The following is a 144,179-nucleotide window of genomic DNA, read 5'->3' as shown; positions in this document are numbered from 1 at the left end:
ATGGGGACGCTGTTGGTAGCAACGCGTTGTCTATTTTTTACAATAAATAACACTGTATCTATTGGTTTCCTTTGTCTATTATTATTATTATTAAGCTCTATTATTATTAAGTAACAGAAATATTCGACACGAGCTTCTACCATCATTAAGGATGCGCTATGAAAACAATACGCAATCAGCGTTTTTAAAACATCGCTGCTCTAAAAAATAATCGCTACTGTTATGTTATACCTATAAATTAAATGAATTTTATGCGGAGCAAAACATGTTTTTCATACGCGTAGCTTATCAGAGTTGCGGTTTTACGCGGCTTGTTCGTCAGCGAATATATAAATAAAACACACTAAACAACAGAATGAAACAACAAACTTACCAAACATTGATCGGGAGACGCCGTAGTCTCATTATGGGCAGTGCACGTGCTTCGCCGTCAGCGCTGCGGGTCTTAACCAAGCTAGGGTTACGTACATAGATAATTTACGTAATTACCAAAGACTGCAAATTAAAGTATATGTGGGATCGTGGTGTACAATCAAATTAGCGAATTTGATAAATTTTATTTAATCGTCAACTCAAAAAAATTTACGTCTTTACTTATTATTTCGTGTTTTATTTCTTACCTAAGCTGATAGCCTTGAGAGGCTATTTCAGTGTAACCTTAACTAGTAGGTGAGCTCACGGGACTCAAGCGTGACGACGTTGCTAGCACGAACCCTAGCAAGAGCCATGCTTCACAGAATATACCACCGGATCGGAAACGCGACCCACTGAGAAGATCCGGCGAGAAACTCAGTGGGATTTCGTCTTATTAAGTCTGTCTTATACTTCATGCACCATCTGTCATCTGTCAGGTCAGTGTGGCCAATGGTTACACCTAATTATTCCCACATATATATTATATCCTGCCTGTTTCTACCGTAAAGTATTAATGCGCTTCCCTTTGATGGATAGCATATACCGTTATACTGTTTCAGTAAGTCTTGACATCACTCTCAAGTTGAATGCCACTCATGCCACCCAGCTTTCAACAGACTTCTACAAACTTTGGTAACCTCTTAACACCAGGGGAACCGTGAACTCATTTAATCCTATGCATTATTATTATTTTTATGAAAAACACCCTCGCATCACATAAAAATTGTATAGAATCAAGAATTTCGTGCAATCATTAGGTTCACATGAATTAAAAGGACTCAGTATAATGAGCAGGATAATTCGGACTCAAAGTAATTGCGACGTCGATTTGTCTGTCTACGATAGTTTTACACTAAGCTCATCCCCCCGACTTTTGTTTTAATGAAGGAATTGATGGTTGCCCTCAGGCCTTTCCAGCTTCACCAAGATGGGTGGGGTCTCTCCACCAACCCACGTAAATATAAAACAGAGGATTCCATTATATTCTTTCAAAAATTACAGATCATGTTGAAGTTTTATCTAAAATTTAATTATTTATAACACTAAATCATCATTAATAGTTAGAACGAGATTTCATTCTGATATAAGACAACAAAACCATTAGATAAAGACACGTTTTGCGATAGAAACGAAACAGTATATCGTATTAGATTCGGCCAACTGGCACCCCTGTACCGAACATTTCGTCATGGGATTACGAGTCCATACCAGGGATTTAAGGTTTCATTACTTTGTTGTCGTTGCTCCCTCGTCTCGCAGATCCCCTAACTACGAGTTTTCGATCCAAGGATTCGATTCGACTGGATATTTTGTAGTTACAATTTCATATTAAGCTGCAAACTATCATGTTAACGTTAATTATTATGGAAATATTAACTATATACTTGTTTCAGATTAGTATTTTTTCTTAGTGTGGTTATAGTTTTACTTATAGTTACAATAATTTCATCACTTAACTTTTCAACAATCCAATATACTTAGGTTACGTCCGTAGAATCCACACGTATGCTCCCAAAAAGTGCATTTATAAGTTTTCGTAATAAATACTGTAATACTAGTGGTAAAAATCAAAGTCCCCTCAGCCACCTCAAGCTACAGAGTCAAATTCGAGAGTTAGGGGGGTGTAGTGGAGCGAGACCTCTAATGTACAAATATTGCGGACGGAATGAATATATTCGGCCCTAACGCACCCTTCCGAGGACCGACAAGTGCAAGCGGACAATTTGATTAAGTCGCTGATATGAATTTATGAACGCCTTATAGAGACTGGGCGGTTGTGTATCAGTCGTATATTACGACTATACTATATAGATACATTGAATGATATTTTGAGGATAACAAATTGGTTTGGTTAAGAAATACCATCAACACCTATTGTATAAACATATATTTTACAGTTTAAATACATTAAATAACTATGTTAGGGATTAGATCCGTAAAGTTTAGATATGTATGTATTTATTAAGATTTTATAGAGCCAAATTGAATCATTGTGTTTTTTGAGTAGCGTAATTTAAATCACTGAATGTTTTCCATAAGATACCAGGTAAACCATGTGAAACGGAGGTTACACTACCCAGCTACAGCAAGAAAAGAAACGTCGTCCAATCATCAGATACGTACTTTTAAATGTGTAACGCACAACGTCAAAGATACATAAATTCAATACCAATTTTATTAATGTTTGGTGTAAAATAAAGCCAGTTGGTGCCATTCTAACATAACCGGGCCTCAGGTCCCAAGTGTCCCGCTAATACTCCATATGGCACAGCAGACTGCACAATATATGTATGAACTACCATTTTTCGTTGGCCCTACCTATTGTTAGCCATCTTTGAAATTTGTAGCCCGCGAAGAGCTCAAAGTAGCCCGGTGTAATATTCACAGGACTGAAGGGCGGAAAAACTGATGCGACGACATATGCATGCATTAGGGATGATGAGACAATCCGCTGTTTGTAGTCCAAACTCTTAATTTGCGCAACTGGTCACGGCAAATGAATCAAACAATACATAAAATAGAAGTCATGTTTTTTAAGCCTTTATTCTATGATTCTAATAAAACCAATATAATATCGAAATATTTTATTTAAATACTTACTAGTTCACTACACGAGATAACATTTTAGTTATGAGCACAGTCTAAATAGTTATATAATTTTTTTCTTAGGATCGATTATCATTTAATTAGAGTCGAGCATATTACGAAATATCGAGACGTTAGGCTGAGTTGAATATTAAATTATTAATTATAATTAGGTTCTAAAGGTATTTCGAGCTAGGTTTGTTAAGTTTTCGAACCGCTTGTCTCAGAGTCACATGATCTTGCTTATTATAGTTGCTCACCGCCTAGAGTCAGGTCCCAGATACGAGAAATAACCGTTCGTCCCTGCTAAGTTAAATTAATTTACCTACACTTTCGGCCAAAAGTTTCGACGAGTAAATAAATAAATATACATCTTTAAAATCTTAAAAATATTACTGATAAAAGAGAAATCCACTATAATAATTTAAGTTGTCTAAATGTCATTATTGTGTTTATTTTGAAATTGTCACACTAAACGTGTGCTGTTACAACACATCAGTGAGTACTGCGCAAGGATCACATGATAAAGTTATTGTAATATTTTTATTACCTCCTCATTAATAATTATTTGTTTTACTTTTATTGCGCGTTGACCAAAGTTCAAGACCATTTTAGTTTCTTATATAGTCTGAACTCAGTATTGGTACAATAAAATTAAAAAGGTCTTAAGTACATCACAAAAATATTGTTCATAAAGCATTAATTTCCTATCAAACAATTTTTTTATAAGAATTCCTTCACGTATTTCTCGAAGGCTTTATTTTTCTCAAAAGGAACACGTCAATTAAGCCACCAATAATAATGCTCGTATTTAATTTAATGTAAATAATCTTGGATTCTCGCAACTGGCTGCGGCCGTGTCTTGTTCGCATTATATTTTCTCACAATCTGATTGTATGATACGATGACAGCGTATCGCATGGCACTCGTAACTTCTAAGAACGCCGTCATTAAGGCGCCAGTCAGGTGACACCTCATCAACATATCGTTCTCGGAGGCGGCTAATTTCACCGATTGCACTTAAACGAATGATTATGTAAGTTAATATAACCGGTTTTCTTCATTTTACTACCAGACTTGTTTAAGTTTATGAAAATGTTATACGGAAATTCATTTGTAGGTACTTAGTTGGCTGAGACGTTGGTTATCAGATTTTATTTGGAAACATTACTTCTTGGATTTTGTACACTGGTAAACACTGGATTACTGAAGATCATAGTTTCGACTACAAAGACTAGCCCACATTTAAAACTGTCTTAAATATTTGTTTCGCGATAGGAATGTAAATTAAAAATGAAAATCTTCGTACGATCTAGAACATTTAAAAAAAACTGATACTGAATATCGAGATGCACACTGTGGTATACATGTGGGTTCCGAAAACGACTTAACATCAAGTGAAGCCAAACTCCTACCACTTCAGCACAATAAGAAAAAAATTAGTTTTATAAGTGTATTAGCTGACCCGGCAGACTTCGTAGTGCCTCAATCGATAAATATAAAGTCCAAAATTTTTGTATAAAATATACTTAAAACAAACAATAGGGAATCCGTCCGACGGGGGACACATCAAAGGAAAAACAAAACTGTTATTTTTATTTAATTCCGAGCATTTTCATATTTATCTACCTTTTAAACCTTCTCTTGACTTCCACAAATAATTCAAGACCAAAACTAGCCAAATCGATCCGGCCGTTCTCGAGTTTTAGCGAGACTAACGAACAGCAATTCATTTTTATATATAGAGATAGATCACAAAATTTAGTGGCAAACAACGCACCCATATTTAAAGTTGTAGTTACAAGTAATAGAGCGGTAATCATTTCCGTTCAAAATATGTGAATGAGTGTCGAACATGAATTCCATTGTTAGATTCTAGTTTCCTGAATGGAACGCGGGAATGTATGTCGACTGTTTGTTGTTCCCACGAGCGGCCCACGCGTTTAGCACCTTACTCCTCCAGTTCAAACACAGCCTTGTAAGGAACTACGTACTTTAATTAACTTTGTCATTCATGAATTCCGCCATTTTAGCTGTAAGGGTGTTTGTAGTGATAAGTTATATGAACAAAATTCCGTAAACATTTGTTACAATGCCATTGGTGATTCTCTATACATTAATAAATTCATATTAAAAATACCCATATTTACTACTATAACATAAATATAACATTAGTACCTATTATTCGTAAAAATAATTTTAAATACTCACTATTTATACAAAATTATAATTTGCGTAATTACTGGTGGTAGGACCTCTTGTGAGTCCGCGCGGGTTGGTACCACCACCCTGCCTATTTATGCCCTGAAGCAGTAATGCGTTTCGGTTTGAAGGGTGGGGCAACCGTTGTCACTTACTTGAGACCTTAGAACTTATATCTCAAGGTGGGTGGCGCATTTACGTTGTGGATATCTATGGGCTCCAGTAACCACTTAACACCAGGTAGGCTGTGAGCTCGTCCACCAATCTAAGCAATAAAAAAAAAACTATCAAAAACTCGCTTTTATTTCTAATGCATTCACTTTTTTATTTCGTGCTTCAGTCAACGAAATGAATATTGTATTATTTCTGTTTATAGCTAACGTTTATTTTGTATTTTTGGCTATAATGAGAAACAAATGGTTTTCGAAATCATCGTCACAATGTCTGTCATTTGTTTTGCTTTTAAATAAACGCTAATCGCTCTCTAACTGTGGAATAAAAAACAGTTAATAGAGTATACTTTTTTAATATAATATGCTACTAATACATAGTATACAATCATAAAATAGCAGTAGTATAGTAAACGTATAATAGTTGCTTTTATCGTTTACTGGGGATAGGGCGTGTTGTAAGCTCACAAATATAGATACCACCCTATCTATTTCTATAGCGAAGCAGAAATGCGTTTCATTTTGAAAGGTGCAGTAGTCGTTGTACTATAGAATTAAGAGTTAGAAGTTATACCTTCTTTGGGGAAGGAAGGGTTACTGGTGGCCCGGAGGCTTTTTCAGTTTCACCAGGACAGGAAGAAGAGTAACGGCTCAGCCTGGAGGATTGGGAATTGCTAACGGCTGCCCAAACGCCTCCAAAATAGACCAAACAGCTCAAGGGCAGCTGCTTCGCGGATATTTCTACTAACGGATCGGAATCGCAGCCCGATGTATGGGTCAGATTATCAGGTTATCAGGTTCCCTTATCCTGCTCCTAGTGCTAGAGCTGCAGGCGTTTAATAATAGTGTTAGTGGATCGGATGAAATCGTAAAAATATGTCTAGGGCATTAGGCTAGGGTAGGGGTCACCATGGTCAGAACTGCAACCAGACGCGCAGCTCACCTCAAGGACGTCCGGGCTCTTGAACGTCTTGAAGGCTCTGAACTTCAGCCGTGTTGGTACGGCGGACCGTCAAGAAGCCCAGGCGGTGCCGTCAGTGTTTCGGAATACCCCGCTGGGCCTGAGCCTGCCCGGCAGGAACGCGATACACCGTTAACCGATCGCTCTTACGATGAAAACTTAAAACCTTACATTCAACTATTTCTTTTATTTCTGAAATGCAAAATATTTAAAGGCAACTTTTATATTGGCAAAACGAACTCAAAACGTCGCGAGTTAATTCATAGATTAAATAAACAAACATTAAAACCGCATTTTTATGAGGTAAATGGACACAGCGTGATTGCGACAGCCGCTACCGCTGACGCGTTGATGGCCCCACCACCTTGCGTACTAATTTATGCACATAATGTTCCTCTTGAAATGTTTTATAGTAGGAAAAATAGAGCGGCGACTTCATTACACTTTGAAATGACAGGTCGAATCGTAAAATGAAACGTATCGCGTTGGATATTCTAGATTTTGTTCGCGTTACTTTGATGTTGAAATTGTGATTTGAATTTATTTATTTTTTAAAGTTAATTTTAAGATTATAATTAAAAATTTCTTAGATGCAATGCAAAGGCTTCCTCTCCTTCTTTCCATATTTAATTTTACATTAGAAATTTGGTGCCATATAGTTAATAATCTTATAATAATTGTGTTTGTTTCTTCTTTCATGTCTTTGTGCAAAGCAATTGTTTATGAGCAGAATAACATATTTTTTAATACTGGAACGATGACGTGTTTCATCCTTACAAACCTTATATTTCCAATTCAGCAGCTTTTCCTCATTGTGCAAGATTTCAGTGAACACCTTGCTTAATTACATATTCTAATTTGCGTAAATTTTCTTTTTTTAATAATAAAACAATAACATAATTAAAAACATAAACACAGTAATCAGTAGTAGTAATCAATAGTAAGAAGTAAACACTTCGTTAATATATTTTATACACATAGGATTTTCTTCGTTTTTCCTGAGCTGTAGACATAATTAAAACTATCACGGTTTAATCTCGCTTTTTTATTGTCATATTTTATTTCGGACGTTCCAAGTACTTAACAGTTTTCTTGGTCCCGGGCGAATAAATACATTGTGACTATTTGGCTATTGCGCTAACTGCCATATATATGTATTATACTTTTCGATGAATTTATTTCTAGACTTTTACGTTTCATACGTATACTTGGATTTAAATATGATAATTGAATAAATTATATAGAATTGAACACAATTAAAATTATACGTGAATATTGAATGTCGCATTATTAGGAAGCACAGTGACGCCGCGTGTGGCCTGCAGTTCACTAACGAGGCCACGTGACCGGCACACGGCTACCGCATCGTCATGTACATATATATGTACATATATTATATATTATGTATTCCACAGTTCACAATAATTAGTAAAATACTCGTGATTGAACAATGTGTACTTCACTAATATATTCCGTAATGATTTTTTTGTTTTTTATTGCTTAATTGGATGGACGAGCTCACGGCCTACCTGTTATGTAGTTGCCGCTGCCTAATGACATCAGTAACGTAAATGCCGCCACCCAACTTGTGACATGGGTTCTAAGTCTCAATTTTATAGTGCAACCTTCGATCAACAATAGTAATTGTACTATTGTTGATCGAAGAGTGCAACGGCTGCTCCACCTTTCAAACCGAAACGCATTAATGCTTCACAGAAATAAACACGGTGGTGGTACCTACCGGTGCGGACTCACAACAAGACCAGTAATACTACCTACTACGAATTTTATTTAACCAAAACTATAAAAGTAGTAAGTAAAGCCATTTGCTGCTAGTAAACTTTCAGTAGAGGTAAACAAAATTAAAGAACAAAATCAAAATAAAGCTACTTTTCTATATTTTTTTGCTGGCTTTTATTTGGATGGTCAATATAAGATATGAAGTATATAAATAATATATTGGTTATGTTTGCAAAAATAAATAAAAGCAAAAGTGTTAGTTAATTTTCGTAAAACTCATCGTAGGCCCTGTGGCGCAACGGATAACGCGTCTGACTACGGATCAGAAGATTCCAGGTTCGAATCCTGGCAGGGTCGCATTGAGACAGCTTTTTCTTTTTTTAGTAAATTATTAATTTATATCGCAATATTATCCACGTATCATGTGTAGCATTCATTATAGCATAACTGCTCCGATTTTCTTCTACGGTAATTTTTAGAGCTAGTAGTAGAGTTTACTTTAATATTCAACAATAACTGTGTAACATGAAAATTTACCCGGACTCAAAAAAAATGATTATACTTTCTCAAGAAATAACAATCTTCGCATCTACATTATCTCTGTGATTTTTTGTAGTTTCAATTCACCTAGAGGCCCCAGACATTGTCTAAAGGTTGCCTAAAGGTAATGCCTAATAAGGCATTACCTTTAGGCTATTAGGTTGTTCCCTTATTTGAAACATCATTCTAAAAAAGTTCCAACATAGCTTATGGCCCTATAGATAATAAAATAGACATGCTTTAACAAAAACCGACTTCAAATAGAAAAAAAAGTCCAAAACAAATTAATATATTCACCCAGTCAGAAGTTATGAAGTAACAAATGTAAAAAACAGTCGAATTGAGAACCCCCTCCTTTTTTGAAGCCGGTTAAAAATACAGAGCATTCGGTTCCGGAAATAATGATAATAATAACAAATTACACAAGAAAAACAAAACTATATCTTATTGGTGTCCATGAATATTACACGATACCTAAAAATGAAGCTGTTTGACAAATTCTCTTGTTAACACATCCCGAATTTATCGCGTAAAATATTTAGTTTACAAAAAACCACTCAAAGCAAAAAGTGGTAAAGTGTGATAAAAGTCTGTTATAGAGTCGACGATGATTTTACAGCGACATTTCTTATCGTTACCACTTCCAAGTGTCAAAATATTTCCAGTGTTCTCTACAGCAATAGTTTTTCAGTGAAAACATTAAAATGCTTTATGATCAAAATAAATACAGTTTAATTTAAAATAGAAATGTTCAGGTAGAGGTGTGAACAGACTAAATATCTTGCTCGGAACTCGGATCCAATGCTGTTAGAATTTGAAAATGATTCTGAAATAGAATCTAATGTTTTGAACTAATGATAATTTGTATTTACAAATACTCACAATAATTACCTGCAATAAAATAAAGGAATTAATTGTTTCTCAAGAAAATAGCTTCAGTTATTTTTTTTTAGATAAATTACTTTTAGGTGTGATAACTGTTTGAAAATTTAGTTTTTTTTTTCGCAATACCTGACAGAATTGTCAGAAGAAGACGAATCTCATTCTAAAATCACATTTGTTATTTATATTTACAGTAAAAACAGCAGGGCACTGAGCACGTCTCTCATTTTTAGCCAGTTTTTTTTATATTAATGTAAATTTCGACGGAGCAGACAACACCATCATCCGTTATCGGGACCAGAGCTATTTCGGTGCAAGCCTTATCAATAAGGGTCAAGAGTATATTTTCCGTCAGATAACGAACCCACGATAAGCCAGAACGATACAGCATCCCGTCGCTTATTTATTACGAGTACAAAAAAAATATGGAAGACAGTTTTTGTTTGACAACATGATAAGAAAGCATTCGATATTCACGATCGGTTATTCGATGTTCAGGATAAGTTTTTGTTCGCAGTTTGCGTTATGTTATGTTATGTTCGAATCTAAATATTTTGTAAGCTCTCAGTCCGTCCGTGTGATGGCTACAGCAAACATCCTGTCAGCCAACAAATATTGGGACGCTCTGTCACTTGTCAGTGTGTCCACAGCGGACGTGGCAGACCCGTGCTAAGTAACCCACTATCTCTTAATCCAACATAAAAACCATGTCGGACAACATGCATTTGTTCAGTTGTTTAAAACATAACGTCATTACTGAAATTATTGGGTAAAATTGCTGACATATACAACTTAAAAGACACGAAATGCCCACTTATGAATTTCAGTATCAGAATTAGGCGTAGACGGTACAAAAAAGTTTGCGGTGCTTTAACAACGTTGGAATGTTATAGATACAATACAAATGGTTTAAGTTAAGGAAACTATAACCAGTTAAGATAGGTAGCTAGACAGTAAGATGATTAGACGACCTTGGATGACAAAATAATTTCAGATTACCGTCATATTCAAAAATATCACGAATAATGTATTAGGCAGCGGCTTGGCTCTGCCCTTGGCATAGCTGTCGTCCATGAACGGTAGTAAACACTCATCTAGTGAGCCATATACTCGTCTGCGTACAAGGGCAAGAAAAAGAAAAGAAAAGAACAGAAAGAAAAAAAAAGACAATAATGTTAGCTCCGGTAAGCTTACGTTTACGTAAGCACTCAATATACGTCTTATTTTTTTCTCCCATCAGGCAACCAAAATTACTTTAACACATTAAAAACACCAGATTAGAAACCATTTTTGGCGCGGCGGACACCCTGTGACCGCCAATAAGTCGACGGACACTGTGTGTCTGCCATTTGTCATCTTTTAGAAAATAATGAATAGTCACTATTTCCTAAGTCGCCTATTATTTTTAAAATTATTTCATGATAATATTTGCAAAAAAGCACCTCAACGATTTTTGGACGATTCTTGATGTATTAGAGCGGCCCTAGGGGAAAGTATGCTGTGAACACATTGTGGCCGTCCTGGCGTTCAACGTGTTAAAATTTGTGAGAGAAGGAATCCGTCCATACCTCTCGGTTTATACCTATGTATCAAAAAAGACTAACAAAGATATGTACATTGAACTCTGCTGAAAAGTGCAAATCATTCGATTACCGTTCATTAGCGTTTCACATCATGCTATGTCCGTGTCAAATCTTTGAATTAACAGAAAAGGACACAAAAAACGTTTTCTTTTTGTAGCATGTAGCATGTAGCTTTTGTTCATCTCATCTTATAAAGCTGTGCTTGTTTCGAAAATATTACATTGGTATAATTACGTTATTACAAAATATGTATTCTCAATGACACACACATATCGCAACGACACATTTATGTACATGTTGCGTTGGTTTTTATTAATTTTATTTTCAACATATTTCGTTTCTCATTGGTTTTTGATAGAATTCATTGAACAGCACTCAGCCGAAGTACTCTATCTGCACAACAGTTATTCATCTCATCTAATAAAGTTGTATCTATTTCGTTTTCCTTTTCTATTGCTTAGATGGGTGGACGAGCTCACAGCCCACCTGGTGTTAAGTGGTTACAGGAGCTCATAGACATCTACAACGTAAATGCCGCCACCCACCTTAAGATATGAGTTCTAAGATCTCAGTATAGTTAGAACGACTGCCCCACCCTTCAAGCCGAGACGCATTACTGCTTCACGACAGAAATAGGCAGGGCGGTGGTACCTACCCGTGCGGACTCACAAGAGGTCCTACCACCAGTAGTACATTGTAGAATTAAGTGAACAGCACTTAGCCGAAGTACTCTCTCTATCTGCATTATTTCTACGAAAACCATTATTCAATGAAATTTCGTTCTAATTCGCTCTGCCCGATGTTGTTCTGAAGGAAAGAAAAGCGGGGTTGATCACAACCGTCTGTGCTAGTAGAACTATTGGGTCTATAATAATATTTATGTATTGACTGTGGAACTTTGGAAATACATAAATCACTTAAATATTCATTGTTATATATTGTAAAACAACTAATTTATTACCAATAGACCATTCTATAAAGACAATTTTTATAAGGACAATGCTTTGTTGAACAAAACGGTAGCAGGTTTTAAAATGTTTATCGTAACTTCTTAAAGCGCCGACTACAATTTAACCCCTCACGGAACTAAAAGCTACAGTGTTTTATGGTGTAAACACAACTCCCATGTCCATTTCGCGACACGTGGCTCGTACACGCTAGCTGATATGTAGCCACGTGCCGTTTGGGGTGGTTCAGGGAAATAGCTTTTATGATATATGTGATATCGATAAATGTACTCATGTTTTATGCAACGTCAAACGTTCGATCCGGATTTTTAAATGTCTAAACACACAAGATACTTCAGACAATATAATTCAGAATATGAAATGTTTTTTTTTGTTTTTCTGTTACGTCATTTCACTTTTTGTCACGATTGGCCTACTTTAAAATGGAATATAATTTATTTGTTCAACAGAAATCCACAGTTACACAATTTGAAAATTGTCAGACATTGCTTCGAAATTCCAAAAGAGAGTCATTTTCGGATTAGACTTCGTAATCACATCCGGCTTTGGAATGAGCTCTCCTCCACGGTGTTTCCCGAGCGCTATGACATATCCTTCTTCAAACGAGGCTTGTGGAGAGTACTTAACGGTAGGTAGCGGCTCGGCTCTGCCCCTGGCATTGCTGAAGCTCATGAGCGATGGTAACCACTCACCATCAGGAGGGCCGTATCCTCGTTTGCCCACAAGAGCAATAAAAAAAAACACATTGGTTAACTAGAATACGTTGGAGTAATTAAAAATTTGGACTCTTAATCTAAATGTTTATGTTATGTATATGCACTGGGAATTGTGAAAAAATACATAAATAGTATCTACGACCTGATTACAAAAGAACGGAAATTTTTCTGAGTTTCCGGCTCGGCACGCGTACTCATTTCCGGCACTATACGCAATCTTGGGGTGCCCTGCACTGTGGGAAGGTCTTATTGATTTTTTCATGACTACCAATATCTCACGAAACATTCAAATATGGAATGTTCTTAGTACACATAAAGAATCACAACGAAATATCTAAGTTGTATCTGTCTATGGCAAAAACTAGTTTTACCGTGTCAGTCACACCCATAGCAGTCAAGCAAAAGTCGATATTTTTTACATCGCCAAAGAAAAAACCGGCTAAAGGCAACTATCGCCAAAACTACAAATATGTATAAAATTTATAATAAACACATTAGCACTTCATTCACCTTGTTTTTAGTCCGATGGAAGAAAACTCATATCGGACTTTAGCTCACCTACATACTATTTTTAAACAGTGCCTTGTTATGTGCGATAAATAGATGAACAAAAAAAAGCAATGAATGACCTCTGAGAGGTCGTGAACACGAAATGAAAATCAAGCGCGTGCTTTCCTTGCTTACCAAAACAGACCATTAATGATGTTTCTTTTCCCTACCTATTTGCTGGTAGCCTAAGAGATTACAGTTACGACCGGATGGGTAGACGAGCTCACGGGCTCAACCTGAGAAAATTTGCTAACACTAGCCCTAGCAAAAATAGTGCTTCGCAGAATCTACCACCGGATCGGAATCGCTACCCACTCAGAAGATCCGGCGAGAAACTCAGTGGCCTAATGCTGTAATATTAAGATCATGAAAAATTAAAAAAGTAAAATTAACCGTACAAAACGTACCTTTTCTAGAAAACATGATACAGTAACAAAGCTTAACTGAATTTGCAACTCTTCCTGGTTCACCGCATGTACAAGTCAGCTCATATTTTATAGATAATCATTAGTTCGTGCCGTGAAAGGCGTTGTGTTAGTCTCAATTCAACCCTTATTTGGTAGGTTTTCAATGCGGAACAATTCTCGACCCCGGCGTCGCGAAGTCAATGGCGCTTGCGATGAGCAGGGCGGAGTACTGTACCCCCACGGGATAGAGTATAAACATGCCAGTAATGCGTTTTACTAAAGAACAAATGTTATAAAATGTGTTTTACACACGCTACTGTTTTCTTTTCGAAATTATACATAATATATATATATATTATTATTATTTATATAATACTAGCTAACCCGGCAGACTTCGTAGTGCCTTAATCGATAAATCAAAGTCGTAAACTTTTGTATAAAATAAACTTAAAACCAACTAAAGGAATCCGTCCGAGGGAGACACATCAAAGAGAAAACAAAATTGTTATTTTTATTTAATTCCGAGCATTTTCATATTTATCTACTTTTTAAACCTTTTCTGGACTTCCACAAATAATTCAAGGCCAAAATTAGCCAAATCGGTCCAGCCGTTCTCGAGTTTTAGCGAGACTAACGAACAGCAATTCATTTATATATATATATATATATATAGATAGATAGATTAGTTCCAAACAAGCATCTGTGTTACATTTAAGCTAATAAAGTATTTAAATAGTTACGTGCTTTCTAAATGTATGCATTTATAATTTACCTTCAAGAAGTAAGTAAGGTAGTAAGTATGTAAGGCGAGGCGCTTACGACATTTTCGTTCTAAGCTTTACGCACGCCTACAGTTCCCCGGATCGTGCTCGGAATACACATAACATCCCTATTGTGCTAAAGAAATACGTTTATAGCAGCAGACATGTAAAATTCAAACTCACAATTGAATATAGTTGTCCGTATCGCCATTTTGACTTCTTCAAGTATCAGTTTATTTTATCAATCTGTTTCAAATACAGACAAATAGGAATAATTAAAAAACAAGAAGGAGCGCTGCCTTATTAATTCCATATAACTTTTGTGATTCAAACACTAAAACACGACAACATTCTACATACAGTCTTCGGTCAATCGGTCACGCAAAACCGGGAACTCATAAAAAGTAAAAGTGATGATTACAACCCGCTAAATACTATTGTTTATAAAACAAAAACTATTTGAAGTATGTATTGAAGTTGATCTATTTTAATACACATAATGTTACCTTCGTTCACGAACAATCAATAATAACCTAACACAATTAGACGAATTGATCCAATTTACGAGCGTTGTTAATTGTATAAATCATACGGGCGAGCCCATACAAGGCGGCCAACTGTCCACCCGCTGAATCAATTTAATAAAAAGGTTTCCCCCGCCAACTGCTAGACAATATTCATGCACTAAGTAATTACTGTTATTTTATGGTTGTAAATATTATTAAGCCATTCAATTTTGTAGGATTACTACTTTTCATTGTGAGAATGTGAAATATGGAATGAATGTAAAAACACGCATTGTACAGCAAAAAAACACCTTTTACACTACAGTTTAGGCTAATAACGTCTGATTATTACGTATGTCATTTCAATATTATGTATTCTATATATTAATACGTGAAGCAAAAACTTTGTATACCTTTTTACGAAAATTGAGCGGACGGAGGAGTATGAAATTTTCCACACTTATAGAGAAAATAGAGATGAAGTGCACAATGCTAATATTTTTTTAAAATAATGCATAAAAGATACATTAAATCAATAAAGAAAAACTTACACACACTACATACCATTTATTTGATGCACACACGCATGCATACTATTTATTGTCAAACTTTTGTTCTTGGCGTCTGTTGTCAAATTGAGAATAGATTAAATATTGTTTGTCTTTGTTAATATTTTTTATAGTGTAGTCTTGGCGAAATTTGTGATTATAGAAGTATAAAATACAATCATAATAGTGTACAAACTTACAATTCCAATTAATTATAGTCGAATTTCGACTACTACGGGACCTCTAGTAATACCAAATGTGTGAACACAATTATGTCAGGCGCTTTTTTTTTAAACTACAGAAAATACACAAAACACATATTTATGTTTTACATTCTGGATACATACTTTAATTAATAGGGTATGATATTATTTAACAGCCATCGTTTATGAGATCGATTCTCTTATGAAAAGCAACATACACGAATTATCTACACATTGTCTACAACATCATAATTAAATGAATCTATCCAAACAAGGGTAAAAATGTATATTTGCTTACGTATCCAGGGTGTGGAGCGGGGGCCCTTATTGAGTTACGTGACATGTACCCACCAATTTGTACGACAGTCTTCGAAGCCCTTCCATCAACGAAATTACATTACTACAACTAATTAAACAGAGTTTTATTGAAAAGCTTGACTGGCGTGTTTGAATGTTGCATACGGAGGGTACGTTTAATCAATTTAGTATCGATATTTTTTGGTACTATATAAATAAAATAAGCGCGTCTGTAATAGTCTGCATACTTACTTCATTTCTATCATTTTCATACATCCAATCACTTTCATCATTTTGTATTCTAATACTGTTTCTAATCAAAATATAAATTTGCTTTTTTTTTAAATTAAAATAAATTATTTTTAAGCTTTTATTGTTATCTAGTTATGTCGTATTAATTTCCAATTTTAAAACCTAACTTACGTGCGAAGTTAAATTATCTATAAATCCTATCATTTTAATATAGCTTCTTAGTGCTCTTAGAAGAAACGGTTCAAAAAAAATAATTAGAAACGAAACGGTTTTTTTTTAAAACTAACGAAAATATTTTTTAAACTCTATCGAACACATTTATTTTGAAAAGTCAGTAGTACAGACTGGATAATGTAAATAATTGAATCAAACGATCGATCCCACATCATAACACTCTCCATCATTCCCACTAAAAGCATCTTTCATCGAGGTAACGCTATAAACAAGATTATCGAAAACTTTTTAACGCATAGAGTGTATTCTCTTTATAACATTACATTAAAGCGAATTCGACCGGTTGTGAAAATACACAACGCACGTGCGTGCGTTCGACCCGTGTGGCGCAAGTGGAAACTTAATTCATTTTGCTTTTTTTAATTATCAACATGTGCTCGAACCGCCGCTGCTTTTCATTTTGGTAACGAAACGAAAGGAGTGTGTGTAGTTATTCTTAGTTTGAAGTCTGTCTCGTAACTATGTGTGTCACTTTCAAATTTGAATATTTAATTTAATTACTTATATATTTACTAAATTCAAATACATCTCATTGCATATTTTTATACACCTTAATATTAATTATGTTCTTAGAATTAATGTTAATAACAAAAAATATGTACGATAGATAATTGTTGTAATCGTAGTCTAATTAATAAAAGACAGAAATTCCGATAGCAGATCGAAAACACGAATTTGTCGTTTCGTGACATTAAATTATTCGAATTAAATAAAAGCGAACCTTGAGTATATAACATTAACATAACAAAGCTTAATAATACTGAGAATATATAATAAATATACGACAATAAATTAAAAAGTTGTCTTTTTGACAGAAGTAAATTAATTAGATAAATATTTACATACAAATAAAATTCTCATTGGTGGCTGCGAAAACCGTAAAGCATTCAAAGCGCCGGAAGTAAAAGTAGTTTTAATTAAACGTATAATCACGTGGGAGCTTAATAATAATAAAATAAAAAAAACATTTATTAAATTAGTCTTGTACCACGCGTCTAAACAAACAGCGAGGGCGGGCGGCGCCGAGACGCCGTCGAGATTATGATCGTTTGTAGATCGTGATTAATGCGAACTAGCGCCTTGCGCATGCGCACGTTGTGTTCACTATCGATACTAAATTCGATAGCAAAATCTAAAGACTAGCGCATACAATAAGCTTAAAACAACAATGGATCGTTTTCAGATCAGATTTTAAATCACGACGCCTTTTACATTAAAATAGCTTTTTGAACGTAACAAAAATATTGTATTATTCTATCTTTAAATATGTATGAAGTAGTTCTTAGTTGTCTACTAATAACAAAACACAAGAATGTACAACATATCACATATTCAATTTATCAAGCGTTCAAGTCTTCAAATCGAACGCAAAACAAAAACAACAATACAACTTGTTGCAACAAGTGTTTAATTTCCACACATCGTGGAACAGACACTTAGATATGCGTGATTCATCTGTAATTGCCTCTAGTAAAGAGCAACAAATCTGTACACGTTGTTCAGATCGCGAGCTTATAAATCAGTGTGGAGGCGCAGGCGTCCGATTTGGCTGGCGTCTGAATGGCACACGTCGAAATGACTCACTTGTTGAGACATTTACTGCTAGCAATGAATTGATATTAAGCAAAACTTAACCGGCTTATGATACTTTAAAAATACTACAGTATATAACAATAATAGGACATTAAGAAACACGCTGCTTCGAAAGATTGTTATTCTTAAAGTTATAATTACTTTAAAAATACACATTGATCTCGACAGCGATATTATTTTTATTATACTACAAATAGGTACGTAAAGTATCGTATTAATAATAATAATAAATATTTACTAACAGTCACGCTACGTTAACTGGCCCCGTGCTAAGTTCGTAAAGAACTTGTGTTACAGGTACCATAAACGGAAATAAATGTAAGATTTTTATTATACACATACATATATTTAATATACATCCATAACCCTGGAAAAGACATTTCATATTTATTATACAAATATCCTCCCTTGGCGGGATTCGAACCCGCGACCCCCTTGTGTAGTGACCATGTCACTTACCACTACACCAGACGGCCGTTAATTAATGAAATTAAACTGAAAAAATCGTGTCTGCGGTACGCACATTTTCAGCTGCAAGTGGAACACAGCTGTCCAGACGAGTAGACAACAGTTGTCTTCATGTGAACAGACAGTTTTTCCTTGAATTGAATATAAACAGTAATTAATAGCACTATGCTTGTTACGAAAGCATATAAGATTTCTTGCACGACCATCTGTACGACGTAAATCAACATTAGGAAAATATGTGAATACTTTCCGTTTCTTACTGTACACAGCGTATGTCACTGAATGTTTAACATTTGATATTTATTCCAACGCCTCGACAGTGGAGTGCTGCTAAATTTGTATATTTTACTATTGTGAAAAACAAAACATCACTACACGGTTGTAAGTGTACAATACATTTCAATTTTTAATAAAAAATATGGATTTCAACAACTAATTTCAATGTGGTTTTCTTTAATGTGGACTATCTATGATAATGATGTTCCGTGGATCCTTAAAACTGTAAAAATTAACTTACGTAAAATAAATTATTACAGTTTTCAATGCGAACAAATGAATCAAACTGTCACTTAGATGTATCAAACTTTTATCTTTTTTGTTTTTGTGAAGAAAACTCGTTAAAATCACACAGGATATATTTACGACCGTCGAAATCGTTATTCTGTCAGGAACGTATAATTTTATCTAACTTTAATTGTTTTCAGAATAAACGAATTTTGTTAAAATAATATTAATGATTAATTTAAAACAATATTTAAAAAATATTTCAATGAAAATCAAATTTAAAATCTGATGACAATCATAACGCATATTTAATTAGAAAAACAGAAACAATAACTAATAATTAAAACCTATTTGTCTCGTGACCATGCTTTATGGAATTAATTTTTATTAAAATAAATAGTATACGTCTACCAAAATTAAATATAGTTAAATACGTAATTCGCATCACGAAAAAACATCTCTGCCGATAATACGTACATATGTAAATGCTCAGAAGTTCAAAACTCAAGTAATTTACATAAAGACAAGTTTCACATTAATATTATTATAATTAATGAATTCACATTTCATCTTTGAAGTTAACAGCGCGGTGAAAAGTCACTATTATTAGGTCGTAGAGGCAATAAAAAGGATTGTGTTAAATCGTATATCATGAAGAACTATTATCTGGCATCCGAAAAATAACAGCCGCGATCTTTTGAGATTTATTGATGTGCATGCGGTACTTTAACAAGACTATAAATAAAGTAGTGATAAAATAAAGTGATTGCATCTAAAAGAGACGAGACACACTCAAATCTATTACGTTAATTGCAATCGCCTTCTTTGTAATCCTAACCACTGTCCACGAGGCAATATGGACATGTAGTTCAAAACAAAAAAAATTGATCAGCTCACCACATACGAATTAGATTGAATTTTTTTTTGTTAACATTTTCATTAGTAACCTAGGTACTTATCAAAAAGTATTATAATATTGAAATTCCATTCGTCAAAGTCCCCACAGAATCAAATCAACTGTTTTACTGATTACATATCTGGACAAACAAATGTACAGACACAAACTACACTTGAATTTTAATAATTTGTGTCCATATAAGTATAATAATTATGCGGCTACGTGTGTGCAATTTTATTTTTTATTAAATGCGTAATTATACTTTCTTTATAAATGTATTTAAACCCATCGAACAACATCGAGCATCAAGCATCTTATTCAGCACTCATAAACGGCTAACAAAAATATCCAAATGCATAGAAATGTAAGCTTTAAAATATTTTTTTCTATTAGAATTAGTTCCGCGTATTGAATTATTTGGTAAATCTTCAGTTAAATATCAAATTCAGAGAGTTTCAATACGAGCAATTTTGTTACAATTTAAGTTAAATAAACTGCTATCACAAATCAATTAGTCATTGCCTAATCGTGAAATGTGACACAGATGCGTTTGGTTAGACCTTAATGAAGTTAAATTTCGAAATAAATTACGTATTATGTTATAGTATAAACAAAGATTAAATTTCAATTCCAAGCTCTTAAAAATCTTAATAGGATTAAAGAGAGCGCTTTATTGAGATTTTCATAAATATATTTAATAAGCTTAATGCTAGATTGTTAGTCTATCAGTGCAGCGCAATTTTAATTATTTTATAGCTCCATAATTTTCGTATGCAGCTTGTGCAACCACTTAAATGGCAGTATCAACGAATGACTGTAGCACTATTAAATTTATTATTTTAAACATACGAAATACGAGGGGAGCGTTTTTAATTTTAATACTTAGGATTCATCTTGACAATGATCTTCACCGGATGCTCTTCATGCACGTAACCGCATTAAACTAACAAATGGCGTGATTTTTAAAAGGAAAACCGTCCAGATGAGCAGTGTATCTTGTGACATGAACGAAAATAATTTGACGCAGCCGTTCGTCGGTCGACATACGGCGACACGTGGCTACGATATATTACACGCGAGCCGCGCACTAAAAATATTGTGTTGGCAAATTAATGGGCATTCCCGACTGTAGGTGGTGGGATGAAAGGAAGTGCCTTTTATATCTGAAACGTTGGTTTTGTATGAAAATGCGCAGCAGCCGGTCACACCTGTCCGCACGCATTGAAGCAGCGACGACGCTGGGACACATCGCTACCCGCACCGCTAGGGTTGCTACCGAATACTTTTAATTTTGATAATTATTATTTTTTGTTAATAATTCTAAGATTTTAATTCAAAAATAATAAATGAGTACTAGTTCAGCCTCTAGGTAGCGCCTGCACGCAACTACATGGTTGGAAATCAAGCAGATAACAAAAAAGTAGAAAATTATGGAAGGCATTATACTTAATTAGTTCGATGTTGGCTACATATTTTTATTACATTAACACATAACATTTCAAGCCAAGAAATATAAAAAACTCATAAAAAGAAAGTGCAATACAGAATATTTGTCTTTAATTTTTTAATTCAATTTTTGTTATGAACAGTTACAAGATATTCCAATAGAACATTATGTTAATTATAAATAACAAAATGAACAACCGTATAACCCTACGTCTAACGGATGCGACAAAGACGTCGTCCGTCCAGCTATGCGTCAGTTTCATAATAATTGAGTAGATTAATAACCGCGCAGGGTGTTCATATTTCGCGGCGCGGCCGGCTGTTCATCTCCTTCCGTCCACTGGCGACACCTACGCACTAATCCTTAAATACTATCACCAATATTTCCATTAAACTAATTCATCCACGCACGTAAAACGTACTTCACCTGTTGTAACTAGTCTGGCCATAAATACTGTTACATAAAGACTTCTTTCCCTCTGTTTTTTTTTTTAACTTTTTAATTATTTTGAATTTGGAACACGTATATTATTTTAAAAAGTTCATTCGATTTTGCTCCATTCCACATATTTTTTCGTTTTCGTTATCAAATTACAATATGGAATGGGGTATTAAAGGAAATAGGATTGCAGTGATCGCCTTGCACAAAGTGAGTATGGAGCCGTTGGTCATATTCAAGACACATCAAAAGCTGGGTATCAGCCATTAGTTCGTATTTCGTACTAAAAATCGGGGCGGCCGCTTGCTGTTAGAACTACAAAAGCTGTTAATGCTGTTAGAGCCAGAATTCGTCAATACCCAATTAGGAAGCAAACAATCTTATCGCGTGAAATGAAGATTCCCGCTAGGAATCTCTCGCGTATTATAAAATAAGACCTCAAGCTCGGTGCTTATTGTAGATATACAGGTCATGCCCTAAATCTATCTTTACAATTAAAGAGAGTGAATCGATTAAAACGCGATCGATCGATTAAATGAGTGGACGAGCTCACAGCCCACCTGGTGTCAAGTGGTTACCAGCGGCATCTACAACGTAAATGCGCCACCCACCTTGAGATATAAGTTTTTTTTTTTTTTTTTAAATTAAACAGGCACCCGCCTTCACAGGGTGTTGGACCTGCTTTTCTACCATACCCTCCGTCATAGTGGTCACAGACCACGGCAGAGACCTTTTATACTTTCATTATTTCGTTCCAAGTCTTCATTCACACTTCAACACTTCACTCTTAATACTTTTATTTCATCCTTCTTTTCTATGATCTACAGGTGGGGCTACTTTATTATTTACTACCAACGAGCACTATTTTCTATACAAGCTAACACAATTACACTTCTAATTTCTTACTATCTATGTTCTTACTTTTTATTGCTTACATACGAATATTTAAATCTTATCTACAATTTATATGTTACAATTTTTAATTTACTACATTATTTACTTACACATCTATTATACCCCTAGTTTGTTAGCCTTAATACTATGTAGTCATAATATACTTAATATATTTGGTTCTCATAGTCAGGTTTTCTATTTATTTCTATTTATTGTTTTTCTACAGATTTGCCTACCATAATCTAGGAATATGTCTCTCTCACTGTCTTCCATATATAACATATATTTTGTAACGAGATTTCTTTGCCTAGCCTAATTTCCAGCTCTAAGCGTTCCCGAGCGTACACCGGGCATTCCAGTAGAAGGTGGGGCACTGATTCTGGTTTTCCGGGCTCACAGATGCATGATGGATTCTCTCTGCACTTGAAACGATGCAAGTACTCAGAGAAGCCACCATGCCCTGTGAGCATTTGCGTCGTTGTTCGAGCGGTTCCTGGACGGGCTAGAGGTGATCGCTCGTCACCTCGCTCCCCGTTCAGTGATACTGGCGGGGGACTTCAATGCGAAGTCTGTCGCTTGGGGTTCCCCATTCACGGACGCTCGTGGTAGGCTGCTGGAGGAGTGGGCGGTCGCAGTCGGTCTCTGTATCGTTAATAGGGGCTCGATCGCGACTTGCGTGCGGTGGACGGGCGAGTCTATCGTGGACTTGACGTTCGCGAGCTCGCCCGTCGCACGGCGCATCCTCGGCTGGAGAGTGGTGGTGGGGGCGGAATCGTTGTCCGATCACCGGTATATCCGGTACGATCTTTCTGCCCCCGCGCCGACGCCGGCTGCAGGTGCCCGCGGGGTTGACCCCCCGCAGAGTGCATCCCGGTCATTCCCTAGGTGGGCACTGAAGCTCCTGAACAAGGAGCTCCTGGTGGAGGCCTCTATGGTGGCGGCGTGGGCGCCCACGCGCCCACAACCTGTCGATGTGGAAACCGAGGCCGAATGGTTCCGGGGCGCGATGCACCGCATATGTGATGCCTCGATGCCCCGGGTCGGCTCTCGGCATTCTGGACGGCGACAGCCGCCCTGGTGGTCGCCCGAAATTGCAAGACTGTGTGCGGTCTCCATTCGGGCGAGCCGCCAGTGCACTAGACACCACCGTCGCCGCCGCCTGCGGCGCGACGAGCCCGTCGCGTTCGCGGAGGAGGAAGCTCGGCTGCACTGCGAATATCGCGCTGCGAAGGACGCCCTGCCGCTGGCCATCAGGCGGGCCAAGGAGCAGAACATGGAGAGACTCTTGGAGGCGCTCGAAGCGGATCCGTGGGGGAGCCCATACAAATTGGTACGCGGCAAGTTACGCCCGTGGGCCCCCTCTATGACTGAGCGCCTCCAGCCTCAGCAGCTGCGGGACATCGTTTCGGCGTTGTTCCCGCAGGAGCGGGAGGGTTTTGTCCCTCCCGCTATGGGCGGGCCGTCTGACACCGTCGACGGCCAAGCTCCTGCTGAGGTGCCCCGTATTACCGAGGCAGAGCTCCGGGTGGCCGTTGTCAAGATGACTGCGAAAGACACGGCCCCCGGCCCGGACGGAGTCCACAGCCGGGTATTGGCCTTGGCCCTCGGTGCCCTGGGGGACCGGCTCCTTGAGCTATATAATGGCTGCTTGGAGTCGGGACGGTTTCCGTCGCTCTGGCGGACGGGTAGACTTGTGTTGTTGAGGAAGGAGGGGCGCCCGGTGGATACAGCCGCCGGGTATCGTCCCATCGTACTGCTGGACGAGGCGGGAAAATTGCTGGAACGTATTCTGGCTGCCCGCATCGTTCGGCACCTGGTCGGGGTGGGGCCTGACCTGTCGGCGGAGCAGTACGGCTTCCGGGAGGGCCGTTCGACCGTGGATGCAATTCTTCGCGTGCGGTCCCTCTCGGACGAGGCCGTTTCTCGGGGTGGGGTGGCGCTGGCGGTGTCTCTTGACATCGCCAACGCATTTAACACTCTGCCCTGGATCGTGATAGGGGGGGCACTGGAGAGGCATGGAGTGCCCCTCTACCTCCGCCGGCTGGTTGGGTCCTATCTGGGGGCCAGGTCGGTCGTATGTACCGGGTACGGTGGGACCCTTCATCGTTTTCCGGTCGTGCGTGGTGTTCCGCAGGGGTCGGTTCTCGGCCCCCTCTTGTGGAATATCGGGTACGACTGGGTGCTGAGGGGCGCCCTCCTCCCGGGCCTCTGCGTTATTTGTTACGCGGACGACACGTTGGTCGTGGCCCGGGGGGATGATTATAGGGAGTCTGCCCGTCTCGCCACAGCGGGAGTGGCCCTCGTCGTCGGAAGGATAAGGAGGCTGGGTCTCGACGTGGCGCTCAATAAATCCGAGGCTCTGTGGTTTCACGGGCCGCGGAGGGCGCCACCCGTTGACACCCACATCGTGGTTGGAGGCGTCCGGATAGGGGTCGGGGTGCAGTTGAAGTACCTCGGCCTCGTGTTAGACAGCCGGTGGGCTTTTCGTGCTCACTTTGCGGAGCTGGTCCCCCGATTGATGGGGACGGCCGGTTCTTTGAGCCGGCTGCTCCCGAATATTTGGGGACCGGATCAGGTTGTGCGCCGCCTCTACGCGGGGGTGGTGCGATCGATGGCCCTGTACGGTGCACCTGTGTGGACTGAGCCGCGCAACCGGGGCACTATGGCTCGGTTCCTGCGCCGGCCGCAGCGCACCGTTGCCATCAGGGTCATCCGCGGATATCGCACCGTCTCCTTCGAGGCGGCGTGTATTTTGGCGGGGACGCCGCCATGGGAGCTGGAGGCGGAGTCGCTCGCTGCCGACTATCGGTGGCGCAGCGAGCTTCGTGCTCGGGGCGTGGCGCGTGTCCCCGAAAGTGAGCTGCGGGCGCGGAAGCCCCATTCTCGGCGGTCCGTGCTCGAGTCGTGGTCGAGGCGATTGGCCAACCCCACGTGGGGGCTACGGACCGTCGAGGCGGTTTACCCGGTCTTTGATGACTGGGTGAATCATGGCGAGGGACGTCTCACCTTTCGTCTGGTGCAGGTGCTGACCGGGCACGGATGCTTCGGGAAGTACCTGCGCCGGATAGGGGCTGAGCCGACGACGAGGTGTCACCATTGTGGACACGACCTGGACACGGCGGAGCATACGCTCGCTGTCTGCCCCGCGTGGGAGGTGCAGCGCCGTGTCCTGGTCGCAAAGATAGGACCTGACTTGTCGCTGCCTGGCGTCGTGGCGTCGATGCTTGGCAGCGATGAGTCATGGAAGGCTATGCTCGACTTCTGCGAGTGCATCATCTCGCAGAAGGAGGCGGCGGGGCGAGTGAGGGAAAGCTCTCCTCACTACGCAGAAACCCGCTGCCGCCGAGCAGGGGGTCGGGACCGGGGTCGTATCCGTGACCTGGCCCCCTAAGAGCTAGGGGTCCCACCCGTTGTGTGCGGGGAGAGACCCAGACGTGGGGTGGCGTGCTTTGCACGCTCACCCGCAATAGGAAGCCGGGTGATGGTAGACCGCGTTCCCCCGACCGCTCTGGGGGAAGGTGTAACGCGGCGCCATCAAAGCGGGCTCTCGGCCCGCTGAACGAGGGAACCGGTGGTCGTGTCGCTGGCGGCCACCGGTCCGGCGTCCGTGGGACGGTGGGATGGATGTAATGTGCTCTGCGTCAACCCTGTCCCGCCGTTTCAATAGCCCCGACTGGGCTCCGGCCCGGTCCGAGGTAGGGCGCCGGTTGTGAGCGGCAGGAGTTTTTAGTGAGGTTCAACTCCCACATACCCCACCTGCCGCGCGGGTGGGGATCCGGCGATTTTCTCCTGTGGAAAAAAAAAAAAAAAAAAAAAAAAAGCATTTGCGTCGTCACCCCATCAATATTTACCTTCTTGATAACCTTGTACGCCGTCAGCGCATCAGGGAAGAAGATTTTTGTTACTCCGGCTGTTTCACCTCCTCTGTACCTATGGTTCCATTCGTCAAGCGATCGCATCCTTATGCTCCGCTTGACGAAGGAAACCAGGCACCGGTCATAGTCAGGTCTTATTTTTGATCGCAACGCGGATTCTTTGGCGAGTTTGTCGGCGCGTTCATTTCCCTCTAATCCTGCGTGGGCCTTGATCCAGAACAAACTTATACGTTTGCTCCGAAGCAAAGCCTTCCGCAGGTTCTCTCGTGCTTCGACAGCCAGGGGGTGGAGGGCGTTCCAATTTGCTGTTGTTTGAAGCGCCGACAAAGAGTCAGAATAAATTCCGATACTTTTTGCCCTGTGCTCAGCAGCCTCGTGTGTTGCTCTACAAAGAGCTAGAAGCTCCGCCTGGTAGACGGTACAAACCGGCGACAAAGTAAGCATGAGATATAAGTTGTAAGGTCTCACTATAGTTACAACGGCTGCCCCACCCTTGAAACCGAAACGCATTACTGCTTCACGGCAGAAATAGGCAGGACGGTGGTACCTACCCGCGCGGACTCACAACAGGTCCTACCACCAGTAATTACGCAAATTATAATTTTGCGGGTTTCACTTTTATTACACGATGTTATTCCTTCACCGTGGAAGTCAATCGTGAACATTTGTTGAGTACGTATTTCATTTGAAAAATTGGTACCCGCCTGCGGGATTCGAACACCGGTGCATCGCTTCAACACGAATGCACCGGACGTCTTATCTTTTAGGCCACGACAACTTCGATTTAATCTATTCTCAATTTGACAACAGACGTCAAGAACAAAAGTTTCACAATAAATAGTATGCATGAGTGTGTGCGTCAAATACATGGTATGTAGTGTGTGTGATGTTTTATTTATTGATTTAATGTATCTTTTATGCATTATTTAAAAAAAATGAGCATTGTGCACTTCTTCTCTATATCTATACTAATATTATAAAGAGGAAACATTTGTTTGTTTGTTTGTTTCGAATAGGCTCCGAAACTACTGGACCGATTTGAAAAATTCTTTTTCCATTAGAAGCCGACATTGTCCCTGATGAACATAGGCTACTTTTTTTTTTTATTTTTTTTTTTTTTTTTGGTTTCATGTGTGTTTTAATGTTTCCGAAGCGAAGCGGGGCCGGGTCGCTAGTTCTCTATAAGTGTGGAAAATTTCATACTCCTCCGTCCGAGCAATTTTCGTAAAAAGGGATATAAAGTTTTTGCTTCACGTATTAATATATAGATAATAAATAATACTGATGTTTTTTTTTGAAGGTTGGATTTAGGTTCAATATATAATACGTAATATATATATTTATTTATTTACATGTAAACATTATATTATAAGTTTAATATAATACAAGCGAGATTTGAATTTAAATCATCTATTAGGTACGCATTACCGTCACAAAGGAGACTAGGAAAGAATGCCTTAAATTCGCCTATTATATTTACCTTTATGTTTTGTAGGGAACAAATACTTCAATGATATATGAATACTTAAAATACAGTTTTTTTTGTATCTAATTGTACACTATCTTCTGATTTAATAAAAGCCTTTCGATTTATCGAAGAAGATGTAAATAGATACTGAGCGTAAGTACAGTTCATAATGCATTGGTGAAAAACAGTTTTCATTTTGTTTATTACGAATTATAATATATTATTAATACGAATTAAGTTTTATAAAATTTAAAAGCAAAACTTGATGGCCTTACGACCGTCAGTACTTCCCGTATCATATAACGTAAGTACCTGGGAGCGAGCGATGTACTTGACGCGCGACAAAAGCACAAGATATTCGTCTCCGTTTAAGTGGTACGTCAGGAATAAGCGGCGTCCTGAAAGAGGGTCGACAGCGTCGCGAACACAGTCGACGTCAAGGTATAAATACGCAGCACGTGCGCGAGCGCAGCTGCCCAACACGTGGCCGCCTCTTTACGTGCTCCACGTAAAAATAGATCATTGTCTTGCCGCGGACACGCCCACAGAACAGATAAAACACCACATCAGACGTTATATTGACAGTAAAATCGCTTGTTTATTTGCTGAGCTGCGGCACCGCAACATGTGCCAGAACAAATGTTCAGTACGATGGATTTGTTGTTTGTTTTTGATTCTTTTTTTTTGTCTACAATTAAGCCAAATGAGCTCATTATACTTCGAACGTAAAAGGAGGTACATCGCGAATTACTTATAAACTATACGCTTACGACCATAGACTGAATTAGAGACAAATTAAACAATTTTTAAGTAAATGTGATTCCGATTATGAAATTTTTCCTCTATCTTCGTACTCATATCACTAGATAACTTACGGTAGGCAGCGACTTGGCTCTGCCCCTGGCATTGTTGAAGTCCATGGGCGACGGTAACCACTCACCATCAGATGGGCCGTATGCTCGTCTGCTTACAACGGCAATTAGATTATCATCGGTATAATAAGTAACCATTCTTTTATGATTGGATTTATTGTTTTACGGCTAATCAAGGAGCATAATTGACACAATTCGAAGGATAGAAATTAGTGGTAGGATAGTTAAATTATAAAGAAGTGTGACGATATTACCACTAACAACAAATTTATGAAACTAGAAACCGTAACCCGAAAAAGCCAACATTTTAAAATATCCGGCTAGACTTACCATATAATAAATACCCTTTGACTCTATACGTAACACATATTATTTTATCTGTAATGTTTAAATATACTACTAATCAATTCCCCTCGCCAGAAAAGAACCAATCGCTGTCACTTCCGCTGCGAAGCTGTTCCGGGTCCGATAAGTTCCTTCCTCCCTCGTCCTTATCTGTAACTGGCTGACCAAACAGATTGCACATGTATCCAGTAGCTTCGTTTGTGAACACGATGACATTTAATGACTAGGTGCTATGGCTAGTGCAGTAGCTAACACTCGCGACTGTTAGGCCGAGGGTCGGGGGTTCAATTCCTAAGCCGTTAAACCGGCCAACATTCGAGTGATGAATAGTTTTCTTCGCTCTTTTTGTCTGGTAGATTAATATCTATATATGTATATATTTAAACGTATATAATTATGTACATCAGTTTTTGCTTCCCGCAGTAAAACAGATCGTAGGTTAATGTAAAACCATGTATGAATAGTCCCCTGTTATTATTATTATTATGAGGTTCGATATTAGAAAATTATTATTGCCATTGAAGGCAGACAAGCAGACATTCCTAGTTGACGTACGATCATTGCTCAGTCGTCAACAATAGCCACGTGTACGGTCAGAACTGTAATATTAAAAAAATATCAAACCTCATTAGTTTTTTTATTTATTTATTTATTTATTGCTTAGTAAGAAAGACCCATTACAAGGCTCAAACAAAACCATGAAAAGGAGTTCATTACAGAGCCGAGTGACCATATGCAATATTAGCGTCTATGACCGATAAGTATATTTTGTCGCGGTAGTAGTGGTCATTTAATTATTTAGATAACTATTAAAAAAAAGTGTGTGTGTCCGCTCCGACGCACGACTGGAGTTTACTGGATATAAAAAATTAAACGAAACAATACGAGAAATAGTTCTATATTACGACAACACGATACACAACAGATTATTAACAAATTAACGAGACACAAAACAAACGACTAACAAATATATGAAAATACAATAATGAGAGAAACGCGCGATCAGTACGAGGCTTTGTGGCGGACTGCCGGCGCAGCAGCCCGGCGTCACCTGCGATAACGCGGCCGCGCGTTGGCTCCTGATTGGCGCGCGCACGCATCACGCAATCAGGAGCCAATCAGGCGCATAACGCATTTCGTGTGACATGCTAGGCGCATAACGCATTTCGTGTGACATGCTAGTACGATTTTGGTCCCCATAATTTTCATACCCCGGGCCTATATATGTAAATCGATTCTAAAGGAGTAAACTCCAAAAAGTTGTTTAGAGTATCCCTGACCCTGACAAACTTCGGTCAGTTTTCCATAGCCATGAAAACGAGAATCATTTAAGACTGTAGATAAATTACAAACTAACTGTACAGCACTATAAGACTTTTTACTGGTGGTAGGGCCTCTTGTGAGTCCACGCGGGTAGGTACCACCAACCTGCCTATTTCTGTCGTGAAGCAGTAACGCGTTTCGGTTTGAAGGGTGGGGCAGCTGTTGTAACTATACTGAGACCTTAGAACTCATATCTCAAGGTGGTGGCATTTACGTTGTGGATGTCTATGGGCTCCGGTAACCACTTAACACCAGGTGGGCTGTGAGCTCGTCCAACCATCTATGCAATAAAATAAAATAAAAATAAGACTGCAATGTAACTTTTACAACAATATCAACGCTCTATGGCAAGCTACTCAAACTTAAATAACAACCCGTATTTCAATACAAATACTTCACATACCCAAGTCTCTACGCTCCCCTGTTCCTCCTAAATTATAGTCAGTGCAATTATTTAGCATAGCTCACCCAAAGCCACCCTTCGCCCCCTTTACGATCGATACCGTCGGCCATTTTGAATTTTCCGACCAATGCTCGTAGTCAGGGAAAGCCGTTTCTATGGCAACAAATCGTCTGTGTGAAGGGGAAAGTGGCGCAGGGAAACCTTTATGTTTTCAATTGTACTCTGCTATTATGTATAGGCTGTATGTAACTATAAGAATAGTATATATATGTACTTCTGATTCTGGTTAGTAGCAGCTACTCCCTAGAACCGGCTCCATCAGGAACCAGTTACCTTTGACGCACAAGAAACATCCTTACGGATTCACCAGATCCACTAGCACTGTTGCTAGACACTTGCAATTCCAACACTAGAACTTTGGCGAGTTCGACATAAAAGCCTAGCCCACAACATTAGCCTGCAAAATTTCGCTGGAATTTCTCGGACATGTGTTAGAAAATATTAAGCCTCCTGGCCTAAGCCCGTAATCGCCTACCTATCCCAGTGAAACTGGAAAAGCATACGGGCAAACAGTAAACTGTCTTACTAACAAAAAAGTTGTGGCTAATTTGAGTTATAGCTAGGTGAGCCTGCAGTTCTTACTACAACCTACGTACATACATTTGCCCGTATAATATTGTTTGCACTAGGCATCAGTTTGGCTTCGGCCCTGGCATTACTGATTTACATATGTGACAATAACAAGTCATCATAATATTGACTGAAGGACTATCTGCCTACATTGGCAATAAAAATAATATTTCAGGCAGGAATTCTATGTACCTATAGTTATATAGTTATAGTTATATCTTATAATAATAAAAATAGACATCATCCAACTGTCAATGAAAGTATTGTCAAAATGGGTTCAACCATTTCATATAACAAACATACGGACATACGAGTTTAAAAAGCCTTTATTTCAATATCAAAACTCTTCAATTTTATTAACTTGAATTTTAATATTGTGAATACATTAAATACGACCGCTATGGATAAACAGAGCTAAATTTGTGAAATACACCAATCAGTTAAAACTACACGCGCTATGTATGTTGATTGTATTACGTCAAAAACTTTGAAGCCTTAACGAATTTTCAATACAATCAGATAAATGATGAGCGAAATGATGAGCATAAAAATACACCACTGGGCTTTTCCCTCTGTCGAATTCTGCTACAATAAATGCATACAGCCGCCGTTTCATTTTTGTCAATTACAATTCACAACACCGGGTACAAAATTCTCAGGTGCTGACACACTTCAAAAGAAATTAAATCCAAACAGCTCTTTACAACCGCCCGATGTTGCAGTAACAACTGTTATCAGTACACAATACGTTTTAGTACAAAATAATTGTTATATTACGCACTTGACAAAAGCGTTCGACTTCCTTTCTTTTCATGTTGGTAAATTTAAAAACCGCGTCGAGATCTCTTTCAACATTGTTTATGAACTTGTTTGTAGCTAGAACTCTCGAATGGATGGACACCTGCGACCTACCTGTCGGAACGATATCTTCTTGAGTAGTGTCTACACATAAGTTAACCGAATATTTTAAATCAAACAATCCACAGTTTTGATCTTAGTCGATTTTTTTTTTCTATTCTATTCTATCAGCCCATGGACGTCCACTGCTGGACATAGGCCTCCCCCAAGCCTCGCCACAAAGACCGGTCCTGCGCTGCCTGCATCCAGCGGATCCCCGCGAACCTCAATAGGTCGTCGGCCCACCTTGTGGGAGGCTTGTTATAATTAAATCAATTTAAAACGATTCTTCTAAGTTATGTGCAAAAAAAAAATATATTCCCGATATTTCCTCTAATTATTTAATTTCGTGTTTATTATTTTCATTTTATTATTTCCGATTACTTTGGAATACATTATAGTTTTCGAGGTCACGGACGATTGATTAAGTCATAAAAATAGTTTAAATTATGTCTACGACTCGCAAAAACCGAGAATTCGTCGAAAAATGATCGATAAGTTCATATTATTTTGATCCGCATCATTTATAATTTTGAACAATTTAGATCTTCTGACATCAAATTAGATGAACGAGAAAAAAAAACGATCCATTGATCTTGAACAACTATTAATAAGAAAGCCAAACCGTTTTGAACACGCATCGTGTTCTCAGATGTGTAGGAGCGTCTCAAAAGGTGGACTTTCGACTTTACAGTTTCCTGCGTTTGTTAACGAACAATAGGCCATAAGCTGCGCAGACACAGCCTGCCGCTGACAACGTTAGGATGCGCCATTCAAACCAGCAACGAGCACACGATCAGTCACGGACTTAATAACTTAAGTTTGAAAATATTTTTGGAGTTTACTCCTTTAGAATCGATTTACATATATAGGCCCGGGGTATGAAAATTATGGGGACCAAAATCGTACTAGCATGTCACACGAAATGCGTTATGCGCCTAGCATGTCACACGAAATGCGTTATGCGCCTGATTGGCTCCTGATTGCGTGATGCGTGCGCGCGCCAATCAGGAGCCAACGCGCGGCCGCGTTATCGCAGGTGACGCCGGGCTGCTGCGCCGGCAGTCCGCCACAAAGCCTCGTACTGATCGCGCGTTTCTCTCATTATTGTATTTTCATATATTTGTTAGTCGTTTGTTTTGTGTCTCGTTAATTTGTTAATAATCTGTTGTGTATCGTGTTGTCGTAATATAGAACTATTTCTCGTATTGTTTCGTTTAATTTTTTATATCCAGTAAACTCCAGTCGTGCGTCGGAGCGGACACACACACTTTTTTTTATTTATTTATTGCTTAGATGGGTGGACGAGCTTACAGCCCACCTAGTGTTAAGTGGTTACTGGAGCCCATAGACATTACAACGTAAATGCGCCACCCACCTTGAGATATAAGTTCTAAGATCTCAGTATTGTTACAACGGCTAATTTCTAATCTAATTGCATAAAACTGTGTTTTAAGGTTTTTTTCCTTCATAATATTTTATTGTGAAATACGTACATACAAACACGGAAATATTACCCGATATACGTATCATTGATGTCTCTCATGTGAGAGTAGACTCGAGGGGCTTTGCGAGTGTCCTAATACCATTGTTATAAGTATTGTCATTGTACATAAAATCAAATGTAGTCTTGTGGCTCAGTGATAGCGGCATGTGTCCACATCCTTAGCGATATACTAACTTTTCTCTTTAATGATATGACCGAGGCAATGCCTACTTACGAATAAACTGCTTGAAAATCTACAAGAAAGAATATTTGTCAGTCTGTAAGTACGTTCTCTTTCCGTTCACGATTCGTTTATTTGTAAATTTGTTTATAATAAAGAAAGATTTCTAACATAATGTTTACATGTACACAGAAGAATGCGCGAATCGTTTTCCAAACCCATGTCAATGTAACATACTTAGCGAAAGTCACAGTGAAACCCGATAGGAGTTTTTTTTTCGTTTTTTTTATTTATTTATTGCTTAGACGGGTAGACGAGCTCACAGCCCACCTGATGTTAAGTGATTACTAGAGCCCATAGAAATCTATAACGTAAATGCGCCACCCACCTTGAGATATAAGTTCTAATGTCTCAGTATAGTTACAAAGGCTGCCCCACCCTTCAAACCGAAACGCGTTACTGTTTCACGGCAGAAATAGGCAGGGTGGTGGTACCATAAATGTTGGTTCCATGTATGAAATCGTTTTTAAGTCACAAATCGAAATTAATCTGCTTATTCAAACTTTGTATAATAAAGAATATATAACGTCCACGTGTGCTGGTCATAACACAGCACATATTTACAGACGGCCAGTCGATTGTGACGTAACACCTCGATTCAGAACACGGCTAAAAATTATGAAAACACGTAAAATTTAGACGCATATGATTTTCTTGTAAAAGCTATTCAACTCTCTCGAATGAATTGACCATACTTAATAGTTACTTTGTTATACAAGTCTTCACTATGTTTTACCACAAAAAACCATACACATACAAACATATGAGAATAACAAAAATGCGATTTTTACTGGTGGTAGGACCTCTTGTGAGTCCGCGCGGGTAGGTACCAACACCCTGGCTGTTTCTGCCGTGAAGCAGTAATGCGTTTCGGTTTGAAGGGTGGGGCAGCCGTTGTAACTATACTCAACTATACTGAGACCTTAGAACTTATATCTCAAGGTGGGTGGCGGATTTGCGTGGTAGATGTCTATAGGCTCCAGTAACCACTTAACACCAGGTGGACGGTGAGCTCGTCCACCCATCTAAGCAACAAAAGAAAATAAAAATAAAAATACGAGCGAGACACATTTTAGTTAACTGAAACCGTTATTCCGATAGAATTCGATCTATAATGGGAATTGCCTTATGCTTATAGAGCGAAGGTCTAATTTCGTATCTATGGACATATGCAGCCCCTAACACCAGATAGACTGGGAACTTTTCTCCGAGCTCACTCACATTGATTCTATCTACAAAATCCTTATTCGAGAACATTTTAATACAAAATTTCTTGCATTCATTTTTTATCCTAATAAAATCATTGACGCATATCTTATCTGTGTCCTGTGTACTTTCTACAATGGCTGCACCGTTTTATGCGGCATTCGGCTATATTTTATAATGAGCTTGTTGTAAATAATTTTATAATGAGCTTGTTGTTAATAATTTTTTTTTACAGACGAACTAACCCATATCTAAGTTGGTTACTAGAGCCCAAAGACAGCAAGCACAATGCGTAATCCCATCTAATGGGATGAGTTTTTGTGCTTTCAGACGCAGAGTAGTGTACGCTCCTCTCGATGGTGGGAAATCATTTGTAATTAAGAATAATAACTAATAAACCGGGAACAAATCACGCCCGGTCATCCGGCCGCAAATTAGAATTCCCAGTGTTATGGATACCAGAAACTGACATACATAGTTATATACGTTTAAATAAATACATATATCGATAATAAACACCCAGAGAAAGAGCAAACAAGCCTGTGGGAATCGAACCCACCGCCCTCGGCACAACAGTCGGAGACGCTAACTATTGCACCACCGAGTCAGTCAATCAGTAATTCAACAGACACTCTGATTATTTAGGACTAGCTATCTGACTAAAGAAGACAAATGCGAACGATATGCTAGACCTACACCGTATCGTGTCAAAGCTCATAAATCACGGTGATAAATATAAAAAACTCTAAGAAAAACTCTCTTTAGTTAAGAAAAAGAAAAAGCCTTTGATCTTTACCCACCATAGGTTTGTCGTTGAAATTATGGAAGCTTGTTCGGAGGCTTGTTCGTAAACTTCAAAGAACTCAAGCAATTACATAAACGTTTTTGACGTAGCAGTGTATGCAAATTCAGTACGGCAACAAGTTTCTATTCGTTCGCACACGTGCATTGTACCTACGATGCGACGAGAGAGCATTGACTCCGATTTGCAGGTGTCGAGTACGCGACATGATCGCAGTGGTACTAGTCGAGACAGAAACAGAAGAGCATGTTGCTGATAACTCTGTTTCTATAATCTGACGAAGCGTGTTGCGGATAATAATATATTTAAAAAAAGTGTTATTTCATTATTGCGAAAAATAAAGATTTGTTAATTTTGAGAAACAGAAGAGTAACTGTCGACACACCGACAGTTTTGTCGAAACACCCCTTTTGTGCCTACACAATTAGTGCTTAAACTAAATTGAACTTCAACTACTGTAGTATGTGTGACATAATGTTACCAGGTGCTCCTAACAGACGATCGTCTTGATTGTCTTTTTTATTTTTATTGCTTAGATATGTGGATGAGCTGGTGTTGAGTGGTTACTGGAGCCCATAGAGATATGAGTTCTAAGGTCTCAATATAGTTACAATGTATGTTAGGAAGTCAGCGGCGAGGGTCACAGCTGCGTTTGAATGGTCTCCTTTTCTTTCAGATCAAATGAGACAACGAGTTCAGGATCCAAATGAACCGCTGCCTCTGCTGAGAGTTGTCAAAATTATTATTTTCTTTCGTTTCTAGGCAAACGAGCGTACGGTCCACCTGAAGGTGAGTGGTTAATGCCACTCACGTCAACAATGCAGCCAAGTCATGGCCCTTCGCCAAGTAGCGTAAACCCCGTTTGAAATACTGCTTGGGAAACACTTTATTTGGGAATTAAATCCAGAGCCAGACGGTACGTGACTAAAAATTATCTCTGGAAACGCACTCTAGAATATACCATAGATACCATACAAATGTTTTGCTCACGCAACGAACTCAACACATTACTAACCAAAAATTCATACATTTCAAATTAAAACTTCTTTACGATAACAATAATCTACTGTGAGTAAACTGCGCTTTTCGCTAGCGTGACCAACCATGACGTCAGCGCACTAAGCACTGACTTGACATGGAGTGCGGCGCCTGCGCATCCATTTAACAAAAGAGACAGCATGAATTGCCGCAATGCGGTCGCTTGTGTTATTCAATACAAAGAAAATAGCTATTCCAAGTTTCACGTTTTGTTCCGAGCTGTAACCCGAGACGGGCTGCTCTAAGCAAGTAATACGTATCTACGTAAATTTTAAGTACCTTATAAAAGCACGGATTTATGACAGTCTCCGTAATGTTGTATTAAAATGGGATTCATAAAGATACGAGCTAAGCGTTGTAATGTAAAGTATCAATTTTATCATGCAGCTGTACAAAAAGCTGGCTTCATGAAATTCCTTTTTCGATACTTGACATTCGTGATCTCCTTTTTAGACCCAATATGAGAGAGCTACGTAAGTTTTTTTTTTTACCTGACTACGCAAGGAAGCTTGTCTTTGCCTTACACTGAGGAACTCAGTACTAAAAGAAATCACTGTCGGACATCAGTCATTCCTCACTCCATATTTGGTTTGCAAACGTGAATTTTTATGAGCCTTACAAAACGGGCAACAATCACACAGGTGTAGTGAAATACGTAAGCTACAATAATTTAGCGTATCGTAATAGAAAACATACCAAAACAGGCGGTAAAGTTAATCAAAATGATTGTTTAACGTGAATCCAAAACAATCCTAGCTTATTTTTAAAGCAATCATAGTGTTATTCTTTTTAATACGATTTCTATCGCCATCAAACGCAGATGAACTTATTACCCATCTAAAGGTACGGGGTTACTGTGGCTCATGGACATCAGCGAAGCCAGGACTATGCCACTGTCCACTGCTGACGATTTTTCTGGATGTTTTTTTCCGTATCTATGAAATACTTTTTTATATTTCCAATGTTAAAAAATCTTCTCTCTTGCCCATTGTTCAATTGAATTGAGAAATTCAAACAAAGCAATGTAGATATTTCAATTACAACCTCTTTTCCGTTAAACAACATTTGTACTCCGACAAACTTTCTTACCGTATTTAATTTGACAAACAGAACTAATGGATATCGCAAAACGTCGGGGAAGTAGACGGTCAGAGTTTATCAGTGGCCGTCGGCGCCGTCTTATCAACCTGCCGGACAAATAACTGCCCTTCTTAGCCAGAACTACTCAATGCGTAGTTATAAAGAGTGATTTATAATGTGACCTATTTATAAACAAAAATATCTTTACAAACAATTACTCGATTTAAAATGTAATGTGATTTTTTTCGTCTCGTGGTCCTACTTAATGTTAATTCATTTAGATATTAACAATTATTGTAAATTAAGTGTCTAAACAGAATAAACTTACAAGAAAGTTATTAAACGACAACACTCATGATCAACGTTGGAATAAACATTTTACAATAGTGTTGCAATAGCGTTAAAATAACACTTTTTAATTAAGAAATTAATAAATCTATTAAATAGGTTTCTTGGAAAATATAATATTATTATTCTTAAAAGAAGACGAAAGCTCTTGAATAATTTTGCGATTAATTTTATTTTAACAGCCGGCTTCATGGTCTAGGTGGCTTTGTAAATATGTATTATTTTTCAAATTTAAATATTCTCTGAAATTAAGCACACTCTTAACCACGAAAATCCTTTCGATCCGCAATAACGGAATTGATATAATAGACAGAATAAACGGATTAAGCGTATTATTGTTTTGGCTTCGTTAAATCACGAGAATCCAGATTTAGCTAAATAAAAAAAGTTATATTTGATGATTATTCATTGACTTGATATATATTTATCATTAGAACAGAGTTCCTCATGAATAATTTAAGCTGACCCCACCCTATAGACCCGTAATAAAAATGTAATTCTTCCCTTTTTTTGTTTTTCATTTTCTGCAAACAGCTTCCCGAAAATACACTAGGTGATACAATTTATACATTTTTTAAGAATTGCAGCATGATTTTATGTCATTAAAATTATTAAGCAACATTCAATAATAGCAGTAATATTCGTTCAACAAACATAATTTTCTTTACACCCTGTATGTGTGTATTCAAAACATTGCTTGACAAAACTCTCGTTTCAAAATAAACGAGGCTTAAATTGAACAAAAACTATTTGGTGGGGACTCGAATCCTGTTGGAATTCATATTAGTCTAATTTATAGTCATAAATGTTTCCGTAAAATTATTTCGGTGTTCAATGACCAAACAAAATTTTAACGTAGAGACAAAAACAAAACGAGAGGGTTCCTTACCTTTTAACGTATGTAATATCTTAAATTATCATAATAATTCTGCATTTTCTTCGAAAACAATATGCTGTTTATACGGCAAAGATAAAAAAAAACGAATGAAAATAATTTTAAGTTCCGCATAAGATTATTTATTTTATAGAAGTGAATGGTTAGTAGTTATACTATAAATATTTTTTACCTATTCATTTTGTCATCAGCGTAACAGTGTTTTGAACCTTTAATAAGTAATATAATCTTAATCGCTTTAAAGCAGTAAAAACTCCTTTGTTGGTGCTTTTTAGATCACACGGATCGCTAAAATCCATCGTATTAACAAATCTCAGGAAACTATTTCATGTTTGAAACAGTTTAAAACAAAAAAAAAGAAGCCCAAAACGTTTCTTCAATTCAAAAAGCACCTGAGAATGAAGGCGGGTCCACCTGACTAATATTACGATTAATACAAATCAACGTGAAACGTGTACAAATCATCATTTCATCATTCATTGCCGTTCTAAAATCGAACATTTACACAAGATGACATATGAAACAAGCCATGGTCTGATGTGTGTTTGTTAGCATAGGATTTAAAATGTATTTATGGACAAGTAATTCGTTTAGGCCAGAGGTTGCGCCCACGTTTTTTTTGGTCGGTAGGCCACACAGGTGCACTCGGCTCCTAATTTACTATTCCTGATACCGACACTACGGGACAGGGACGCGTTGAATAGTCTATTGTTGTTCAGATTTAGCGTCAGAATTACAAATGGGCTATATAAGTCTGACATCAATCAATTAAAGTTGGATTGATTTAAATACAAACTACGTAAAATTAACATAAAATCACATTTATTTTGCATAAAAATAAATGCAATTCGAGCACATAATTTACATGGTATATAATTAAGATGGTTTTCACTGAATGTTAGGGCTGAGACATATAAAAGTTCATTATTCACATGCCACCTGTGCCGTCTCTAAATATTATTTCAAATCTTTAATTCATTTTTAATTGATAGATAAGAGCCAATGAATTTTATGAGGATCGACCCGATTATGGCCTGAACAGCAGGAATTAATTAATTGATAAATAACACCATTTGTATTCAATTGACTTAAATCACGAACTTTAATAATTAAAACGTTCATAAATACTTTTTAAATGAAACTCAATTCTTTCTGACTAGAGATACGAACGCTATTTTTTTATTTATTGCTTATATGGATGGACGAGCTCACAGCCCACCTGGTGTTAAGTAGTTACTGGAGCCCATAGACATCTGCAATGTAAATGCGCCACCCACCTCGAGATATAAGTTCTAAGATCTCAGTATAGTTACAACGGCTACCCCACCCTTCGAACCGAAACGCATTACTGCTTCACGGCGGAAATAGGCGGGGTGGTGGTACCTACCCGTGCGGACTCCCAAGAGGTCCTACCACCAGTGCAGCGTAACGTAGTTTCTAAGGCTTTTTTCTCCATTTAAATAAAATTGGAGTGTCTGTTTGTAATATTGAAATAACCGCTTCTTAGTACATGCATATAAAAATATATATGGCACATACACCAAAATAACATTTTTTACAATTTTTGTTTATCTGTCTGTCTGTTTGTTCCGGCTAATCTCTGGAACGGCTGGACCGATTTCGATGAGACTTTCACTGATAGGTGGCTGATGATATAAGGAGTAACTTAGGCTACTTTTTTTAGACTAGCTTCGCCCCGCCTCGTCACCCACGGTACAACAATAACCGACGACAGTAAGATCGCGGGACTCATTTATCAATAATAAAATTTAATGTTTCCGAAGCGAAGCGAGGGCGGGTCGCTAGTATAAAATAATTTTCTACGCGGAAGCACATAATACTACGAATGAGGACTGAGTCTTTATTATTATTGCATAGATGGATGAAAGAGTTCACGGCTCACCTAGTGTTAAGTGGTTACCAAAGCCCAGACCTCACAACCCGAACGCCGCTCCACATCTTTACATAATATGAGCTCGAACTCTCAATTGCGTCATAACGGTTTTCCTGCCTTTCAAACCAGAACACATGACTGCTTCACGGCAAAAATAGGCAGAAAGATGGTTCCTACTCGTGTGGTTTACAGTACGCTCTACCACCAATACCGTTCGTTTTTTTAATGATTTAAATTCACTTAACAACAATCGTACTGAACTTTTTTTGCAAGTTTGTTTTCAATTATCTTTACTTAGATTTTCTTGCAAAATGCACATAATATTCAAAAGACTGGAATATCGAATCGAAATGTTTAAATGCAGAAATTCAACAAAAGGTAAAAAAAATCTTTCCTTTATAGACGACAGATGAAAAGACAGTTGATAATTAATTTGATAATTATGCACATTCTTGTACAGCCTATAAAAATTTAACACTATTTTCCTCTATAGATTTATAGAATGTATCGGCAGTCTATAAAATTTATAGTATAATCAAAATGTAAATGCCACGTAACGGGCGGAAGTGTTTATTTGAGGCCTTGAAATTGTCGGCTGGCGATAAACCAGCGAGGCGCCATTTTGAATTCGTTTTGTCGCCGATGCAATGCCGTTTGTCAATGGGAGGTCTGCATCCGGCGCCGGCCATTTGCATCGAACGAGACCCGAATCGATTATTATTTAAAAATGACAATTTATTTCAATAGTTTCATTTCTGGTCACGTTGCATAAAGAAAGCCACAGTGAGCGCGTCGTTCAAGCATACACTTATCTTCGTTAACTGTTCTCGAATTAATTTTAATATTCATTGTCTTTTGAAACTTAGTCCGCATATTATCATTATAAATTAATTCTATCGTGTTTTTTTTTCCACTAATTTATACAGTTTACCGTTGGACAACCAACAAGCTACCATTGTTGAATACGTGAATATTCAAAGTTTTTTTTATTTATATTTTACTTCTTCATAAATTATGAAATCAAAACGTAGGGACTGACTGTGGTCTTTTCTTTCCCTACCTATGCTGATAGCCTCGAGATGGTATTTCAGCTTTACCCTAGCGTGTAGGTGAATTCTCGGGGCTCAAAACGTAAGGGTTGCTAACACTGACCCTGCAGTGCTTTGCAGAATCTACCACCGGATCGGAAACGCGACCCACTGAGAAGATCCGGCGAGAAACTCAGTCGGCTGTGTCTATGGTTTAATTTACTCGTTGAGCCCTTCGTCGCAAGCTACGGGTTCGGCGATGACGGTGCCCGGTACTTGAGGTACCTAAAAGCACCGTGAATGGATCGTGAGGAAAAGTGGTCTGTGAGTGTTCTTATCATTTGTCTGATTGAATTAAAGTATTATTATTTATTTTGCCTGCCTGTCACTGCTAGCATTCAATACTACGGGGCGCTCACGGGACTCAGCCTGAGTGGATTTGCTAAAATCTACGTACCAAGAGCAATGCTTCTCTGAATCTACCCTCGTATCGGAATCACGACCCACTGAAAAGATCCGGCGATATAACTTGAATCTATCACAAATATCAATAATGCTAAGCCATTAATTAATTACTAGAGGTCCCGTAGTACTCGAAATTCGACTATAATTGATTGGAATTGTAAGTTTGTACACTATTATGATTGTATTTTATACTCCTATAATCACAAATTTCGCCAAGACTACACTATAAAAAATATTAACAAAGACAAACAATATTTAATCTATTCTCAATTTGACAACAGACGTCAAGAACAAAAGCTTGACAATATACATGGTACGTAGTGTGTGTAATGTTTTCTTTATCGATTTAATGTATCTTTTATGCATTATTTTAAAAAAATACATGTATGCAATTCACACGTGATAGAAGTGAAACCTTCAAAAACTAAAATATAATTATCTTATGTATATGTATGTAAAATTTTGTCCTTAGTAGACCAAGTACATAATTGCAAATCATCAACTTTTATAGTATGAGCTAACGCCCTCTGTGAATTAAAATCTTAACTTCAAGTATTATCCTAAATTAAAAATAATAACAATAGATTTCATAAACATTATTAATAAACCACCTCATAGATGGCGCTGTATTAAAAAAACATTGTAATGCTTCCTATCTCATTTTCTCCCACGTTAAATATTATAAATGTATGTGTCCGTCTCTTTCTACTGTCGCTTTTTCATTTCATCGACTTTCAAATCACAACGATGCTAAAGAAGTTTTCACTTCAATAGTATGTATATTTCTGTCTCATTCTTTGCTGGCTTCATCCTACACATTTTTGTATTTGTGTCTCTTACCTGTCGTTTTTTCCGTTGCATCCGGTTTGAAATCACAATGATTCTAAAGAAGTTTTCACTTCAATAATATCTATATATTAATACGTGAAGCAAAAACTTTGTATCCTTTTTTACGAAAATTGCGCGGACGGAGGAGTATTAAATTTTCCACACTTATAGAGAATATAGAGAAGAAGTGCACAACGCTAATATTGAAGTGAAAACTTCTTTAGAATCGTTGTGATTTCAAACCGGATGCAACGGAAAAAACGACAGGTAAGAGACACAAATACAAAAATGTGTAGGATGAAGCCAGCAAAGAATGAGACAGAAATATACATACTATTTAATACAGCGCCATCTGTGAGATTTTTTAATACTAACGTGTTTATGAAAGCTCTTGTAGTGAATTTTAATTTAGGATTATACGTGAAATTAAAATATCAATTCACAGAGGGCGCTACCTTACAATTATTTACTAATGATAAAATTTTACATATACTTAAGACGTTTAGGATAATTGTATTTTAATTTTGGAAGGTTTCACTTCTACCACGTGTGAATTGCACACATGTATTTTTTTTCAACGTTTCGAGTACTTTACAGTTTTCTTAGTCAGCGAGCAACTGGAGTCGCCGAAATGAAGCGATGACAATAAAAAACGCGTTATTAAACCGTAAAAAAGATTTCATTGTTATGAATTGAATATAAATATTAATTATTTATTAATTAAGTAGCTGACCCGGCAGACTTTGTAGTGCCTCACTCGATAAATAAAAGACCTAACCTTTTGTGTAAAATAAACTTAAAACAAACAAAAGGAATCCGTCCGACGGGGAGGGGACATCAAAAGAAAACCAAAATTTTCATATTTATCTACCTTTTAAACCTTCTCTGGACTTCCACAAATAATTCAAGACCAAAATTAGCCAAATCGGTCCCGCCGTCTTCGAGTTTTAGCGAGACTAACGAACAGCATTTCATTTTTATATACATATTATATAGATTTCGTATCGCGAAAACCGATGAAAATACTAAATGACAAAAACAGAGGCCAACAAACAATAAAACCGATCCGAATATGTACATCTGATTTCCATTTATAATCTGCAAACGTTCTTAAAGCAATTTTATTTGCGTACATTAATTAGAAACTCTATACATGAGTAGAACAAGTGCAGATTCAACGACAGGTGGCCGTGCACGTGCCCTATCGAATAAAACGCAATGAATGTCAAATGTCGTCTTCTTAACTGAACTGAAACCACCCCCACGTCATAAACAACTTTATCAAAAAAACCTTAAAACTTATTTACGTATTACCGAAGCGGGGACTTACGCCTTTTATTCTTTCAAAAATTCAAAGATACTTTCTGATTCCATATCATTAAGATATTATTGCGTGAACCGTAGACTGAGCTGTGTATAGGATTTTGATATTTACGTGAACCGAATACAGTCTACATTAGTTCGTTTCAATTGAAATCTCTTATGAAGGGTAATTCGCCACCCTCTATGACCGTCTGACTTTTCATTATCGAGATGTTTTATTAAAGTGGGGTTTCATGTTCATTTATAAGGGGAGATATAGGGCTATCGACTTACATGGTTTCTTCAGCGGACCATATTTTTAACTACTTTTGAATGACACTTTAACTAATTCACACCTGGGCTCCATAAACATTACTAAGTTAAGATTTGGCAGGTCATGACCTCGTCGGCTCGTCTATGGCAATAAAAAAATGACCCTTTAGAAATATATCATATCTTATCTTATCTTATACCTTTAAACGAGCAATTCTTGTATATTAATATATAATTATATAATCTGAATCTCAGAACCGGCTCCAACGATTTTCATATTTAGTATACATACATCAATTTAGCTACGATTTATTTTCAGAAAAAGTTGATTTATTCGTGTTTTCAATAATCATTTCGACATCTATTGGTGAATAATAATACTATTTTTCTTAATTGAGGGCAACTAACGGCTTTAAAGACACAACAAGATGGCGTTATCAAAAAAAAACGAGCAAAGCTCGGTCATCATCTAGTGGTTTTTATAAAATAAGCACAGCAGAGCTTGACCGGATTTCACTAGTAATAAATGCAAAATAAAATTAAATTGTATTATAACGTAATTTAATTTTTTTACATAAAGGTGCACTGGACTGACAGGGACCTAATATTTTTTTATGGACAACCCTATTACTCTTCAAACGCTGTATTGTATTTTGTGTGCACCCGTCGGTGGTGGAGAGAGTCTATACAAGGCTTTAGGGTTGTAAAGGCATTATTGCATACCGTTACATGTTCGGAGCATTTAACTGCTATAATGTAAATTAAGATCGACAGCTACGTCTTTACGAAGGACAAATTAGAGTTGAAAAAAACGTACAAGAATTCCGAAAAACAATATTTATTCATAGGAACACCAAAACCGATATGACTTGTGTAAATATTGTTCACGTATATAAAAATTTCACGTTTACATTAATCGCGCTTTGAGTACCGTTTTTTGTTTTAACAATGAATGAAAAAAACCATAATATCAGAAATAAATTCGTATTCATGCAATATAAAAAGGCAGTGCTACATTATTTATATTATTAATTCAACAATCAAACAATTCAACAATAATTATAATTCATATAAGACGTCTATCAACAACAGAGAAGTTAAATAAACATTGGCTCTGTCATACGTTTTCCTCGAAACTTCACTTGTCAAAACATCGGTCACAAAGACAATGCACGCCACGCGCCGTAACCAAACATTACTGTTGACGTTCTAGAACACAAACGCGACTCTGACTAACCCATGACAACACATACAGGCTATGAGCTGAAGCCGATCATAGTCTAAGCATCTACATATATAAGCACTTCTTCTAAGCTTCTTCAAAAAGTGACGCGACACGATTACAATCTTATCTTATCTAACAGGACACGATAACAATCTTATCGTGACCACCTCTAAATATAACTAGTCAGGTCATAAGTATTGTCACACAGTAAAAACTTTTCTTTTAGAATGCTGGCCACAAAAAAGTTTATTGTATTCGAATTTCGAATTGTTCATGAAAATAAAAATGTATACTTTTAGAATTTTACTCATTTTTAAATATGGAGTGGACGCTTAAAGAAGACCGTGTTGCAGTTATTACGTTGCATCGTTGCGGTTACGCGCCAATTCAAATTTTTAACATACTGAAAAATTTAAATATAACCAAAAGATTCGTTTATCGTATCATCAAACGATACAATGAAGACTCTAGTGTAGATGACAGGTCAAGAAGTGGTCGCCCTCGGTCTGTTAGGACTCCAGCAGTGATAAAAGCTGTGAAGGCGCCAATTCAAAGAAATCCCAAACGTGAGCAGAAACTGTTGGCCCTTCAGATGGGGTTAAGCAGAACCACGGTGAAAAGGGTGTTAAATGAAGACTTAGGGATTCGGGCATATCGAAGAAAAACAGGACATCGTTTGAATGCTCGCCTAATGGACCTGAGACTGAAGAGATGCCGTGCTTTGTTGAAGCGGTACGCGGGAAAAAAATATCGGGGAATTATTTTTTCGGATTAAAAAAATTTTTACCGTAGAAGAGAGCTACAACAAACAAAATGATAAGGTGTACGCACACAGTAGTGAAGAAGCGAGCAACCGTATTCCGCGTGTCCAACGAGGTCATTTTCCATCCTCGCTCATGGTATGGTTGGGAGTTTCTTATTGGGGCTTAACAGAGGTACATTTTTGTGAGAAAGGTGTAAAAACGATTGCAGTTGTGTATCAAAATACAGTCCTGACGAACCTTGTGGAACCTGTTTCTCATACCATGTTCAATAACAGGCACTGGGTATTCCAACAAGATTCGGCGCCAGCTCATAGAGCGAAGAGCACACAAGACTGGCTGGCGGCGCGTGAAATCGACTTCATCCGGCACGAAGACTGGCCCTCCTCCAGTCCAGATTTGAATCCGTTAGATTACAAGATATGGCAACACTTGGAGGAAAAGGTGTGCTCAAAGCCTCATCCCAATTTGGAGTCACTCAAAACATCCTTGATTAAGGCAGCCGCCCATATTGACATGGACCTCGTTCGTGCTGCGATAGACGACTGGCCGCGCAGATTGAAGGCCTGTATTCAAAATCACGGAGGTCATTTTGAATAAACTTTAGTGTCATAAGAATCTATGTTTTGTTAAGTTCATTTTGGTATATGAATGGTTACATAATTAATAAACTTGTTTCAATTATTTTACATTAAACATGTGACAGAATTTATGACCTGACTAGGTATATCCGACCCAGACGACGAAGTAACGCAAAGCTGCCATCGTTCAAGACATTTTCTATCGGATCCTTCTTTTTTTCCCCCTACCTATGCTGATAGCATTGAGAGACTATTTCAGCTTCTCCTTGACGTGTAGGTGAGCTCACGAAACTCAAACCGAAAGTGTTGCTCACACTGGCCCTAGCAAGAGCAGTGCTTCGTAGAATCTACCACTGGATCGGAAACGCGACCCACTGAGAATATCCGGCGAGAAACCCAGTGGGCTGTGTCTATATGGGTTAATTTACTCGTCGAGCCCTTCGTCGCAAGCGCCGCGTTCGGCGAGGACGGTGACCGGTGCTTGAGGTACCTAAAAGCACCGTTAATGGATCGGGAGGATCCGTAATGATGTGTTTAGGGCGACGTCGACCTGATCCTTTTGATCCACTATCCGTGCTTTTAAGCTCTCCATGGACCGGTCGCCGTTCTTGTCGAACTCGTCAAATGCGACGTGAAGAACACACTCTCAGTCCCGTGAGGTCACCTACTGGTCCTCGCGAAGTTGGAATAGCCTCTTAGTCTATCAAAGATTACGTAGGACAAATATATTTTTTTAAAAGTAGCATGAGTTTTCCACTTTACTGGTGCTAATACTAAGACATCGTGTCTCAAGAGTCGGTGACAGATTTCACAGTGTGAGCTGCGAGAACCATTTAAACAAGTGGGCTGTAAATTCATTAGACCGGCTATGCAATAAAATTCAAATAGAAACAAATTTTGCCAAGGAGAAAACATATAGATTGCGTCACATGCAAAAACCCATATGTGGTCTATTTATGTTCTCTGGTTACCCTCAAGTTTTAAAAATTCAACTCAGTACCAGCAAAGTTAATAATTGCACAAAATAAACACTCAGTGATCTAATGAGTGTTATTTTCTTCTTTAGTATAGTGAATTGTGACCGCACGATCTACTACCATCGTCGTCGTAAGGTATCCGTTATCTAATGCACTATTTTTTTAAATATTATGTCTCAAAACAGACGACACAGACTATGAAATAATTTAAAAAATAATTACTATTGCAACAGTAATGTAAAAATAATGACAATGATTAAATCGACAACGTTTATTTATTGCCTGTGCATTCTTAAGCCGATTATGACTAATGTAATTTTATAGTTGTTGTTGGTATTTCGGGGAAAAAGATGGAACAAAAGAACGACAACAACAAGGAACAAAAAAAAAAAAAACAAGGAACAAAAGATGGCGCCCGAGGAATTTTAATAATGTGATGTTTTTATACAATTAATTATTAATCAAAACTTAACGAGACCGATCTTCACTAATCTTTGATAATACATACAAATAATGTCATCCCGATCTAAAATCAATAATAAAATCATTTTATATTATAGTACATCCTAACTTCCACGAGCTGCTAGGCCCGATATGTACACGAAACCCAATAAATAATTTATCGGAAAGGTTTATAGAGTCCACAGAACTTTTAATTGGAGTACGCTTCGTTTGGTGTGAAGCCAAACCTTTGATTTATAGTTTCGTAATAAAATAACGACATTAATATGCAAACCGTGTCTTGTTTGCGTGTTTTAAACTCCTTACTCAAGCAATTAAAAAAACACTCTGAATTATTTTCTTTTTCTGACACCTACTTAATTAAAACGACAAAATGTATCACCAGAGATATAAGATTTAATGTACACGCAACTTTTTCAGATTAAAATACACATTTAAAATTGGATATACCTACATACATACATGTAATCCTACATTTTTAATGCAAGCAAATTTGGTTCAGCGTCCTTGTTCTATTGTATTAACAGATTTACGTACAGTATGGAACAATAAAAGGAAAACATGTAGATAGTATTCCGATATCCAACACTATTCTACAAACCCTGAAAAATTAAATATCTCTAATATGTAGAAAAAAGCGACTTAAAAAAAACATTGGGTTTCCCGCCACAAATTACCCGCTATATGTACATAGATTCTCACTAACGAAAACTAAATTGATAGTATTTAGTATTTATGAATCGATAAACACAAAACAATTATTTAAATATAATCAATACGCTTTTGTCATTGACAGCAATAAATTTAAAATATTTCATACAAAATACGCATAACCAATTCATATTATGTTCTATTTCCAAAATAACGAGTATAAACTTAAAACATTTCATCTTAAGAACACCTTTTAACACGTATTTTATCATCATGATAAAATTGCGTGCAAGACGTTCGTATAAAGCGAAATATTTTTTATTTGTATTTTTTCTTTCCTGCGAACGATCGAACCGGCACACGTGCACATCATCCGCTGAGATCGTGACCTGAAACTAAGCGAGCCTTATACCTGTAATGTAAAATAAATAAATGACGTATCCGCCTAACGCATACCAAGCTTAACAATTTTACTAGATGATGACCGAGCTTTGCTCGTTTTTTTTTTTTGATAACGCCATCTTGTTGTTTCTTTAAAGCGGTCAGTTGCCCTCAATTAAGAAAAATATTATTATTATTCGCCAACAGATGTCGGGAAGAGTTGATTATTGAAAACACGAATAAAACAACATTTTCTGAAAATAAATCGTAGCTAGATCGATTTATCGCCCTCGAAATCCCCTGTATACTAAATTTTATGAAAATCGTTGGAGCCGTTTCCGAGATTCAGATTATATACATATATATTAATATATAAGAATTGCTCGTTTAAAGGTATTAAAGGTATAAGATAAGCTATTTTGTTTCTTAATATATTAAAAATAATGTTCAAGTCTAAGATTCGTGACCGATACTTAAAAAAACTGTTCAAAAATGTCGATTACGTTTACCGATCGCAATATCGATATCACCGAAATAACAGTTCAATTGAAGGACAGTCAAAGACAGTATTGCTTTGCAACGAAATAAAAATACACAAATTTATTTATGAAACGTCGTACAAACATTATCAGTGACGGTGAGTAAGCGTTGCTTCATAAAGGCAGGTACTAATTTTTCGACCCGAACCAATCCCACGATGAAAGATCCCAATATTTAGTACTAATATCTGCCAACATTATAAATTCACGTTACTTGTAATAATGACGATACATATTAAAAGGCTGTACCAATATTATTACATACTGTAAAAAAAAATACCACAAACCAACCGCATGTACATGGGTGTGCGACAGATATTATGCGATTGGGTGATCAGCTTATAATGTTAATGTGGATGACGGGATATAGGTTGAGATGTCTGCTCGGTAATTCCTCAACAGCAGGTAGAGTTTTGAGCTCGTCTGTCCAAACGGCATTAATAAAATAAAAGATACAAAACATAATGCAGTGACAACACATAGCACAATTATGGCCTTGCAAACCATTATGCACGCAGCGATTCTACTTGTTTTTTTAAAAAGATAGACCATCGGGGAACGGACCACTTGGTGTTAAGATAAATCATATTCCCTCGCCCACCTTCGTACATGATGTAGAAATCACAATAAAATCTATCCTTAATTCCGTTCAGAACACGCTCTGGCGGTACCTAAATAAATACATAATTATATATTTATATGACCAAAGGTACAGCTTACAGAAAAACAATACAATTTTCCATTAGCTGGCTTAAGGACTCTAGAAGATGTACAGCCAATTCGGCAATTCTCAAGAAGACAGCAGGGTGCCTCACCTTTGGACTGACAGGCGCTCACTGGGCAGCCAGAAAAAAATAATTGCGTATTCCGCTATCAAAAAGCAGAACGGATAGGAAGATTCGTCTACTGCCGCCCTACCGAGGAACTCTACCGAGATTACTGAATCGAGGCCTTAGTCAGGACATTGTATGTCTCCGACGACCTTTCAAAATCAGTCGGAAATAATTACGTTGGAAGCACGTTGCATTGCATTCACTTTATGATTTGGCCATTTTTTCACGTAACAATTTAACACAAAGTGAGCGGTGAGCTCGATGTCTGTAACTAGGAAGAATTTGAGAGAGAGAGATCCTTATCAAATCTCTAGTGAGATTAGAATATGTGTCTTAAATACGTGTAATTCCGAATAATTTAAGTAAATACATTTAATATAACTGTATTTTAACTAAATTAATTTTAATTTTATTATTAATAAAACTTTTGTTAATAATGAACTAACATTGAAGCTTTATCTATTAAGGTAAATTAAAGTTATTTTTATTGTCTATTCAAATATCTCATTGCATGTTACGTGGACTGCAATGGACATCTATTGACAAAAAATAGCCGTTGCTCATTCGTTGAAAGCCTGTGCTACAAGTTTCACTACCCAACAACAGATGGCAGAAAACAGCTACTAAAATATTTCTTATATGGCAACATTCCTCTATAAAACTCGACGCCATGATGCAAAACTCTCTCATTTGATTGGTCTGTGAAAACGAAGCTCAATGGCGTGCTCTGAATCCGCCATTTTACCGGCAACTGCTTGTGCCGGTTCACCCGTGAAAATTAAATACTGCATCGAGCCGCATTGCGGCCATCAATTGCCAATATTTAAAGGTAATCTTTTAATTCTCTCGTTTTGCTAGACTAGGATGCATTTCAATTTGTATTTGCACTAGGTATCTCCACGATAAATTATATATTAATCGTGGTCGTTTTTTCGGTGCTATAACAGAAAGCTCACCCATTCGAAAGCACAAAATCCTTTCTGCTTTCGTCAGTTACGAGCCCTACATTTTAATTCAAACCCTGTTTCAGTTGCCTAAATTATTTGAAAAGGTAAATTAACTAACCTAACCCTATTTATTTTCAGGGATAGGTTAAAATAAGATCACGATGTATCTCTACAATTTAACGCTGCAAGGTTCCTCTGCCATAACACATGCCGTACATGGAAATTTCTCTGGCACTAAGCAACAGGAGATTATTATATCACGTGGCAAAACACTTGAATTGTTACGGCCAGATCCGAACACGGGAAAGGTCCACACATTAATGAAAATTGAAATATTTGGTGTAGTTCGGTCTATTATGGCTTTTCGTCTAACCGGAGGAACAAAAGGTGAGTAAACTTTGGCCATGTGACCATGTGGTCCATTGAACTGTGTAGCTAGCTCTTAAATTATCTTAATCCCATAATTTCCTCTCAAATCCAATATTTTTACATTATATGAGCTCGAAAATTACACTGCATCATCTTGCTCCATGTTTTTTATAACACAAAGAACATGGGATAACTAGATGCACAAAATATGGCCAAAGCGTCGCTCCTTGCATTTTCTCAATGTTGGGATGTACCGCAATGGAACAAACTAATCCTAACAGACAATTTGAACTTTTATGACTCTTGACTTTCTAGCATGCTTTACATGATAAATTATTGCACACACTAAAAATGCAAAAATAACCTAAATCTCCAAAGTTATACCTAACCCTGAACTTACGAACAATAGAACACAACATTAAAATACAGAATTTTCTGCAGATTACATTGTGGTTGGTTCTGATTCTGGACGTATCATCATTTTGGAGTACATCCCAACTAAGAACATTTTGGAGAAAGTCCATCAAGAAACATTTGGTAAATCTGGCTGTAGGAGAATAGTTCCTGGTCAATATTTATCAATTGATCCTAAAGGAAGAGCTGTTATGATTGGTACGGACTTTTTCATAATACCTACCTCTTGAATCAATTTTAGTTTTGGGTTCCAAAAGAGTAGTTTTGGAATGCCGCAACTAAAAATTACAATTAACCTTTAGCACTGCTACAAAGCCATCCATAAGACTTTCTTCTCGTCTCGAAAATCTGCCAGAGTTGCTGATATGCAGTGGTACAAAACGTGGAGTGTTAAATCCTAATATTTGTTTTATTGAAGGGAAACTAGGTTAAGCTTACTTAAGCACTGTTTGTGCATACAATTTCAATTGGACCTTTTGTAATTTTATTTGTTTGTACCTTATAATGAATACTGTAAATTTTTATTGGCAATTATGGTGATGTGAACCAATAAGCTGGAAAATATAATTATTAAGATAAGTAATAATGGGATTCTAGTTACGCCACACATGTGATGCATTGATTTGAGACCAAAAATCGCACCTGTCTTTTTTAAGGTGATTATCTCACTCTAAAATCGAAAAACAGGTTTACTGTTTTGAAAAAATCAGTAAAAAGATATAAATATCTAAATTCCAATGATGCTTGGTCAATCACTAACTTTGTTATACCTCAATACCATACAATTAAAAAAAAAACAATGTTCACTGTCAGATCTTATAAAACTGCTTTTTGTACTTTGAATGGTACAATATTAAATTCATTAATTCCAATTTACTTGCTCAAATGAAATTTACAAAATCAGTACTCAATGTTTATTTAAATTTTAGGTGCAATTGAAAAACAGAAATTGGTATACATTTTGAATAGAGATGCAGAAGCTCGGCTAACAATATCTTCACCACTTGAAGCTCACAAGTCAAACACACTAGTTTATCACATGGTTGGTGTTGATGTTGGATTTGAAAATCCCATGTTTGCATGTTTGGAAATTGATTATGAAGAAGCTGATTCAGATCCTACAGGTTAGTAGTAATCTTGAATGTCTTGTCATGTTTTGCTTAGAATTTCATATACTTTTTGTGATAATTTAAACATACTATCTAATTACAAAACATACTATGATTATTCTGAGGTCCGTGTTTCTGATTGACAGTGACGTCAAATCCTCTCTGTATGATTTTTAAATTCACACACAAATAAGTCTTATCTCTACTTTTGAAAATCAATCATGACTCTCTTCCACAGGTGAAGCTGCACAAAAAACTCAACAGACTTTAACATTTTACGAATTAGATCTTGGTTTGAATCATGTTGTTAGAAAGTACTCTGAACCTTTAGAAGAGCATGCAAACTTTCTCATAACTGTGCCTGGAGGAAATGATGGTCCTTCTGGTGTCCTTATATGCTCTGAAAATTATCTCACATACAAAAATTTGGGTGATCAACATGATATTAGGTGTCCTATACCTCGCAGAAGAAACGATTTAGATGATCCAGAAAGAGGAATGATCTTTGTTTGTTCTGCCACACATAAAACTAAGTCCATGTTTTTCTTTTTGGCACAAACTGAACAGGGTGATATTTTCAAAATAACTATAGAAACTGATGAAGATATGGTCACTGAAATAAAGCTGAAATACTTTGACACTGTACCAGTGGCAACATCAATGTGTGTTCTTAAAACTGGATTTTTGTTTGTGGCTTGTGAATTTGGCAACCAGTGAGTATACTTTAAATATATTTGTGTTGCATAAGTGCTAGTGAGTATAAACTCATTTTGTACTCTTAAGAATTACTTCATGCTATAGAAATTTATCCTTGAACCAAGGTCCTCCCTTGTTATGGGGTGAGTGCACACTGATATAGGATGTACATACTAAGTTTATGATGTGTGCTGTACATCTATTTAGGAATGATAAATTACTAAAATACACATAAATTTCAGCTACTTGTATCAGATAGCACATTTGGGTGATGAAGATGATGAACCAGAATTTAGCTCTGCTATGCCTCTAGAAGAGGGCGACACATTCTTTTTTGCACCAAGACCTTTGAGGAATTTAGTACTGGTAGATGAAATGGATTCTTTGTCACCAATATTAGGTAAGTAGTAGCAATTGAATGCATCACTGGTGAGCCTTATCTTACTGACCGTTCGGGCCACGAGGGTCACCCGTGAGCCGCGCGAGGCTTTCCTACAAGCCACTCATTGCAGCTATCAAACAAAACTCGTATTAAGCCGAACCCAAACGCTTTGGTTTTCAAATCAATAGAAATTTGCAGTTTAAAGTCCTATGTTCCGTGCAAATTAAAATTAGATTCTCTAATTTTGCCTTGGCTCAGATAGTAAAGTAAGCTAGGCCCACCAGTGGGCCGCATGGCGTTCAACGTGTTAATGACGAGTCCTCAAAATCAAAAATAGTATGTACATATTACTATATATATATATATATATATGATTGATTAATAAAAATTCCAGCTTGCCATGTGGCAGATTTAGCTGGGGAAGATACTCCGCAAGTTTACTTGGCATGTGGGAGAGGCCCACGATCCTCCCTTAGAGCACTAAGACATGGTCTTGAAGTTGCTGAAATGGCTGTATCAGAGCTTCCAGGATCACCGAATGCTGTTTGGACAGTTCGACGAAATAAAGATGGTGAGTATTAATTTACTCTGTTTCATTATTTCAGGGAGCTCTAAAATTAAATAATTAAACTGTCAAGATTGAAGTACAGGAGCATAGTGATTATAATTTTGGTCCGTGTTACTGATAAACTGTGACGCCACTCTACTACTACCACTTATGAATGCTCCCTTTTATCAACAAGTTACTAATAAAACCCTGGTTGTTTGTCAAACATAAACACCAGTGGTTTTTCTTTTCAGAATCTACTAACGGCAGGTGAACAGACATGGTTCAGCATGACGAACAGGTAGGCAGAGCAAGTTATCTACACTGAAGATCAACATCGCCATCAACAAAATTTTCTTAGTTACTTATTGAACATAATAATAGCTTTCAATTTTCTTTGGTTACAGAGGAATACGATTCTTACATCATTGTGTCATTCGTTAATGCCACACTTGTTCTTTCCATCGGTGAGACTGTTGAAGAAGTCACTGACTCAGGATTTTTGGGAACTACACCTACACTTAGTTGTCATGCAATGGGTAATGACGCTCTAGTACAAGTATATCCTGATGGTATAAGACATATTCGTGCTGACAAACGTGTAAATGAATGGAAGGCTCCTGGAAAAAAATCTATAGTCAGATGTGCAGTCAATCAAAGACAAGTCGTCATTGCCCTGACTGGAGGGGAGTTGGTATATTTCGAAATGGACCCTGTAAGTAAATACAAAACATCGAAATACCCTTTTTCGACGTATTTGCGTGGCGTTGCCTTCGGGTGAAGCCGCGTGAGAGTGATGCGTAGCTGTCTTTCATACAGTGATGAGCACACAACGTCGTAAAACATGTTATCTTCCCCTTGTGGTAGAGGGTGGCGCTCGGCATATTCCATAGCCAAGCTGGAGTCATTTTGACTATGAAGGCGGCAAAACCATGCCGTGGACATTCTTAAAAATACTAATCTTAAATGTTTGTTAGTAAAACACATATTTCAATTAAGTAAAATTTGTTTTTCAGACTGGACAGCTCAATGAATACACAGAAAGAAAGAAATTATCTTCAGATGTTTGTTGTATGGCATTAGGTTCAGTTGCAGCAGGGGAACAGAGAGCATGGTTTTTAGCAGTTGGTCTCAATGATAACACTGTCAGAATTATCTCTTTGGACCCAGCAGTAAGTATTTCTGGTGACCATAATAACCACATACAATAGCAATAATTGGAATGATGACACCAGGACACCACTGATTTTTGTGATTACAACATCCCAAAAAAGCGTTATTCTCAAATTACTGAATGTTTAAAAAATTTTACAGTTAACTCTTAAACATAAAAAATTCAAAAAATATAGGTTTTTTTTCTTTCAGGATTGTCTTTCACCACGTTCTATGCAAGCTCTTCCAGCTGGTGCAGAGTCATTATGCATTATTGAGCAACCATTTGAATCTGGTGCAAAATCTGCCCTGCATTTAAACATTGGCTTAAGCAACGGGGTGCTGTTAAGAACTACCTTAGATTCTGTAAGCGGCGATCTCGCAGACACTAGAACTAGGTAATTAATTAATCAAATCACTGTTTCTAACTTCTTTTATTGTAAAAGCCAATGATGTTAACAATTGTAATCGCTCCGTGTTTCATCTGAAAATTTTGATGAGTAATTAACCAGATCTGAGAGCCCTTACTACTATGAAAACATAATTTTGAAAATGATCATATTTTAAGTTGGTATTTATTTTGCAGATACTTGGGGTCAAGACCTGTAAAGTTATTTAAAGTAAGGGTACAAGCTGCTGAAGCAGTACTAGCTGTGTCGTCTAGAACATGGCTGGGATATCACTATCAAAATCGTTTTCACCTTACACCTCTATCTTATGAATGTTTGGAATATGCAGCAGGATTTAGTTCAGGTAAGAAAAAAAAATTGCTGTTTAAAATATCGACGTGTTTGCCTGGCCTTACCTTTGCTGGTGAAGCCAAGCAAGAGTGGTGTGTAGCTGTCTCATACAGTGATGAGCCCACAACGTCGTAGAGCATGTCGCCTTCCCCTTGTGGTAGAGGGTAGCACTCGGCATATTCCATAGCCAAGCTGGAGTCACTTCGACTGTGAAGGCGGCAAAACCATGCCGTGGACATATAAATATTAAATAAGTAAATATTATATTTTAATAAATAAAATTTTAATTAAAAACAAACTGCATTTGTGTTTCAGAACAATGTACTGAAGGCATTGTAGCCATATCTTCAAACACTCTGAGAATTTTGGCTTTAGAAAAATTGGGAGCTGTATTCAATCAAACATTTGTCCCTTTAGAATACACACCAAGAAAGTTTATAATAAATTCTGACAACAATCACATTATAGTTTTAGAAACTGATCACAATGCCTACACAGAGGAAATGAAAAAACACAGAAGGTATTTTTTTCTTAAAAAATTTTAATTTCAATTTACACTTGACAATTTAAATGATGAAACAAAGACACACAAACCTGAATTTAATGTGGAAATCTCCTGCAGTACTGAGTTAACTATTAATTATAAAAAATAAATAAGACTTTGTTTGGTTATATATAATACATTTAATATATTGTAGAATTCAAATGGCCCAAGAAATGCGTGAAGCTGCTGCTGGAGGTGCTGCTGAAGAACAGCAACTAGCAAATGAAATGGCAGATGCTTTTCTATCTGATACTTTGCCTGAATACATTTTTTCTTCACCTAAAGCTGGAGCAGGTAACTTTCTTTTCTTTCTCTGATATATTATGGTAAAATTTTCACTACACAATAAACAAACCAGAAAATAATTATCTTGCTAAATTATGCATTAAGAATTTGGCCCTTGTTTTTCATACAAAGAACCATGCATACTGTCATATATAGCCACATTCTCTGGGCAAGAGTAGTCTACATAAAAGTAGTCTGTCTCTAATCGGATGTGGCTATATAAAATTCCCTACATTAATCCCAAATGATCTAACATTAATCATTTGATTCAAGTATGGGAAACATTAAGAAAATAATAATTGATCATTGTTAAAATGATTAAAAGGTTAACCACAAATTAGTAAAAAAAATCATTATTTCAGGCATGTGGGCATCTCTAATTCGTGTTGTTGACATGGGTATTGGTGGGGGTCAACCCAATACATTATTTAGACTTCCACTGGAGCAAAACGAAGCAGCTGTTTCTTTGTGCATAGTAAGATGGGCTGCACATGCTGAACATGCACAACCACATCTTGTGGTTGGTGTTGCAAAGGATTTGATACTGTCTCCTCGTTCTTGCACTGAAGGCAGTCTACATGTTTATAAGGTAACTTAAAAACGAATAATGAAATTTACACAATACAAAATATTTTCCAATGATGTAAAATTATATCGCTCCGTGTTTCATCTGAAGATTTTTGACGAACACTTAACCAGATCTGAGGTTATAGAAAAAATCAAAAGCTAGCTATCATATATTACAAAATGTTAACCTTTGAATTCTGTTTTTCAGATATATGGCAACACTGGAAAATTAGAACTTGTTCACAAAACTCCAGTAGATGAATATCCTGGTGCTATAGCAGCATTTAATGGTAGACTACTAGCTGGTGTCGGACGCATGTTAAGATTATATGATATTGGACGACGAAAACTCCTACGTAAATGTGAAAATAGACATATTCCAAATTTAATAGCAGATATAAAAACGATTGGACAGAGAATTTTTGTTTCTGATGTCCAAGAATCTGTATTTTGTGTCAAGCATAAGAAAAGAGAGAATCAATTAATTATTTTTGCTGATGATACCAATCCTAGATGGATAACAAATAGCTGTATTCTTGATTATGACACTATAGCAGTATCTGACAAATTTGGTAATGTGGCTATAATGCGGTTACCACAATCTGTAAGTGATGATGTTGATGAAGATCCAACTGGAAACAAAGCACTTTGGGACAGAGGTTAGTTCTGTGAATTAATATAACTTTTTTTAATGCCAAAGCTAACATTTAATGTAAAAACTACACCTATTTACTCATTGATGCTAGGAAAACCCACCATTTATCTTGAAGTTGTGGATGTCTCGGTCAATGGTTTTCTTACCAGAATACATCATTCCTATAATATGCAAGATAGTATATTTAATCAAAGTAAGGTAGAATAAGAAGTATTCAGAAGTAAATTCTGGCCATAAAATTTCAAATGATGATACAGAAATATTCACATGCTAGACTAATGAATTTTTATGATTCTACTTAAAATCTGAGTACATTTTAAAGTTCTGTATTCATAAATAAAATTAATCTAGAAGTAATGTTTAGATAAACTTGATTGGTTTCAGGTTTACTTAATGGTGCTTCACAAAAGGGAGATGTTGTGGTCAATTTTCATGTTGGTGAAACTGTAACCTCTCTACAGAGAGCAACATTAATTCCTGGTGGTTCTGAAGCACTACTATATGCAACAATTAGTGGGTCTCTTGGCGTTCTACTACCGTTTACATCAAGAGAAGATCATGACTTCTTTCAACATCTAGAGATGCATATGAGAAGTGAAAATTCACCATTATGTGGGCGTGACCATTTATCTTTTAGAAGTTATTACTACCCAGTAAAGGTATGTACTCAACTTGTTGCATTATTGTAAAATATTGATGTTTTTATAAATTTTGTCAATTTTAAATTACATTCCGACAGTCAGTCAGCAGATGCCTTCATTCTGAAGACATTTGTGTTACACTGTTGGTATAGCAAGGCTGACGAGTTATGCACGGCGTGCGATCTGCCGTTATGGTGACGCCGCCTTGCGATCGGATGCTGCATTCTTGAGAGTCGGATTCGCTGTTATCAGCTTATCTGTAGTTTTTAGAATGAACAGTTCAACTTTATCTAATATACAGATTAGAAAGGAAAACAAACCCACGCATAAGATATTTCGCATTACTGGTGGTAGAACCTCTGTGAGTTCGCACCGGTAAGTATCACCACCCTGCCTATTTCCGCCGTGAAGCAGTAATGCGTTTCGGTTTGAAGGGTGGGGCAGCTGTTGTAACTATACTGAGATCTTAGAACTCATAACTCAAGGTGGGTGGCGGCATTTACGTTGTAATGTCTGGGCTCCAGTAACCACTTAATACTACGTGGGCTGTGGGCTCGCCCACCCCATTTAAGCACTAAAAAATTTTGTTTTTGTTATTGCCCTAGAAAGAAGTAAGCTCAACAAAAATAAACTGTTTCAATACTGAATTACTGTATTCCTTTACCTACAGTCCAATTTTTGATATGCCAATTAAAAATCGCGGTATTTGTTTTGTTGCAGAATGTGATTGACGGAGATCTATGTGAACAGTTTAACTCCCTAGACCCTGGAAAACAAAAAGCCATCGCAGGTGATTTGGAACGTACTCCCGCCGAAGTATCAAAAAAACTTGAAGACATTCGAACTAGATATGCGTTCTAATTAATTATAAATTATAGTTCATAAGCTTTTCTATTAATATAAAAATAAAATATTGCGATAAGTTCCAACACAAGCATTTCATTACTAAAACCTTTTTTGTCCAGAAATTATCGACTTTTATGGTCTGGTGTAAACCAAAACGGAAAAAATTTTTTTTTTTTTAATTTAAATGATTTAATCATCAATGTTAAAATGTTGATTTCTTCAATTTAAGAGTTCACTATGTTAAGTAGGAATTATCGAAGCCCATAGATATCAACATAAAATCTCGCTACTCAACCTTGAAGTCTCCGTTTTGTAATACAACTGCTGCTCCACGGCAGAGATACGCATAGTGATAGTGTAATACCTATCCTTGTGAGAGCTCCCAACATCATCGGTAATTAGGTCGCAAATTAGGTGGGTGGTACCTACCTACCTATGATTTTTGCGAGTGTCATTACCGACCTACGCGATGTTTTTGATATCTTTATGGAAATCATTCGCATGCATCCTACATCATCTATACTTCGATCAAAATGAATGCAGCAAGAGACGTCACGACGACTTAATTACTAAGCGTTAGGTACGTACTCGAAAACTAGGTACTAGGTAGCAGCGGCCTGGCTCTGCCCTTGGCATTGCTGAGGTCCATGGGCGACGGTAACCACTCACCATCAGGTGGGCCGTATGATCGTCTGCCTACAAGGGCAATAAAAAAAAGTACTATTGGAGTAGTTCTTCTATCTTCTATCCGATGATTTGCTAGCAAAGTAAATTGTCCGTTCGTAACAAGGTGACAATACAAAACTTGCATAAGTGCGGTAATGATTTAAGCAAGCTTAGTGTTCGCTCACGGGACCCGCACTGATTTGGAACCCTCTGTCATTCAATCCCGTTTTTGCAGGATAGCCGTCGGAGCACCGCGGTTCGTGAGGAACGTGGATCTTCATGACGATCTGGAGTCAAACTCCATCACTAAGTCTTCAGTCGGCAGTCAGTGCCCCATTTCGAGAAAAAGGCGACATGAAAACCCTCTTGTCGTGGCCGCCGGAAACTACATACCCGATTCTGCGGACCGAATGGTAAACCGTTGCCGTCGCCCAAATCACGTCATTTCGGATCCTCCCGATCTACTAACGATGCTTTAGGCTAATTACAAACACCGGTCATCGTTCTCGTCGAACCCACACGCGACTAAGGGGTTGGCGAATGAATTAACCCGCAGAACCCACTGAGTTTCTCGCCGGATCTTTTCAGTGGGTCGCGTTTTCGACCCAGTGGTAGATTCTGCGAAGCACTGCTCTTGTTCGTATTAGCACATGTCCTCAGGTTAGAGCCTCGTGAGCTCATCTACTCATTCGGTTTGGCTGGCATAACCCTCTAAGGTTACTAGCTAAGGTAGGAAAAAAACATAGTGGTACTAGTTGCTATTAATCTTCTCTACTATTCTGAAGGTTTCGTGGCCGAATAAAAATGGGGTAGACAGTTCATGTAGTAGAAGGGACATATTTACCTAGATCGAAATATTTTGAATTCCAATACCAGATAACATGAGAAAACACGAAATGAGAGTGAATGAGACCATATTACTCTGGATTTCCACTGTGAACGGCCATACTGAAAACTGTTGAATTAGAGAAGCAATAGCGTTGTAAGTTATTTACACATACTTTCAACTAAACAAAGTAAAAATTATGGAAATTATATTAGAAGAAATAGCGTTGTAAGTTATTCACATATACTTTCAAATAAAAAAATGTAGAAATTATGGAAATTATATTTCATATCTTTATATCAATCTATGTCAGCTTAGTGTAAAATTCTCTCCACGTCATTAAACATAGTCTAGTCATGAATCATGACTCTTGATTGATATGATTGATAAATACTATCAAATTTTTAATATACATTCCAATTAATTTATTTAATTTATGTCTCCATAACATGAACTGAATGTTACATGTATCAACGATTCCAAAAAAGTATGAAGATTGTAATTTCGTTTAATTTAGCCCTCAATAATTTCCTTGTGTCCGTGCTATACATTCTAAGACTATCCCTCTACAACAGAATGACAATCGAACCAAGAAATAATACAGCATCTTAGATTTAGCTTCATGAAGGATATCCGTTTTTAACATTAGGCGCTTTTAGAAACTAGATCAATTAATGTAATGATTAAAGCATGGTATGATAACCATTACAAACCCTTTCCTCGACTTCGTGATGTGAATATGAAGCAACTTTCTATTAAGTTCAAATGGAGACTGCGTGGACTGAGTAATCCATTTGAGAGTAATACTGCTACGGTACCTACATAATAATTAGGTAATAGATTTTCTCTTTCCACATTTACATAAATAAATCTACACGTAGGCTTGTCGGTCTAAAAATTTAAAAGAGGCTAATTCTCATTGGAAACACAACCAGTGTTTGTAAAATATGTTTAATCCATTCATTTGTGAGTATAAAAATAACAGATTAGTATTGATTGTACTGGAATATAATTACAATACATATTGTAATTCAATGGGCAAGCCCAAGATGTTCAAGTGGATTGTTTCGGTTGTATAATAATATCGATAGTTTGGTCTTATGATTTAACATAGCAATTTAATCAGGCGGCGGCTCAAATATGGCCTCTGACATCGTTGGTCACATTTTCGACTACGTCATCAAGTATGACACATCATAGTCTACTTTCGAAGGCTACTAAGCCATGACTGCAAGATCTTGCATTGAGACTCGGGGCAATTGTCGAGATTCCAACATACCTACTTAAACAATCTAACTTGTGTTACGATGAGCCAGTCGATAAGCAATCGAAAAATATATTGATTATAAAATAGTATTGGTAGTAGAAAATCGTGGACGCGATTACAATTATTATTTTGCACCGAAAGAAATTATTTCCAGTTAAAAAATAACTAGGTACTGGTCCAAATTGTTTGACATAAAAACAGTTTTGGCAGAAAGAAAATACAGAAAAAGACTAATTTTATTTTAACGGTGATACATACGTCGTGTTAACTATTTTTCCAAATACGCTTAATTTAAAGAGAAATAAAAATAGTTTTCCGTTATTACATGTTACTTATTGTAGAAACAGTATATAATATGTATATAGAAATATCGATGCTATGAACTAATACTCAATTTTTTTCCCTACCAAACTGATGGTTTTCAGAAAATTTCAGCGTTGATACTCTATTCGTAAAGACCATAATTCCGTATCGTATTCTTTTCGTATAATTCTTATCTGTTGGTTGATAACAGTTCGGTAGCTTTTGTCTATATGGCGTTCAGAGAGATAACCGTGACTGAGAATTATGATATTTAGTGATAAAATGCACTTACCTATTATTTAATTCACTAACTAACGTCCTTAATTTCATATAATTATAATCTCCCTTGATGGTACCAACAGCATTAACTTCCAGGGTATTAATGGTATCACGTGAGAATTTTGACGTTACCCAGTGCCCTAAAATGCAAATAGTCACAAAATAAAAAATACACGCTTCGTTGTAAAAGAAGCAGAGACGCAGTACGGTCTTTTGTTGGTCGGTAACACGTCGTTTTCACCATTTTGCAAACCAAAGCAAACCTTGTACTGATTATATAGCAAAAAAATCAATAACTTCTCTAATTTATGTAACCGATGGTTACATATGAAAACTCCAAAGTATGTGGGATACCTGAAAAAACAGTAATTTCGATCGCTCACTCACCTTACGACGCCTCTGCTTTCTTGCAAACATGTGAAACAAACGTTACTATGACTACAGTATCGACCGGCGGCTTTTCCGGCGCTTTCCCCTGAAATATTCGCGTGACGTTGACTGAAACGGACTACCGAAGAAGTCTAGACGACTGTTGCAATTGTTGGACTATTCGCCTCTGAGTTACGTTGCGCGTCAAAGTGTGTGATTACACGACTTACTGATATGCTTGAATTCCGTTAGTTTAAATACATAATCGATTGTTATTGTGGTAATAGAGTCGCGGAGGTGATGGTCTATCAATCGTGGACAATGAGTGCACATGCGAAGCGAACCGAAACGGGTAGCCGGTAGCGCGCAAACGTCCATTTTTAAAAGCACTACGAAGTACTCATTAGCCGGTGCACCGTGACTGAACTGCGCTTGGAAGAAACGCAATGTGTGTGCAATACGAGACGTTAGAAAGTGTAATGTATAGTGCTGTGCGATGCTGTCAGTAAGCAAACCGACGTCGTTAGTCGAACAGAAGAAGCAACAGTGGGCGCGGGAAAAAGGTGTGTACCTTCTGCGTGTTGCGTGTAGTCCGTGATCGTGTTAGTAGCAGGGTTCTAGGGACGCAAGCTGACGGACAATAACTTGGCTTCAAATATTTTGTCCAAAAACCCTTTTTTGTTTCGTCGAGAAATAAATCACACTTCTGCACATCTCGCATACTTCCAAGGACATTGAAAGTTTTAAATTAGAAAAACGGTATGTACGATTTTAGCTGTTTTTTTTTTAAATAGTGTTATTAATTTTTTAATGAGACAAATGTGAAACAAACAAATAAAAAACGAACGATCGACAACCAACCGCCTTCGACTATGATTTTATAATGTATGTATACCTACTCAGAGTACCAAATATCAAAATAAAATAAATGTTAATAGTGTAAAAACCAAAACAAAGTTAATTAGATGAACGTGATGAATTTCGTGAAAAATTACGTTTAAGATTCCATTACAGAAATAGATAAAAGTCAAACTAATAAAAGCGTGTTAATATACTGATTACAACCGGTGATTGAATCCACATTCAGTTGTACAGTGTTAGGATCACTAACCACTAATCCAATGAAGCGTTCAACGATCTGATTCCAATAATATTTGTCTCAATGCCCACTTTCGGAGATAAGTTCGTTAAATAGCTTAGTGTCATGCAAGTGGAACCAACACGGTCTCTAATGCGTGAGTAATCATTAAAACTAGTACGAATTTGGTTACATTTATGTACCATCAGCACGCCATGTAATTAAAAAACGCGGTCAGTAAGTATGGGTCACCTTAATCTTAAAGGCCTTAATGTTTTCTATTCTAAATGCTTTAAAGTAAAAAAAAATATTAACTAATTAATGCTCGTCATCTACGACTGTACTCAGAAGTGACCGAAAAAGGGTTGCGTTCCAAAATGTAATAATAGCTTTTAATAGCGTTCATTTAATTCATAATACAAAATTAGATAGTGTAGGGACTAAACTACTAAAGTCGCAACAAGAATATGCTAGTAGCCCAAAAAACATTTATGCTTACTTGTCCTTTTAATAAGTTCATTTTCCGTGAACCGTAATATAACCCTGGCAGCCGGCCCACGTTACGTCGAGGTCGTAGGTTCCGCACATCAGTTGTTTTTTAATTATGTTACATTTAAATAAACATTCCTAAGTAAAATAGTTTATTTTTCATTATGTCTTTTTTTCTGGTATCGTGTTGAGAATGACTGACACCAACATTCTGTTGTCGTTTTCGATGCCAACCAAACCTATGTATGCGCATTAAAATATTTTATATTAGTCGATTGTATCCATAACATACGAAAATTCGAAAAAAAGTTTCTCTGTTCATCAAAAATGCCGGAAACGCGTGTGACGTACTCTTGCCCGGTGTAAGCCTTTTCTTTCCATTGGGTTTTCACGAAATATAAACGTACCTAGCGTATTTTCTTTTCGGTTACCTATTACTAGTGCAATATCGGAGGGCTATGCTAGCGATTCCGAACGCATAGGCGAGCTCACGAGGCTCAGCCTAGGAGACTCTGCTAGCATCTGCCCTGACAACGGCAAATGTGAATAACCTAGTAAATTAATTATATTTTTACTTTAACTTAACGCAGTACCTTATATTTCTTTCGGTTTCAGTAACTATCCCCTCCCTTTATACGTCTACAATAAAAAAACGTAATATATATTTTAGTACTTGGTTTTCAGGGCCAAAATTTATCAATAAACACTTATTCCATAGTACGTTCTTGTTTTAAATATATTTTTTTCAATCTCCAAATTCAAGTTCACCTAGCATGAAATACAACTTAAAGCGGGTATTTTCTAATTCGAAGAAAAACACAAACTTGACTTGGACTCATTTTGACTAATGTCTTAATGAGCTATTATTCAGCAGCAGAAATCGATATCCACAATTAACTGTCAAACGTTCGACAATCAAACTGTCCGCTTAAAATGAACTCTCCTAAGTTTTATTTAAAATCGGTTAATAAATGAATTATACATAACATAATGGTATGAGTATGTACTTAATGATAAAACGTTTTAAGTAGGGACACAATTTCACTTTCTTGATTTATTCGTAATTTAATTTAAAAAATCTCCACATACCTTTAAACGTAATTACCAACTGCTCCCAACTGTGAAAACTAATTAAAACTTATACTTTCACTGCTTACTGGACATTAGAACAGAACAGGGATTAAGAGATTTTTCGATCATGAACCGTGACATCGATAGCCAGAGAATATTAAGCCACGGAAATATACACAAAACTGTCTTATGTTTTGCATTCCGGTGAACCGACGCTAATAAGAAGATACGGGAATGCAACCCTAACCACCACAAGTTACTACTTGTCCATCATCCATTCGTACCTAAAAAATATAATAATACCATATTAATTACCTTAATCATTATATTAATATTAATTAAATCAGGATAGGAAGTAACGGTAGGGTTACTTCCTATCCTGAATTGCAAATGCAATTCGCGAGGAGGGCTGACATTAGTCTGCAAAGCCTGTAAATTACAACATTGATACTTATATCATTATTGTTGGACATCACCAGAGCGGCCGCAGTCATTCTGTTATCTTTCCGGACTGCGTGTTGATTTTCGACACGAATCTCTCGTAGAATACGTCTTAAGCTTTTCCGGTAGGCAGCGGCTTGGCTCGGTAGGCAGCGGCTTGGCTCTGCCCTTGGCATTGCTGAAGTCCATGGGCAACGGTAACCACTCACCATCAGGTGGGCCGTATGCTCGTCTGCCTACAAAGGCAATAAAAATAAAAAAAGCTAAGTAATGTCCATTCTTGTAGAGAAGAAGAAAATATTGCAATACAGAAAAGAAGAATATTATTATATAAAGTGCTGAAGAAATCTATCTAGCACTAATTTTTTTTTAGTTTTGTAGATTTCTATGTAATTGACGCGATTAAAAAAAACAGTCCCGTCACAATTCAAAGACAAATTAAATCTAACAAATCAACCGTTACAGTTTCCTCTTTCACTTTTATCGATAATAAACAAAAGAACAATAAATAATTGTTAGTTAGAAGCCTTACAAAGCCTTTCGGAACTAACAAATGTAAATGGCAATGAATGGTCAAAAAACTCTCAAGGGCGTGAAACGAATATAACGACCCTTGTCCTTAATGGATTTCCAAATAACATTCATGGGTATGACCGGCAGACCGGCATATGTTGTCATGACGACATTACATTAACGCTCCGAACTTTTATTGGAATTCCAATTTGTTTATTGATTGCCTATACAAAACAGGTAGCACGAATATTTTTAGTAGTACCTACGCCAATTGCTAAATCTTTTATCAAATTTTCACAATATTCATGGTATAATATCAACTTTATGATATTTGAGGACGCAGCGACTGTAAGCTGTAACTATTAACTACTTTTATATATTATATTCACTATGTCAACCGATTTTTCTTATTTATTACATAGCTCCTAAAAGCAAGGCAAGAAAGTACCTAAAATGAATTTAAATCTTGAGGTATCTGTGATTATGGTCGAATTTCACGTGTATGTATGTGATTGAATTATTACCAGCAGATAAGTAAATGAAACTTGAGTAGGTATTTAAGTTCTAAAATACCTTCGTGATTCAGATTTTACTTCGCTTACTTCTTGAAGTATAAGAGAGCTATCTACATTTGTACATTATATGCAGTTTTTGCGGTACGCAGCGGCTTGGCACTGCCCCTGGCATTGCTGAAGTCCATGGGCGACGGTAACCACTCGCCATCAGGTGGGCCGTACGCTCATCTGCCTAAAAGGGCAATAATTTTTTTATTTATTGGTATGCTTTAGATTAGAGGAACTTAACAAGAGTCCGTCCGACAGTTAATCGGCAGATACCTACGGGTAAGACTTGGCCTCCTCTAGCTTCTATAACAGACGGTGACAATACATCTTAGTAACCCGCTCGAGTGCGAACGTACAGCCATTTATTCTGCCGCGAAGCAGTTGCACGTTCCGATTCTAAAATTAGTTTTTTTATCCCTACCTATGCGGATAGCCTTGAGAGGCTATATCAGCTTCTCCTTGACGTGTAGGTGAGCTCACGGGGCTCAAACCGGGTGTGTTGCTAACACTGGCCCTAGCAAGAGCAGTGCTTCGCACAATCTACCACCGGATCGGAAACGCGAGAATTAGGATTGTCGTAGCAGCTATGACTTCAATTTCATGTCTCAAAAGGGGCGATCACGCGTTTATATATCTGCAGGGTCTTGTTATTGCCTATCTATATCTTCTATATATCAATTCTAATTCTCGATTCCATGTCTGTTGATAATTAAACCCCATAATTACAGGTTACGTTACGCATTAAATAGGTAAGTTATCGCAACATTAAATAATACAGCTACAACGTTCACTCGTTATTTTAAAGCTGTGTGATTGCGCGCACGAGAGCGTAACCAAACTAACCACTGCTGCTGCTTACTTTACGCGATAATATTTCTAATTTATAATTAAACTAGATGTGCCCGGTGGAAATTTGTTATAAAAATAAATGTAAAACATACATCTTTTTTTTATTTGCTTAGATCTATGGGTGGACGAGCTCACAGTCCACCTGGTGCTAAGCGGCTACGGGAGCCCACAGACATCTACAACGTAAATGCGCCACCCACCTTGAGATATAAGTTCTAAGGTCTCAAGTATAGTTACAACGGCTGCCCTACCATTCAATCCGAAACGCACTACTGCTTCACGGCTGAAATAGGCGGGGTGGTGGAACCTACCCGCGCGGACTCACAAGAGGTCCTACCACCAGTAAAAGTTACTAGTTGAACATTAACTTTTTTTTTCCTACCTAAGCTGATGGTCTAGAGAGACCATGTCAACGTCACCGGGCTAGTAGGTGAGCTCATGTGGCTCAAACCTGACGATGTTGCTAACACGAACGCTAGCAAGAGCCGTGCTTCAAAGAATCTACCACCGGATCGGAAACGCGACCCACTGAGAGGAGGGTTTTTCCGGCAAGAAACTCAGTAGGCAAACATTATCATCTGCGTTTTGTCAGAATGAAATAGTCTGTATTGATCTAGACAAGAATTCCAGATGACCGCGACTGTTCTGCCAAGAGAAACCGACTATGATGATGATGATTGATAAGTGTCGCAATTTGCTTGTAATATACCTATACGAGTTATCCCTTTGTGCAGTTTTCATTTTGTTTCGGTTCGAGAAAAGGTAGTCGACAACAGAAGTTATCTCCCTTCAAACATACCATCTGAATCGGTTGTCATGTCATTTTGGACCTAAGCTTGAACAAACAAACGGAGAGATAAAATAAAAAAATGCGTGTTCGATTTAGCAAATATTCTTGGGACATTAAAAAAAATAAAAAAATATTCTAAATCAAGACGGACACTTCCATTGAAGTTATTTGTTTAGAATTGTTTTCAACTGTGTAACAACCGGACAATCTCTTTATTTGAAACATATCCGTTACAGTCCGAGTTGCATTTTTATTTCGCAATAACTTAAATTACTTTTATTTATTTATATTATATTAAGTATACAAACATGTCAACTCTTCAGGTTTCTGACACTTAAAAGGAAAAAAAAGAAACCCTTTGTGACTTTGTTATCGGTTTATAATCGGTTTCTGTCCGAATTATAATTTGCACTGAATTACAATTATTGGTGGTAGGGCGTCTTGTGAGCCCGCACGGCTACATACCACCGACTCCTTTTTTCTGTCGCGAAGTAAAACACGTCTTAAGGCGGATCGCGGCACACTAGGCTCCGGTAACCACTTAACACCAGGTCCCGTTTAAGTATTAAAAAAGACTTCCGACCGCTTTTTCTCAACGACGGGTATAGGATTTGTACTAAATACTGGTTTATGGCGAAAAAAAGGCAGACTTACAAATTTTCTCACTCAACTCAATAAAGATGAATAAAATCATGATATTCGGCAAGAAGCATGTCAGGAGGACATATATTTAACTTAGATATACATATGTACACATATCATTAAACTAGGAGGCCGCACTCGTTATTTTATCATGTGAAAACCCTTACCTATGTTGAGAGGTGCAGGCGTCTAATAATTGTGTGAGTGTATTAGCAGCACCTACTAGTAACATGCACAGACAGTGAATCTTGTGGATAAGGACGTGACCCGGGTCAAGGGTTTAGTTGGCGGCGGGCACGATAAGAAAGTTATCGTGTCGCGTCATCCTAGTAGCTTTCCGATTCTGATTTCGTACACAAATGAGTACCAACTCTTGTTTTGGGTCTCATTTGTGGATGAAACCAGGATTATAAAATTTTATTAATGGAGGGTGCATTCTATTTATATTGTGTATAACATTTAGATAGACAGACAAGCTGACTGCAAACTATTTGTGGTATAGACACTACAAACTACTACTTTCCGATCCACGGATCGGTTTTAAGTTCACCAAGCACCGGTAACAGTTAGACAAACAACCTAGCTTATAGACACAACCCTCCGAGTTTCTCGCCGGATCTTCTCAGCGGGGCGCGATTCCGATCCGAAGGTAGATTCAGCTAGGTACTGCTCCTGCTAGCATTGTTAGTAAATTCTCTCAGGTTGAACTCATGAGCTCACCTACTCGTCCCGTGTAGCTGAAGAAGCCCTTTAGGCTACCAGCAATGAAGTAAAAACATAAAAAAACTTATTTATTGAATACTTAAAACTTATTACGCAAATTTTATACAGTACTCTGAGTTAAAACATCAGTATCCTTAATCAGGTTTGAGCCCCGTGAGCTCACCTGGCCGAGGCTACGCTGAAATGGTCACTCAAGACCATCAGATAAGTTAGAAAAAAAATGTCCTTAAAGAACTTACATTATTCAACCTTGCTCCACAGTCCACATGACATATATTAGACTAGCAGTACTCGCCCGCTTCGCTGCGCATTTAAAATTAACATTATTATTTATTGTCATTATTATTAGGGAGTCCAACACCCATATAAATATTAGCCTATCCATTAAGTACGTGTATTTTCTACATGGATACCAAGTTTCAAGTCAATCGGATGTATGATTCAGTAGTTGTAACGGAACATCCGGAAAAACCACTGTAGATTTATATATGTATAAGTATATAGATGAGACCAGCGCCGCGACCCAAATGACCCGAAGGGTACCATTACAAGCTGGTAGTTTCTAGATAGACTAGAATAATGATAAAACAAAAAATGTTTCCCTTTCAATGCTGCAAATTTGTAGTATTTCAATCTGCTAGAAATTCAATATAGTCATGTTCAACGGCCTAATTGTTCAGTCATTCTCAACAATGACAATCAAGTACACAACTTCTAGCAAACAATATAAACGATAAAATGCCGAATTGCGACACATTCAGTTATTTTAAAATTTTGCTTACTTCCCTACCTACTTGTTATAATACATACTTCTTACTGAAATGACAATAAAGTACCTACCTACTATCCCAACATAAACTGAAACACACTCCTCTATAGATATACATATAACTTCACTGGCTTTATCATCTATTTGCGTTATCAGAAACCATTTCAATACACCCTGTAGAGGGCTCAAGATGGATTAGTAAAGAAACTTAAAGTACGTTCAGAGTATTTACTAGATGCTAACAATGGGCTTTCAGTTAACAGTGTCCCCAAATAGGTTTGTTTATTAGTAGATGACGGTTGAAAAGTCCCGATACCAAATCATGTCAGTAGGAAATCGCCGGACTTCCGCCCTCCACTGGGGATAGAGGGCGGAGCATGTCAGAGTCGAACTGACTAAAGCCCCCTGTCGCTCAACAACCAACGTCCAAACCTCGCATGAGACAGCCCGCCTAGATGGCGCCGGTTAGAGTGAGCTATCCTACGGAATACCCCGCTGGACCAGAACCAGTGTGGGTCGAGGATAGCCGGCCTTCCATCACCCGGATGCTCTTGCGTAAAACGTGTGCAGAGCAACCAAATCATGCTCAGGATAAAAATGAGATGAAAAGTGTAAGTCAGAAATTAAATGCACTAAGGACGTAAGTACTCTTTATCTGTGTTAGAGAAATACTAAAACTAATATGACGTGGCCGAAATCGTGCATACCAACGTGAACCCGAACGGCTTGTTTAATGCCTTGTGCACGTGAAGTTCTGACAATTTTTGCTTGTTTGATACGAACAAGAATAACATAAAAGACTATTTTTATTCTGAACAGGGCAAAAAACAACGTAAAAATGAATTCATAAAGAGTAAAAGCACACAATATAGTTGTTTAATTAGCACCGCTTCGCAATATTATAAAAACAAAAAAGAATTTATTCTGAGTAACATAAAAATAAAACAGTAAAATACACAATGACGTGTATCGCGTTCTTAAAACATTTCCCCGCAAGAATTATTGATATAACTTAAAAAAAAGCCCTTGCCTACAAAGGAAGCATATGATTTTATTGTACGGGACATATTGATTAAGATCAATCTGTCTACGACCGTTGTTATGGAAGGTACTTGTCGTCTAACGTCGTCCTATATTCCAAATCAATTCTTTTCTGAGATAGCAAAATTATTTTGTGTATTTTGTTTTTATTTCAGAGGAAATGTCACATCTTTACCTGCCCTGGGGCTCAGGTGAAAGATATACGAATCGATTGCAAGTCCGTAATCAATTCGCAAGCACATTAGAATTACACAAACAATCTTCATACGAATATCCTGAACCAGTTCAACGACAAAGAAGTCCAAGTCTACCTCCAATACATCACATCGGCGATGAGAAAAAATTGAAAGATGAAAAAAAAATAAACATTCTTAATCGCAACATTCCGAGTGCTAAGAGATTTTCGTTTTATGACGAAGATGGCGAAGGAGATACTTCAGGATATGGGAGCGAAACTATAAACCACATGAATAGGAATAATAACGATGCGGTACATGATATAAACCGAAATCCTGTTGTAGCCTGGCAACAAACGACTAACGACGACAGGTAGGTATCCTAGTAACTGTTAACAATATGAAACTTTTGGCTATATACTATGTATTCACATTTGTTTTATTAACTACCTTCATAACTTAGTAAATAGACGATTAATTTCCACCCTCCTCCGTGATTTTATAATTTCAATACGGCTTAGATAGATTAAGTACTAAAATTATTTTAATAAATCGAAGTAACGAACTGGGGCCCAAACATTAATACTTTGTGTAGTAAGTGTTATAATATCCCGAAATAAGCTGCAATAAAAACATTCAATTTTAGGAAGAAAACATCAAGTACCGGACCAGGTACAAATGAGACACCGTGGTCAGCTCGTAGTCCGAGGACTGCAGAAGAAGGCCGTCTGCGATGGGGAGACCGCGGTGTCGCCACAGGACGACTTTGGGAACCAACTGCACCAAACGCTCGGTTACCACAAGTTAGAACGGCTAAGATTTTCTGACATTCTTTGTTATTTCTATATGCAATTTATTTAAAGACACCTATTTTATATAAAGAGCCTTATCATAAGATTTAAAAAGAAAAGCAACATGCGAAGAATATTATTTTGCATTTTAATTTAACTATATTTTTTACATTTGAAACAACACATAGCTAAGGTTAGTTCATAATTTTGTTTATTCACGCAGATGCCCAATCAAAAGAAAGGAACTCCATCATGGGTCGAACGAGGTTTGAACATGATTGAAAATTCGTCTGAAGTACTTATTATAGATCAAAGAAGTTCAAGTAATAGCACAGGACTTGACTGTGATAGATCATCATGTCATGGCAGCGATGAGGGAAGGTAGATATTTTTTCAATAGGTAACAAAGCACAGCGTTCGTATTTTGTGTGTATGTTCTATCTACATATGTATGTATAATATAATATATCGTTAATTTCAGAACTTTTTTGAGAGGACAAAACGTTCCTTTAGAACCTGAAGTTAAAGCTCAGCGTGAAAGCAAACGCATCAAAGCTTTAGAACTACAAACAGCTATTTTGAACCAGTTAGAAGAAAGAGAAAAATGTCGCCAAGAAGAAAAAGAGAGGAAACTTAAAGAAGAAAAATTAGAGGAGTTGCGAATGCTCAGGCAGCAAGAACAAGATCGAAATAGACTAGAGGAAGAAAAAAGGAGACACGAAGAAAAACAATTAATGGAGCAAAAAAAGCTTGAAGCTTTAAAGAAAGCTCTCGATGACGCCGAAAAGAAGGCTAAGCAAGAAAAAGAAAAAAGGTTTACTAATATAAGGAAAACGTTTAGTATAAATGCCGATAGTGAAAAAAAAGATAACTGTATAGAGGCAACAACTGCTGAAACACCATCTCAATGTACAGCTGAGCCAATAAGCCCTTCTAGAACTAATAGAACATACGACGCGCAATCAACCAAAAGCCCAAAAAGAGATTGTGCTTCTCATCAAGCCTCGGGATTCAACTCTCCAAGGTCGGCTGCTCCAGGAAACTTCAACTTATTCATACATAATATGCCTCCTCCTCTAGCTTTATCCGAAAATCAATTCAATATAGTGCCGATAGCCATTAATAGCTGTTCGGACCTGATTGGAACACAAACAAATGGTATACAATTAGCTGTTTTAGTGCCACACAACTTAGCTCAAAATATTTACGGTATGCCAATAACAAATATAAATGATTTATCTGAGGCTCATAAAGTCTTAACACCAAATAAATATCGCTTAATCAAAAAAGATGCATGCACCCAAACCGAAGCGAGTGTATTTCGATGTACATCAGAGACGATGGTGACACTGGATGATCTTGAAAGAAATATAGATAAAGACTATGCTAACATTGACGAAAACGCACCACAAGACAGTCACCAAAGTACATTGAAAAAAGATCGAAGATTTCGTTCAGAAGAAAGATACAAAAAAGAATTAGATAGTCGTCCAAAGTGGGGCGTGAATAGGCCCGCGGCTCAGTACAAAAAACAAAGCGAAAAGGATCCATTTTACAGCCAAAAGAGAAAGGTTCGCCAGAAATACAGGCCTCAACTAAGGCAATATTTATCACAATCCAGTGAAGATAGCCGTTCACCGAGTCCCCCAAACAGATCTGATAAAAACTTAATAAATAGTAACAAGCGATTCTCTTTAAGTCAATCATATTGGAGAAACAAGAGAACACAAGAATCAACAAAAAGCAACACGATGGAGTCAATGAGCAATTTGCAATTAGAATTCAATCAAATAGATCAAATAACTGCAAATGAATTATCTGAGAGTAAAAAATCTCCTAAAATATCACCAACAAAAAGATTAACTTTATCACAAAAATTTATAAATGACAAGTATGGTAATAGAAAATTGTGGGTAGAGGATATTGACGATAGAAATGCGAAGTCTAACCTATTTAATACCGAAAACAGAAAAAGAATTATAGACCAAATAAATAATGCAAAACGACATTTCTTAGAAAGGAACGAAGAACAAGAAAACTATGTCGAAAAATGCAAAATTTTAAATCAGTGACTAAGTATAAAATAGCATAATTTAATACTAGTGGTGTAGTTTAAAATTAACTTATCGATTTATTCATGCAATCAAAAATATATATCTTTATTTATATCGCTATCGATTCAACCGTTTCTAAGAAACCGACTGGAATGTTGGATCAATAATGAAATATTAGCGTTTGAAGTGATTGTTTTCTTTCCTAATATTAAAAAAATTCTTGTTTTCAAAGTAGTAAGTTTAAGATAATTACGAGTATACATGATGTCAAAATTAATAGACGATTTGTTTGATAAGAAGAAGGATGAAGCACCGATACTGGACTTGTCGAAAACTGTCATAAATACCGCTGAAGAATACAGAGCCGTTCTTGATAAAGTTCCGGATTTCAAAACTAGACCAGAAAAGGTATTCTATATTGATATATTATCCACTAACAATTAGGCTTTTTTTTTTTGTCAGGAGGAAATCGCCGTACTCCCGCCCTCCACTGGGGATGGAGGGTGGGGCATGTCGGAGTCGAACCGACTAAAACCTCCTGTCGCTCAATAACCAACGTCCAACCCTCGCATGAGACAGAACTCATGAAAAGGCAAGGGGAGGAGAGTGAAGCGTTTAGTGCGGGGCACATCTCTCCCATCACCCTCCCCCTCGGGACGCCGGGCCAGCGATCGTCGGCGCCACGACCACCAGCCCTCTCGGTCGGCAGGCTGTCCGAAGCCCGCCTAGATGGCGCCGGTTTGAATTGGTTATCCTACGAAATACCCCGCTGGGTCAGAACCAGCGTGGGTCGAGGATAGCCGGCCTTCCATCACCCGGATGCTCTTGCGTAAAACGCGTGCAGAGCAGCAACAATTAGGCTTAGTAAAACATTTGATATAAGTAATTTGATAAAGTGTGTTGTGAAATTAATTAGGTAAAAGCTGAGGACATAAAAATTAAAGATAAGGTTGAGGATCAAAAAACGAAAACGCCAAGAAAAGAAATAAGGGCGTACGAAAAATTAGGAACAAGAGGTTATGAAGAAAAACATTTCACGTTTATGGATCCCATACCGGTCGAAATGAAGGGATTGAAATTTGAGGAGCTGTGTGCTGTGCCAATTGAATGGAGAATGTTAACTTCTACAAGACCTAAATCTAAATTAGATGAAGAATATTTTAATAGGTGGGTTTTTATTCACTAGATGGATGGACGAGTGCAAAGCCGACGTGCTGCTTAGTAGTTAACAAAGCCCTTAGATATCACAACCTGAATGTCTCCCAACTGCCATCAGCCACGAGGTCGAAATCTGAACTTAATTGAAGACATGAGTGGATGGGACATGATACAATTCGTTAATTTTGAGAAAACGGGCAACAAACTTTTGTTACTTGTACTTTTTCATCGTACATAATTCCTTCATCACATGCAATTTCTAAAAATAGCATTTAAACCCGGAGTTTTAAGGTCTAATACAGTTTATAGGCACATAACACCTTCATTCAATGTAAAAACTCAAAAATCTATATAAAAATTGTACTTAACCCCTTCATCCACTCATGTCTTCAATTGTATTACAGATGTCCAACTCTTCAAAGACAAGGGCTTGATTACTTTATGGCAGATATTAACGATAGACATGGCCCCAAATCATGCGGGCGCACAAATCGCCCTACCACCAGTAATTACGCAAATTTAGTTTAATGTGCTCGATTTTTATCAAGTAAATGATATTATTCCTAACATCCTGGAAGTCGTTCGTGAGCATGTAGGTAATTCCGCTATTTCGTTTATTAGTATTGTCATTACATTTATATGAAATGCTCACGAACGACTTCCAGGACACATAGGTAAATAAATGTACCTAACTGCCTATATACTGTTGCTTAATAAAAATTTGAAAATAATTCTATTATTTTAGACTGATTGAATTAGGCAAGTCTGAACTAAGGACAAAAGCAAGAGATAAAAGAGAGTATGCTAAAAACACTATGATCAGAAAAACAAAAAATCGTTCTGGAGTGACTGAAACCAGAATCCTGTCCTGTCCTGAATGTGGTGAAGAGTATTGCAACGGTGAGGCTTTCTTCACTAGCTGTCAACATCAAGTTTGTTGTCAAATATTTTGTAACATCAAACTTGTGCGATCATCCTTTTTATTATATTAGAGTTTTATTTGTATGACAACACTTTTCTTAATAATTAATTAATAGCTTAAAATTAGCCGTTATTTAACAAATAGATGGACGAACCGACGAACTAGTGATAGATTTAGGCTTGATGCCGCCCTAGGCCCTGTTTATCATGCAGCTCTTTATATTAGAATGCATTTTATTAATACAAATTGATTCAATATTTTTACTTTTATATAAAAAAAAATTATAAAAATTCATTTTCACGCATTTTCAAAGGAGACTGACTGTCTTTACTTTTTCCGTCTATAAAATTTTGGCATTTCTAAAATTTTGCCACCCCTCAAAATATGCCTCCCTAGGCCCAGGCCTCACGGGCCTAGACGTAAATCCATAACTAGGCTCACCTAAATAAGTCGTTACCGGATCCTACACACACAACGTGAATTTCAATTTTAAAAACTAATATATTGCTCTATTTCTGCCGGAAATAAGTAGTGACGATCCATTAACGGTGCTTTTAAGCACCGGCCACCGCCCTTACCGAACCCGTCGCTTGCGACGAAGGGCTCGGCTATTAAATTAATCCATAGATACAGCCCACTGAGTTTCTCGCCGGATTTTCTCAGTGGGTCACGTTTCCGATCCTGTGGTAGATTCTGCGAAGCACTCCTATTGCTAAGGCCAATGTTAGCAACACCTCTGATTTGAGCCCCAGCTCACCTACACGCTACGGTAACACTGATATAGCTTCTCAACGCTCAAGGCTTCTTTACTGGTGGTAGGACCTCTTGTGAGTCCGCGGGGGTAGGTACCACCACCCTGCCTATTTCTGCTGTGAAGCAGTAATCTTCGTTTCTGTCTGAAGGGTAGGGCAGCCGTTGTAACTATACTGAGATCTTAGAACTTATATCTCAAGGTGGTTGACGCATTTACGTTGTAGATGTCTATGGGCTCCAGTAACCACTTAACACCAGGTGGGCTGTGAGCTCGTCCACCCATCTAAGCAATAAAAAAAAAAACAAATGGATAGGTAGGAAAAAATGGTAATGTTTTCTAATTTAAATTGTGGAACAACCGTTATATAATTGCGACTTCGTCTAGCGTCCCAATCACTTGCTCGCATTGATCGATTTTTGATATATGTATATATTTTTTAGGGAAAATGTGCGCTATAACCAACTACGATATGTTTGCACGTTTAAAAGTGGAAGTTGAAACGAAAACATCAAGAGTACAGGTCGCACCAACACAGGGCGCGGGCAAGCTGCGCCGGTTACGACGCCGCGCGAAACGTAAACCTCGAAGCAAAAGTGCCGCACCGGTACTGACGAAATCTAAACTCGTAAACAAATCTGGAGCTAGAAGCGATTCTGAACTTTAACGTGCTCTAATATTTATTCAATCTAAGCATGATATTTGATCAATATTAAATCTACATATGCTGTTTTAAAACAAAACTTCTCATATCAGCTTTTAGAGATAAAATTAGGTATTTATAGCTAATCAACCTACTCATTTTTCAATTGTCGTACTTCGCTTACCTACTACTAGTCAAGTAATTTATTATAGCTAGGTACGTAAATAAACTACTTTAGTAATTATGATACTTATAAGAATCTCAATTTTTATACTCTTTCACATTCCAAATTTTTTTTACAATCAAATAAAAAATATATGAAACGTGTTTTTTGTATTTTAATTTTTACGAACCAAATCCTTAGTGGCTGTGAAAACAATCCCCATAGCGTATATTTTACCCGAATTTAGGCCGGTGACGCTGATATGTTCTCTCTAGAGTGTAAACATCAGTGTGCTTAGTGCGAGTTTTTTAAACGTTCTCGATAGCGTAAAAGTTAGCTCATTATTGTATGGAATGGGATTGTTTGCCTACGTTTGCCTCTAGGGGCGCTGTTCCAACTGCATAGGTACTAAATTGGGTTAACTTTTACGCTATCGAGAACGTTAAAAAGCTCGCACTATGCACACTGCTTAGGTCGGGGAAAAAACGAATTGATTCCGCTAGCCTTGTGAGAATAATATAGAAACCTGACATTACTACTAGTTTAGTATTTCGATAATAATAAATACTCGGTTAATTTATGATCAATCCAGTAAGAAGACAAAATGTAGGAAAACTGGAACGCTAGCTAACAGGCGGAGTATACGGTTGTCAACAATTAGATTGACATACATCGATCTAAAACTACTGCTTAAAGGAAAAAGTTGAAATAAGAAAGATAAAAACGCCAACGGTTTTTAAGTTGTTGTTAAAATCGATTACCTAAAAACTCTCATGTCACGTCAGATAAACAGATAGATCAATATCACTCATTTATTTTTAAAAAAATATTCATGTTTATACAATTTTCGAGCCTATAACAACAACAATTTTAAGAGCTTCGCAATTTCGTTACATCCACAGGACTTACTGCACACTAGGCCGACCAGTGTGCTTAGTGCGAGTTTTGAACGTTCTCGATAGCGTAAAAGTTAGCTCATATTTGTATGGAATGCGATCGTTTGCCTACGTTTGCCGCTAGGGGCGCTGTTCCAACTGCATACAAAATTGGGTTAACTTTTACGCTATCGAGAACGTTAAGAAAGTCGCACTAAGCACACTCAACCATTCATTATTTTAATTACTTAATTTACATTAAGCAATAATATCTTTGTAATCTAAATACATTAAGTTCGTCTGTAAGGATTCATATCAAAATGTTTGCATTTAGTACCGAAATATAAGACTTGTAACTTGAATAGTTTTATTCTTTATACTCAAAAATATAAATATATTTACAATTTGCTCTCACTAGACTGAATTTACAATATGGAAACTGGGCACTAGAAACCGTCGAATATTTTTTTAAATCAAGGTATGTATGTTAGATGTAGCGTTATTAACTTAATAGTAGAATTTAACTATCAAGAACTCCTATTCTATAGCTACACTTGTGATTTAAGGCATCCAATTGTAGACAAACAAAGCAATATCTGCTTAATTCTGTACGACAATGATATTTTTTTAAGATAAAGATCTTGAGGTATTTTTAATCAAAATTAGATATGGTTACAGACTAAATGACTGGAATAAAATTTTAATTTACATTGTTTCTGGCTCCACTTAGATGTCAGTGCAATTCAACAATTAAAGCCATAAAAATATGTTTATTTGAATAAGATAAGTAGTAAAAATATGTTTATTCTCTATGTATCTATAGCAGTCAGCTTTAGTTACAGGTAAAAGTAGTAAAATTACAACATTGAACTCCAACATACATAATATTCATAGTCATATAATATTATTAATTACCTACTTCATTTATGCATTATTTAGAATGTTTTTCTCACTACTTAATGCTACATTTGATGCTTAAACCTATGTCACAAAATAGGAATCTGCAATAAAAATCTAATTTAGCAGTTTAAATTCGTTGAAATTTATTTCTCTAATAATGATATACCTATTGATTATGCACTTTCTTTATTTTTTTGTAAGATAAAAACAAGACCCTAGATTATTATTTTCTAATATCATTCTGTAATAAATAGAAGTCTACATGATGCTTTCGGACGGAAAATGAACAATTTTTAATCTTTTGCAAGAAATGCTACTGGCTATTTCAATTAATGATGAAAATTAAATGATCCCTAGTTTTAAAAAGATTGTTAGTGTTGACGTAACCACATTCATTTGGTCCAAATCAGGTCTCATCACAATTTTTATATTTGTCATGGAAATCACAAAAATATAATAAATACTCTCCCACTTTTCATACTAATAAAACAGCTAGGCAATAATTTTCTACAGAGGTACAAGTTATTTACTGGAATGGCATTCCGCTTTTCTAAGTAACATTTATTTTATTGTATGCTCGCTACTTAGAGTAAGGTGAAAGTAAAAGATTTACTTTATGAAACTAAGGTTTGGCAGCAGTAACTTAATTTTTAATAACATTAGTCATAATGAGAATATTGATATTAAAGAGGACATCCACTTATCTCTACAAGCACCAGGAAATTTACTATGTAAACGTTATGGATTTATGTTCCTCAAAACGTTTATGTAAAAAGGAAAACAGTATCGATTTCAGTATTATTAAGATTCAGAACAATCTAATATTTTAAATGACAACACAACATATTGCAGATTCCCAATATTCAACTTTTTAAGTTATGCAAAACAGCATTTATGACCCATACAAAATTATATTATGCACAATAGAAAGAAAAAAAAACAATAGCTAAATTATTATGAAAACAAGTCAACAAACTAATGGTAAAATAAAATATGAAACTTAAAACATGGACGAACTTTACCATATATGTAAAAATTTAAGATAATAAAATATTATTTATAAATAAATTTCACACCCTGTAAAACTACAACCCTTAATTTAAATAATAACACTTCTTCCGTCATTAAAAATAAATTGACAAAGATCATAACTTAACATCTAATAGACCATCATCATTCATTCTTGTATTTCAAAACTTTAATCTTTTTATGGAATAATAAAAAAGATCATAATTTTATCAGGTGTGTGAGTGGCATTGAGCTAGCAATGTGATGCAGCTGTTTGGGCTGCACTCCTTCAAACAACTCACATTTCACTGGTCTTTGCGAGCTTTCTTTTTTCCTTTTTTGGATGTTTTTGATTCAGTCCAGGTATCTGTAAAAAAATGCCACATCTCAAAGCACATCAACTTATTTATAGGACATCATACTGATTGCAGAAAACACAAATAATAAAAGGTATCTATTGGAACAGAATCTTTGGTATGATAAATTTAGAAAAACATTTTTAGAACTGTTTTCTAACGTCAAACATTTAGTAAAACTTTGTCTTCTTTTTTGTAGGAGAATACACACTAATAGTTAAATGGTTCGAGTGATTTATTGGTATTTGAAAATCAATTTAAAATAGGATATGTTACAAATAATTTAAGAAATACTTACCACCAAGCTCATCAAAAGCTGGTGCATTCTGATTTTCCTCCTGTTTCTCAGGCTCCAAGTTTTCCTTCTCTACAGAATCTGCTTTGATCTGAATTAAAATTAAAATAACTAAATTAACCAGACCAAATATTTCATTCTTATTTGTTGATATTTATGTATAAAGAATTACAACCAAAATCCATACCTCACCAGCCTTTTTCTTTATTTGTTTCTCTTTATTTTCCTTTTTTTTATTGCTTCTGAGATCTTTAACGTCAGTCAGCTCCTCAATTTCATTGGATCCTTCATCATTCACAATGCCCTGGTCTCGGCGTTGAGCCTATTTTTTAATCAATATTATAATGTAATTTATTTTCACAATTATGTGGGATAATGACATTGAATGTATAATCATTGGGAGCATTTTACAGATCTACTGTGATAATCAAAATATATTAAATTTTATTTGTACATTTGGATAAAGTATAACACATATGAGTCGTCTATTATCAAAGGTGGCAATCTGTGCATTTGGACAAAAAAATGTTATTGATATGTCAATACAGATTGATTTGAATATAATCGTCTCCTTCAAAGAATACAGTTCAAAACCTGCATTAAATAAAGGCTAATACTTAACCTGTTATTTATCTAAGATGTCATTCAGAAGAGTTTTGTGACTGCCAATGGAATACAAAGTCAATAATTCGTTTTTCTGATTTGCCAATAATTGTCCAAAAGTCACATTGCCGGCTTTGATAATAGTCGACTCATATATACTACAAAATTAGAGTTTTTGAAGATAATCAATAAGAATCCAAAGAACTCAATTCAAATTTTCCAATGTTCCTACCTCTTTCATTGCACGTTCAAATTCTTTCACTTGTTCTTGAAGTGCTTTTGTTACATTTGCATCTAAGTTAGGGCCTTTCACACTAACAATTTTAACTTTCTCACTTGAATCTTCATTAGGTCTAGCAGCTTCAACATCTGTATCTTTTGCTTTTTTAACCTTCTTGATGGGACTTTCTTTTTTCTTTTCTTTTTCCTTCTGTTTTTCCTCTGGAGCCTTTACTTTCTTTTTTTCTCCTTTCTTATCATTCTTTTTAGGTACCTCTTCCCAATTACCATCATCAAAGTCAGCAGGTTTTTCAACTTCTGCACCAGCCTTATTCTTTCTATTTTTCTTTTCAATAACTGCTTCTTTTTTAGCTAACTTGGGTTCAACAGATTTTTCCTTAGGCTTAGGCTTGTCAGCTTCCTTTACTTTTTCCTCCTTTTTCTCCTTAGATGGAGATTTCTTGGAGGAATCAGCCTTGGTCTTCACATCATCAGATGTAGATCGGTTGGGTGAAGACTTCTGTAATATTTAAACAATAATCCATATACTTATACTCATATCACTACAACTAATTAGTCAAGGTCAAGGCTGGACTAGCTTATTATATACATCACAACTTTAAATGGAATTTACAAAATACGCACTGAGAACAAAAAAACTAAATGACAGACAACGTCCTCATGATAATGAAGCATATGGTTACGGGTTAAAAATAAAATGAGCTGTTATTGACATGAATCAGTGACCATCAAACAATACCTTCTCCTTTTTTTTATTCTTGGCTTTGGCAGATTTCTTGTCGTCCAATACTAGCGGCAACTTGTCGAATTGCGGCGGTTCAGCAGAACGGAACCCAAAAACAAATACCAACGCCGCACAAACTAAAACAACGGATACCACCGCAGCAGTGAACACGACCTGTGCGTTAGCCACTTGTTTCAGGATCTCCATTTTCCCTATTTAGTACTAAGACTACAACTTTTTTATTGTTCACATACAAATGTGTCGATATGGTATGATAACAGCCAACAAATTAAACACTAAATGATAAAATGAGACACGGAGACATGATGACGCGGCTGTGACGTGCCAAAAAATTGCGATAGTTGTATTTTAGGTTACCAGCAGTGAAAATTAAACTTACAAGAGTTACAAAATTACTCGATTTTCTGGTTTTTATTACCTGGTCTACTTTAGATGCACTCTGACATGTTGAATGGTATAGTAGTGATGGTAGTAAATGGTGACCTATAAATGTGGGCTTGCTTCCCTTTTAAAATACCTTATAACTACTACAATTCTCAAATGCTTTAAACTTGCGAATCATTAAGCTAAGCAAATATTACTTATGCATGTAGACTTTTATTTTCATTGGATTTAAGAAGGAAAGAAATAAATATATTGGCCTTAACGCACGAACAAAAATGTATTCATTGCAAATCCCAAAAATTTCTTTTTGGGTTTTCTGATAAATTACCTTGATCTCTCTCAATCACATCAGATTTCTTCCCAAACCGAATGTTGGCTAAAAAACCAAGTAACTAATGTCCGTAAAAAACTCCATGGATGGATTCCGAAGTACGAATCTCTAATGCCGGTCACTCACATGCGCGCAAATATTCGTACATTGTACGAATGATTGCGCGCATGTGAAAGGCTGTCAAACATTCATTCGGAAAATTAGCGGCTGTGCAAATGGGTTCGATACTCAATTTGCGAACCCGTTTGCGCTTCCTCCTACACTTGTTTACGAATGCCTCACGAATTTCTCCTCCTTTTCAATTCGTCAATAGAACATTGAAGAGAAAAAGAGTTTTGAATTCTTTCCCAGACATCATTAACAGCCATGCTGTTTTTATGAGATTTCTTTTGATGAAGATACGCTACACAGTAGACGGCACGATCTATGAAAATAGCGAAACGTCCGTTGCCTTCACAATCCTGGGCGCAACTGGTCACACGAATGTGTGGGAGACTACGCGAAGGATCGCGGTTCGCGCAATTTGATGTCTGTTAAAAAACCGACACAGCTTGGAAAACCACGAATGTAGCGAAAACTTTGCATAATCATTTGCAAATGTCGTCCTACACTTGCGGGTTTGCGTATTCGTGTGAATGTGAGTGACCGGTATTAGGGTAAGGATTCCTGATGTTTCGGAGGTCTTTTTAGTTTCACAAGTTTGACTAATACGGTTACTAGGGTCCTTATGCCTGCTTCTAGTCCTAGAGGTGCAGACCTCTAATGACAGTTTTAGTGAATCCATAGTAATAGAGTTTATCCATACAAACTGGAGCCACTGCGTTCATCCGCAGTATTCCGCAGGGCGTTTCCTTTTTTGCCACGTACCATCTGGCTTTAGAATGAGCTCCCTTCCACGGTGTTTTCCGAGCGCTATGACATGTCCTCCTTCAAACGAGGCTTGTGGAGATTAATATTATTATTGTTTTTTATTGCCCGTGTAGGCAGACGAGCATATGGCCCACCTGATGGTGAGTTTTTACCATCGCTCATGAACATCATCAATGCCATGGGCAGAGCCAAGCCGCTGCCTACCGCTTAATACGGTATTAAATTTATTTAATTAAATTAATAGTATTAAATGGTAAGCGGTTAGCGGACGGTTACTTCTGACTATATGAGCGAAATCCCGGGCAATTTTTTTATAAAATTACTGATATATTTTTAAATCACAATCAAATCTACAGACGTTGGGAGCAGACCGCGGGCCCAAGGACATTTTTACCGCACTAAGTGACTCCTCTGCTCTCTTACACCCGAAGTCGGATCTCCTGCCGGAGTCAGAGCCGGGTCAGAGTAAGAAAGTTCCCGCGATCAACATTGCAACTAGACTCGCAGCACCACGCCCGGCCGATGGGTCGTCGAGACGATAGTCGACGACCAACGACTCCAGTTTCCACGGTACGGCGGCCCCACCACCCGCCCGGACGATGCCGCTGGTTTTCCGGGATACCCCACTGGGACACCGCAGACACCTCCGAACACGAGCTGGGCCCCCAGAGGTGGCGTTCACCAGGCCCCGTGAAACAACAGGGCCTAGGATTTATCGAACGCCACCTCCAAACCTAGCCTTCGGATCCTGCCGATGACGAAAGTCACTCCGCGCAGGAAAGACGGGTAGACTTGCGTAAATCCTTCCCCCGGGCCACGACCAAAGCCGTCCGTGTAACAAACATCGCTCAGACCCGGCAGAGGAGCGCGAGAGGTGCCCCGAACCCGTAGAGAAGGCAAAGGACTGACTCTGGAACAACGCGCTCGACGGGGAAGCCGAGTCCCACCGTGCCCAGTTCACACGACTGACCTGTCTTCGAGGTTTTTTTTATTGCTTAGATAGGTGGCTCACAGCCGATCTGGTGTTAAGTGCTTCATAGAGATCTTCAGCGTAAATGCGCCGCCCACCTTAAGATATAAGTTCTAAGGTCTCAAATATAGTTACAACGGCTGCCACACCCTTTAAACCGAAACGCATTACTGCATCACGGCAGAAATAGGCAGGGCGGTGGTACCTATCCACACGGATTCACAAGAAGTCCTACCACCAGTAATTACACAAATTATAATTTTGCGGGTTTCATTTTTATTACACGATGTTATTCCTTCTTCTTCTTCTTCTATATCGTTCCCTCACTACTGAGGATCGCGCCTACATGTGACGTTCTTCCACTGTGCTCGATCATGGGTGGCATAGACTGCATGGTACAGACTACTACCAAGTGCTTCTCTTGCTAGATCTGACCATCTGGCTGGTGTTGAGTATTGAATCGTGAACATTTGTTGAGTACGTATTTCATTCGAAAAATTGGAACCCGCCTGAGATTCGAACACCAGTGCATCACTCAACACGACCCGATCAGCCGACGGAGATACGTAGGGACGCCGCGATACTCTAACGCCTCCGCGTTCACAGACTGGGGCTGAGAGTTGAACGCGTTGGCGATGTCTAGGGACACCGCCGGTGCTACCCCGCCCCGGCCGACAGCCGGCCATCACCGCGTCGATGATCGAGCGGTCCTCCCGGAATCCGAACAGCTTAGCTAACAGATCGGGACCCACCCCCGTGAGGTGCTGGATGATATGGGCCCACCACCCGCTCGAGCTGTTTTCCCACTTCGTCCAGCAACACGATGGGACGGTACCCCGCAGTTGAGTCCCTCCTTCCTCAGCAGTTGTTCTGCCCGTCTTCCACTGCTTCGCAAACTGTCACGACTCGAGGCAGGCTTCGAAGAGCCGCATGAGCCGGTAACCATTTGTGTACCCTAAGTGTACGATGCGCAGACGGCCCTCCAGTCTTTTGAGCTCACGACTCGTGCTGATTACGGTAGTTTTCCAATTACAGAGCATAATGCGACTCAGTGACGCATAATGCCGAATTATGCTGAAGCATAATTGGAACGTGAATTAGTTTTCAAATGCATCAGCAGAGTGCGCTAAGTTAGCACAGTTTTAATTAACATTGATTATTTCTAAAAAACTACGACGAAACGAAAGCCTTACAATTTTTTTCAACATTCAATAATATTACTAACCATAATATAAACAAAATTTCGATCAATGCCAACTTAAAGAAAAAACCCTTGTCAATTTTCTGTCACTGAGTCGGTATCGATTGCGAGTATCACGCGAGAGCAGTACTTTTGAGAGTGCTCGATTGTGCGAAGCGTTGCTGTAGTTGGAACATTCAACGTTGAGCATTATGCCGCATAATGCGCTCTTATGCTGGAATTGGAAAACTACCTACTTTAACAGTCTATATTTTTTCGTCTAATATTGATTCAGTGAATCGATTCATATTTTAACATCGATGAAAAATCCATTCGTCCTAACCGAACTTAGAGCCAAATATTAAGATTACTAAGTGTATTGTCTATGCTCAGTCAGAGCATCATCCCTAAAAGGACTTTTTGGCGGGAACGCGAGGAGTGAAGTTGTGTGATTTGTTTTATTTTGTCTATTTAGTGTTTCTTCAGGTTTAAATGTGTAATAATGGTGGTTTATTAACTGCTTAATATCTGTGAAAGTGCACAAATGTGGGAAAATGAAACAAAGCTGCTGGACGTAACTTCTCAGGTTCCTCCAAAAAGTCCACTGAAAAAATCTCAGTAAATGACCACCATTTTACTGCGATTATATTTCATCCCATATCATTTCATTTCATTAAATTTCATCCCAGTTGATTAATGTCTCAAATTAATCATCTTCATTTCATTTCACTCCATATTATCATTTTTCATAAAATTAAGAATATAAAGTAAAATAAGACATGACTTAAAGGTCTTAGTTACCAGGTCATAAAATCTCTTAAAAAAAAATCATCCCTAAAATAACCTACAATTGTTACACGCTCTTTCAGTTGTAGTAAAAATTTTTATTCAACCAATATCAATTAAGTTATGTTATGTGATTTATGTAAAAGAAGTAACAATATAATTAAATTTTAATAAACTATAATTGAACTTTTACTAAAGCTACCCTTACAGGGTATTTTGTATAAAGTATATAAATAAGCCGCTATGGTTAAAAGGAAAGGAAAAAAAAACAAACATAACAATAAAAAAAATAAGACAAAGCTGAATCTATCAGTATCTTCCGAAGTACTAAACGATCGCAAACAGGAAGCAGAAGGAAACGAGGAGGACGATGAAATTGAATCGAAACCTGCGGCAGTTAAGCGACAACACGTTGATGACTCCGATGCAGAAGAAACACCGCGTAAAAAGAAAAAGAAAAAGCCCGTTATTACCGAAACAACTGATAAAAAAGGTAAAAAGTCGATACGACAAACAAAGAGAGAAAACTATCTTAAACGTCAAGCCCAAGCTGCAGAACTTTCAAAAAATCAACTCAAATCTCAGTGTCTCAGCTATCTTTCCCAGTGGAAACATGACAAACAAAACTGGAAGTTCATGAAAGTTAAACAGTTATGGCTACTTAAAAATAAGTTTTCCACTAATTTAGTACCTGATGAATCTTGGCAGACCCTAATTGAGTATTTTGAATCTGCAAAAGGGAATGTACGCACATTATTGCTTGAAGATGCAAAAAAAGTCATTAAACAAATGGATGAATGGACAGAAAAACATGGTCAAAGTAATAAACAAGAAATAGATGAAGAAAACAGTGAAGAGAATACAACAGAAGAGACTAACAAACCTGATGAAGTTACATATAAGAGAGCTCGAGATTTAATACAATGTCTTGAAGAATAAATTAATTTTTTGAATAAAACATTTATTAAATTAAGAATCTACATTGGTAACAAAGAAAAATATATCATTTCATTTTATTAAATTAAGCTTTTATTTCTGCTTTAGTTTCTTCAGAAGCAAACTGTTCAATCCACTTGCGTAGTTTATCGGTATCTTGCAGTCCAACTAAACGGTTTTGTACTTTCCCATTCTTTATCGCTACTAAGACTGGTACAGAGCTTACTTCATAGTCTAATGCTAAATCAGTTTGTTCATCAATGTCTACTTTTGCCAAAACCACCTTGCCTTTACTATCTGCTATTATAGACTCAAGGCGAGGAGTAAGTAGTCTACATGGGTTGCACCACCTGTAAAAATATTACACATATTTTGGGATTACCTTATTAAGTGCAGTAGGCACAACTTGCATATAAGTAGCAATTACATTATCCAAGATAAGGCTATGCATATGTGGATGGTCTCAACATACAAAGGAGGTATACTATACAGAAAATGTGATGTCATAACACAATTCTTCTAAACCCATATACTTGTTCTCTTATACAGTATTTAGAAAACACAAGGTAATTAAAAAAAAACTTAACATTCATATCAGAGTACATAGATATAGATAAGATAAATGTAATAAAAGAAAACCAGAATTTTGATGTTGTTTTAGATGTAGGGGCCATTAATATGTTTCTGACACCAACCCTCCTTAAGATTAGAAAATCAGGAGAGTATTTTGGAAATTAGGTTATCACATTTAAAATACAAATACTGAAATGGTAGTAAGTAATGACTAAAAACACAAGAGTTATATATCTGTATAAGTATATCTTTTAGTTAATATCATAACAGATACAAGTTCCTTTGTGGTTAGTAGTACTTAATCAACAAATTATCAATAAGTAACAACAATGTGCATTTTTTAAAATTTTTACTGATAGATTTATGACAAATGTAAACATAGATATTTATTATTACACAACTATAGTGTCAGCCTACTAATAGAACCACTGCATTTCTTCTCTTGGGTACTGTAAAAGGCAAAAATTGTAAAACTGAAACAGTAGGAGTATTCTACCAGCATAATGATCATAGTGAGCTGGAGTAGGAGATATCTTAAACCCTTTTAGTTGGGTACCACTTTCTGCCGCAAAGTACTTATGTGTTCTAATTGACAGGGTTTCAACTTTTAAACAATATAACTTTGACCTCAAGTTTTGAGATGAAGACATTGGTATTATAAAGTCAATAGCTCAAGCTTTGTGAGTTAAACCTACTGAATATACACAACAACCATTATTTTACCATATTTCTTTTGTACATGTTTATTGAGGGTATATTTTTAACCATAATTAGCATACAACATTAATTGACATTAGGTCATTTCACTGATATTAATTTGCACACAATTAATGACTACTTATACCACGTTTACTGTACCTATTTACGAGGTACACATAAAAAACGATAGCCAATTAAAACTTACGTTGCAAAGAAATCGACAACGACGGGAACTTTACTATTAATTACTTTTTCTTTGAAGTCATCAGTACTCTGGATTTTCACAATGTCGTTTTTCGACGCAGTTAGAGAGAAATTTCTCAAAAACCCATAATTTTTTTTTAATGTACTATTTTGAATGAATAAGTTAGTAATATTTTTGGTAAGCATTTTGTAAAAACAATGCACTATGCAATATTGCAAATTATTTGGTAATAGAAAATGGGATCAATTTCCAGTTTAATGATAGCTACCATAGATTATTTTTTTTGGTAGTTTTTCCTTATTAGGAAAGGCAATGGGATCTAAGCCCATACACTAGTGAAAAGCATAGACATTAAACTTAGTATTTGAGAGTGAAAAGTCATAAATTATTTGTATTACCTATGGTACCAAGTTGTTATTTATGGAAGATGGATTAAAGGTCTCCTAAGTCATAAAATGTTAAAAAATATTTGGAGTTGCCATCTATATTAGACACTAGCTTTTGCCCGCGACCTCGTCCGCGTGGAATAGTTACTTTGTTATAACGTTAAATTTTACCCGCTTCTTCATTTATACAGAAAGTGAAAATATTTTTGAATAATAGAATGTTAAGGAGCTATTAATTAAGGTACCAAAATCACGCTTTTTAACCGACTTCAAAAGAGGAAGTTATCAATTCGACCATAATTTTTTATCTATTATATATATGTTCACAAATTTTTGGAGAATGCTTGAACCATGGAGTTAATAAGTACCTACAATAATACTAAGTATATGGTTTGAACCAATTCCGATCATTATTTTTTCTTTTTTTTGTTCGAAAGGGTAGACTTCCCGAATGATCATGTAATCATTAAGATTTGATGATGGGAACCTAGAAAAATCCAGAAAAATCTATAATTTTCAAAGTCTATCTTGAAGTGATTTGGGTGTTTCTTGTTATTCTTCTTAATCTGTGCCGCAGCACGCCGGCCGGTCGGTGTCTCGTACCTCAATATTACGCGCTTGATAATTATTATGCTGCGATGTTATTTTAAAACTGCGATATCTTCTCATACTCATTAAAATCAAATGAGGGGAAATTTCTGTAAAATTAATTGTAATGAATAACGTAATTGTTTGGACAGGGATTAATATCATCTTCATAAAATTTGGTTAGTAGAAAAAACGTTATAGTGAGCAAACATAAAAATATAAATCCGTCGTAGTAGAAAAAGTTTTTTAGAACTTTATAGGAGAACAATTTGGTCATACATTGTTTTAGCGAAACTTTAACCGTTTCCACAGCGCACGCAGCAGAAGCTTTCAAAACAGAAAAATACGCCAATTTTGAAATGTTTCAAATTTTCTTTATTGGTGCTCCGCTTGTATTGCTCTTAGCATGATGTTATATAGCCTATAGTCTTTCTGAATAAATGAGCTATGTAACACTAAAATATTTTTTCAAATCCGACGAGTAGTTCCTGAGATTAACGCGTTCAATCAAATAAACAAACAATCTATTGTTCTTAATTTTCACGTCATTTCAGATCCTCCCAATCCACTAACGGTGCTTTTATGTATCCCAAGCACCGGTCATCGTTCTCGTCAAATGACGAATAGCTCGGCTAGTAAATTAACCTACAGACAGAGCCCACTGAGTTTCTCGCTGGATATTTTCAGTGGATCGCGTTTCCGATCCGGTGATAGATTCTGCGAAGCACGGTTCTTACTGGGGTTCGTGTTAGCAACAACGTCAGGTTTGAGCCCCGTGAGCTCACTCACTCGCCCGATAACGCTGATATGGTATCTCAAGACCATCAGCTTAGGTAGGAAAACAAAAAAAACAATCTTAAGTTTTATCGATGTTGTTCATAATATGGACGATAAAGGCAAGTAGTGCTCTTTATGTGTTTGAAAAAGTGTCCGTCTAAAACCGACTAATTTGTGTGCAATCATAGCAAGTGGTTTAACTTCCAAAATAACGTTAAAGCTATTGATACATTTTTCAACTCAGCACACTTCACTTCGTTTGCAACTGCGAAATTCATATCATACCACTGGCTACGCCTACGCACTTTTTTACTGGGTTTTTTAGTTGGGATTTGCTACTTATGGCTGAAATTTTTTTGAACTTGTCCTCCATGTCCTTGCGTCTGCCTATGATTGTTCGCAAGCATAGAACCCAACCGATTAATTAAATACTTAAATTAACCAACTTCAGATCATTCACTATCATTAAACAGTGTAAAAAAAGAAATAACACTGCGCTTAACATCTTGCTAACATGCCATAAATCTTCAAAAAAAAAAGCTGTGCACATTGAACATATTGTGTATTGTCTATGATTGGTTGGCTTCGGCCTTATTGAAATTTTTATTTCAGGAAGAAATTATAAAGGACTTGGCTTCGGCCTTAATGAAATTTTTATTTCAGGATATAATATAAAACATATAAGACCTGCTTTCGGCTTTTTTGAAAATTTATTTCAAAAATTATATAGAACAGATGAGGCGGTATGGGCTTAGATCTCCTTGCCTTTCCTAATAAGGAAAAACTGTACCAAAAAAAATGTCTATGATTGGATAGGAGAACGTATACGAAATTGCGAATGGCTGAATAGGTTATTCTCAAACTAAATACTCGTTCAGACGCATAAACTCTAACGTATGAATACTGTTAGATTCTATTAACAACCATGTATTCCAGCGACGATTATAATGAGGTATCTATATTTTTCAATATTAAAATATACAGTAAAAATTCAACCTATGGCCAACATTGGACGTCTGTGGAATGCTGATATTGATGGCTCACCAACATTACCACATATCCTCGTAAATATGTAAATAAGTACATACACAATATTATAAATATATATTTGTGCTATTCCAGGGAGGTTACGAATCCTATGGCGACTATGAAGCACAGTCCACAGAACACTACGAGCCGGAATATGACAGGTCTTCTTATTATAAAATGCCTGACATGGTAAGTTCTCATCTCATATTTAGGCACTATATCATAACATAACGTTATAAAAATACCATATTTTGATGCTATGGTTTGCAAACATGGAATAGTTTATGAATGCATCATATTATAGAATGGTTTTTAAACGATATAGAGATTCATTGATGATTACTACTGACATTTTATAAAACAGAAACCTAGTCATGTAACAGTCATAATACACAAAATATCTAAATTTTTACATAATTTGAACTGTACCTACGTTTTATTTTGATGGTAATATTTCATAAGCTATCTGTGAAATAGTAACAAATTATGTATCAAGTTTCCATCTAGTTATTTCATAAGGTAAAAAGAGTATGACCGAAAGTCGTCTAGCACAGTTGCATGTTGAGAATCAAAATAACATCGAAATAGTTTTCTCATTTTTTACAATCATTTTCACTACAGAAATGTTTTGTACAGGACTGGAATTATGATTTTAAGAATAATAGTAAATGAACAATTGTTCGCATCATTTCCGTATTAAAGTCATGACATGACGTTTCGTTCTCTCTATTTAGACAGATTACTCATGCATGAGTTTTTAGACTCAATTATCACAAAAATTATATCAAAATCTTGTACAGTTAAATAACTAGGTATATTATATTCTTATATTATATTTTACAACGCATTGAATTATGATTTTATACGTGAAAATAATATTTTTTTTGTGTTCCGTTTCACGCAGACCCAACTGTCAAGCTTATGATATTGTCGATAGACGAGCCGGCGCGGCGGCTGCAACCCAGCAAGTGGCCATACGTTTTTATGTACCTAAACCTAAAAGTGTTTTATTACGCCAGGACGTTTATATGTTTTGTTTATGAACTCTTGAGTCTTCTGTAATTCTATAATCATGTTGATGCTTGAGCCTCTGATAATGAGGAGAAGTCGGTGTGTGAAAACTATGATTAATATGTTTTGTTTGTGGGCTTAACATTATTTATAGGTTATGTCCGTTTTGGTCTAATTACTTGAAAACCCAGTTAATTATGGGGAAGCGAACACTTTTATTCGATAATATATAAAGTGTAGTATATAATAAATAAAGATTTATTGAGCAACAACTTAAGACGGAATTCCATACATATGTGGTCATTGTCCTTTGTACTGTTTAACATTGTTTATTTCATTATTTTGCAGGTCAAGAAATTCCTTGTTTACTTTCGCAACATGATTAATGAAGGTGTAACATATGAGATCCTGAACCTCTATGAGAATACCTTCCCCACACTCACTGAGAAATACTTTGAAAATACACCTTGGCCAGATGAAGATGAGGTCTCACCTATTGTGGACAATGATAATGTAAAGCCCTTTCCTATATAGTACTACATAATATTTAAAAGTATGGACACATTGGCAAACTCTCCTACTTACCTTAAAACAATATTGTGACTTTGCCTAATGTACTGTAGGATCTGTGTTAGCTGACCTTTGGAACCAGTGCCTCTTTATTATTTTGTATAATATGCATAAAGGAGTTTACATATGACCTGATGTTACCAGAGCTTATAAAGGTCACAATGTGAATACTACCACCCACTCTGTGATAGAGGTTAAAGTCCCAATTAAATTGTAATATAATTGCTACAGCCTTCAAACTGGAGCACACAAAATCAATGTTGTAGAAATGAACTGGACAGTTATATGCAGTCCAACTATTCATATCATCATCATATTGATTTCAGGTATTCATGATCCTATACAAAGAATTATACTACCGTGACATCTATGCAAGAGTCCCTGGAGGACCAAAACCAGAGCAGCGCTTCCACTCATTTTACAACTACTGTGACTTATTTAATTACATCCTCTCTGTAACTCCTGTACCTCTCGAGTTGCCTGACCAGTGGTTGTGGGAGCTTATTGATGAATTTGTTTATCAATTCCAATCTTTTGCCCAGTACAGGTAATATAAAAGAAAAAAAACTGAGGTTATAGTTGGCTTGGTTAGACTAAACGTTTTTGTATTGGAAACCTTGTTGAGGTACAAAATCATACTGCCTGTTAGGCCTATATTCTGTCACAAGGATGTTTTAGAAATTACTTTCCCAAATAAGATCAAGATTCATGTAAAAATGCAGATTTAAAAAATTACTCTAGAAAAATTTTTAAAGTGCTTTTTGAAAAATATTGAAATCATGTTTTACTATTAGATGGCATATTTACAAGAAAAGATATTTATTAGATAATTAATTTCAGAACTAATAAGTAGTATAAAGTAAGTACTTACTATAAAGAGTAAGTAAGTACTATAAAGAGAAATTGATAATTTTCCCAGGTCTCGTACCACAAAGTTGAGTCCAGCTGAAATTGAAGCTCTTAATACTGAGAATAAGGCGTGGAACGTACTGTGCATCCTCAATGTTCTGCACTCTCTCGTAGACAAGTCTAATATTAAACGTCAGCTTGAGGTATGTTTTCTAATTTTTTTTTCCTACTAGAAAGGTCATGTTAGATACTCCTAACAAGTAGAGTTTAGAGCGACGTTGACTGTTTACCATAAAATTCATAAAAAAAACGAAACAAATAGGTATGTAAAACAAATCCTGTGTGTGTAAAATACCTTACTCTCTTCAGGTATATGCATCTGGTGGTGATCCTGATTCTGTGGCTGGCGAGTTTGGTCGTCATTCTTTGTACAAAATGCTGGGATACTTCTCCCTAGTTGGTCTCCTGCGTCTGCACTCATTACTTGGTGATTATTACCAAGCCATTAAGGTACGAAACAATATTAATTTTGTAATAGAATAGTAATAACGCATTTTTGTAGTGAGGATGGACAAACAAGTGCATAAATCTCTTCATATTAGGTAGGTGCTAGAACTTATATACAACTCTTATCTCTCTGAGAAATGCACATCTTTTTTTTTCCCTACCTATACTGATAGCATTGAGAGGCTATATCAGCTTCGCCCTAACTCAAACCGGAGTGTTACTAACACTGGCCCTAGCAAGAGCAGTGCTTTGCAGAATACCACCGGATCGGAAACGCGACCCACTGAGAAGATCCGGCGAGAAACTCAGTGGGCTGTGTCTATGGGCTACAAATCATTGTTTAATTATAATAGTAGTTATCATACTCTGTTTTGTCTTCTTGACTGTTAAGTTAGAACTGTGGTAGGCAACTTGCAAACAAGAGCGACAATAGCTATTCAAGATATGAATTAGTGTCAGTAGTGTAAATGAAATAACAGTAATATGACTGAATTTTTATTTTAATAAAATCAAATAATAATAAATGTACAATTTTTCAATGTACCTACGGAATGACTAACACCAATTCCAAAAAGAATCAAAGCTCCCAGAAACATGCAATATAATGATTTCAGGTACTTGAAAACATTGAACTTCATAAGAAGTCTCAATACTCTCACGTGCCGGCGTGTCAGATCTCCACGTCATACTATGTCGGATTCGCGTACATGATGATGCGTCGGTACGCCGACGCCATCCGCACCCTCTCTTCTGCGCTGCTATACATGCAACGCACTAAACAATTGTTCTCCTCCCGTTCCTACCAGAATGATCAGATCAACAAACAGACCGAGCAAATGTACCATTTACTGGCCATTTGTTTGGTCTTGCATCCGCAGTGTGTTGATGAATCCATCCAGCAGGTTAGTAACCTATCATACCAGCTTTATCTAGATGACTTAAAATATAGTGTATGTACTAATTATCTTATATTCATACAAATACAAATTCTATATCCAGGTGCTTCGAGAAAAGAACTACCATGAGAAGATGTTTAAAATGCAATATGGAGACCTAGGTGAATTCGAGAGCTGCTTTACTTTCGCGTGCCCCAAATTCTTATCGGCGTGTCCCCCGCCCATTGAACCCGGTGCCAACTATGGCCGTGATGCTGTCAAACACCAGACCCAAGTCTTTATGGACGAGGTAATATTAGTGATAGTATTGTGATATTATCTATCTAGATGATCAATTTAAGCAAGACTGGTTTGGTATTAAACCTCTTCTTCATTTGACTCCAACAATCTCTATTCATAGGATGAGAGTCAAGCTTAACTAAACCTGGTTGAACGATGCCCAACTATGGTTTCATCTCATGTTGATTTTTTTTTTCGGTCCTGGGGCCTAACCTTCGAGGTCCCCACGCCTAGGGGGCGCGCGAGGTATGTGGGACTTGACGGTCTGCAGATGTTGGGAGCAGACCGCGGGCCCAAGGAATTTTAGGGCCCTACCGCACTAAACGACTGCTCTGCACTCACTCTTACACCCGACGTCCGATCTCCATCCGGGGTCAGAGTAGGGGGTTCCCACGGTCAACAATACAACTAGACACGCGGCGCCACCCCAAGGACGCCCGACCGACGGGTCGTCGAGGCGTTAGTCGACGACCAACGACGCCGGTCTCCGCGGTACGGCGGCGCTACCAGGCCGCCCGGGCGATGCCACTGGTGTTCCGGGATACCCCGCTGGGCCAAAACCAGCCTGCCGGGTCAGAACGCCATACACCGCCGACCGGGTTCCTCTTTTCCACAGTATGTTCGGCGACGACAGCGACGACGACAATGCGGACTGCTCATATTGATACTTTAACTTTAGCCAACTTAGAGTCTCTTTTTCTCATATCTCTAACGAGTAACCTTCACTTATTATATTGTAGGTCCGTCAACAAAAAATGCTTCCGACCATACGTTCCTATTTGAAACTATACACCACCCTCCCGATGGCGAAACTAGCTGCATTCATGTCTGCTGCTCGCGGCAGTGAGCGTGACGCGGCACGTGAGCATGCGGCTCTCGCCATTCACTTGCTCTGCTTCAAGCACAAAATGAAGAACGTAGTTTGGACTAAAGGCCCCAGTGGTCTCGATGGAAAATTCCAAAGTGGTTCTGAGGTAAACAAACCTGTTATACTGCCTATAATTATTATTTATCTTAAGCTTGAATTCAAGTCGTCGTGACCTAAAGGATAAGACGTCCAGTACGTTCGTATCTAGCGATGCAACGATATACGGATCCCGCAGGCATGTAGCAATTTTTCTAATGAAATACATATTTAACAAACGTTCACGATTAACTTCCACGGTGAAGGAAGTGTAATAAAAATCAAACCTGCAAAATTATAGTTTGCGTAATTACTGGTGGTAGGACGTCTTGGTACCACCACCTTGCCTATATCTGCCCTGAAGCTGTAATGAGTTTCAGTTTGAAGGGTGGTGTAAAAGTTGTACTATACTGAGACCTTAGAAATAATATCTCAAGGCGGGTGGCGGCATTTACTGCATAGATGTCTATGGGCTTCAGTTAACCACTTAACACCAGGTGGGCCGTGAGCTCGCCACACATTTAAGCAAAGAAATAAAATAATAATTCAATACTACTTTTCTTTTTCAGTTGGATTTCTACATCGACAACGATATGATTCATATCGCAGATACGAAAGTGGCTCATCGCTATGGTGACTTTTTCATCCGCAAGCTGTTGAAGTTTGAAGAACTAAATAGAAAACTACACCATATTAAAATTTAAAATGGCCATTGTATCAAAACATTTACAAATAAATGATTTATACTAAAATGTCTTTAAAAACTCACAAATTACAAATTTGCATAATTACTTATGGTGTCTTGTCATTTTCTACCACAAAGCAGTAGTACGTCCGGTTTAAAAGGATAGTCATAATAAAATACAATTAGGAATTCAATATCATAAGAATAGCGGCTTTCAAATTGTGATGTTTGTGTTCTAGTAATGACTTAACAACGCACCATCAGCTCTTGATGAGATAAAAAAAATGGTGTGGCCCATAACCTTTCAAATAAATTTCGTGATATGACCTGACCGTGAGATGTCATGATCACTCATGATAAAAAATGAATTTTCTCTTACTCGAATTAGGATTATTTTTCGTGTTTCGTCTAACTGTAGAAGTTAATTTCCTGGTGTTAATTAAGCCATATTAACATCATCAACAACAGTGCTGCTATGCTATGCTAATAATTATTTTTATCAAATCTCGTAGGGGCAACTGTGATTAGGTAGAAATAAGGATTTAGTCGAAATAAAGAAGTTTTATTTATATCTTAGGAACATATGGTACATATTTACGATTTCTTTTGTTAAATCTCTTTGGTTCGATTATTTTAATATTTTGCCTTTGCACTGTTTCTGGGCTGGGAGTCTTAAATTGTTCCCAAGGATGTTCTTGCTTCAAAGCTTCATGAATGTTTACTTCTCTTAACCAATTAGTATAAATCTTCGAAAATTTATTGTAAGCTGTTTCGAAAGAATTGGAATATTTGCGATGACTATTTTCATTCTGAAAATTTAAGGAGAAACTCATTGTTATGATATTAATCCGTAATTAAGTTAATATCAGTATTTGTAAGCTATGGCTTGTCTGTGCCCGTTGGTGTGTATTCCTAACCTCCATGAGCGGTAGTGACCAATCACCATCAAATATGTTCGTCGTATAGTCCCCGGCACGTAACTTAGCAAGAGTCGTTAGATGCGCAGAAGTCGTTTTTTAGGTCTCTTTGGTTGTCAAGCGGGACGCGGGGAAAGACGAAGCACCGTTCCGAGTGCGCGATTGGTGAGTCAGTCGATCCTCCCCTCCCGCACCGCGTCCATGTTCCGTTCGTCCCCGGTTACACATGCGCCTACTAAATTGTAGGAACCCTTTGTTTATATTGAGTTTTTGTTACGAGTTGTTATTGTTGTTTTAAATTTAGTTTTTGTTACGAGTGTTATTGTTTTAAGTTTGTTTGCAATGCCAGGACCAAATACCAATGACCATATAGTCGATTCAGTCACTGAGCGTTTTATTATTTACGCCAGTGACGATAGTGACTCTTCGTTATTTCGACGATGAGGAGCCAACTCCTTCCACCAGCTCAGGTGCTACCATAAATTTAATCCAAGGGGTAGCACAGGGGTAGTATTAGAAAATGATAGTGATGACGGCGACACATAATTTTCAATATTAAGTATATTTTTTTAAATAAACTTCTTAACTTTTAATTGTATTTTATTTATAACACCTAATGCACTTCACGAATTCCTCTCTTTTCTTTAACTTTCTTTTAAACACACAGGCTTAAAAATAAATTATGGCAAATATGTAATTTTTTTTATAAAATAAAATAAAATTATATGCGGGCAATAAAAGTGACCATTTTTTGTTGCAATGTGCACTATGCGCGACATTACCCCCACTACACCAGAACCTTGCCAACTTACGTGCCGCTTACTATATCTATATAGAAAGGAAATAATAAAAAAGTTTGTTATTACTACAAATATATTTTAAAATAATTTAATTTTAATTCAGTTATGCAGTGATATTTATAATGTGGTATCTATGAGCTCCAGTAACCACGCAGCACTAGAATGTCGTAGAGTCGTCTACTCATTTATTATTTTTTTTTTGTTTGAAATGCAATCAAAATGGTAAGTCAATCAAACAAGGCAAAATTCTTTTTTTCCAATTTTTGCCATTTTGAGTTTGGTTTAAAAAAATAATGTTTACGAACCTGCTGTATAATTTTCATACATTTTTCATTGAAGTCCTCTAAATTCTTTAAGAACAAATCACTAACAGGAACCTTTTCGTCTTTTACAATATTCAATACGTACAGAACGTAGTCGAATCGATGATTTACGATGCCATGTTTCAATAGAGCTCCAAGAATTTCTATATTCACCCTAAAATTAAGTTCAATTAAATTTCCATATGTTTTTAGTAATTAGATTATCTACAATGTTTCAAGATACAATAGATACGCGGTTCTTTAACACAACTATTTAAAGATATCCAAAGAAATACTTGTAATTTATTTGTTGGGGTTAACACATTATTTATACAATTTTAACATCACGACAACTCCTACAAGCGGCACGAGTGACCATTGCCTTTTGTGAATTCTTGCCCATTTTAGTTTGTGTGCTTTTTTTATTATTCATTGTGCACATGAACTAAATAAATACTTTTTTAATGAAATCCAATTTATTCCTGGCCGAGTACTTTTAGTTTGATGACAATGGTATTGTTATGCCGGTAACAGCAAATCTATCGTCGAATAGCAGAAACGAATATCGAAAGAACTAGTAAAATCGAGAAAGACCGAGAAGTACAACGCCATCTATTATAAAATAGCGGAAACATACATCGAAACTACTCGATCTGTCAGGAATCTTCTCGATTATTCTAGGGATGTCGTATCGACTATAAAAGCTTTGCAGAGATGACATGAAGGCAGTTAGCAATCGAATCCACTCGAAGCGAAATAACGAACGGATCACCTGAAGCGAAGCGGAAGGAGTAAATTACGAAGTGTAAGGTGTTTTAAGTGTTAAATAGAATTTTAATTTGTACTTTGGTGGAAGTTTTATTTATTCCGAACCCTAGCACGTAACAGTATTGTAATAATAAAAATAATTTTACTGACTTAAGTTGTTCTTGTCTCATATCAGCTAGGAGGATTTCTGCATCTTCTTTAGTTTTACAAGCCATTGCCAAGACGCCATAAGACATTATATTAAGATTTAGTCTCTTCTTTTTATTATCTGGATACAAACGTTTCCGAATTTCACTTTCCTTTTTTATTATCTTTTTAACAGCCTGAAAAAACGAAACAATATTGTTTTTTTTTTCTAAATTGATTCAACACACAAAAGTTTTCTCTATGTGAGTCGACTATTATCAAAGGCGGCAATCTGACTTTTGGACAATGATTGGTAAATCAGAAAAACGAATTATTGACTTTGTATTCCATTGGCAGTCACAAAACTCTTCGGAACGACATCTTAGATAAATAACAGGTTAACTATTAACCTTTATTTAATGCAGGTTTTGAACCGTATTCTTTGAAGGAGACGATTATATTCAAATAAATCTGTATTGACATATCAATAAAAATTTTTTGTCCAAATGTACAGATTGCCGCCTTTGATAATAGACGACTCATGTATACTACAAAGTAATTATTCTAGATTTTAGGCTTTTTTCCAATTAAATTAACAGGGAAGGGACTCAACTTATGACAATCAAGAAATGGTGTTTCCTGAGTTCCATGACATGTCCTTCTTTCAATGAAGTTTGCAGAGAGTCTTCAGCAGCAGGCAGTGGCTTGGCTATATCTTTGGTTTTGCTGATGTTGATGAGCGACAGTGACTACTTACCTAGTGGCTAGGTGAGCTATATACTAGTCTGCCCGCAGTAAAAATTTTAAATAATCAGCATTTATGGTTATTACGATCTGCAGTACAGCTTAGCACTGGGATCACTCATAATCAGCACATCTACGCTATGGATATATCAATAAAAAAAGACTTGATCATACGTTAGCAGCATCATAATCCAGCCTTAAACACCTTTTCTTTATTAACATGTTGTAGAAGTCAATATCTGCTCGTATCTTCATATTGTGCATAGTATGAAGTAGTTTATTTTCAGCCTCTGTTGTATTATCCAATAATGGGAGCATTTGTGTAAACGTTTTAATGTCTGGTTTAACTGAATAAGCACTCATTTCTTCAAGGAAATCTTCTTGTCCACCTATTACAGTAAACTTATCTTGTAATGAATGCACTTCTTGTAAAGCTAATATATGGTGCATATTAATTTCCTTTGACAATAAATTAGGTACATTTCTTTGTTCTTTGCTGGTATTTTTTAAATTATCTACTAATTGTATTGTTACATTTTCTTTGTTTTCTGTAATCATTAAATCTGTTGTTTCTACTGCATCTGAATTTTGCATATTCATTTTGTTACTACCATTAATACTTTTTTGAGAATCAATTTGGTCTTTTCTAATTTTTTCAGGAGGACTTTTAGGTTCTTGCAATAATTTTAACTCTTGCGAGTCAATATTTTGCGTCTCTAGCATGGCATTTTGGCTTCCTTTTAATGTTTGTCCTTTGACAGCACCAACTAATTCTTCAATGTCCTCTTTAGTTCCCAAATTACAGTCTTTCACACATTTAAGCATTAAATTGAAAGAGTAAATATTAGGTTTCTCTCTAACATTCAACATTTTTCTCCATACAATCAGAGCATGCCTCAGTCCATTATTTTTATCTGATATACAAGCTTGTAGCAGATGGTTAAAAGTATGAACTCTAATTTTTATTTTCTTAGTTACCATTTCATCAACTGTTCTGAAAGCCGTAACCAAATCACCACAACATCCAAATGCCTTTATCATTGCATTATAATTTGTCAGATTTGGTTCTATTCCTTTTAAAATCATATGTTCTCGAAGATGTTTAGCATTTTTTAAACCATCCGATGCCCATGGACTTTTGCTACATGCATGAAACAAACAGGTATAAGTATCACCTGTAGGTTTTAGTCCTCGTGCTTTCATTTCATTGAACAAACGAAATGCTTTTTTTGTGTAACCTACATCAGCACACGCACCAATTAATATGTTGAATATATAATTTTCCGGTTTCACTTTATCTTCCTGTAGCATTCTCACCTCCAATACATCAATAGCTTCTTTTAATCTTTTATGCTTTATGTATTGTTTAATTAAATCAGCATATTGTCTAATGGTTAATTTTTTACCAGGTAAGGGTTTATTTTGTGTATATTCTTCTTCTTTTATATCTCCAGCATCTACAAGTTTTTCGTCCTGTATTTTGAAACCGGACAATGTCCCAAACTTATCAGGATCATCTAAATACACCAATTGATTGTGTTCTGTTCGGAATTCTGTATGTTTGGAATATTTAGATTGATTATTTTGTATAATCGAAGTTGAGAAAAAGCTACGTCGAATAAAATGTATGGTTTTAATATTTCTCAGGAGATTAGTACATGCCATTTTGAATTGTTGATTACAAAATATTTAATTTAATGTGTGAGAAATTTCAAAGACCTTCAGATTCTGTTTTATGTAGGTACAATAAAGTACATATCTTAGAAATATTATTTATTAGCTTAATCTTCTTCAGTCTTCACCTTGTTTTTATAATTTTTAGAAAACGTCACATTGGAAAGGGCAATAAATTGAAATAATTCTATTTTTTCAAATGGAAATGCAAATGTATCATACCATACCGCCTAGTATTTTATATTTTTTTTTTATAAAAAGGAAATGAAGTTGATTGATTTGGAACAATAGTCAAATGGCATGAAATAAAATGAATGGCAAGAATGAATAAGATGAGATGATATGGGACGAAATTCTCAGGACAATGTTGGTAATTTACTGAGACTTTTTCAGTGGACTTTTCTAAGGATCCCGAGAAGCTACATCCAGCGGCTTTGTTTCATTTTCCCACATTTGTGCATTTTCACAGATACTAAACAGTTAATAAACCACCGTTATCACACATTTAAACCTAAGAAATACTAAACAGACAAAGTAAAACGATTCACATAACTTCGCTCCTCGTGTTCCCGCCAAAATGTTCTTTTTCTTTAATCAATTTATGTCAATAACTTTCTTTTTGCTGTATTCGGTACGCAAAGAGCTAATAGTCTATACATCCAAATTTGTTGTAAGACCAAAGCCATATCTGTTGTATGAAAGTGAAATGGACTTATAATGTAATTTAATAATATTAAATGAAACGAGGTGCGATAAGACAACTTCGCTGTTCGATGAAAACACAATACCTATATAATTCTAGTTTGGGACTTTTGAATGTAGGACATCGGAACCGGTCACAACACAAGTACTCAAATACTTAGATAGAAGATTTTCTTATTAATGCACAATAAATTCGTGAATTTGAGAGAGTGAGATTGAGTTTTATTTTTAAATATTTTATACATTGTATACATGACACTCTGACAATGCTGTCTAATCATTACAGTAGTAGGTATATATTAATGTAGTGATATTTTGCTTTTTTTATCTTGCATAAAATGTGGTTTATAGCATAGATAATACACCTAGTTTCGTGTAGTAGTTAATAATCTGTAATTTGTTGTGAGGTTTCTATGTGAATTAGAGTGATGAAGAAACAGAATTACTGATTTGGCTTAAATTACTTTGTTTCTAAGCCACTAAAATTTATTTAAAAAAAAATATGAAGGAAAACTAGACATTATTCTAACCTCAATTTACACGTAATTTCCAATACCTGCTAGTAAAGTAATTTGTAGAATTCCATTACATATTTCTCATACGTTTACTTTTTATTTAAACATAACTTCAAATCAACCTCATTGATTATGTCCAACGAAGCAGATGAACGTATGGACTCAAGTTCAGAGAATGAAGACGATGAAATGAATGAAGAAGCGGAGAGTGACCAGAACGATGATCGCCCGAAAACTTATTTACCAGACCAGCCTTTAAAGGAAGATGAACAATTGGTCTGTGATCATTCTGCTTATGTGATGCTGCATCAGGCTCAAACTGGAGCCCCATGTCTTAGCTTTGACATAGTTACAGACAATCTTGGAAATGATCGAAATGAATTTCCTATGACTGCTTATTTGGTCGCCGGAACACAAGCGTCAAGTGCACATTTGAATAAGTAAGTAAAACAAAAAATGTGAATATTATAAAAGTAGAAGCTAGTTAGTACCATGACATGTTTTTTGCAGTCTTTTGGTAATAAAAATGTCAAACCTACATCCTATATCTAAACCAGAGGAAGATGAAGAATCTGAAGATGATGATTCTGATGATGAAGATGAAGAGCAGAAACCACAGATGACATTCTCATTCATAAAACATCAAGGATGTGTAAACAGAATAAGGGTAAACATAAAACTAACTAACTTCACAAACTAACAAACTAAGTAACTTTGAGAAACAATGAACCAGCAAAGTACATTTTTTTAAATTTAATCATGTCATTTTAAATATTCAATAATATTTACTATTAAATTTTTAGTATGTTAATCATAAAGTTTATATTGAAATAAACGTAACAAGAAAGACCTGTTTAAAAACTATTAAATCTTCTAATGACAATTTTGTCTTGTAATTCAAAAAACATGTACATTAGAGACATTTATGAGATCACCATTATTTAGATGTAAATTCAGGAATGATGACAAGATGTTCCCACTCATCTAGGAGCATGTGGTCAGGGTAGATTTCTAGACACTTAAGTTGTATGCCCTTGGTGATGGTATGATTAAGTTGTATGCCCTTGGTGATGCTACTTCTGTGATTGAGACAGTAACGAGACTTCTAGCTTGGGGAACCAAGCTGAAGGCTTAGTCCGAAGGTTTCAGCTGAATTTGACCACCGGTATACAGATTACCGATATGAGGTTCAACATTCAATTGTTTTGCACAACAGTTGTTTTGCCCTTTAAATCACTATACATCACTGCTTCATGGGAGAAATAGAATGGTGTTAACTCTTCTGTGGGCTTAAATATGCTTTGCCAACAGTTTTAACCAAAATTTACATATTTTCTAATTCTTTTTTCAGCAGAAACAACCCTAAGAGAGACCCTTAGCATGCACCTGGGACTTACAGTGCTTAACAATTACTCACATGTTTGGTTTATTCTATAATTTTAACTGTTTACTTCTGTTAACCTATTCACTGTTAAATAAATTAAAAGTAGTACAATCGATTGAGTACAGTTTACAGCAACTGCAGCAAAATAATCATATCATATATTTTTGCAAATTGATGTTTATTTTCAAGTTCTCTGTTTTGGGCATCCTGTAGTGACCTCATTCACAATAGGTTTGAAGATTCATTGAAAACCACTTCTGTGCACTTGAATAGCACATGCTGTCTTTTCTGTGTTTCAGTACCTCCAATACACAGTACCTACTACCAATTATAATCTCTATAGACCCTGTGACTTATGATTCAGTGCCAATTCTGGTATCACCTGTTTGTGTTTGTTGGGACCAGTTTTTTTTTTTTTTTTTTTGTCTACCTAAGCTGAGAGCCTTGAGAGGCTATATCAGCGTAACCCTAACTTTTGTAGGTGAGCTCACGGGGCTCAAACCTGATGACGTTGCTAACACGAACCCTAGCAAGAGTCGTGCTTCGCAGAATCTACCACCGGATCGGAAACGCGACCCACTGAGAAGATCCGGCGAGAAACTCAGTGGGCTGTGTCTGAGAGTTAATTTACTCGTCGAGCCCTTCGTCGCAAGCGACGGGTTCGACGAGAACGGTGACCGGTGCTTGAAGTACCTAAAAGCACCGTTAGTGGATCGGGAGGATCCGAGATGACGTGTTTTGGGCGACGTCGACTGCTTTCCATTCTGTCCGCAGGATCGGGAATGTAGTTACCGGCGGCCACGATGAGAGAGTTCTCGTGTCGTGCCGCTTTATCGAAGTGGCGCATGGACGCCGACTGCAGATACTTACTGATGGACTCTAAGTCCAGGTCGTCATGGAGGTCGACATTCCTGACGAACCACGGGGCTCCGACGGCTATCCTGCAAAAACGGGATTGAATGACTTGGAATGATTTCAAGTGTATGCGGGCCGCGTGAGCGAACACTACACTTGCATAGGTCATGACGGGGCGTATGCAAGTTTTGTAGAGTGTCACCTTATTTCTAAGGGACATTTTACTTCGCCTACATGTCATCGGGTAGAGACGTCCTAGAATGAAGGCGGCACGATCGCGTACCGTCTTGATGTGGGGGCGGAGCATTGGGACCACTAAATTTGCTGTTCATTATAAATACATAATCTTAGTAGTGCTCTTATTTGTTTAATGGGGAAGGTTACAATGGTTTCAGATCCTATACCAGTTGCATTTGAGTCTTAATTAGCTAGTGCATCAGTCTAATCAATAAATACCTCTTGGCTCACTATGTGCTATAAACCACCGAAAGTTTTCGATTCTGATTTGTTTTGTACAGTTAAGTTTAAATCATTTATTAATATGACATTTCACATGAAATATATGTAATTTATGAATTTTTATGGCTTGGCTGGTGGCTGATCCTGAGAGTATTATGCAAACACAATAATAATATTGGGATCTTTGTATATTTTCAATTTTGAATAATTAATTAATTTTCAGGCTACAAATTTTAAAAACTCTGTATTGGCAGCAAGTTGGTCAGAACTAGGCCGAGTTGACATTTGGAATATCACACAACAGCTGCAAGCCGTGGATGACCCAGTTGTGTTAGAAAGATACAACTTGGAGACAGTTTCAAATCCCGTCAAACCTATATATTCATTTAACGGGCATCAGCAAGAGGGTTTCGCCCTCGATTGGTGTCCTACTGAATCAGGTGTGGGTATCACATTAGTTTATTGTTTAATTCTATAATACATTTAACTACTGGTTGTTTTTTAGATGATTAGTTTTTTAGAAGTTAGTAATGATATCTTTAACCCAGACTTATATTTTCTTCTTACTTTTTATTGTAATGTGAAGTGAAATGAGATGAAGTTCATTAATTTGAGACTAGTCAACTGAGATGAGATTAATAGCAATGAGAAGAGATGGGATGAGTTATAGATGAAGTAAAGTAAAAAGGACTTTTTGAAAGAACTTGAGAAGCTATGTCCAGCGGCTTTGTTTTATTTCCCTCATTCATGCACTTTCACAGATGCGAAGCAGTTAATAAATCGGCATCATTTAAAACTGAAAAAACACTAAATGACCAAAATAAAATAGTTCACACAACTTTGCTCCTCACGATCTGATCAAAACCCCTATTAACTACTTACTACATTGATACAAAAAAAATGTTTAAAACTATTTTATTTTTGGAACGAAGTTCCTTACGGCAGGCTTGGAGGGGATAGGGATTTTGCTGCGCGACCGAACTGAAAAAAATGTGATAGTAAAACCGTAAGAAAAAATCCGTGGAAAAAAGTGCGTGGAATAAAACCGTTAAATGAGACGTGCGCAGGCGCGACAGTCGCATACACAAGCGAGTAGTGTATAATACCTTTCTCTTTCTCCTTATTTCTTTTCGTTCTCTAATCCCTTCTCTCTCTATTTAGTAATTATTTCTATTTCCATGTAATTTTATGTTGTCAACCAAAAATAAAGAGATATATTTTGTTATTTTAATTGATAATTTGAATTTGAATTACTTTTTATTTTATTTTACGTAATTTATTATTTCTTAAAATACTGAATTTCCTAAATACTTTCCCGTACTTAAATAAAAACTAATCAGCAAAATTTAAGAGAAAAACCAAGAAAACCTACATAAAATTGAGCACCATTTCTTTTTTTGCAAATTGTGTCGATTCTACATTAGCCGAAGGAACTTCGTTCCTACCTGGTGTCCCACGACACCACATCTTTAATTTTTATTTTAGATGCTGGCAACTGGAGACTGCAGAAGAGACATTCATATATGGAGACCAAATGAAGGTGGCACTTGGACTGTAGACCAACGACCCCTTGTAGGGCATACCAGTTCTGTTGAAGACATACAATGGTCTCCAAATGAAAGGTAAGAAAAGTATTTGAAAAAATTGTGAGGTGCCATTGTTATACAAGAGGTAGAAGAATCATTTCCAAAGTCAAAATTGTAAAGGGAAGATTCAAATGTAGTTTTGAATCTTTAAAGACTGGAAATTCTACGCAGCTATATGGTGTGTGTCACCCATAAATGCAAGAATATATATTTTTTTAAAACGTGTTACGTTAGATACTTTAATTTTTTTTTGGCCTATCTATGCTAGTAGTCTTGAGGTGTTAGCTAGCTTCACTGAACGTGTAGGCGAGCTCACGGGGCAGTAGTACTTAGCCTGGGCAGTGCTTCGCTCAATCTACCACCGGATCGGAATCGCGACCCACTGAAAAGATCCGGTGACAAGATCATTGCACTGTGTTTGTGTGTTAATTTTCTGTAATTTTTTCTTTAATAATTTAAATGTACGAGGGGCGTCTGATAAGCGGCGTACGGTACGTGTACACTGTACAATGAATAGGCCCTCCCTCTTGCACGTGATTTAAGACAAAAGAATTTATGGCGGCTGTATGAACTATGAATCAGTGTTAGGGATGCACGATTTTTATTTTTGAATCGATTTTTTGGATCGTAGGCCTCTGAATCGATTGTTGGATCTCCTAAAAATCGATTCAAATTTTGAATTTTTCGTTTCATTACTTTGCGAAAACAAAGGTTGATGTATTTTCATATGGTTAGAAAGGTTTATGGTGTTACCTTTTGTTTTTACGATACAATGACATATTTTGCATTTTGCTCCAATATCAGTCTACGACATTGGGCCACACATTGCATTTAATAATAGGAGCCATCGGTAAAATCACAATAGGCACAATGATCAAAACACGGTGATACGTACGGCACAAACGACCAAAGCAAATAAAATCAACGAGGACTTTTTAGAACTATGTACTTGCAACATGTTTCATTATTTTTGCCTATCGACTTGACTTGCTTCGCTTTGTACCGTCATAAACATTTTAATAATAATGTAAATAATTATAGTGTCAGCATTCGTTTGTAATCTATATTTCTTCACATAATTACTACGATCTGAAGGATTCGATTCACTTAACTTATAGAGCAAGAGCCCGCGACGGCCAGACCTTCGTAATTTTATAAAAGCTGAAAGTCTCTCTGTGTATGTCTCTAACACAGGTAAGAACGACCCGCGACTATAGAGTTTCGATTGTGGTTACTTGGGCAGGTAGCTGGCAGTAAAGGTAAATAAAATAGTACCTTAAATTCGTTAAAGTATAAAGTTAACTTTTTTTATTATTTACTCCAGAATATCTTTAGAAATCACGATATCCATTGCCGGACACTTTTTACAGTTCCTCCTGCCAGATACCCCTAAACTTTAATAAATTTTAATTATACTTTCGTTATACTATAACAGCTGAATTTTATATATGTTACTTAGGGACTTATAAAAATATGTTAACTCAATAGCCAGACAGTTTTAATGGTTTTTACATCTTGCCAGACACATTGTGAGCCCGCTGTAGGTGCGAGCGCGAGGTAGCCACTGTTCATGCGGGTGTAAGTGAGATAGAGTGCCTAGTCTATTGCGATCTTTTACTGCACATCAGCTGTCATTTATGGGATTTATCCTGCGTTCTTCAGGAAAAAAAAAATAAAACCATACAAAACATTAAAAAAAATATCGATCGCTCTAAATTTTGAATAAATTAGTATATTATTGACTGTTCGTCGTAGTTCCCTTAAGTTAAGCGACTAAACGATCAATATAATTCCTTCGCAATCCCAGAAAACAGTTGCCCCTTTCGGCCCCGTCTTCTCCTTAATCTTCTTTAGCGGCCTTTCTCCTTTTTTAAACTATTGTATGGATTCTTGTTTTCAATTTGGGTCATTTTGACAAATCCACGTTTTATTTACGGTGACAATTCGATCACAAATTTCTTCAGGCTACTTTAAAGAAATCCTTGCAGCTCCCGAGTCGGGTTTCCTAACCCTTGCTGAAACATTAACAAAACACAGTCGTACACGGTGCAGAATCCCGAAGAACCGATGAGATGTCTTCAAATTTCCTATCTATTTTCTTTTTTAAAGGTACATAATCACAACGCGGTTTTCGAAATAGGATTTCAGGATTCGGCGGACATGGTGATTTTTATCGCTCTACAGATTCAATTGCTTGTAACTAAATTTTTGTATTTATATTGTCGCTGAAACCGACAATTAGTGCTATCTATTCCGAATTGATGCGTTATTGATAAGATAACGTAGACCGCAGACTTATGAGCCGTCCCTTGTAATGTGCCACAATGATAATTTAAAATACTTTTTTTTTAATATCCAGGAACGTATTAGCTACATGCTCTGTAGATAAGACCATAAGAATATGGGATACTAGAGCAGCACCACAAAAGGCTTGCATGCTCACAGCTGAAAATGCACATCAAAGTGACATTAATGTTATATCATGGAATGGAAAAGAGCCATTTATTGCAAGCGGTAAGTCATTAAGTGTAACTGTTAAGTTTAAAAATTTATAAAACTGGTTCCAAAATTAAAGATAATTTTGATTAACACTATAATTATCATAACTGGTGGATAGGTCCTCTTGTGAGTCCGCACGGGTAGGTACCACCACCCCGCCTATTTCTGCCATGAAGCATTTACCTGATTATTTAATTTTTAACTGATTTTCTTTTAATATTAATAATTAATTGATATAAGTCAACTGTAAGAGAGAGATAAAGAGACAGAGAAGTCAATATATCCTAATACTGCCCTCGCGCTCTTACCCACAGAAGTATTAAATTGAATTTAGAGGATGATTGGCACCTTGGATCGGTCTGTCTTTTTGTAAGAGGTTTTAAAATAGTTGTCTGGTGGACATATATAAAAATCATATTTCAGAAAATACGTGAAGTAGGTCATGATTTTATGTACCTTGAGTACCTGATACCTGAAAATTGGTCGTCTAAGCAAGGTAGCAGGTAGGCATGCGTTCTTAGTACATACTAACACTACGCAATCGGCCACATTTCGTTCGTCAGAAAATACGTGACGCCTGGGGGCCCTGGTATCTTACTCTATAAGCGTTATGTATGAAAATATTGTACAGTTGTGTGAGTGACCAATCTGTATACGCGTCAATGTAGGCTAAATGTGGCAAAAGTTATAATAGCTACTGATCGCTCCGTCGGGTGTACACACTAACGGAAATGTGTATTTACGATTACAACTACAAATAAAGACCACGGCTCGTACTTTGCAACAATTATATTATTATCTGTTTTCATAACATATTCTGTTTTATGATTTGAAAACAGTTAAAAAAAACATCTTCCCTTTTAAAGTTACGATATAATTTTTTCTCTGAATATAATAAACGTTTTCTGATTATTTCAAGGCGGTGATGATGGATTTCTGCATATCTGGGACTTGAGACAGTTTACAAATAGTACTCCAGTGGGTACATTCAAACATCACACTGCACCAGTTACATCAGTGGAATGGCATTGGACCGAGCCCAGCGTGTTAGCATCAGCAGGAGAAGATAATCAAGTAGCTCTTTGGGACTTAGCGGTTGAAAAAGACGATGATGAAGTTGAAGATGATGATGAATTAAAGGTTTGTCTATTTATTAACGTAATCAATTAATTACTTAAAATCACATTTCTTTTTTGCTTTAATCGCACAAAATATGAGCCATCATCTATAAAGCCTTCGTCAAACAGAACGCGTACTTAACGTCGCGCTCTTTTCATGTCACAGAAAATGGTATAGATGAGTCTAACGCACCTTGACGCAACGCATTCGCCAAATCATAGTGCCTTTCGATAGCAGTGTGAAAATTTAAAAGTATTAAGAAATCGAGTGATTCAGATGTGGCATTGTATAAGCATGGGTATTTTATAACTATTTATGTCATTTTTTCGGGCATTATCTAGTATTTTAATACACATTCACTAGGACGCTAAAATAAAATTTGTAAAAAATTACAACGCCTGACGTCAAAGCGTCCTAACGCCGCGACAGAGCGCTGCGTACTTATAGCGTTGGGGCTCTGTTTGACGGTATGTTACCATAGTAGTACAACACATCTCGGCGTCATAGCGCGGCGTCAGGTTAACGCGCTGACGCGCGCTAATTACGCGTTCTGTTTGACGAAGCCTTAAGAATTTTTTATTTTTTTTTGTTTCTTAGATGGACGGACGAGCTCACAGTCCACCTGGTGTTAAGTGGTTACTGGAGCCCATAGACATCTACAACGTAAATGCGCCACCCACCTCGAAAATTCGTCTTCATTTGTTTTGATAATTTATAATTTTGTACCATCTTTTTTAGATACTTTGTAATATTTTTATTTTATTTCAGAACCTTCCGCCTCAATTACTATTTATTCATCAAGGACAGACTGATATTAAAGAGTTACACTGGCACAAGCAACTACCTGGCGTTATTGTAACAACAGCACATACAGGATTTAATATATTTAAAACTATTAGTGTTTAAATAAATCATACAAAATTTGTCTTTATTTCTTAAAAAAAATTCTTTATCAAAACGATCTTCCATGATTTTTGATAGAAATAATACTAAAATAAAACTGAAGTTCTCAAAATTTATATCCACTGCTGTACTCAGTTTGGACCATAGCTAAGTTGACCAAATGCCTTATGGTGGGGCGTCCATGTGGACAGTTCTAAAAAAATGAAAATGTGGATTAATGTTATAAATAATGTCATTTGAGTATTTTGAGTACTTATACATATAATATTGAGATGCTGCTAAGTCAATCTTCAAACTAGTTTTTTTTTGTTGTTTTGTAATGGAGGTATTACTGGTGGCGCAGAGGTCTTTTGAGCTTCACCACGACAGGTGGGTGAGCACGTGTTCAGCTGGGTGATGTGGGATTCAATAACTGCTGCCCGAGCGCCTCCGAAGGAGACCTAACAGCTCAAGGGCAACTGCTTTGCGAATGAATCTGCTGTCAGATCAGATTCGCGACTCGCTGATAAGATCGAGAAATTCAGTGGGCGATGCTATGGCCTAGTTTTCATGTAGAACTCTTCAACAATAATGGTGAAAGCACATAGTGGATTAGGTAGATTCTTAGGTCCTTAGGCGGCGGTGGTGGATGGAGGAAAACTAGCTAATCTTTTAAAGTAACCATTTTTGATATTTTATGAAAACCTTTCTGATAAATTCCAGTTTGGCATAATTTTAGTTAAAAGATTTCAATGATTTCATGATGACTATCTCACTAGACATTACGTGACATTACGTTACTTACCCACGGCTTATCAATTTCTGCCATATGGTCGACCAGCGTTCTCATGTCGGATTTTTTCAAAGCTGTGCCAATCATGACAGACTTTCTGCAAGCTCTCGATGCGAACATTGCTCTTACTCTACTCGGCCTGCAATGTTCGGACGGAGCTTCCTATTGTAACACATTGTAAATGATAATACAAAATGGGATATTTTTCTCAATATGCATTATGTACAAGAATAGTTCCTAACTTAAAATTTAGTAACGTAATGCAATTGATCGACTCTTAAAGCCGTCACGGTACTCCACTTTTACTCATCATCCATCCTATCCTACCTTATTTTCTAACTAAATCGGATTGCCGATTCCTGTCAAGATAAATCAAGGAGTGCGGCGTCAGCAAATATTTAGTAAATAGTTTTGCTTTAATTACCCTTAACATAAAGAGTATTTCTTCGATATCTTCCTTTCCAAATAACCAATTTTTCGACATTGGTATAGTCAAAAGTTTTACACGTTTCGTTGGCAATGCCTCCTTATTTACTTCAAATGTAAAACCGTTCTTTTTGAAAATATCTATGTTGTCCATTAGTATTTCTTCGTTTACACCTGTTAATTCTAATTGTTGTGGGCTGAAAATATGAAAATTTGCCTGTGTAATAAAAAAGAAATATATTCAAAATCCAATACATTGTTCCACTTCTTAGCATTATGTTAAATGGCTATGATAATGATGTTGTCATTGTTATAAGTGCCGCGAAGTGTATTTCATTACTCATTAACAGATTGCACAAAAGATGAGAATGTAAAAATGAGTAGACTATATTAAAAAGAAAATGGGACGATTTAGAAAAATATGTACATTTTGAGCCCTATAGTGGAAATTATACTAATCTTTCAACTGTAACAAATGGGTGTGAATAAATATATTCGCCAAAAAAGTATAGTCAAGTATGCTCAATGATGGTATGATGTACTCTTTTATTCTTGAGGAAAGTTTCTCTATGAATAATTCCTAGACATGCAGGAATTGTGCTGTCATACTTATGGACATCAGTAATTCCAGGAAAACATTGAAATTTTTATTCATTACAATAATTTTATGAACTATCAGAAAAACAACACCGGAACTTTTATTTTAAATTCGAATACACACAACACTTACATCACCAATTTTTGACTGGTTAGTTCTGTTGTTCGCTGTAAGGTTTCAAAATTATAAATCTCATCAGTAGCATGTTGGTCTATTACAAAAAGATCATCTTCTAGTTGTGTTATTATGAAACCCAAATTAAATTGCCCCACAATATGCATCTTCTTAAATGAATCCTTAGATATTTCTCGTATCAATTCTTCTTCACATTTTTTATTGAATACTGGATTAATGGCGCTTTTAAATTTCACTTTAGTAGGTAATATCCTGGCATTATTTCTATTATAAATTTCTGTTAAAGCCTGGACATGCTGCAAAGAAGTTTTTAAAATTACTGATCTCCTGTGGTTCTTACCTAAGTCTTCTTTGTCTGTCACCGTTAAAACTTTATTGTAGCTTTCGGAGGATTTTTTAGATCCCGGTGATAAATGTATCTTAGGTTTTGTTTTTGTTTTGCAGTTAATGGTATAAGTTTGCTCTACAACTTGTTCTGATAACTGTTTTATCTGTGTATTTGGCATTTCGTTGCAATAGTCTAAATATATAATCTCTTTTTCCTCTGTGATTTCAGTTTCTTCAGATTTAATTTGGTCAGATACAATTATCGGCGTTTCTACATTTGTTGGTCGAGGTATTAATTCTGTAACATTTTTGTCATCACTGCGCCCCTCAGATTTCATAGGGACTTGAGGGATCTCTTCTGAATCAAGCAATTCATTGGTATTAATATCACTGGATATCAATTTTGTTTCATTAATACTTGAACAGGGTTGTTCTAGTCTTTTACTTTTCATAGTAACGTAGTCAGTAATTGCTGTAGATTTTCTTTTTAAATCAACTTTATTTAAATCTTCCCTTTTTGAAATAGGATCACCAAGCTTTGATTTTTTATCGAATTGTTGCAGGAAAGACGTAAAAATTCTCGGTTGATCTAATTCTGGTTTATGATCTTTCGAAATAGAAACATTTTGGGAAGAGTCTACTTTCAATGTCCGCGGTATACTTTCAAATAACTTAAGTAAAGAAACTTTTAAAACGTCCAATATATTTTTCTCTTTGGTTAAAAATAATTTTCTTTTATCCGGCGTTAGATTTATGTCTACAGACGATCTTTCAACATTAACATTCAGAAAAACAAAAGGATATTGGTTTGGATTGTATTGTCTGTAAACTTCATTTATGAGTTTAGTTATTTTAATTGGTTCACAGGGCCTGTTATTTACGAAGAAGAACTGTCTGTCTGTACTAGATCTACCACGTCCATGTTCACACGAAGATACAAAACCTATAAATTCAAACGGTTTAACAATGTTTTTATGTCCTTGTGATTTAATTTCATCTTTTGCAATAGCTTCAGACTCGTTGTCGTTGGAATCTTCTGATAGGTTAATGTCCACATCTTCGATGACAAAACTTTGTTGGTCATGAGCTACTTCACTAGATAGACCTTTAAAAATATTATCTTTTATGTTTTGAGTGTATTCGGGTTTTATTTCGATTATTGTCTGTAGTTGTTTAAGACCAAATATACTGGCTATGTTGTCTTTATACGAGGAGCCATGCGTTTCAACTACTACAGATTTTGTATTGGAAGATGTCTGATTCGTACACGTAATTCTGCAATCATAAAAGTTAAACCTTGATCTCGCATATTTTTATTGTCCTTCGACTGTACTTCTTATACTCCTATGACAAGAGAATAAACTCGTGTATATAAAAAATTAAACCCGCAAAATGATTACGCAAGTAATAGCTGGTGGCAAGGGGGTGTGCGGCGACAGAGTGCTAAGTTTCAACTGAATAGCTGTTAAACCATAATACTGAGACTTTGGTGTGCGGTGGTATTCACGTGGTGATGTCGATCGGCTCCGGTAATCTTTTAACACCGATAGGCCTTAAGCTAGTTCACTTAACTATGCAATAAAAAAATATATTGAATGGATATTTTGACTTACTTAACACCTATTGAAATTAAACAGTATGCATATAGTAAATGCGTCATTTTGTTGAATTCTCTTTTTACATTGTTATGAAATTCCTTTTGTCTCACTGGCAAGGAATGAAACAGATTTGTACAAGTAACGGTTGTTCCAATTTGCCTAGAACATGGTGTTGTCTTTACAATGTTACCTTTAAGATCGTATTCTATTTTAGTTGCTGTAATAATACAATTAAATTATAGTTAACAAGTAAAAAATATAGGTATATCAGATTTTACATTAAAAAAAACTAATTAAAATCGATGCCAAGATTTCTTAGCTATTGTATACGACCCCAAACACCATATTAAGTGTAAGGGAATTGCCTACCAAAAAGAAAGGTGGTCACACACTCACACACAACACACACACACACACACACACGCGCGCGCGCGCAAAAACAGTTAATTAGTCTCTGATACCCATAACACAGGGAATCCTATATTGGGGCCGGATGACCAAGCGTGATTTGTTCCCAGTCACTTTCCTATATAATTGTACTGTGCGTGTGTATGTCACTGAACTCCTCCTAAACGGCTGGATGGACTTGAATGAATTTTTGTCTATGCATTCATTTCATTCATTTTGTGTATGTAGGACAACGTCTATCGGATCCACTAGTTAAAACATAAAAAACAAACTACCTTGAACCTTTCGAGCCCTTGAATTATATACTCAATGACACCCCGCCGCCGGTCGCCGGGGATCCACTAAGCCCTCTTCGCCGATAATACGGCTATCTAATACTACTAACAGTAAACTCCAGATCGCGGCCTTCGATTTAAAACAGTGCGGTCGACCCTACCTCTTAATTTGCAAGCGAAGTAAATTGTCCCTTCGTAACAAGGCGACACTCTACAAGACGTCCAATCCCCTTTTTGCAGGATAGCCGACTGAGCACCGTGGTATTTGAGGAATGTAGATCTTCACGACAACCTTCAATTACCTATACGTAAGTAACTAAATAGCGCGTTAAACGCTTCTTTGAAAAAGCGGTGCGCTATGATAACCGTCTTAAAGTGGCCGTCGCTAACTACACATCCGGCCCAGGCGACCGGGCAACGCAAAGCCGCCGTCGCACAAAACGTGTCGGGTCTCATGTAATCGCTGGTAGTAGGCTAGGTCCCTTGGGGGGGCTACTCCAGGTTTGTGTGGACGGGTAGGTGAGTTTACGGACTCAACCTGAGAGAATTTGCTAACACTAGCCTTAGCAAGAGCAGTGCTTCACAGAATCTACCACTCGGATCGGAATCGCGACCTACTAAACAGATCCGGTGAGAAACTCTGACAAGAAACATTTCTATTTTATTTGTCTGTATATACAGCATGAATGAGAATATTCAATTTAATCATAAAGATGATCCTAATTCTACATATAATAATAATAAAATAATAATAAATGGTTTTTGACAAAAAAATCTTACCATAATTGGAATTTTTATGCCTGGTAGTTACAGTCAGATTTGCCAAAGCACAAAGTGAACTAAGAGCTTCACCTCTAAAACCAAAACTTGATACTCCAAGCAAATCTGAGTAGTCACTCAATTTTGATGTATGATATTTTAAGGCTGAAAATAAAGAGAAAGATAATTGTCTAATTCTATTTTTTTCTACATATTTGATGGTAGCCTAAAGGGCTCATCCAGCTACGCGTGGGTAGCCACCTACTGGGTACTCATCTACCCACTACAGGTAGGTGAGCTCACGGGCTCAACATGAGATAATCTGATAGCACCAGCCCTAGCAAAAGCAGTTATTCGTAGAACCTACCACCAGATCGAAATCGTGACCCACTCACAAGAAACTCAGTGGGCTTATTGTATGAGATTGTGGTTTATTTCAAATAAAATTTGGTTAATTAAAATCACTGCATGTTGTATCAAGTGACAAAGAGCATTTCAATACAATTCATTGTCTTTCCCTTTCTAAGTTTATACAATAAAATTAACATGCAAAATCATAATCTTCATTCTGTTGACATATGATATTACAGAAGACCATGCACAAAATTAATGCTTATAAATTTAAAATAACAATAAATAAAGTACATGTAATATTTGCTTACTCAATGCTGCAAAATTATCTTCATTAACTCCTGAACCATTGTCCGAAACTTCAATGCTATCCATACCATAATTCTTGCATCTAATATCAATTTTGGTAGCTCCTGCATCCAGTGAATTTTCCACTAATTCCTTAACTGCTACAGCCAAGTTCAAAACTACCTGTTTCAAATAAATGTCATTGTTTATAGGATTATTTCATAACAATAATCAAATTGGAAATAATTATACTCATCTAATTATATCATACACTCACACACAATAATTACTTTTTGTAATTATGGTGTAGATAGATATGTAAATGTAGATTTTAAGGAAGAGTAGATTTGTTGATGTTGAGAGATGTTGGAACATATTTATGATAGATGATATAGAGATGTTATAATATACATTAACAGCATAAGTAATTACTAATACAAGTCATAATAGATCTACAGGTGAATTTAGTTTTCAGCGAATAATAAAATTGTTGTTTTGTATATAATGTACTTTATTATACTATTCCAAATTAAAGCTTGTATTTATTATGATAATTGCAGACTGGGTAGTTTTGTTGTAAATTTTAGAAAACATCTCAATTGCAATTACAGTTGAAGATCCATAAATATAATTTTTTTTTAATATCTATAAATTAAATAATACTCCATCAAGAAAACTGTAAGTAAAGTGTTCAAAATGTTAAAAACAATAAATAGAAAATAATAGAAGATTTAATAGTCTATGATTCGTGAAAACCAAAGTTTAAGTAAAATATGATTATTTTCAATACTATTACTATTAGCATATGGAACTTGGGGCCTTTGGGTTGAGTAACAAAAGTATCAAGTAAGTGACAGGCATGTATACATAAGAGGAAGAAAAATTGAAAAACTAAATCTACTAGCGTTACCGTTTTGTAAGCAATGAAAAATAATAGATTTAATGTATATTCAGAATATGGACGTATATGGAACTAAAGATAGACCAAAGTCACACATAGATCATGTAAATAATTGTTTTTATTAAAGGGGTTAATACTGAGATGACTGTGGATTTGTTATTTTTATATGTATTGATTGTATATCATGTCCGATCGATCAAAACACGAGGAAGGCGTGGTAAAATAAATGTTCTGGCGACCCCAGTTAATAGAGTAAGGAAAAACAAAGTAGTAGAAATTTCAGTTGTTAAAAGTTTATTCTTACCTGTCCCGAACAAATTTTATGAACAGTATTTTCATTTATGGGTTTTATATCACTTGATGGTGTTGTACCTAAATTGTCCATCTTACAAATGTTTTAGGAAATTGTTTATATACGACTATGACTATTTACGTGAGAAGAATTTGGTCTTCGTAACTATGGACTATTATGGAGTGTCTATTATTTCTATTAATTTAACTATGTACTTAAAAGTATACAACGATATAAGCCAGAAAAAGCAGAATCAAAGACTACATTGAGATATGTATGAGTTATGTTTAAGTATAAAGTATGTAAAGGTCTTTAATTAATTTTCAGTTTTGTAAGTTTTGTTTATTTTTGATTCAAGCAGTAGTAATTTTCTTTGTCCAAATGGAAAGGCAAAAGTATCATACCATACTGCCTAATTTTTTATATATATTTTTTTTATGAAATGTGATATAATAAAATGAAATAAAGGTGATTAATATGAAACATGGCATGAAATAAAATGAAATGAGATGATACGGGATATTTTTATGAAAAATGATAATAATATTATGGAGTGAAATGATTAGTCGTCGTGGCCTAAAAGACAAGACGTCCGGTGCATACGTGTTGAGCGATACACCGGTGTTCAAATCTGAGGCGGGTACCAATTTTTCTAATGAAATATTTGTACTCAACAAATGTTCACGATTGACTTCCACTGACTGACTTGACTTTTTATTATCAAATAGATATATTTATTTTGATAATTTTATAACGATAATGGATTTTGCTTAATTTGTTTTCTTTTAGTTTTCCTGCCGATGCAATTCGGCAAGAAAGTGGATAGCTGCAGTTAACTTGGAAAGACAAGAATATGACTGGATGCCTGTGAAAACCAGCAGAGTATGCTCTATTCACTTTATTAAACATGCTGGACCCTAGCATTCAATTGCCAGAAACAGTGGAGCAAATTGTAGGCTATATAGCCGGCTTTGTAAGCCGAAAACTGCAAGCGAAAATCAACTGTCCAGAATGCTTATCATTGCTACCTGCTAATGAAAATTTGTATTTCCACAATCTGGTTAATTTGAAAGATTTCGGTGTACTCTCGTACCCATCTGTGGTGTTGTATAATAAAAATACATGATAACGAAAAATCCGTCAGTAATATCTATACAGTGTTTTTCTAAAATAATTGACAATGAAGATATTCTACGCTTACTAAAAAACAGTCACCAGACAAATAATGACCATTTTTTTTTTTTTATTAAATGTGTAATGGTTGAATTTCTCAGAATTCATCTTCCCTACATTGGGAAAAAAGATTCTTTTTTAATTTCTTCTGGGCAAAAACTTACTAAATTGATTATATTTGGAGGGACAGAGTTTTTTACAAAAAAAAAAAAAAAATATTATACAATTAAATTGTTTTATTATTAACTTTGTGCGGTCCACTGGGTCCACTTATTACATAACATCGTCTACGCTGTCATGCTGCTGTCATAGCAGACATTGCAGCAAGCACATTAACCAATCCCTGCTTTCGTTTTGAATTCAAACCAATTTCTATTTCCAACCTCGTTTGTGATTGGTTTTTGTTATACTTCCTGACTTATTATTTATTCGTAGGTAATAACGGTGGTTTATTAACTGTAAGTGTATAATCTATGTATCTGTGAAAGTACACAAATGTGGGAAAATGAAACAAAGCCGCTGGACGTAACTTCTCGGGATCCTCCAAAAAGTCCACTGAAAAAACCTTAGTAAATGACCATAATTTTACTGAGATTTTAATTCATCCTATATCATCTCAATTCATTTCATTTAATTTCATCCCAGTTGATTAGTTGTTGGAGTTTGTATATTAAATGTAATGGCAGGCAACACTTGACGAGTCCACCATCTCGCAGAAGGAGGCGGCGGAGCGAGAGAGGGAGAGCTCTTCCCTTTCCGCACCAATCCGTCGCCGTCGAGCCGGGGGCCGGAGGCGGGAATACGCCCGTACGTCCCGGCCCCTGTAGGTAGCGGCCTCCCCCCAGTGAAGGTCAAGGGGCGACCTGAGGGGGTGAGGCCGCGCGGTGCGCTACCAGCACTCTAGCGCGCTGCCGTGGAGTAAATAGAGCGACCGGTCGACGGTGTATCGCGTCCCGACCCGGCAGGCTGGTTCTGGTCCAGCGGGGTATTCCGGGACACCAGCGGCACCGTCCGGGCGGCCCGACGGGCTGCCGTACCGAGACGGCCGACGTTTCAGAGCCTTCGATTCGCCTCGAAGGCTCAGTCGGCTGGGCGTCCTTGGGGTGAGCCGCGCCGTCTGGTTGTAGTGTTGACCGCGGTAGCCCCCCTACCTCATCCGGGTTCTGACCTCGGAGGGGATCGGACGTCGGGTGTAAGAGTGCAGGGGAGTCGTTTAGTGGGTGGGTCCTAAAATCCTTGGGCCCGCGGTCTGCTCACAGCACCATGCAGATCGTTGAGTCTCACATACCCCGCGCGCCCCTTTTGCGCGGGGACCTCGTAGGAGGTTCGGCCCTCTACCCGAAAAAAAAAAAAAAAAAAAAAAAAGGCAACACTTGACACTTGATTAGATTTCGAATATTAGAAATATTTTAAATGTTTAAAAAAAACAGATCATTGTATTCTCGTAAGAAAATGTCATCACTTCTCATCTAGACACGGCAAGAGAAACATGAAATAGTTTTATAAAAAATATAAAGATAATAATTGTATAATGGTGTAAAAGTGTTCAAGCAATCTGCAATATAATTATAATGAAGCAGTTGTGTTTTTAAATAGCCCCTCATCACCTAAAGAACCCAATCCCTCAAATTTAACCGTCCAACATTAGTGTCTCAAATTAATCATCTTCATTTCATTTCAGTCCTTAATATCATTTTTCATAAAAATATGAATAATATAAATAAAAATAAAACATAACTTAAAGGTCTCAGTTGCCAGGTCATAAAATCTCTTAAAAAAAAAGTTTAACAGAGTCCCTCTGAACATAGATTAAACCATAGAGTAAGATTATATATAACCTAAATTAAACACATAATACAATTTGGTGATTACGATTGATTACGATCGTAAATAACGTAATAAAGACACTCGACACAGGATTCGATTCAAATTAAGTTTTATGAACCTTAGTGGTTAAATGTTATATATAATCAGAACAATAATTGCATTATGTCATTAAATACCGCTCACGCCGATCACGGAGTTTTGATACACGCAGGGGAATGGTGAGTCATCTTGTTTTCATATTTTCAGAATGTTCTACGCTTAACTGTACCATCTACCATTCCTTAATCGAAGAAATACTTTGTAGGTATTAAAGTATAAACAAATGTTTCATAGTTATAATAGACTATGCCGCCACATCATTAATTATTATTATAAAAATAATAATAATGGTATAATGAAAAATATGAAAAAAATTAATAATTACTAGCTTCCAGTTACGGAGGTAACATGTCTTGTCTGTTTAATTCAGAATTCATCATGCCTAGATGAAATACGTATATTTAGATAGTATATTCTTGTTAATAGAGATTCCACCTTTGTAAAAACGTTGATGTGGAACATTATAATATGTCATACTTGCTTAGAAATTATTAGTCAACTAATTATGCACTGTCCCTGTCCCAATATATGAGATCATGATCTGTTAATTTTGTCCCAACCCTTCCATAAAGTTCTTTTTTTTGTTTTCCAATAACCAAATTTTTTAATAATCTCAAAAGACTCCAAAATTGCAATATAAGTAAGTAACTGTTAAGTTTTTATAACTATAATATAAGAAAAAATTAAATTGGTCATTACTTCCATTTCACAAGCGAGTGTGCCTTCTAAAAGACAAAAAAACAAACAAACAAAGAAAAGTTTAATTTTCTTGATGTGTCTTTTTTGAAACTATTTTGCAAAAAATACTTTTCAATAAACTTTCTTGTTTGTACAAAAAAGGCCGACTGGCCTGTTGTTGAAAAAGGGTTGATCCAATGGATACTTCAGATTAATATAACACTAGATATTATCTTTTGTGGCATATGAAATATTGTCAATTTTATCTAGAAGATGATAAAGAATGATTATCATTATATTGATATTTTTTTATTTATTTACTTTACTATTGCAGCATCATCTTGTTTTCTGACAATGTGTCAGTTGAATTCTATGGGAATGATACACCAGAGTTTAAGGGGATCAAGGAGGGACGGATGTACCTCACTACTCATAGAATGATTTACAATTCAAAGAAGAATACAGATGCCATGAGATCATTCAGTTTTCCTTTTATTGCATTGCAAGATGTAAGTAATTTATTTGTTAGATGAAGAACAACATAGGATATGATGACTAAATAAACTACTGCTGAATGCAGTTTGGTTTTTCAGAAATCTGTCTCTTGTCTGTCTTGGCTAAAAAGTTATTAAATAAATTCATTGACATGAACTGAGCCAATAAAAAGAAATCAGTACTATTAATAAATAATTATATAGATAAATAGCTAATATTTGATTGTTATGAACCCATTTTAAATTGCAAATTCACTGCAAATGAGTCCATAGTAATAACATAAAATTTATATTATATAAAAGCTTGTTGCAATATTATGCACCAGGGGGAATAGTGTGAATAAGTGGAATCTGTGTTCCCTACAGCTGGAGACTTAATAGAAGCCTGTCTTCAGCAGTATTTCGGGCAATGTTGATGATTATGACGATGTGAATTGATATTGTTTTATAGGTAACTGTGGAACAACCTATGTTCTCTGCCAACTGTATAAAAGGTAAAGTTCGTGCCCAACCTAATGGCAACTTTATTGGTGAGGTCAAATTCAAGCTTACCTTCAAATCAGGAGGTGCTATTGAGTATGGACAAGCCATGTTAAAAGCTGCTCATCTTGGTGAGTAAAAGTAATGCCTACCTAATCATAATTGAATGCGACAAGTCTATATCAGTTACTGAATTCGATTGAAGACTACTGAAGAGTATGTTTACATCACAACCTTGAAATGATGTTGGGTTGTTGTTACTGAAGCAAGAGCTTCCCTTCCATGCTATATCACTAAAAGTTATTGAAAGGCCCCTTACCTCAATTTTTAATATTGTATTATAGCTACAATACCATAAAATTTTATAGTAGACAGCGGTTTGGCTCTGCTCCTGGCATTGCTGAAGTCCATGAGCGACGGTAACCATTCACTATCAGGTAGGCCGTATGCTCGTCTGCCTACATGGGCAAGAAAAAAATAAACAATAAAGTGTATAAAAGTAATAAGATTTGTTAGAATTCATTAAAAAAAACTTAATTATCTATTGATTCTACATATGAGCAATTTCTTCTATATAAAGCAATCCTTGATATGATATCAAATTATGTTTAGCAATATATAATAAATAAAATATAATTTTTTTTAGCTTCTCGTCATATGGCAGCTGGTGCTTCGCCACCTCCTTATACCCCACCGACTGGACCGTGGCAAGCCGCACCACCACCAGCTTATGCACCTCCTCCACAAGGATATTATGGATGGGTGCCACCTTATTCTGTACGTCATTCAGTACATTTCTTAACATATAATACATATTAGCTTAATGTCTTATGAACAATATTAGATATCGTCTTTTTGCATTAAAAGTGTACAATTTCCAAAAATATTCGAAATTTAGTTAATTTGCGGAATCATTTGATATGACCAGTATTTTTCTCGTAAATACTGTCAAAAAGCGTAGTTTCGTTTTAGTTTTTTTTTTTTAGTTTACCTATATCTTGACTACTATTAACAAAATTAATACATAATTTTATCGTACTTTAAAAGACGATAAATATTAAAAATGCCCCATGTTAAACCTTTAAAACACTCTTGTAAAATTAGTAAGTTTTGAGATTATACAGTTTTAATGCGAGAAGACGATATATAGAAATAATTAAGAGAGTTGGCACTATTTCGCATATTGTAATTCGAAATTACATTTTTATTATTTTTCCAGGCTTTTCCAGACCAACCTCCACCAAACTCAGTATTTGTGTCGAATACCCCACCTCCCTACCCTGGCGTGACTGGAGCATCTTACCCGACCGGCCCTGGGTTTTCCGGGGGTGGTGGGTTTGTGGTTCCAGGAGGGGCTCCTCCTGGCTACCCGGGAGCATCAGCGCCACCACCCGGATATCCAGGGGGTTTCGCAGCTTCAGCACCACCAACTGGCATGTCTTCTGCTGGTGAGTTCTGTAAAAGTTTGTTGAGTTAAGTAAAGTAACATAAAAGTTAAATATAACTATCATGTATTGTAAGTCATATTTTAAAAATAAAACTAAGTGTACTTAGTTTTATGCAGATGTAATGCACATATATATATACATTGTAGTAAAATGGAATAAATACTATTAGTCTTGTATTAAGAATTTGAGTAAAATCACTTATGTTTTACAACATATTAAAAGAAATTCATGTGTAAATAAAATCAATTTGTTTTGAATAGTATATTTTGCAGTAGAATAATCGTAATTTTGCAGATGCTAAAGCAGCTGAAGCAGCTCAGAGTGCATACTACGATCCAAACAGGCCACAAACAGCATATGTGCCACCACCTTATAATGTAAGTTATTATTTAGGTCAATCAATCATGTACACTACATACTTTTAGACTTTGGAATGAACTACACTGTATAGTTTTCTCGGAGCGTTGAATTTTACTTGAAGAGATATTTAAGGCGAGTATTGTATGGTGCGCAGCAGTCTAACCATTGGATGCATGCAAAGTCACGTAAGTTGTAAAGTAGAGAATTTTTTTTTTAACTGTCGTAAATTTCCAACAGCGTAGCAATCAAAATAGGTAGTTATTGGGTTGTGGAATTTATCCGGAATACAAAGTTAATTCACATTTTGTTTTCATGTATTATTCACGATACGAATCGATGCTCTATATGAGTGCATAGGTGAATAGTCATGCTATTGCATGTGATCCATATGATGCGACTGTGCTGGGGTTCAAATCACGCAGACGGGTTTTTCTAACGAAATACGTACTTATCATGAGCATTTTCCACAGGGAAGAAATAACATCTATACTAATATATAAATCTAGTAGTTTTTATGGATGTTCTATTATAACTACTGAACCATGCATCCGATCCGACTTGAAACTTAGTATCCATGTAGAAAATACATGTACTTAATGGATAGGCTAATATTTATATGAGTGTTGGACTCCCTAATAATAATGATAATAAATAATAATGTTAATTTTAAATGCCCAGCGAAGAGGGCGAGTTTTTATTTTTTATTTTTTATTGCTTAGATGGGTGGACGAGCTCACAGCCCACCTGGTGTTAAGTGGTTACTGGAGCCCATAGACATTCACAACGTAAATGCGCCACCCACCTTGAGATACAAGTTCTAAGGTCTCAAGTATAGTAACGACGGCTGCCGCACCCTTCAAACCGAAACGCATTACTGCTTCACGGCAGAAATAGGCAGGGTGGTGGTACCCACCCGCGCGGACTCACAAGAGGTCCTACCACCAGTACGGCTAGTCAGGCAATAAAAAGGATAGTAGCGAAAATTACAATTTTATTGTTTTGTGGACGTGCTCACAGCCCATCTGGTGTTAAGTGGTTACTGGAGTCCATAAACATCGACAACGTAAATGCGCCACCCACCTTGAGATATAAGTTCTAAGGTCTCAAGTATAGTTACAACGGCTGCCCCACCCTCAAACCGCAAGGCATTACTGCTTCACGGCAGAAATAGGCAGGGTGGTGGTACTTACCCGTGCAGACTCACAAGACGTCCTACCACCAGTAATTACGCAAATGATAATTTTGCGGGTTTGATTTTTATTACACGATGTTATTCCTTCACCGTGGAAGTCAATCGTGAACATTTATTTTGTTGAATACCTACGTATTTCATTAGAAAAATTGGTACCCGCCTGGGATTCGAACACCGGTGCATCGCTCAACACGAATGCACCGGACGTCTTATCCTTTAGGCCACGAAGACTAAAGCCGTCTAGCCTGCTAGGGTAGCTACTATGAAGCAATTAGCTTTTTGGTTTGAAGGGTAGGGCAGACTTTATACTCGATACTTAGTGTCTTAATGTGGGTGGTGGCATTTACATTGTTGATGCTTATAGGTTCCGGTAACCACATAGAACCAAGTAGGTTGTGAAAAATTTAAAATATATATAAGTATAATAAATACTTCACCATGCGTAAATCGTACACGTATAGCGCGTATTAAAATTTGTCTTATGAACTTACAGGATCAGCCACCGACCTATCAAGAATCTACGTCGAAAAAGCAGAATTAATGCACTGTCCGCATTATCACATGAAACCATGGCTGTCGGATAACCCAAAGAGTATTAGACAATAAAATGTAAAAGTTCATAAAAGCTTTTACGTCTCCTTTGGGTGTTACAAGTGGTAAATTAAATCTAACCACTACAACTGGTTTACAAACCAGAGAATATTTGGATTTATAAAATTATAAAAATTAATTATTCTTTGCAAGATGACATTATACCATTTTTATGAATAAAGCAATTGTGGTAAAGAAATGTAAAAAATTATAATTAATGTAATCAATGCATTCCTACTTGAAATATTAATTTAAAATAAGTTTGCATGTTTTGGACAAAAACTGGCATCTAGTATTATCAAACGCGATTAGAGGATAATGTGTTACATATATTAATGTGTTGACAATGGCAACAAATTTTATTTAATATAGTTTATAATTAGATTATTCAACGCAATTATTTACAACAGTGTTAAAAATTAAGAAAGATGTGCAACACTTGAATTGAATGAAATTTGCACTTGTTATTTAACTATTTATGAGAATAAAAGCTTAGCTTTTCTTTATTTATATTTTTTTTTTTGTGTTGGTTAAAACCTAATTGTACTGAGTGGTCAGGTAGCTGTCAGTTTCTGATCTTGTTGCAGACAGATAAAGTCTACTCTATCCAAATGGCAAAAGGCAAATGTTAAAAAATGTAATGCAGAATCTTTTCAAACCACTCTGAGAAGAAATCATAGAAACACTATAGCGCTTTAGAAACACCATAGCGTATTTCATGTCAGCGAGAAAGTCTAATAAAAACATCAGTGTGCTTAGTGCGAGTTTTTTAACGTTCTCGATAGCGTAAAAGGTAATCCAATTTTGTATGCAGTTGAAACAGCGCCCCTAACGGCAAACGTAAGCAAATGATCCCATTCCATACTACTACGCTAATCCTAATCCCACTTATGACGTGGTATTGGAGGTAGTTGAGATTGACCTAATCTGGATAAAAACTTCCTTCACATTCGTGGAGACACCGCCAGATCAGACAGCAGAGTAGCGGGTCTTCAGATCTTCTATTGGCCGTATAGGACAATAAAGCTATTCTCATAGATACGAATAATGAAATTAGAATAAAAACGTTTATAATAAAAGCAAAGCTGTATTTTCTCGACGCCGCGTTTGCGATGCAATAAATCTCACGTCATTTCGGATCCTCCCGATCCCCTAACGGTGCGTCCCAAGCACCGGTCATCGTTCTCGTCGAACCCGTCGCTTGCGACGAAGGGCTCGGCGAGTAAATTAACCTACAGACACAGCCCACTGAGTTTCTCGCCGGATCTTCTTCCGGGTCGCGTTTCCGATTCGGTGGTAGAATCTGCGAAGCACGGCTCTTGCTAGTTCACCTACTAGTTCGTTGAATCTCGCATAACCCCTCGAGGCTACTAAAATAGGTATGAAAAAAAAAGCATTAAATCGTATACAATTTATAAAAGCTTAAAACTTTTTATTGATTTTAATTTGTGACGTAAACCAAGATCCATGAAAAAACTGAAAGAAGACAGAATAAACGTCATTGTTGAAAATAGAAGATCAGAAATGTAAATTTTAAGTGTCACATAAAAAATATCAGAAAAAATATTTTGAAAAAAAAATGACCGTGGAAAGGAAACTATAGTAACAATTCACGATTTACCTTAAAATTTATACCTATGGGTAAGTTACTACATATATTTATTATACGAGTTAGAAAGACCGGTACTGATGTCTATAAAAGCTTAGCTTTATTTGCCACTCGCAAGATTATCTCAGTACGTACCTAGTTAAATTGCCTTAAAATCTTATTCTCATAAAATTTTGGAAACCAGTTAGCATCAGATAAATCGTGTGAGCTCGAACGCCCATCAATAAAAAATGTTTGCTCAATTAAAAGTAACTTATGTCTCTAGTGCAAAATTCTGAAGTCAGCGAAATACCTGGGGCCTTTGCGATACGCTAACATAACATGAACAAGTATTGTAAGTATCATTTGATATTTTAAATAGTATAATATTACGCTTAATTTACAGCTGTTAATTTTATTGGCGAAATATACGATTGCGTTGTCGTTTCGGTGGGCTTTATCGAGTGGCAAATCACTGAATTCATTGTGAAGTTAACTTCTGTTTTTGTTTTCGTAAGTTATTTGAAGTGTAAAAATGCAGCATTGTTGCAGATTAAACGCTGCAATAATGTCGCCAATTGCGCATCCACCATGTACGCCGTCTGCATCATGTACTCCCATACGGTGTCACCCTACACCGCCTCCATGCCAAAATCCAGAAAAATGCTTAAAGAAAACAACTTCGAAAGGAGTTCGACCTTGTCGGAGTGCTGTATCCATAATGTCAACAAGGTCAAAAGCCAAATGTTCTAGTTGCGGGAAATCGAAAAGCGCATCGAATCCGAGGAGCGTGGCGGCCGTTGAAAAGTTTTTGAAAAAGAAATCTAAAGAGGCAAAGATGCGAAAAAAAGATAGACTGACTGGCAGCCATTCTTATCTTAATTATACTAGACGACAAGGGAGTACCTTGTCGAAAAGTGAATGCTGTCTTGGAAAAGGACATCGAGGCAGACTAAAGAAAAAAAAGTGTGAAATATTATAAAATTGTATTGAACTTTTCGGGCACTGATATGCGAATACTGTGAATTAGCAACTTAGCCGAAAGAGAACGAACATTTTTCTTTTATCTGTTAAAATAGACAGAATTTGAAGAACAACTCAGGAGAGCAATAAATATTATACCTATAGTCGAAAACGCAGTAATTTTTAATTGTTAAAATGTTTTATCCATAGTATTAATTAGGTAATGAGCAGTTTTACAGTAATTATTATCAACTATAAAAATGCCAAATTTTCCAATCGTGTCTGTCTTTTCTGTTAAACAAAAATATGTATATAAATATATGTTTAGTACCTATTCTTTTAAAAAATAGGGAATTGCTGTCCTATTATTTAGTCTGTACATGGAGGAAAATAGGGGTTTTCACTACGAAAATTGTGTGATTATTAAATGTGTTACTGTCAATCTTTTTCAGCTGTACACTCAACAAACAGCTTAAAACCATGTATATCTGCGCCAACATGCAGTGTGCATCGCCACAGGCCCCGCCCCCCGCCCTGTCCAGAACCAGACAAGTGCTATAAAAAGTGTATCAAACGCAAGAGCAAATGTCCCAGCGCCATGGACACAGTTAGTCGCGTGGGGTCTCCTTGCGACTGCGCCAGAATTCAGTCCAAAGACTCGCGACTTAGTAACAAACGTTCGCGGAAAACACATAGAAAACGTATTCGAAAAGCTTACAAACAACGATCTTCAGAATCTAGATGGCGCCCCCATAAAAAATGTTGTGTTATCCTTTAAAAGACAAGTAAAAAAACATTATGTACCTATCCAATTTAGTAGTACATTTTAATAAACATTTTTTAAACTGTACCTAAATAATTTTTGTTATAATCCTAGGTAATGGTAAAAAATATGAAGTAAATTTGTGATTGTAAAGTCGTTGGGGTCCAAAGAATGAGGCGCCTAGTGTACTTTTATCAAGTGATGCGACTATGCCGGTTTTTAAATCCCGCAGACGGCCATAAATTTTTCTGGTTTCTGGTTGCAATACGTAGGTATACCGATGGTAGGGCCTTTCTTTTACTACCATCAAGTATTTTTACCATCATCACCCTGCTTTCGTGTGAAGCAGGAATACGTTTCGGTTTGAAGGGTGGGGCCGCCGTTGTAAAAATCGAAACTTAGAACTTATCTATCAAGGTGGGTGGCGGTATTTATGTTGTTAATATCTATGGGTTCTGGTTATCACTTAACACCAGGCTTGCAGTAAGTTCGTTCACCCGTTTAAGCAATAAATATAGTCTTATTTTTACTAGGGTAGATGTCACTGATCGAGCGGCCGGGAACTGCCGGTTCAACGTCTTTGTGGCGACAGGGTAACGCGGAGCAATGCGTTCCACGCGAAACGTATTACTTTGTCTCCACTGTATTGGATGAGTTCTGCCTCGCTCCTGAGGCTTGGATGCGGTTTGTTAAGCGACAGAGCGATTAAGTCGATTCAACACCGACATATACAATCTCCTGTACCTGAACAAAAAAGTAGAAGAGATCAATGCCCCTATTAACGCTGCTTTGTAGTTACCGCAGCCCATTAAAATCTTATTTTAAATGATGCCACTCACCTCTGGCACTCTGGCTCTCACTTGCTTTAGATTTACGGTTTTCCCGTCTAGACTCCGACTCCAATCTGTGATTGTTTCCTGCCTGCCCTTTTCTAGCGTAAAGTAGTACTCAAAAGGGACTTTTAAATTGGCGATACAAGCAAAACCGGAGACTGGATTAAGAGTTGCTTTAGTGAGTGACTAGAAAGCTTGACTCCCGATGAAGACTACTTAATATTTTCGTTGGTGTTGATGTCATCAACTACTTATCTCAAAATTATAATACAAGTACTTAGGTAGACTATATCAGTATTATTATCGACTATGGAGTTCTCAGATAAACCATATTTAAAAATGCAAATCGAGAACTACCTCATTTTTTAAAGTGGTTAAAAAGATTTAAAAGCATTTTTGGGTTAGAAGGCTGGTATATAGAACTTGCCGCTTAGCTACGACGGATGGCTGAACTCAAGGACCAGGAGGGGAGAGTTTCCTAACAACTGCTTGACATCTGCAAAAGAAGCCTAACAACTCGAGTGCAGTTGCATCCACCACCGGATCGTAATCGCAAACCACTCAAAAGGTCAGGCGAGAAACTCCACAGACTGATGCTAAGGGAAATATAAAATGAGACGCCATCACCTTCGGTAGATACTTTTTAAGATAAAATAATACTTAAATAAAATGTATGTGTACGTATATAAATGAAATGTAGCTCTATGCTCCATGCATATTGGCAAAAGTACTATACTGTCTAAAAATCAAGTGATATATTATTAGGACGGCTTTCGACGAATCACAAAGTAAGTAGGTAGTATTCGTATGTAATTTCTTTTTAACATAAGAGGCGGAAATGGAACGTTTGAAGTTATGTGATGTTTTACTTATTGTTTCCTCTGGTTTAAATAAGTAGTTAGGGTAGTTTATTAATCGTTTAACATCTCTAAAATTTATCAATGTGGGAGATCAAAGTAGCTGGAGGTGTATATCGCATTGGTGTTTCAGGGTGGAAACGCATTATTGTTTCATACAGAAATAGGGTGGTGGTACTTACTCATGCGGGCTCACAAGATGCCCTACCACCGTTTTAGTGAGATATTATTTCATTTCATCTCATCTCATCTTGTATCCTTCAATCGTATTTCATCCCAATTGGTTACAATTTCAGATGAAGAAATTTCATATAATTTCATTACGCTCTATTTCATTTTTAATAAAACAAAAATTAATCAATATATTAACGAAGATTTTATAAAATTGACACTAACAAAAACAAAAATGGAACCGCAAGAAGCTCAGTGAAATAAAAAAAAAGCATTATTTATTTAATTGTTTTAATACACAAGGACCGTAGAGCGAACTTTCTTAGATCTATTCTCTGCTCCGTAATTCCATGGTATAGATAATACACTTAATTGTATAATATAGAGATTATTTTCTTCCTACTCCTGTCCATCTTGAAATAGAGGTCAGTTGTTCGATATATTTGTTTCAATTTGCTGGTAATACTGACAAAATGTCATTCCACTCCTTTTTTTCTTGCACGGTTACCAGCTATCAATTTTTTCTTAATTTTGAGGGCTTGTTTCGTTGGACGTTGTTTTTTAAAACAAATTTCAAGATATTTGTTTTTTGCGTTACGTTTCTTCAACGTTACGTTTTTCAATATATACACATGCTTTTGTATAAATGTGATATCTTCTGGAAAATATTAACAGTTTCGATTATATTCATTCATGAATAACTTCGGCGAGGAAAGATCGATGCCGTCGTGTAATTAATATTAAATCGGTAAAATTTCGGTTGTAAGGTGTATTGTTAGTTCACGTGGATAAATAACAACATCATGGCTGTTTATTTTGCAAATGAATATTGCACTTTATAAGATGGGGCAACCGTTTTAGAATTATGACATAATGTGGAAGGCGGTTGCGGCATTTACGTTGTATTTTGCATTTGGTTACCCTTTATGATCCACCGTGAACTTGTCTATACACCTAGTGCAGTAACATAAAATAGTACTACACCAAAGAATACATGTATCTCTCAGATTAAACCAAGAGCGTGTCCGAAAAAAAAAGTTTTTGTTTGTAAGAAACGACGTTAGATTCTTTTATTACTTCTTTAACATATGGAGAGTATGGCGAACAGCTAGCAGCAACTGGGCATGAGTATAGGAACGTATTATTAAAAATAAATCAAATTTCTGCACGAAATGATTGTTATTCGTTCCTTGTTTTAATAAAATTATATTATTTTAATAGCAGGTTTATTAATGTGAGGAAAAGTTGACATTTCCTTTCGGGGAAAACAATCGAATTTCATAGGCTAGATCTAAACAGCAACCCTGCTTGCTCACTTCATTTGTATTTTGTGATTTTGTGACTTGGTCAATGAGTTAGAGACGTGACGGTAGCGTTTGTAGTGATATTCTAACAATATTAATGAATTTGCATACACAATTACAAAAAAATATGAAAATATAAAATCTAGGATTATAATTCATAAACAAGCTTTGCAGCTTTTGTAAAAGTTAACTAAAAATTTTCACCATCACAGCCGCTTGTCCCGGGTTATTGACGTTTAGGTCTTTGATAGAAATTTACCTTCCGAAAGCTGTTTGTGTATGCTGATTGTGGGCGTGCGTGCAAGTAGGTGGTGAAAAGTAAGATAACACCATACACCGTGAAAAGTGAAATTGTGGCAAATTAGTTTGATATGTATTACAAATTGGTATTGATGTGGCAAACCGGATTGCGCCCAGTAAGAGAAAACGTGACGCTTGGTTAAGGTAAGATTAGTTATTTATTTAGATAACTTTTCACAAATAGCTTAGGAATAGAAACGTATTTTGTAAATTTTTTTTCTGAATTAAAACAGCTATGTAAAATATAAATCACAAATGCATCTAAGTTACGAAACGGCCTTCGATTTTGTCTTGGTTTATAATTTTATATTTGTTTGTAAAATTAAATCTAATCAGAAACAGTGTTACTAAATCAAATAAGATTAACATTTTATTTAAGAATCGACTAGGTGTACATACGCCCAGTTTGTAGTTGACCTCGTTAATATTCCTATTATTTAAGATTGAAACCATGGGAAAAACAATTCAGTAATGAAAAAAGAGGTACATTTAAAAAAAAACTGAACTCTGAACATACATGTTTTGTTTACTCTAAAACACAATTATTGCGCTTGAGTAATGTTCAAAGTGTGTATAGTTAGTGTTAAAAAGTTTTATACTCATAAAAGGGAACAACAAATAGAAAAAATGATAATGATTCCCTCTTAGTTAATTCATTTCCATAAATAAATTCCAAGTGGACTAATTCATTTCTTATATTTAATAGATATGTATAGTAAATACTTTGCAGCTTTTATTTGGTTTTGTTTTACAAACATCTTTATGAGCAAAATATATTTATAATTTAAAACACTAACAATATGCAAGAGATACATACATTCAAAAAGTTTTATGTTGTAGGCAGAGGCAACTGTGGCCCTCGAAATGCTGATGTCTTTAAACATTGGTATATACTCACATATGTGATATAGTTGTAGTATATTAAGGTAGTAAAAATAGACCTTCATAAACTTGCCTTAGTGCTTTACACTAAAGTAGATATTCAAATCTTTTTCAAACTAAATACCTAATCTACTGACATTTATTACAAAATGATCCAGAATATAAAAATTTCTTCAAGAGGCTTTTAATGTGGCCCCGTTTATCACAAAACCAAGGCCTGCCTTAAAAGGGAAATTTTCAACAGTGTAAGGAATAGAATATTTCTTATGTGTCGTTAGCTACAGCTATGGTTTATTTTGAATCAAACCAGTACTGTACATTTTGAAAGGTGTGGTAGACATTATACAGTACAACTGAGACTTGAACCTCATGTTTCAGGGTGGATAGAGGCACTCAAAATGTGAAGCCAATGAGCACTGCAAACAACTGACCATTTGACAGGCTATAACAAAGATTCTCTCCTAGTATTTCCTCACCCATCCGGAACCAGACCGGAAAAACAAAATTTAGCGAGAATCACCTGTCAAAAGGTGTTTGAAATATCATTACTTTCCACATTATGAAGCAAAATTGCAAGCTTATTTAATAAAGTGTGCTGGTCTGTAGACTACTAAGTGTTATTGTGCATTAACAAAATGCAAAAAACACATTGCAGAAGAAAAATACAAAGCTGTGTAGTAAAATAACAGCACATTAAAAGACGTTTTATGTGTTTGTTAAGATAAAATGCACACTAGATGAGTTTTATAATAGTTAACAGCTCTATTGTCTACAGTTCATCATCTGACTATTGCCTGCGGATTGACAAAGATCGATCAATATTTTCTGTTCAAAATTAACTAGATTTTAATTTAATCCTTTTTCTAAATTAAGTTCTATATTTTTTTATTCTTATGTAATATTGAGGTGTAAGCACACACACAATTTATATGGTAAGAGTGATCTTTCGTTTATATTTATTGTCCTCAGAAGTAACCAAGTGGAACATGTAATTCAATTTATAGATTACAGTAAATTCAAGCAAACTCATAACCAAAATCGATGTTTAAAATAAATATTTGATAGGGTGTATATATACATACATATTTGTGTAAATATTCAACTGAGATTGTTACTCTAAATGGACAAAAAACCTCACTGTTCATGAGAGTAGTTACATATATGTATGCTCATAGTCATAGACATCCCAACTTGAAAGTCTGTTTGAGATATGGAGCCTAAGTCTCAATCATATTGTATAAGGACAATCCTCTTGATAGCTGAACATGTGACTGGTTCGTGACATGCACTAGATGGTAGATCTTTCCTTCTCATTATATGTTAACTTAATAAAAAATTTGAAAAAATTCAAAAACAATTCCAACAGAAATTTTATTCTAACAATGAGTCGAAACTGCATTATATCAGCGATATTGACTCGCTGTATCAGCGAATTTACGCGTCGCTTGTTTAAGTGCTGTGACGTGTTCAAGTGGCGAAGTCGATTTGAATTTACTCTCATCCAATCCCCTTTCGGGTTCTTACTACTTCTTACATATAAAAAGAAATATAACAATTTGCATGTATACATTTGTGTTAAAAAAACATCGTGGTCGTCACCCATGGACATGAGCAATGTCAAGGGCATAGCCAAGTTATTGTTTATCACTGAGGACTCGTTTAAAACGTCATTTAAAAAATGAAAGCACCGTATAGGAGAGTATACTCCAAAACGTAGTCGTCCGAAATAGACGGACTTTACTGTGGTGACGAATAGTAAGATGGAAGGAAATGGAGGCGTAAAGTCGTCTCGAAAAAAAAAACCAGAGTCCCAGTCACTTCACAGTCCCAGAAGCTTTAAATGATCCGGGAGATCGGCATAGTTGGCGACCCGACGACCCTATTTTGTATGGAATTCCACGACTCCCTTAGATTTCTTCACGTCTGTCATAGGTTTTGTTCATCTCTGCTAAATCACGCTCTGTAAGAAATTGATAAATTTTTCACCGGAATTTCACGTTTCCTAGATACTATGGGCCGCATAGCATTCCATGCTATTAATGCATATATATCTGTCATTGATATGTGAGTTGAAAAGTGGGGTGGAGAGCTCCGGACCTTGTAAACGACAGCGTAAAAGTAAGGCATCTAAGTAGGACCCCAAAAGGGTGTTTGTAATGTTCTATACAATACTACTAAAACTCAATCACGCACTGCTGTGACTTTCACAAATTCATGAAAAACATCGAACTCTTACGTCGATGGTAATGTGAGAGAATCATCCTTGAAGTACCAACGTCAACTGTATCAAGTTTCATCACAATCGGATGAATGGTTTAGGAACGCATAGAGGACAAATATACTAACATTTATTTATATAGATGAGTAAAACCCGATCATACTTCGCTGTGACTACTGACTACGCTTATTGTGAAAAAAACATGTAGTCTCCAGTGTGCTTAGTGCGACTTTTTAACGTTCTCGATAGCGTAAAATTTAACTCAAATTTTTATGCAGTTGTAACAGCGCCCTTGGCGGCAAACCTAGGCAAACGTTCCACCTCCAAACAAACTTGAGTTAACTTTTACGCTATCGAGAACGTTAAAAAGTAGCACTAAGCACACTGGAGACTACATGTTTTTTTCACAATAAGCGTAGTCAGTAGTCACAGCGAAGTATGATCGGGTTTTACTGATCTTTATAAATAAATGTTAGTATATTTGTCCTCTATGCGTTCCTAAGCCAACTGAACTTACTTGCGCACGACCTATCGTACGTTTATGGTTCTATTACCTTCTCTAGAGTGATAACAACAATTGTACCAAGTATCATCTTATTCGGATGAATAGTTTATAAACGCATAGACGACAAACATACAGAGATGCTAGAATCGGTAAATACAAGATTAATAGATCATTTTCTTATATGTTTGGGACAAGCGTCGTATTTATAAAATCGTCAAAGAGTACACGTAAAATTTAGCCATATGGTCTCTATATCTTTTGTAGTTTCACTGCAAGATGTCGAGTAGGTACATCATGAGTGGTGGTATTCTGAAAAATAACCCACGTGTGAGAAAATTTATCAATTAATATTAATATTTCAATCTCAAATGGGCGGTGAACGTCGTAACTTCAAAATTCCTATCCATAAGTATTTTTATACTAAACCTCTAACTAAATACTCAAAAGATAATAAAACTTTTGAAGAAAGAATCCGAAATTACTTGGTCATATGCAATAAGTAGAGCAAAAAAATACCAATATTTTTTTAACTATACAAATCATTATATTGCCATTGTCGAATAGTGTATGGTGCTCGTTATAAAGAAAACTTTATTAACAATCAATAAAGTGATCGTCAGTTTTTAGTATTTGACTCTAGTCACGTGGGGTGGAACACAGCTTGTGTGGCAAAAACTAGGACAAAGATCTAATTCTGGACGGGTACTATTGTACTAAATTGTAATTGTACTAAAACTTTATAAATAATCGCGCAACCACGTCAGTTAGTGCATTACCAACAAACTGAAAGTAATTATTACACTGAACTACGTAAACTTTGATGTGGAATCAATATGAGTCCTAAATTTTTTTGCAAATGGAAAATCAAAGTGTGTTTTGTTATGCCTGTGTACTAAAAATAATATAATCACTAATTATTGGTCAATAAATACGTGTCATGAATTCGTACAATTGATCCGATCGAATTATGTAGGTGTTTGATATCTTTGTGACAGCAATAACAACGCGCCCGGCCTGACCTTGCCCGAAGGCAGCAGACGAGATGCGGTTGAAGCACTAGTAATCCAAGTCGCATGTTCCAGATGGAAGAACGCGGGCAGAGAACGGACGACCTAATCACGGCCTTCGCTGAGTTGAATGCGATGCTTGGTAAATCAAATGACCATCCACTTATCGGGTAAGAAGCTTAATACAAATCAATTTAGAGGTATTTTACCCGTTATCAGTTATTTATTTATCACGATTCATCAAGACGATTTCAATATTTCACGATTCATGTACGTATGCATTCGTTTCTTTATTTCACCATAACATTTAAATTCCTGAAGAGATTTGAATATATGGTGTATCGTTAGAACCATTACATCAATCCGGGCGCATCTTTTTTTATTTATTTTTTATTGCTTAGATGAGTGGACGAGCTCACAGCCCA

General features: G+C 36.6%; 12 protein-coding genes, 1 long non-coding RNA gene and 1 other non-coding gene across 23 annotated transcripts in view; 8 read left to right on the top strand and 6 right to left on the bottom strand.

Moving 5' to 3' along the window:
• LOC149502053 (uncharacterized) overlaps window positions 1–27,080 on the bottom strand; it is a 27,757-nt gene extending 677 nt beyond the window's left edge. The window contains exon 1 of the mRNA XM_089731565.1: window positions 26,613–27,080. Coding sequence (XP_089587691.1) covers window positions 26,613–27,080 — 468 coding nt within the window. The remainder of the gene's footprint in view (window positions 1–26,612) is intronic.
• On the top strand, window positions 8,358–8,430 carry TRNAR-ACG (transfer RNA arginine (anticodon ACG)). The gene has a single exon. It is a non-coding gene; the product is annotated as a tRNA-Arg (tRNA).
• A 25,432-nt stretch (window positions 27,081–52,512) lies between the features above and the next one.
• Window positions 52,513–61,847, top strand: Sf3b3 (splicing factor 3B subunit 3). The gene is made up of 17 exons (XM_089731029.1): window positions 52,513–52,699; window positions 52,956–53,204; window positions 53,628–53,798; window positions 54,530–54,724; window positions 54,948–55,422; window positions 55,648–55,805; window positions 56,182–56,358; window positions 56,742–57,049; window positions 57,351–57,506; window positions 57,700–57,884; window positions 58,073–58,239; window positions 58,542–58,746; window positions 58,925–59,064; window positions 59,418–59,644; window positions 59,831–60,281; window positions 60,662–60,936; window positions 61,639–61,847. The coding sequence occupies exons 2-17, from the start codon at window positions 52,979–52,981 to the stop codon at window positions 61,777–61,779; spliced, it is 3,657 nt and encodes a 1,218-aa protein (XP_089587155.1). The 5' UTR covers window positions 52,513–52,699; window positions 52,956–52,978; the 3' UTR covers window positions 61,780–61,847.
• Window positions 55,012–65,617, bottom strand: LOC114247551 (uncharacterized). The gene is made up of 3 exons (XR_016323800.1): window positions 65,493–65,617; window positions 58,292–65,245; window positions 55,012–57,970 (listed from the first exon to the last, which is right to left on the bottom strand). It is a non-coding gene; the product is annotated as an uncharacterized LOC114247551 (long non-coding RNA).
• A 279-nt stretch (window positions 65,618–65,896) lies between these two features.
• LOC114247549 (uncharacterized) lies at window positions 65,897–77,493 on the top strand. 2 transcript variants are annotated; one of them, XM_028180547.2, is made up of 5 exons: window positions 65,897–66,037; window positions 74,599–74,992; window positions 75,266–75,422; window positions 75,634–75,791; window positions 75,892–77,493. In XM_028180547.2, the coding sequence occupies exons 1-5, from the start codon at window positions 65,971–65,973 to the stop codon at window positions 77,480–77,482; spliced, it is 2,367 nt and encodes a 788-aa protein (XP_028036348.2). In that variant the 5' UTR covers window positions 65,897–65,970; the 3' UTR covers window positions 77,483–77,493. The 2 variants fall into 2 exon arrangements, with proteins under 2 accessions (XP_028036348.2, XP_028036349.2); XM_028180548.2 differs by having other exon boundaries at window positions 65,971–66,233.
• Window positions 77,494–77,725: 232 nt separating this feature from the next.
• Window positions 77,726–83,651, top strand: LOC114247550 (uncharacterized). The gene is made up of 4 exons (XM_028180549.2): window positions 77,726–77,872; window positions 78,381–78,631; window positions 79,368–79,522; window positions 80,739–83,651. The coding sequence occupies exons 1-4, from the start codon at window positions 77,726–77,728 to the stop codon at window positions 80,960–80,962; spliced, it is 777 nt and encodes a 258-aa protein (XP_028036350.2). The 3' UTR covers window positions 80,963–83,651.
• Window positions 81,900–86,567, bottom strand: LOC114247496 (uncharacterized). Of its 2 annotated transcripts, none has more exons than XR_016323797.1 (5): window positions 86,118–86,567; window positions 85,371–85,877; window positions 84,723–84,857; window positions 84,539–84,646; window positions 81,900–84,251 (listed from the first exon to the last, which is right to left on the bottom strand). XR_016323797.1 is itself a non-coding variant. In XM_028180481.2 (5 exons), exons 1-5 carry the CDS (start codon window positions 86,307–86,309, stop codon window positions 84,190–84,192), a joined length of 984 nt encoding a protein of 327 aa, XP_028036282.2. In that variant the 5' UTR covers window positions 86,310–86,567; the 3' UTR covers window positions 81,900–84,189. The 2 variants fall into 2 exon arrangements, 1 of the variants encoding a protein (XP_028036282.2); XM_028180481.2 differs by having other exon boundaries at window positions 84,539–84,626.
• Window positions 86,568–90,373: 3,806 nt separating this feature from the next.
• Window positions 90,374–91,665, top strand: LOC114247528 (uncharacterized). Its single transcript, XM_028180513.2, has one exon. It carries the CDS (start codon window positions 90,888–90,890, stop codon window positions 91,581–91,583), a length of 696 nt encoding a protein of 231 aa, XP_028036314.1. The 5' UTR covers window positions 90,374–90,887; the 3' UTR covers window positions 91,584–91,665.
• Window positions 91,651–93,315, bottom strand: LOC114247529 (thioredoxin, mitochondrial). The gene is made up of 2 exons (XM_028180514.2): window positions 93,058–93,315; window positions 91,651–91,930 (listed from the first exon to the last, which is right to left on the bottom strand). Exons 1-2 carry the CDS (start codon window positions 93,240–93,242, stop codon window positions 91,666–91,668), a joined length of 450 nt encoding a protein of 149 aa, XP_028036315.2. The 5' UTR covers window positions 93,243–93,315; the 3' UTR covers window positions 91,651–91,665.
• A 2,286-nt stretch (window positions 93,316–95,601) lies between these two features.
• On the top strand, window positions 95,602–101,605 carry eIF3l (eukaryotic translation initiation factor 3 subunit L). Its single transcript, XM_028180512.2, has 10 exons — window positions 95,602–95,760; window positions 95,931–96,026; window positions 97,197–97,361; window positions 97,745–97,965; window positions 98,338–98,470; window positions 98,637–98,777; window positions 99,389–99,676; window positions 99,774–99,959; window positions 100,690–100,923; window positions 101,423–101,605. Exons 1-10 carry the CDS (start codon window positions 95,734–95,736, stop codon window positions 101,555–101,557), a joined length of 1,626 nt encoding a protein of 541 aa, XP_028036313.1. The 5' UTR covers window positions 95,602–95,733; the 3' UTR covers window positions 101,558–101,605.
• Window positions 101,606–102,084: 479 nt separating this feature from the next.
• Window positions 102,085–107,505, bottom strand: LOC114247531 (pentatricopeptide repeat-containing protein 1, mitochondrial). 2 transcript variants are annotated; one of them, XM_028180517.2, is made up of 4 exons: window positions 105,370–107,490; window positions 104,476–104,648; window positions 103,561–103,732; window positions 102,085–102,347 (listed from the first exon to the last, which is right to left on the bottom strand). In XM_028180517.2, the coding sequence occupies exons 1-4, from the start codon at window positions 106,858–106,860 to the stop codon at window positions 102,105–102,107; spliced, it is 2,079 nt and encodes a 692-aa protein (XP_028036318.2). In that variant the 5' UTR covers window positions 106,861–107,490; the 3' UTR covers window positions 102,085–102,104. The 2 variants fall into 2 exon arrangements, with proteins under 2 accessions (XP_028036318.2, XP_028036319.2); XM_028180518.2 differs by lacking the exons at window positions 102,085–102,347; window positions 103,561–103,732 and adding an exon at window positions 103,784–104,329 and having other exon boundaries at window positions 105,370–107,505.
• Window positions 107,506–107,884: 379 nt separating this feature from the next.
• l(2)09851 (WD repeat-containing protein 1 l(2)09851) lies at window positions 107,885–116,939 on the top strand. The gene is made up of 7 exons (XM_028180479.2): window positions 107,885–108,526; window positions 108,597–108,753; window positions 111,008–111,226; window positions 112,270–112,406; window positions 114,730–114,884; window positions 115,789–116,009; window positions 116,757–116,939. The coding sequence occupies exons 1-7, from the start codon at window positions 108,219–108,221 to the stop codon at window positions 116,892–116,894; spliced, it is 1,335 nt and encodes a 444-aa protein (XP_028036280.1). The 5' UTR covers window positions 107,885–108,218; the 3' UTR covers window positions 116,895–116,939.
• Window positions 116,890–124,425, bottom strand: Pms2 (mismatch repair endonuclease PMS2). Of its 7 annotated transcripts, none has more exons than XR_016323794.1 (8): window positions 124,034–124,425; window positions 122,852–123,011; window positions 122,211–122,354; window positions 120,763–120,964; window positions 118,820–120,445; window positions 118,088–118,306; window positions 117,676–117,825; window positions 116,890–117,084 (listed from the first exon to the last, which is right to left on the bottom strand). XR_016323794.1 is itself a non-coding variant. In XM_089731030.1 (8 exons), the coding sequence occupies exons 1-8, from the start codon at window positions 124,112–124,114 to the stop codon at window positions 116,998–117,000; spliced, it is 2,649 nt and encodes an 882-aa protein (XP_089587156.1). In that variant the 5' UTR covers window positions 124,115–124,411; the 3' UTR covers window positions 116,890–116,997. The 7 variants fall into 7 exon arrangements, 5 of the variants coding, with proteins under 5 accessions (XP_089587156.1, XP_089587157.1, XP_089587158.1 ...); XR_016323795.1 differs by having other exon boundaries at window positions 118,820–120,424; window positions 124,034–124,419; XM_089731030.1 differs by having other exon boundaries at window positions 118,088–118,286; window positions 124,034–124,411.
• A 2,557-nt stretch (window positions 124,426–126,982) lies between these two features.
• On the top strand, window positions 126,983–132,869 carry Wbp2 (WW domain binding protein 2). Its single transcript, XM_028180523.2, has 7 exons — window positions 126,983–127,239; window positions 128,133–128,307; window positions 128,744–128,903; window positions 129,419–129,549; window positions 129,992–130,220; window positions 130,515–130,597; window positions 132,266–132,869. Exons 1-7 carry the CDS (start codon window positions 127,184–127,186, stop codon window positions 132,311–132,313), a joined length of 882 nt encoding a protein of 293 aa, XP_028036324.1. The 5' UTR covers window positions 126,983–127,183; the 3' UTR covers window positions 132,314–132,869.
• Window positions 132,870–144,179: the final 11,310 nt, after the last annotated feature.

This window comes from Bombyx mandarina, chromosome 11 (assembly GCF_030267445.1).
Source record: "Bombyx mandarina strain Sakado chromosome 11, ASM3026744v2".
NCBI lineage: Eukaryota > Metazoa > Arthropoda > Insecta > Lepidoptera > Bombycidae > Bombyx > Bombyx mandarina.
Note: the sequence above shows the minus strand (reverse complement) of the source record. Positions and strands in the feature narration are given on the sequence as shown.

What these genes read in the sequence shown, in the direction of transcription:
- Sf3b3 (XM_089731029.1), top strand. Translation starts at nt 52,979, where the DNA reads ATGTATCTCTACAATTTAACGCTGCAAGGTTCCTCTGCCATAACACAT. An exon ending in AGTTCGACGAAATAAAGATG is followed by an intron (nt 56,359 to 56,741) that starts GTGAGTATTAAT and finishes CTTTGGTTACAG; the next exon opens with AGGAATACGATTCTTACATC. An exon ending in CAAAGCACTTTGGGACAGAG is followed by an intron (nt 60,282 to 60,661) that starts GTTAGTTCTGTG and finishes GATTGGTTTCAG; the next exon opens with GTTTACTTAATGGTGCTTCA.
- LOC114247549 (XM_028180547.2), top strand. Translation starts at nt 65,971, where the DNA reads ATGCTGTCAGTAAGCAAACCGACGTCGTTAGTCGAACAGAAGAAGCAA. An exon ending in ACAGTGGGCGCGGGAAAAAG is followed by an intron (nt 66,038 to 74,598) that starts GTGTGTACCTTC and finishes TTTTTATTTCAG; the next exon opens with AGGAAATGTCACATCTTTAC. An exon ending in CAAACGCTCGGTTACCACAA is followed by an intron (nt 75,423 to 75,633) that starts GTTAGAACGGCT and finishes TTATTCACGCAG; the next exon opens with ATGCCCAATCAAAAGAAAGG.
- LOC114247550 (XM_028180549.2), top strand. Translation starts at nt 77,726, where the DNA reads ATGATGTCAAAATTAATAGACGATTTGTTTGATAAGAAGAAGGATGAA. An exon ending in TCAAAACTAGACCAGAAAAG is followed by an intron (nt 77,873 to 78,380) that starts GTATTCTATATT and finishes GAAATTAATTAG; the next exon opens with GTAAAAGCTGAGGACATAAA. An exon ending in TGGTGAAGAGTATTGCAACG is followed by an intron (nt 79,523 to 80,738) that starts GTGAGGCTTTCT and finishes TATATTTTTTAG; the next exon opens with GGAAAATGTGCGCTATAACC.
- LOC114247496 (XM_028180481.2), bottom strand. Translation starts at nt 86,309, where the DNA reads ATGGAGATCCTGAAACAAGTGGCTAACGCACAGGTCGTGTTCACTGCT. An exon ending in AGAATAAAAAAAAGGAGAAG is followed by an intron (nt 85,878 to 86,117) that starts GTATTGTTTGAT and finishes TAAATATTACAG; the next exon opens with AAGTCTTCACCCAACCGATC. An exon ending in TAAAGAAAAAGGCTGGTGAG is followed by an intron (nt 84,627 to 84,722) that starts GTATGGATTTTG and finishes ATTTTAATTCAG; the next exon opens with ATCAAAGCAGATTCTGTAGA.
- LOC114247528 (XM_028180513.2), top strand. Translation starts at nt 90,888, where the DNA reads ATGGTTAAAAGGAAAGGAAAAAAAAACAAACATAACAATAAAAAAAAT.
- LOC114247529 (XM_028180514.2), bottom strand. Translation starts at nt 93,242, where the DNA reads ATGCTTACCAAAAATATTACTAACTTATTCATTCAAAATAGTACATTA. An exon ending in GTTGTCGATTTCTTTGCAAC is followed by an intron (nt 91,931 to 93,057) that starts GTAAGTTTTAAT and finishes ATATTTTTACAG; the next exon opens with GTGGTGCAACCCATGTAGAC.
- eIF3l (XM_028180512.2), top strand. Translation starts at nt 95,734, where the DNA reads ATGTATTCCAGCGACGATTATAATGAG. An exon ending in CTATTGTGGACAATGATAAT is followed by an intron (nt 97,362 to 97,744) that starts GTAAAGCCCTTT and finishes TATTGATTTCAG; the next exon opens with GTATTCATGATCCTATACAA. An exon ending in ATATTAAACGTCAGCTTGAG is followed by an intron (nt 98,471 to 98,636) that starts GTATGTTTTCTA and finishes TACTCTCTTCAG; the next exon opens with GTATATGCATCTGGTGGTGA.
- LOC114247531 (XM_028180517.2), bottom strand. Translation starts at nt 106,860, where the DNA reads ATGGCATGTACTAATCTCCTGAGAAATATTAAAACCATACATTTTATT. An exon ending in TGGATTATGATGCTGCTAAC is followed by an intron (nt 104,649 to 105,369) that starts GTATGATCAAGT and finishes TCGTTTTTTCAG; the next exon opens with GCTGTTAAAAAGATAATAAA. An exon ending in GTATGAAAATTATACAGCAG is followed by an intron (nt 102,348 to 103,560) that starts GTTCGTAAACAT and finishes TTAAATTTTCAG; the next exon opens with AATGAAAATAGTCATCGCAA.
- Pms2 (XM_089731030.1), bottom strand. Translation starts at nt 124,114, where the DNA reads ATGGACAATTTAGGTACAACACCATCAAGTGATATAAAACCCATAAAT. An exon ending in ATAAAATTTGTTCGGGACAG is followed by an intron (nt 123,012 to 124,033) that starts GTAAGAATAAAC and finishes TATTTGAAACAG; the next exon opens with GTAGTTTTGAACTTGGCTGT. An exon ending in CAGAAATTGATAAGCCGTGG is followed by an intron (nt 117,085 to 117,675) that starts GTAAGTAACGTA and finishes TCATTTTTTTAG; the next exon opens with AACTGTCCACATGGACGCCC.
- Wbp2 (XM_028180523.2), top strand. Translation starts at nt 127,184, where the DNA reads ATGTCATTAAATACCGCTCACGCCGATCACGGAGTTTTGATACACGCA. An exon ending in AACTGGCATGTCTTCTGCTG is followed by an intron (nt 130,221 to 130,514) that starts GTGAGTTCTGTA and finishes GTAATTTTGCAG; the next exon opens with ATGCTAAAGCAGCTGAAGCA. An exon ending in ATGTGCCACCACCTTATAAT is followed by an intron (nt 130,598 to 132,265) that starts GTAAGTTATTAT and finishes ATGAACTTACAG; the next exon opens with GATCAGCCACCGACCTATCA.